The sequence below is a fragment of the Tachyglossus aculeatus genome, chromosome 21 (assembly GCF_015852505.1).
Source record: "Tachyglossus aculeatus isolate mTacAcu1 chromosome 21, mTacAcu1.pri, whole genome shotgun sequence".
NCBI lineage: Eukaryota > Metazoa > Chordata > Mammalia > Monotremata > Tachyglossidae > Tachyglossus > Tachyglossus aculeatus.
Genome location: NC_052086.1, coordinates 56,598,992 through 56,720,887, shown reverse-complemented (window position 1 = coordinate 56,720,887; position 121,896 = coordinate 56,598,992). Strand labels below are relative to the sequence as shown.

At 47.4% G+C, this 121,896-nt stretch overlaps 1 protein-coding gene across 2 annotated transcripts; it reads right to left on the bottom strand.

Moving 5' to 3' along the window:
* Positions 1 to 367: 367 nt before the first annotated feature.
* On the bottom strand, positions 368 to 104,789 carry LOC119942191 (ATP-sensitive inward rectifier potassium channel 12). 2 transcript variants are annotated; one of them, XM_038762838.1, is made up of 3 exons: positions 104,716 to 104,789; positions 61,841 to 61,995; positions 368 to 2,404 (listed from the first exon to the last, which is right to left on the bottom strand). In XM_038762838.1, exon 3 carries the CDS (start codon positions 2,247 to 2,249, stop codon positions 945 to 947), a length of 1,305 nt encoding a protein of 434 aa, XP_038618766.1. In that variant the 5' UTR covers positions 2,250 to 2,404; positions 61,841 to 61,995; positions 104,716 to 104,789; the 3' UTR covers positions 368 to 944. The 2 variants fall into 2 exon arrangements, with proteins under 2 accessions (XP_038618766.1, XP_038618767.1); XM_038762839.1 differs by lacking the exon at positions 104,716 to 104,789 and adding an exon at positions 69,459 to 69,509.
* Between the last annotated feature and the right edge of the window lie 17,107 nt (positions 104,790 to 121,896).

Here is a 121,896-nt window from a genome sequence, read left to right as displayed (position 1 = left end):
CTTGAAGGTGCAAAATGAAAAAGTCAGTGCTTAAGCGGTAAAACCAGTTTACATTCTTTCCCCATCTCACCCCAAAATATATGTTAAAACTTTTAATTATTATTATTAATAATTATTATATTATTCGTTTTTCTATCACAAACAGTCTAGTGTTTCTTGTGGATAACATGAGCTATGTTGCCAGGATTGTGCTTGCTTGCTGTCGCTGACTCCGGTTACAGAAACCGGAGTCCCCTTCCCCATGACAAAGCCTAACCGGGACAAAGAGAGCAGTTCTGGCTACTGTGGACTTCCCATTCTCTTGGGGCCTCTTTTCTGGCTGCTTCATTCCCTCTGGGCTTGTTGTTAACTTTTTTCTTTTTTCCCCCCCCCCCCAAAAAAAAAGTCGAATCACATTAAAAAATTTCTTTTGTAAACAGTCTCAACAGCACTAAGTTGAAAAATTAAAAACCCGGTACCTCCCCTACGTTAAAAACCAGTGCGTGGCTGAGCGTCTCCTCTGTTGCTGGCTGTGGGCAACAGCCCTTCATCTCCTGGCTAGGGTCAAGTTGGTTTGAAGTCCGTTCTCACCTGGTCCGTTTCCACCGTTTTGGGGCCCTTCTGGAGCCCGTGACTTTCAGCCTGCCTCACTTCACGGGGCCGGGAGGGTAAGCCCCGGGCGCAAAACCAGCTCTCTGTGCCCCCCGCCCAGGCGCGCTGCCCTTCGGACTCCACCCGTGCTTTGTTGGGGAAGAACCTCCCGTCGCCTCTGCCGCCCGGCTGCTTGCCCCCCAGCCCGACGGACCCGTCCCCGGTTATTGCGATGAAACGTAAAACGACTAAACGCTACTAGATTTTCCACCGTTCCTATGGCACTTGCATCGTTCTGCATAAACCTGGGCGGACTGTAGGAGAAAAGATAACACGGGTCCCTATCCCACCCCTGAAGGTCAGGCAATCGGAGGTCAGATTTCCGACTCCCTTCTGTACGACCTCTGGTCCAGAGCTATCGTGGCCTGAAGTCTATCAAAGTCATGTCTATTGTCGGGGCTCAGGCCATCCAGGCCCCGGCTATCGTCCTCCTCTTCCTCCTCCTCCTCCTCCTCCTCTTCGTCGCGGCTCATGAAGGCCAGCTCATTCTCGTAGCAGAAGGAATTGGTGCTCGGAAGCAAGAATTTGTTCTCCACCAGGTCCTTGGCGCTGCAGCGGGGAGTGGAAGGGACCTCGTAGGTTTTGTGGAAGTGAGAGTAGTCCACCTTGTATTGGTTCTTCTCCTCGAACAAGACCGGCTCAAAGCGGTGGCCCCACAGGATCTCGTTAGCCAGGTAGGAGCTCCTGGCCTGCGTGGTCATGGCGGTCGCTTCCACCATCCCTTCCAAGATCACCACAATCTCAAAGTCATCTGTCTCCAGGTCCTGCCGGCTAATCCCGAAAAGCGGGCTCTCCTCGTCGATCTCGTGGAGGATCGTGATGGGGGACACCAAGAAGATGCGGTCCAAGCCTTTGTCAAACCCCACGTCGATGTCGATTTGGTCGAGGGGGATGTACTCCCCTTCCTCTGTGATCCTTGGCTTGATTAACTGGGCTCTCACGTGAGCCTCCACTATATGACTTTTCCTCAGGTTCCCCACCCTCCACATCAGGCAGAGTTTCCCGTCCCTCATGGCCACCACCGCGTTGTGGCTGAAGAGCAAGGTCTGGGCTCGTTTCTTGGGTCTGGCCATCTTTGCCATGATGGCGCCGATCATGAAAGAGTCTATGATGCAGCCCACGATGGACTGAACCACCACCATGAACACAGCGACGGGACACTCCTCCGTCACGCAGCGCAGGCCATAGCCGATGGTGGTCTGCGTCTCGATGGAGAACAGGAACGCCGCCATGAAGCCGGTCACGTTGAGGACGCAGGGCTGGGTGCCGTCCCCCGTGGACCTCTCCATATCTCCGTGCATGATGGCGATGACCCAGAAAATCAGCCCAAAGAGCAACCAGGACACCAGGAAGGCAAGAGAGAAAATCAACAACATGTACCTCCAACGGATGTCGACGCAGGTCGTGAACATGTCCGCGATGTATCTCTGGGGCTTGTCGTCCATGTTGGCAAACTCAACGTTGCACTGGCCATTCTTCTTGACGAAGCGGTTGCGGCACTTTCGCCTGGTGTGGATCTTGCCGTTGCCAAAGCCATTGGCTCCTGGCATGGTGGTCAACCTCAACCCGTCTTCCTCTGAGGACACGATGCTATAATGGTTGACCCTACCCGTACTCATCCCTGGGGGAAGCTTGCTGAGAACCTGGGGGGTCTCTTGGCTCCTCGGCCTTCTCTCCCACCCCCCAGCCTCCCCAAAGTCTGCTTCTCCTGGGGAGGAAGCCCAAGCTTCGCTGTCTCGGCTGCTACGTGGCTGAACCGATTCAGGGGGAAATTCTGAAAGAAAAGACAGAGACATCGGTTAATCTTTCCAGTTCGAGAGTTGAAGTCTACCATGAGACTGGCTTTAACCATGACTCTGTTTCCCCCGAGGAGCTGTCATTTGGAGACTTTACATTACCTCAGGACCCATCTCTAAAAAGCACCTCCAAGGTGTTATTTACCTCATCAGTTAATCAGAGATATTTCTTGAGTGCCTGCAACGTGAACAGCATTGTACTAAACCCTGAAGAGATTATTATTATTTTATGATTATTATGGTATTTGTTAAGCACTTACTGAGTGCACTTACTAAGTGCTTATTTGTAGGCACCGTACTAAGCGCTGGGGTGGATACAAGCAACTCAGGTTGGACAGTCTCGGTCCCACGTGGAGCTCACAAGACAATATCTGAGGAAGACACGATTCCTGCAGGCAGGAGCTTAAAAATCTGACAGACACAGCCTCCCTCTCCCCACTCTCCTTCCGCCCCCTCATACATGCACTAATTGTCCACAGTTAGGAGGAAGGTGTGCTTAAATAGTAGCTTAAATAGTAAAACCATAAGCAAAACCATAAGTACCAAAGTGGAACTCTGGAGATCATCAAGGAGACTAGTGTTACATGTGGTTCTCCTAAAATGTGGGGATTATGTTCTTGAAAAACTAGCATAAGGAAAAACCTGCACAATAGTACCTGGGTTTACTGCATCGTGTCTTATCCAGACGTGCTTGGCAAGTCACTTTCATTCATTCATTCATTCAGTCGTATTTATTGAGCGCTTACTGTGTGCAGAGCACTGGACTAAGCGCTTGGGAAGTCCAAGTTGGCAACATCTAGAGACGGTCCCTACCCAACAGTGGGCTCACAGTCTAGAAGGGGGAGACAGACAACAAAACAAAACATATTAACAAAATAAATAAAAATAAATATGTACAAATAAAATAGAGTAATAAATACGTACAAACATATATACATATATACAGGTGCTGTGGGGAGGGGAAGGAGGTAAGGCGGGGGGATGGGGAGGGGGAGGAGGGGGAGAGGAAGGAAGGGGCTACTTTATTTCTCTGTGCCTCAGTTACCTCATCTGTAAAATGGGGATTAAAACTCTGAGCCCCACGAGGGACAACCTGCTTACCTTGTATCTACCCCAGCGCTTAGAACAGTGCTTGGCACATAGTAAGTGCTTAACAAATACCATTATTATAAGCACTTAGTACAGTGCTCTGCTCCCAGTAAGCGCTCAATAAACATGATTGACTGAATGATTATGATTATCATTATTACTATTATCATTATTGACAATAATAATAATTATAACTGTGGTACTGGTTAAGTGCTTACTATGTGCCAAGTACTACTAAGCATTGTGGTATGTTACAGTTCCTGTCCTTCATTGGGCTCCCATTCTTAAATAGGAGGGATAACAGTAGTAGTAGTAATAGCAGTAGTAATATTTATTAAGCATTTACTCTGTGCAGAGGCACTGAACTAAGTGCCCACCTGAGAGAATATTCAGATGGGAATTAGACACGGATCTTCTTCCTTGACGGGGGCTCACAGTCTCAGAAAAGATTTTGAATCCCCATTTTACATCTGAGGAACAGGCTGAGAAAAGCTAAGTGACTTGCCCAAGCTCACCCAGCGGGCAAGGGACAAGTCTGGGATTAGAATCCAGGGTTTCCGATTCCCAGATCCGTGCTCTTTCTGTAAAGCAATGCTGCTTCTCTAATTCTCTAATGAAGTTGGGACCAAAATGTGGATGGGAAAATACGTGTGGAGGGTATTTTCCAGTTTCACAGATAAAATAATAATAATAATAAGAATAATAATAATAAGAATAATGATGATGGTATTTATTAAGCACTTATGATGTGCAAAGCACTGTTCTAAGCACTGGGGAGGTTACAAGGTGATCAGGTTGTCCCATGGGGGGGCTCACAGTTTCAATCCCCATTTTACAGATGAGGTAACTGAGGCCCAGAGAAGTTAAATTCTTCTGTTCTCGATCTACACGCACTCCCTTGGTGACCTCATTCGCTCCCACGGCTTCAACTATCATCTCTACGCTGATGACACCCAGATCTACATCTCTGCCCCTGCTCTCTCCCCCTCTCTCCAGGCTCGCATCTCCTCCTGCCTTCAGGACATCTCCATCTGGATGTCTGCCCGCCACCTAAAACTCAACATGTCCAAGACGGAACTCCTTGTCTTCCCTCCCAAATCCTGCCCTCTCCCTGACTTTCCCATCTCTGTTGACGGCACTACCATCCTTCCCGTCTCACAAGCCCGCAACCTTGGTGTCATCCTCGACTCCGCTCTCTCATTCACCCCTCACATCCAAGCCGTCACCAAAACCTGCCAGTCTCAGCTCCGCAACGTTGCCAAGATCCGCCCTTTCCTCTCCATCGAAACCGCTACCCTGCTCATTCAAGCTCTCATCCTATCCTGTCTGGACTACTGCATCAGCCTTCTCTCTGATCTCCCATCCTCGTGTCTCTCCCCACTTCAGTCTATACTTCACTCTGCTGCCCGGATCATCTTTGTGCAGAAACGCTCTGGGTATGTCACTCCCCTCCTCAAAAATCTCCAGTGGCTGCCTGTCAACCTACGAATCAAGCAAAAACTCCTCACCCTGGGCTTCAAGGCTGTCCATCCCCTCGCCCCCTCCTACCTCACCTCCCTTCTGTCCTTCTCCAGCCCAGCCCGCACCCTCCGCTCCTCTGCCGCTAATCTCCTCACCGTGCCTTGTTCTCGCCCGTCCCATCATCGACCCCCGGCCCACATCATCCCCAGGGCCTGGAATGCCCTCCCTCTGCCCATCCGCCAAGCTAGCTCTCTTCCTCCCTTCAAGGCCCTACTGAGAGCTCACCTCCTCCAGGAGGCCTTCCCAGACTGAGCCCCTTCCTTCCTCTCCCCCTTATCGCCCTCTCCTTCCCCCCATCTTACCTCCTTCCCTTCCCCACAGCATCTGAATATATGTATATATGTTTGTACATATTTATTACTCTATTTTACTTGTACATATCTATTCTATTTATTTTATTTTGTTAGTATGTTTGGTTTTGTTCTCTGTCTCCCCCTTCTAGACTGTGAGCCCACTGTTGGGTAGGGACTGTCTCTATATGTTGCCAACTTGTACTTCCCAAGCACTTAGTACAGTGCTCTGCACACAGTAAGTGCTCAGTCAATACAATTGATTGATTGATTGATTGTGACTTGCCCAAAGTCACACAGCTGACAGCTGGTGGAGCCAAGATTTGAACCCATGACGTGTGACTCCGAAGCCCGTGCTCTTTCCACTGAGCCACACTGCTTCTCAAATATGAAACCTGAAGGTCAGGAAGGGAAAGAAGTTTCCTTGAGGTTATTCAGCAGTTTTGGGGCCCATCCAATACCGGGACCCAGGCTACCTCATACCTAGCACAGGCTGTTCAATTACATTTGTTCCAATTCATTCAATCGCATTTATTGAGCGCTTACTGTGTGCAGAGCACTGTACTAAGCACTTGGGAAGTACAAGTTGGCAACATATAGAGACGGTCCCTACCCAACAGCAGGCTCACAGGCTACTAGTCCAATCACACACATGCTATCCTGTATACACAGCGTGACTCAGTGGAAAGAGCCCGGGCTTTGGAGTCAGAGGTCATGGGTTCGAATCCCGACTCCACCACATGTCTGCTGTGTGACCTTGGGCAAGTCGCTTCACTTCTCTGAGCCTCCGTTCCCTCATCTCTAAAATGGGGATTAAGACTGTGAGCCCCCCGTGGGGCAACCTGATCACCTTGTATCCCCCTCAGCGCTTAGAAGAGTGCTTTGCACATAGTAAGCGCTTAACAAATGCCATCATTATTAGTATTATTATTACACACACAGAGATACACACAATCAGGGAGGCCAGAGGCCCAGAGTCTTTATTCCGCGATCGAAACCCAGGGCGGGCCATGCTGACTGCCCTGTCCTATGGGCGAGCTGTCCTTTGGAGAGGAGGGAGATCATTAAGGAGGTCCTGTCAGGAAGCACTTACAGCGCTGAGCATTGGGTATTTGTTGTTTCCGTCCTTTCAAATTCTAATGTTGTTTTCCCCCAGCGAGCATCTGCCGTGCAACAGCCGAAGAGGAAGGTAGGAAGGTCGAGAAAGAGAGCTGAATGCGTGCTGCCCCAGCAGTCAAGGCTGGCATTGATCAGTTCAATCCCGCCACACCGGCCCACCTAAGCTCCAGTAGCCCCTATATTAATGAGACAGTCCCGCAACCCCAACCTAATAGAAAAGCAGCGTGGCCTAATGGTTAGAGCCAGGCTTTGGAAATCAGAAGGCCTGGGTTCTCATCTCAGCCCCGCCACTTGTCTGCTTGTCACTTCCCTTCTCTGTGCCTCGGTTCCCCCATCTGCCAAATGGGGATTCAATACCTGCGCTCTCTCCTACTGTGAGCCCCACGTGGGACCGGGATGGTGTCTAACCCGATCCTCTTATATCTACCCCACTGCTTAGTGCGGGGCTTGGCACGAAGTATGTGCTTAAGAAAAAATATTGTTATTATTGATAATAATAATAATAGTTGCAGCGTGGCTTAGTGGAAAGAGCCCGGGCTTGGGAGGCAGAGGTCATGGGTTCTAATCCTTGTCAGCTGCGTGACTTTGGGCAAGTCACTTCACTTCTCTGGGCCTCAGTTACCTCACTTGTAAAATGGGGATTAAGACCGTGAGGCCCATGTGGGACAACCTGATTAGCTTTTATCTACCCCAGCACCCAGCCATCGGGATGCCCAGCCCAGCTAGTGATTTGGCAGCACGGTATCATGGATAGAGCATGGGTTTGGGAGTCAGAGGTCATGGGTTCTAATCCTGACTCCACCGCTTGTCAGCTGTGTGACTTTGGGCAAGTCACTTAACTTCTCTGGGCCTCAGTTACCTCATTTGTAAAATGGGGATTAAGACTGTGAGGCCCGTGTGGGACAACCTGATTAACTTTTATCTACCCCAGTGTTTAGAACATTGCTTGCCACATAGTAAGCGCTTAACAAATACCATTCTTCTTCTTCTTCTTCTTCTTCTTATTATTATTATTGAGTTCTCTTGCTCTCCAGAGAATGAGGCTGGAAGTCACCTCTGGAACAGTTTGCCCCTGAGATGGGAACAGTAGTGGAACGAGACTGTGAGCCCACTGTTGGGTAGGGACTGTCTCTATATGTTGCCAATTTGTACTTCCCAAGCGCTTAGTACAGTGCTCTGCACATAGTAAGCGCTCAATAGATACGATTGATGATGATGAGGGAATTGGGGCGGGAGTGCTGCATAGGGGTACAGAGATGCAGATCCTGCCAGTACTCTCCCAGCACCCAGCCATCAGGATGCCCAGCCCAGCTAGTGATTTGGCAGCATGGTATCGTGGATAGAGGAAGGGCTTGGGAGTCGGAAGGTCACGGGTTCTAATCCGTGACTTTCATTCATTCATTCATTCAATTGTATTTATTGAGCGCTTACTGTGTGCAGAGCACTGTACTAAGCGCTTGGTAAGTACAAGTTGGCAACATATAGAAACAGTCCCTAACCAACGGTGGGCTCACAGTCTAGAAGACTTGTCTGCTGTGTGACCTTGGGAAAGTCACTTCACTTCTCTCTGACGCAGTTACCTCATCTGTGAAATGGGGATCGAGACTATAACCCCCACATGGGACAGGGACTGTGTCCAACCCGATTAGCCTGTATCCAGCTCAGATCTTAGTACAGTGCCTAGCACAAAGTAAGAGCTTAACAAATACCATAATTATTATTATTATTGGGCAGCCGAATGTGAGGAATAAATCTGGGATACTCTCTCCTCTCCCGCTCCTCAGCTAATTAGGGCTCACGAGGCTGAATCCGACCGTCTGATGGAGCGGGTCCAGCATCCTGCCTTTGGCAATCATTATCACAGAGTAAAGCAAACCTTCCTCATCCGCCTCCCCACACACCTAGTTCACCTTGTATCTTCATCATCATCATCAATTGTATTTATTGAGCGCTTACTGTGTGCAGAGCACTGTACTAAGTGCTTGGTAAGTACAAGTTGGCAACATATAGAGACAGTCCCTACCCAACAGTGGGTTCACAGTCTGAAAGGGGGAGACAGAGAACAAAACCAAACATACTAACAAAATAAATAGAATAGATATGTACAAGTAAAATAAATAGAGTAACAAATATGTACAAACATATATACATATATACAGGTATATATATCACTTGTATATCACTTGTAGTGATATGTCTGGTTGTCTGGGGACAGGGGCACCCCTCTTGGACTACCTGATGGGTTCAGATTAAGCCTCCACTTGGCAATGCTTCCCCTTTGAGGCTCTCAGATCCCTGGCTCCATGTTTCTAAAAGGATGATCAGTCTGTCAGAATTATTACATTATTAGGAAGAATCTCCCGGGGCCCACTAAACCCATCAATTCTCCGATTCCCGTGATTAGCCTTGGAGCTGGAGGACATGGCGAGCTCATTCTTTCCACTGGAATGGGGCCCGGCTTCTGACCGTACATGGGAGAGGAGCAGTGGTCGCTGCCCAAGAATGGATCCAGTTCTTTCTACCCACTTGCTTGGGAGAGTACAATATAACAGAGTTAATAGGTATGTTTGCTGCCCACACGGAGCTTACAGTCTAGATGGGGAGATGGACATCAATATAAATACATTTTAGATATCAGTCAGTCAATTGCATTTATTGAGCATTTATTGTGTTCAGAGCACTGTACTAAATGTTTGAGAGTACAAAATATAACAATGTAACAGACACATTCCCTGCCCAGAGCGAGCTTGCAGTCTAGGGATAAGTGCATTAAGTGGAGGTGTGATGAGTAAAAATTCACGTAATAATAATGTTGGTATTTGTTAAGCGCTTACTATGTGCCAAGCACTGTTCTAAGCGCTGGGGGGATACAAGGTCATCAAGATTGTCCCACGTGGGGCTCACAGTCTTCATCCCCATTTTACAGATGAGGGGCACAGAGAAGTGAAGTGATTTGCCCAAAGTCACACAGCTGACAAGTGACGGAGTCGGGATTAGAACCCACGACCTCTGACCCCCAAGCCCGGGCTCTTTCCACCGAGATGGGAAAGGAAGTAGGGGAATGGGGGCTTAGACGGGGAAAGCTTCTTGGAGAAGATGTGATGCTCTGCACACAGTAAGTGCTCAATAAATACGATTGAATGAATGCATCTTACTAAGATGTAATTTAATAAGACATCTTCTCTGGGCCTCAGTTTCCTCATCTGTAAAACGGGGATTCAATATCTGTTCTCTCTCTCTGTTGGACTGGGAGCCCAATGTGAGACAGAAATCGTGCCTGATGTATTATCATGCATCTGATCCAGCACTTAGTACAGTTGCTGGCACATAAACAGTGCTTAACCAATACCACAATGATTATTTTTTAATTGTAATTATCAAGAGTTGTGAGGGCCTGGGATGGGCTTTGGGGGGAGGCTGAAGGATTTCCCACACCTCCCCACCAGGAAATCTTTAAGAAAAGGATAGGGCTGCATCAGTTTGGTATTAAGGTGCAGTCGCCAATCAGGGGCAAAGGAAGACACTAAATTCATTCAATCGTATTTATTGAGCACTTACTGTGTGCAGAGCACTGTACTAAGCACTTATGTCCCGTTAAGATCTTCAACGGGCTTACCATGCTCTGATTCATTGCTCTGATTCTTTGCTCTTTTTTCCCCATAGAGGACAAAACACCCATCCCCAACCACAGCACGTAGAACAGTGCTTGGCACATAGTAAGCGCTTAACAAGTACCATCATCATCATCTCAGAGTCTATCACTGCCCACCGCCCCCCGACCCATATGCACTTATGTATATATCAATAATTCTATTTATTTATATTGCTATCTATTTACTCATTTTGATGTCTGTCTCCCGCCCCGCCCCCGACTGTAAGCCCGTTGTGGGCAAGGATTGTCTCTCTTTATTGCTATATTGTACTTCCCAAGCACTTAGTACAGTGCTCTGCACACAATAAGTGCTCATTTCGTGGCTCAGTGGAAAGAGCCCCGGCTCTGGAGTCAGACGTCATGGGTTCAAATCCCGGCTCCTCCAACTGTCAGCTGGGTGACTTTGGGCAAGTCACTTCACTTCTCTGTGCCTCAGTTCCCTCATCTGTAAAATGGGGATGAAGACCGTGAGCCCCCCGTGGGACAACCTGATCACCTTGTAACCTCCCCAGAGCTTAGAACAGTGCTTTGCACATAGTAAGTACTTAATAAATACCATTATTGTTATTATTATTATTGTGTCCCCCCAGAGCTTAGAACAGTGCTTTGCACATAGTAAGTGCTTAACAAATACCATTATTATTATTATTATTTAATACGATTGAATGAATGAATGGTCCAAATACTGAAACCAACAGATTACCTGGTCCTGCTCTCTAGATGGTTATGCCCGCAGACACTGTGGCTTTAAACATCCCTGAAAGAAACCAGGCCTCGGGACGGAGAGAGTCAGGGAGGTTACACTGGGAGTCAGAAAGACCTGGGTTCTAATCCTGCCTCCACCACTTGTTTGCTGCGTGACTTTAGGCACATCCCTCCACTTCTCTGAGCCTCAGTTATCTCATCTGCAAAACGGGCATTAAGACTGTGAAACCCCTGTGGGACAGGGACTGTGTTCAACCTGCTAAGTTTGTTTCTACCCCAGGGCTTGGCACAGTGCCTAGTATATAGTAAGTGATGATGATGATGATGATGATGATAATGACATTTATTAAGCGCTTACTATATGCAAAGCACTGTTCTAAGCGCTGGGGAGGTTACAAGGTGATCAGGTTGTCCCACAGGGGGCTCACAGTCTTCATCCCCATTTTACAGATGAGGGAACTGAGGCCCAGAGAAGTGAAGTGACTTGCCCAAAGTCACACAGCTGACAATTGGCGGAGCCGGGATTTGAACCCACGACCTCTGACTCCAAAGCCCGTGCTCTTTCCACTGAGCCACGCTGCTTCTCGTGCTTAACGAGTGCTTAACATATAACATGAAGAGGTCAAATCTGCCACCTGCCATGAATGCCATACATGCCATGAGTATGTATTTATTACTCTATTTATTTATTTTATTTGTACATATTTATTCTATTTATTTTATTTTGTTAATATGTTTAGTTTTGTTCTCTGTCTCCCCCTTCTAGACTGTGAGCCTACTGTTGGGTAGGGACCGTCTCTATATGTGGCCAACTTGTACTTCCCAAGTGCTTAGTACAGTGCTCTGCACACAGTAAGCGCTCAATAAATATGATTGAATGAATGAATGAACATAGCAATGGCATAGCAAAGGGAAGCAGCGTGGCTCAGTGGAAAGAGCCCGGGCTTGGGAGCCAGAGGTCATGGGTTTGAATCCCATCTCTGCCACTTCTCAGCTGTGTGACTTTGGGCAAGTCACTTCACTTCTCTGTGCCTCAGTTCCCTCATCTGTAAAACGGGGATTAAGATTGTGAGCCCCACGTGGGACAACCTTGATTACCTTTTATTCCCCCAGTGCTTAGAACAGTGCTTGGCACATAGTAAGCGCTTAACAAATACCAACATTATTATTATTATTCCCTGAATGGATGGCTCTCCCTGCTGAAACCATCCTTGGGCCGTGCTGGTCTCAGGAGTCCAGGGTTCTTGCAGGGTTGCCCCCGTGCCACTGTGAGAAACCGTGCAGGGTAATAATAATAATAATAATGGCAGTTATTAAGCGCTTACTATGTGCAAAGCACTGTTCTAAGCGCTGGAGAGGTTACAAGGTGATCAGGTTGTCCCACAGGGGGCTCACAGTCTTAATCCCCATTTTACAGTTGAGGTAACTGAGGCCCAGAGAAGTGAAGCGACTTGCTCAAAGTCACACAGCTGACAATTGGCGGAGCCGGGATTTGAACCCATGACCTCTGACTCCAAAGCCCGGGCTCTTCCCACTGAGCCACGCTGCTTCTCAAAAAAAAATAAATCTGTACAAACAGATACAAGTGCTGTGGGGTCTTGTCTCATGTGACACACATTCTCACCCGTGTGGTCCCACGTGACCACATGATCACCATTTTACAGGTGAGGTCGCTGAGGCCCAGAGAAGTTAAGTGACTTGCCCAAAGTCACACAGCTGACAAGTGGCGGAGATGGGATTCGAACCCATGACCTTCTGCCTCCTAGGCCTGTGGTCTATCTACTAGTCCATGCTGCTCCTCCAATAGTAATAATAATGGCATTTATTAAGCACTTGCTATGTGCAAAGCACTGTTCTAAGCACTGGGGAGGTTACAAGGTGATCAGGTTGTCCCACAGGAGGCTCACAGTTGACACAACAGCAGGTTTGACCCCAACGGGGAGTCTAATTGTCCCTTCAACCGCCAGCCAGCCTAATCGTCAACCATGGGGGTGAAAGATGGGGGGTGGGAAGGGCCCACGAGTTCCACCAGCATATATGGAATTACAAAGAATAAAACACTGACTACAAAGCCGCCCCAATATGGGGCCATGCTCCCCGCAAAACCCGGGGGCCCAGAAACTTTTCAACTGAACTGAGAAGCAACCGACAACACAGCACCAAAACGTGCTCCTCAGTACACTCTGCGCCACAGCCAAATATAACCAGAGAAGACACAGCAAATAAAACATGAGTAGAAGCTCCAGAGTCGTAAATCATAAAAATGCATTAATTCTAAAAATAAATTGTAGAAGCATTACATGCAAAATGACCTTTTAGCATTAGTATACATCTATACTTGTGTAGCAGTCCTTCATTTCCAAAGATACCATGTTAATAGCAATCATATCAGAACTATTATTTGTTAGTTGATAAATTGTGATGAGGAGACTAACACACGGCATTATTCTTATCATGAGTACTTATTTTCAATATAAGTAATGTAAATAAGAACAAGGCAACTCACTACATAGTTCTGTCATACATAGAAGTTAAAAGATCACCACAGCAATAAAATAATAGTGACAAGAAGACCCTTCAGAAAGGTCTACAGCCTTGCCTGTACTTAACTGTCAAATCTCAGTTCCACCAGATGAGTGATTAGCACTTGGTTTCTGATCTGGGCTCAGCCATTCATTCATTCACTCGTATTTATTGAGCGCTTACTGTGTACAGAGCACTGTACTAAGCGCTTGGGAAGTACAAGTTGGCAACATCTAGAGATGGTCCCTACCCAACAGTGGGCTCACAGTCTAGAAGCCACCCAAGTGCTGGGCTCTTTAGCAGTTTTGCAGGGTGAGGGCAGAGAAGAGAGAGGGATTCTACTCGCCTTTTGCCGGTGGACACACGCTGCTGTCCTTGGAGAGCCTCTGATTTCCTCTGGTGATCTCTCTGAGCGTGGGGTGCCATTTTGGTTTTGACACAGAACAAGCTGGTTGGGCTCTTAAATGCTCTCAGTGGTTCTGAAAGAGGCAGCCTTCCTCCCCCCACAGGTGGCTACAGAAGCGGGGTGCCAAAGAATAATAATAATTAATAATTATGGTATTTGTTAGGTGTTCTAAGCACTGGGGTGTGCTAGCTGGGGTGTGTTCTAGACTGTGAGCCCACTGTTGGGTAGGGACCGTCTCTATATGTTGCCAACTTGTACTTCCCAAGAGCTTAGTACAGTGCTCTGCACACAGTAAGCGCTCAATAAATACGATTGATTGATTGATTGGGGTAGATACGAGGTAATCAGGTTGAACTCAGTCCCTGTCCCACATGGAGCTCACGGTCTTCATCCTCATTTTACAGATGAGGTAACTGAGTCAGAGAGAAGTTAAGTGATTGGCCCAAGGTCACACAGCAGACAAGAGGCGGAGTGAGGATTAGAACCCACATCCCCTGGCTCCTTAGCCCATGTTCTTGCCACTGGGCTATGCTGCTTCTACAAAGCCGGATGATTCACAGGGTGGAGAGATTGTTGTCGCTCCAGGAGGGAAAAAGGAACTGGAAAGAGCCTCTCAAGCTGGAAAGTCAGTCACTACAATACTGACCACTAGCTTGATTATTAATTTATTATTATTATTATTATGGTATTTATAAAGCGTTTACTATAATAATAATAATAATGATGGTATTTGTTAAGTGCTTACTATGTGCAAAGCACTGTTCTAAGCACTGGGGAGATACAAGGTGATCAGGTTGTCCCACGTGGGGCTCACATTCTTAATCCCCATTTTACAGATGAGGGAACTGAGGCCCAGAGATGTTAAGTAACTTGCCCAAAGTGACAATTGGTGGAGCCGGGATTTGAACCCATGACCTCTGACTCCAAAGCCCGGGTTCTTTTCACTGAGCCACATTGCTTCTTCACTGAGCCACGCTGCTTGATGACCTTCAAGGCTGGAGCCACTTTGCTGGGGCACATCTGGGCAGGGTTGAGCCCCGCTTTCTAAAGCAATGGGACTCCATGGATTCAGAGAGCTCAAGAGGCTTCCTCTTCCATTCCTCCTGCCTCCCGAACAAGAAGGCTGCCCTTCCATGCTTAAGGATTCCTGGAAAGGAGATTCCTCCGCCTTCTCCAGACATCTGCTCTTCTAACAAGCCTTCTTGGTCACAGTTTTCTAGACTGTGAGCCCGTTGTTGGGTAGGGACCGTCTCTATATGTTGCTGATTTGTACTTCCCAAGTGCTTAGTACAGTGGCACACAGTAAGTGCTCAATAAATGCGATTGAATGAATGAATGACCAGTTCTTGAGTTAGCGAGACTGATTCCTTTCCATCCTGTTGCAAATCTAGTCCATTTCCCCTAGATGGAGAATGGTAGCCTGGCATTCTCCGAGCCACCATCCTTTGTAAAGCTGAAGGTTATTACAAGTGTCACTACTTTAACCCCTCATTAAATTCCAATTTCCTTAACCATTCGTAGATTCTCTATTTCCCAACCCTTTCGGGAATCCCAGTTCCTTGCCCCTCACCTACTACACGTTAATGAGAAAGGAGAAGTAACCGGAAGCAGAATCAACAGGAAAACACAGATCTTTAAACAAACCTGTCAACACAAAATAACCAGTATAAGTTCACCAAGCTCCCCCAGGAGGTACAGAATATCAGCAGCCCAACTCTTCCCTGCAGGAGAGGGCGGGGAGATGAGAGATCAGAAGGGCATCAATGTGTAATGGCACAGTCGACCTAGGCTTACACAGTGGAGTATGTGTGTAAAGTGTTCAACTCCCTCTTCCCACCTCCCACACACTTCACGAGTGTGGCTTTATGTAGGATTTGCTCCGCCTGGGCCAAGCCTTGGTGCGAAATACCCAGAAAGGTTTCTACTACAATTCAGCCCGCATGCTTCGCTCCTCTAATTCCAACCTACTCACTCGATCTCATCTTTCTCGCCGCCGACCTCTCTCCCACGTCTTCCCTCTGGCAAGAAACTCCCTCCCTTTTCGTGTGTCAGACCTTCAAACCCCACCTTCAAAGCCATATTAACATCACATCTTCTCCAAGAGGCCTTCTTCCCTGACTAGGCCCTCATTTCCTCATCTCTTACTCCCTTCGGTGTCACCTTTACACTTGGATTTGCAGCCTTTATTCACCCCTCCCTCAGCCCCACAGCACATATGTACACATCCACAATTTATTTATTTATATTCATGTCTGTCTCCCCATCTAAACTGTACGCTCGTTGTGAGCAGGGAATGTGTCTACCAGTTGTTATACTGAACTCTCCCAAGCACTGACTACAGTGTACCGCACACAGTAAGCACTCAATAAGTTTGATTGATTAATTGATTGATTGATTAAAAGGAGTGTGTGCAGGACTTTCTGGGGACATACTCCTATCCTCCCTATCCTGCTTTTGACTGCTCTGATGATAATAACCATTATAATAGTAATTATTATTATTTTTATCGTGGCATTTGTTCACCGCTTACTAAGTACTATACTAAGCACTGCCTGGCACATAGTAAGCACTTAAGAAATACCACAATGATGATGATTATTATTGATCCCCATTTTACAGAGGAGGTAACGGAGGCACAGAGAAGTGAAGCGACTTGCCTGAGGACACACAGAAGACAAGTGGCGGAGGCAGGATCAGAGCCCACATCCTCGGATTCCCAACACCGTGCTCTTGTCACTAGGCTATGCTGCTTCTCAAGGGAGGCGTTGCTTTTCTGACAAGAATCATAACTTCTGAATCACTGAGGGATCCTAGACTAGGCTAGAAGGGATCCTTCTAGACTGTGAGCCCACTGTTGGGTAGGGACCATCTCTATATGTTGCCAACTTGTACTTCCCAAGCGCTTAGTACAGTGCTCTGCACACAGTAAGCGCTCAATAAATATGATTGATTGATTGATTGATAGGCAACCCAGGAGGAGCTCCACAATGGCATTCCATTTGACCTGGATGGTGCGTCTCTTCCCTTCTTCCACCTGAATGGAGTCTCATCCTTTCCTCATGCTTGCTTTGTGTCTGGCTCTCCGAGACCAAAACTCACAGGGCCGGAACGATGCCAAATTCTCTCTTCTGTCCAGCTCTTGGCATAGAATCAGTGAAGGACAAATGGTACAGAACGATAATCTCTGAGATGGAGATGCCGCTCTTGAACTTCTTCCGGCTCCCTTGTGGGTGGCATTGCAATCTCCTGCAGCCTCTGGCCCTCCCCCAACTGCCTAGATACATTTGTATTCTTCTGTCATCTGGGCTTTAGGTTTTTATTTGAACGCCTGCGGTTGCATTGGTTGCATCTCTCCTCATCAGATGGCAAGGTCCAGCAAGGAAGAGGCCGGAACGGGCCAGGAATCTGGCTCCAGCTGACCCTGGTCTGCACGGTTCCCAGGCTGAGTTCTAGACCGCAGCACTTGAACGCCAAGTTGAACCGGAAAGGAACCTGGATCCAATTGGACTTAGGCCTGACGTCATTTCCAGGAGGTCCAGCCGGGTACATTTGGCTACCCTGAGGTGTGTCGGGAGTTGTAGTCCCACCGGCCAAGGGACTGAGGCCTAGACCTTTTCTGGATTGGCGCTGCCTCCTTTCCGCTGCAGAGATGCACCAAGCTCTAAGTTGTGGCCCTCTCACATTCAAAATAGGAGGTGGCCAGAAGTTCTGAACTTGGTCTGTGCTTGCTGTTTTCCACTGTGTGTCTGCCCCATTCAACACAACGGTTTCAGGATCCATGGAGAGCTCTACTTCCAGAGCGCGGACTTCATTTTGGTCCTCCTCTGTCAACTCCCATGATGTCAAATGCAGTGCGGGACACGCATCGCGTCCTCAATCGATACCGTGAACTGAATTCCATTTCCAGAAGAGACTGAGTCAAAGGCCCAGGGAGCAGGAGAAGGCCATGGAGAGGGGGAAGGAGACCACCTAGATTCAGGAAATTCTCCTTGGTCACCCCCCAACCTCAGATGGTTTATTCTCAGCCGCTTCTAATTTTCCCTGCCCCCAGAGAAAGGATACAACAACCCAACAGCAAATTCCAAGTACCAGAGTTTCAGCTTGTTTCTGCCTTTCCTCACCCTGCCCTGCAAGGCTGAGGTCATAGCAAGAGAAGTTTGGCTTTCACCCACCTAATCTGGCAGGTGAACTTAATCAACCTCTTCACCCGCCCCCAGTTTGCCACCTCAACTAGGAACCTGATGGTGATGTCTTCCTACCCAATTAAGAGGTTGGTTCTTCCCCGTCCCTCCCCTTCGCCTGTGGAGAGGTGTTTTGCAGTAGGTCTCTGCCCTGAGCTAATTAAGTCTAATTTGACACCCACCTAATTTTCAGCAGCTGGCACACAGACAATTTGTTGAGATGATATCTTGGGGCCCCGAACTAACAAACTGCTTCTTTCCTCCCAGGTTTCTACGCAGTTCACCGCACGCAAAGATATCTGTCGAGGGAACCCATCCTCAATAGTGAGGCAAGAAGGGGCATTCAGCCATCTCGGAGAATTCTGCTTCCTCACTGCCCCATGAAAAATGAGGGATTTTCAGACAATTAATGGATCTACGTTAAAATGTACAATCGGTTCACCTCTCCTACCAGGAGTCAGTGTTTGACAATTTAATTGGCTAATAATTGTTTTGCTATGGTATTTATAAAGTACTTACTATGCACTAAGTGCTTGAGTAGATACAAGACAGTCAGTAAATCACTTCATGGTATTTATTGAGTCTTTACTGTGTGCAGAGCACTCTACGAAGTGCTTCATTTATTCATTCAATCATATTTACTGAGCACTGATACGTTCTCCGCCCACAACGAGTTTACATATCGGACACAATTCCTGTCCCACAGTCTAAGAGGGAGGGAGCATAAGGATGTTATCCCTGTTTTACAGATGAGGAAACCAAGGAACAGATAGTTTAAGTGATTTATCCAAGGTCACACAACAATCCAAAGATAAGCTTAGAACCCAGCCCTCCTGACTGTCAGTTCCATGCTCCCTGCACCAGACTTCCATGCTCCCTGCGCTAGACCAGGATTGCTCCAGTTTCTATACCTCCTTCCTGACTCATAGCAGTGAAATCACAATGCCATTCCCTGTAAAGATCTGAGAAGCGGTGTGGCTCAGTGGAAAGAGCACGGGTTTGGGAGCCAGAGGTCATGGGTTCGAATCCCAGCTCCGCCACTTGTCAGCTGTGTGACTTTGGGCAAGTTGCTTAACTTCTCTGTGCCTCAGTTACCTCATCTGTATAATGGGGATTAAGACTGTGAGCCCCACATGGGACAACCTGATCACCTTGTATCCCCCCAGTACTTAGAACAGTGCTTCACACATAGTAAGTGCTTGACAAATGCCATCATTACTATTATCATTATTAACAAGACAGAATTATAGTAGAATCTCCCAGTTCTGACCTGCCTTGTGGGTCTCAATAACACAAACACCTCCAAACTTCTAGGAGACCACCTAATTTCTTCTTCCTTCCCTAAACCACGCAAAACTCAAGGGTTTTTTTTTTTTTAAATGGTATTTGTTAAGCACTTACCAGGTACTGGACACGGTACTAAGTGCTGGGATAGATACAAGCTTATCAGGTTGGACACAGTCCCTGTCCCACATGGGGCTCACAGGCTTTGCACATAGTAAGCACTTAATAAATGCCATCGTTATTATTATTATTTGTGGTGGAGCTGGAATTAGAACCCATGAACTTCTGACTCCCAAGCCCCAACTCTATTCACTACACAAGGTAAATCTTAACTCCCAGGGTAGTTTACTCATAAGACACGGCCTCTGAAAAAGTTCACACGGTAGAACATGTGATTTTCCTTTCTATTTTTCTGATGAGTAGCTACTCCCCAGCCTTCACATTTCAGGAGGGAACTGATGAACAGAATGACCTGTGGGAATATTATGTGTTTCAGCTTGCTCATCACCATTGTCGTCACTTCGACATTTGTCATATACCCACCTGAGGATGCCTGGGAATAGAAATAGCAAGTTGGGCAGATGCAGCCCCTGACACATCCTCTGGAGTCAAATGGGAAAGCCAGTAGAACGGCACCAATAATAATAATTATAATAATACTGATGTTTCTTAAGCAGTTACTGTGTGCCGGGCAATGTACTAAGTGCTGGGATCAATCCAAGCAAATCAGGTTGGACACAGTGCCTGGTACTCACAGTCTTAATCCCCATTTGACAGACGAGGTAGCAGGAATAGAGAAGTGAAATTACTTGCCCAAGGTCACACAGCATTTCATTCATTCATTCATTCAATTGTATTTATTGAGCGCTTACTGTGTGCAGAGCACTGTACTAAGCACTTGGGAAGTACAGGTTGGCAACATATAGAGACGGTCCCTACCCAACAGTGGGCTCACAGTCTAGAAGAGGGAGACAGAGAACAAAACAAAACATATTAATAAAATAAAATAAGTAGAATAAATACGTACAAGTAAAATAAATAAATAAATAAATTGAGTAATATCTATTCAGCAGACAAGTAGCAGAGCTGGCCCATGCTCACGCTGCTTTTCTCTCCCATTTCCCTGCGGGCTGAGGTCTGACAGATGGAGATTGTTTCTCGATTTCCGAGAGAGAAGGAAAAATCTTCAAAAATGGGTCTAAATCAACATAGGAAGGGTTTAGCTGTTAGGAAGAACTTTCTGCTGGAAAGGGCCACAAGATCGTTGCCTATCCTTCCTGGGAGATACTAAGAAGAAATGGATAGGCCAAAATCTGTCTAGCTTTGGGGCAGGGGAATTAGACGAGTTGATCTCGCAGATGGATTGGCCGTTGGGTCTCTCAGAGACTCAGGATTCTCTCCGCTGACTGGGAATCGGCTAAAACGTGTCTCCCTTCCAAGGTGATTCTAATTCTGAATAGCAACGAAACAGCTACTCGGGTGATACGTTCAGCGAGATCGAAAGACTCCTTCCGCTCTCATCGCTCCTTCCAATCCCGGCTCCGCCAATTGCCAGCTGTGTGACTTTGGGCAAGTCACTTAACTTCTCTATGCCTCAGTTCCCTCATCTGTAAAATGGGGATTAAGACCGTGAGCCCCCCGTGGGACAACCTGATCACCTTGTAACCTCCCCAGTGCTTAGAACAGTGCTTGGCACATAGTAAGCGCTTAATAAATGCCATTATTATTATTATTATTATTCTGTTTGAACAAGGGGTCGTAGCGGGGGCCAAGGAATTTTGAAAATGTATTTTTATCTCGAGACCGTCCCTCGCATCGAGGAAGCGTCAGGAAGGTTGTCCTTGGCCGTGCTCCACAGGGAGAAGACAGGCTTTCCGGCAGGAATCGGCAGTGAGTGACACGTGCTTCAGGCCCACGGCACAGGGCCCCAGATTAGTACCGCTCATTAACCACCCACCCACCTCCCCATCAGGGCTGTTTCAGAGCCAGGATCCCAGAACCAACACGACCCAAGTCGACTCCTCCCTCCTTGCCAGGTTTGTGAAAGAGGCGAGAAGTTCACAGACAGCTGTAGGATGACCCACTTAAAAAGGCAGCAGGCCCCTGCTTTTGGGGTATCTGTTAAGCGCTTACTATGTTCCAGCCACTGTACTAAGTGCTGGGGTACATACGAGCTAATCAGGTGGTGCAGAGTCCACGTCGCACATGGGGCTCACGGTCTTACTTCCCACTTCACAGGTGCTATCACTGAGGCGCTGGGAAGTTAAGTGACTTGTCTAAGGTAAGTCAGTCAAATTGTTACTTATTGAGCACTTTCTGGGTGGAGAGCACTTTACTAAGTGCTTGGGAGAATCCACTGTAACAGTTTAACAGAGCTGGCAGACACATTCTCTGCCCACAGTGAACTTACGGTCTAGAAGGAGTCATTAAGGGTGAAGAAATAATAATGCCGGGCAGAGGAGAGGGCAGTGTTAAAGTTGTGATGGACAAGGTCGGCCTGATGTCTGGATTTCCACCAGATGCTAATAATAATGGCATTTATTAAGCACTTACTATGTGCAAAGCAATGTTCTAAGCGCTGGGGAGGTTGCAGGTTAATCAGGTTGTCCCACGGGGGGCTCACAGTCTTACTCCCCATTTTACAGATGAGGGAACTGAGGCCCAGAGAAGTGAAGTGACTTGCCCAAAGTCACACAGCTGACAATTAGTGGAGCCGGGATTTGAACCCACGACCTCCGACTCCAAAGCCCGTGCTCTTTCCACTGAGCCAGGCTGCTTCTCTATTACTCCCGCCTCTGCTAATGCCCATCTAGAGGCTTAGATCAGTGCCAGGAGCCCTTATGAGCGAGTACATTTTGGATTGTCAGGCCTAGCCCTGGGAGTGAGGCAAATTTTCTTCTTCTCCCTCTCCCCTCTGCCTCACTCTGATTTATTCCCTTCCTTCAACCCCTACCTCCCAGCCCCACAGCACTTTATGTACATATCTGTAATTTATTTATTTCTATTAATGTCTGTCTCCCCCCTCTAGACTGCAAGCGCATTATGGGCAGGGGATGTGTCTATTCACTGTTGGCTTGTACTCTAAGTGGTTAGTACAGTGCTCTGCACACAGGAAGCTCTCGATAGATACGACTGATTGAATGAACGAATGGATGAATGCTTCTCAGGCCTCACGGCGCACACACACTTCATTCATTCATTCGTCTTTATTGAGTGCTCACTGTGTGCAGAGCACTGTACTAAGCACTTACACTTCCACATCATTTGCTTCCTTGCCCTTCTTGACTCTCATCCAGTCAGAATCAACTCGGGTAACGCCACTTTATTTAGCAGCCAGATGATGCCTATATTAGGATTAGTGATGCTCTCTGGCTATTCCTGGATAGGGACCTGTTACATATCCCAGGTGGAGGAACATAGGCCAGAGTATGCTTCGGGATGGTGTTTCCTTGAAAATCTTTGAGCGTTCATCTTGAGAGTTGGGTTTGGTGCTATCTGAGATACTCCCTTGGTGACCTCATTCGCTCCCACGGCTTCAACTATCATCTCTACGCTGATGACACCCAGATCTACATCTCTGCCCCTGCTCTCTCCCCCTCTCTCCAGGCTCACATCTCCTCCTGCCTTCAGGACATCTCCATCTGGATGTCTGCCTGCCACCTAAAGCTCAACATGTCGAAGACTGAACTCCTTGTCTTCCCTCCAAAACCTTGCCCTTTCCCTGACTTTCCCATCTCTGTTGACGGCACTACCATCCTTCCCATCTCACAAGCCTGCAACCTTGGTGTCATCCTCGACTCCGCTCTCTCATTCACCCCTCACATCCAAGCCATCACCAAAACCTGCTGGTTTCAGCTCCACAACATAGCCAAGCTCCGCCCTTTCCTCTCCATCCATACCACTACCCTGCTCGTTCAAGCTCTCATCCTATCCCGTCTGGACTACTGCATCAGCCTTCTCTCTGATCTCCCATCCTCGTGTCTCTCCCCACTTCAATCCATACTTCATGCTGCTGCCCGGATTGTCTTTGTCCAGAAACGCTCTGGGCGTGTTACTCCCCTCCTCAAGAATCTCCAGTGGCTACCAATCAATCTGCACATCAGGCAGAAACTCCTCACCCTGGGCTTCAAGGCTGTCCATCACCTCGCCCCCTCCTACCTCACCTCCCTTCTCTCCTTCTCCAGCCCAGCCCGCACCCTCCGCTCCTCCGCCGCTAATCTCCTCACCGTACCTCGTTCTCGCCTGTCCCGCCATCGACCCCCGGCCCACGTCATCCCCAGGGCCTGGAATGCCCTCCCTCTGCCCATCCACCAAGCTAGCTCTCTTCCTCCCTTCAAGGCCCTACTGAGAGCTCACCTCCTCCAGGAGGCCTTCCCAAACTGAGCCCCTTCCTTCCTCTCCCCCTCGTCCCCCTCTCCATCCCCCCCATCTTACCTCCTTCCCTTCCCCACTGCACCTGTATATATGTATATATGTTTGTACATATTTGTTACTCTATTTATTTATTTATTTATTTTACTTGTACATATCTATTCTATTTATTTTATTTTGTTAGTATGTTTGGTTTTGTTGTCTGTCTCCCCCTTTTAGACTGTGAGCCCACTGTTGGGTAGGGACTGTCTCTATATGTTGCCAACTTGTACTTCCCAAGCACTTAGTACGGTGCTCTGCACACAGTAAGCACTCAATAAATACGATTGATGATGATGATGATCTGAGAAGTAGGTTCCCGACATGAAGTCTGACATGAGGCCAGTCTGGGCCTGACCCGTCTTGGGTTGGCAGCTAGAGAAGCAGCGTGGCTCAGTGGAAAGAGCCCGGGCTTTGGAGTCAGAAGTCATGGATTCAAATCCCGGCTCTGCCAGTTGTTGGCTGTGTGACTTTGGGCAAGTCACTTTACTTCTCTGTGCCTCAGTGACCTCATCTATAAAATGGGGATGAAGACTGTGAGCCCCCCGTGGGACAACCTCATCACCTTGTAACCTCCACAACGCTTAGAACAGTGCTTTGCACATTAGTAAGTGCTTAATAAATGCCATCATTATTATTACTATTATCAACCAATCAGTGACACTGATTGAACATCTATTGAATATAAATCATTTTACTGAAAAGCAGCATAGCCTAGTAGAAAGAGCATGGGCCCGGGAGCCATAGAACCTGGGTTCTAATCCCAGATCCACCACGTACCTGATATGTGACCTTGGGCAAATCATTTAATTTCTCTGTGCTTCAGTGACCTCATCTGTATAATGGGGATTAGGACCGTGAGCCCCATGTGGGACAGGGACTGTGTCCATCCTAATTAACTTGCATTTACTCCAGAGTTTAGTACGGAGCCTGGCACATAGAAAGAGCTTAACAAATACCATTCAAAAATAAAGAGGAAAGTCAGAGGACCTGAGTACTATTCTGGATTCCACCAAATGCCTGCTGCATGATCTTGAACAAGTCACTTCACTTTTAGACTGTGAGCCCACTCTTTTAGACTGTGAGCCCACTCTTTTAGACTGTGAGCCCACTGTTGGGTAAGGACTGTCTCTATACGTTGCCAATTTGTACTTCCCAAGCGCTTAGTACAGTGCTCTGCACACAGTAAGCGCTCAATAAATACGATTGATGATGATGATGATGATAGGTCTCGGTTTCCTCTTCTGTAAAATGGGGATTTAATACCTACTCTACTTCCTCACAGACTCAGACCCATGTGGGATGAAAATTGTGTCCAATCTGCTTATATTGTATCTACCTTAGTACTTAATAATAATGATGGCATTTATTAAGCGCTTGCTATGTTCAAAGCACTGTTCTAAGCGCTGGGGAGGTTACAAGGTGATCAGGTTGTCCCACGGGGGGCTCACAGTCTTAATCCCCATTTTCCAGATGAGGTAACTGAGGCACAGAGAAGTCAAGTGACTTGCCCAAAGTCACACAGCTGACAAGTGGCAGCGCTGGGATTTGAACCCATGACCTCTGACTTCAAAGCCCGGGCTCTTTCCACTGAGCCACGCTGCTTCTGCTATGTACTTGGTACAAAGTAATACTTAACAAACACCACAATTTAATGTCTTTCTCCCCCGCTAGATTGAAAGTTCACTGAGGGCAGGGATAAGGTTTACCAATTCTCCACTACTCTCCCAAGTGACTAATAGAGACTCTGCATACAAGTGCTCAGTAAATATCACTGAATATTATGCATTGGCCTCATTAAGACAACGCCAAAGAACTCAGCATGGCGTAGTGGATAGAACTTGGGTTTGGGAGTCACGAGGTCATAAGTTCTAATCTCGGCTCTGCCACTTGTCTGCTGTGTGACCTTAGGCAAGTCACTTCACTTCTCTGGGCCTCAGCTCCCTCCTCTCTAAAATGAGAATTAAGACTGTGAGCCCCAAGTGAGACACGGACGGTGTCCAAATTGATTAACTTGTAACTATCCGAGCACTTAGAACAGTGCTTGACACATAGTAAATGCTTGATAAGTACCATAATAATAATTATTATTATTGTTAACTCAAGTCCCCACTCTGGCTTGTATAGATCCCCTTTTTTGTGGTGGTTATTCTGGACAAAAAAAGTCTTTACATCAGTGAAAGAAAACAATTTTCCTTCTTCCCTCTCATCAAGACCTTTTGAATCAATTATGGATCTTAATCATTGCTTTCACTGTAAAACAAAATATAAAAAAGCTCCCCCTTTACCTTGGGGACATTGGGTAACCACTGGCCACCAAAGAGGGCAACTGAAGACTGAAGCCCCTTTAATTATAGCTCTCTCTTCTAAGCACAAAGTCAGGGTCCAGGACAACATTAAAGGCTAATGACCTCCTCTGTCATCCTTTGTCTATGGCAATACTCCCTTTTTTTTCTGTATTTCTCCAGCATCTAAGTAAAAGAGCAAGTATACAGAGAATGCTAACTACAAGAATAAAAACCAAGCAACCCAGAAAAAAAATCCCAATGGTCCTTCCTTTAGATGTCAACAGAATTGTCCTTCACAAAATAGTAACCCTTCAAACCAAGCACAAGGAACACAGAGAGGCTGCTGGGCCGAGTTGGGCAACTTAACCGGCTAATGAGAAGGTGCTCAGTCCTTCCATTTGGACAGGTTTGAGTGACACAAGTTGCCAACTTGTACTTCCCAAGCGCTTAGTACAGTGCTCTGCACACAGTAAGCGCTCAATAAATACGATTGATTGATTGGTAGGGTCAGAGTCATGTTGACTTTTTAGTTGGTCAGTTCAGCTTGAAAACCAAGAGATCCAAACTTGTGTCAATCAAACTGGCGACATTGGCCACTTGGGTCATAAAGTCCAGACACAACCTATCACATTTTACAGCCGCGAATGCTAAAAAAAAAAAAAAGCCACACTTACACTACAACGTAACGGAAGGGCAAGACTTTTATGAAGCAAAGGAAGTTATACACAGTAGCACGCTAGAAGCCCCATCCATAGAATATCATCTTAATGCTATACTCCTTTTTTTTTCACTTTTCTTCACCACATTTTCCACCATCTTGCAGCAACAGGACATCACCACAGAGATGGACCCTAAGATTCTGTAAATTCTATTTCTTTTGGTCAGAAAAATCAGATTTAGGCCTTTCCGTTTTGTACTGAAAAATTAATAATGACTGCCAGATTACCCTCCAGTTTTTTTTCCCCTACAGGCTATTTATTACTTAAATATAAGACATTTTCTATAATATTGGGCTGGAACCAGGAAGTAGCTGAGGCACAAATATTTATGGACCAAGAGCCTTCTAGGGCCAATGCCAAACCAGCATCTTCCCTGATGACTTCATTCAAAATCTCCTGATTCTCCTCCATGCAAATTAACCCTTGCCTGCATGGCCATGAATTCAAAGGAGTCAAGCAAAGGTAAACAGCATAAGTTTAAAATGACCTAAATAAATTCTCCAGTCTCTTATCTTTTTGGGATCTGTGGGGAATTTGCATTTAAGAAATGAAGTACTTACATATACACATACATCTCTCTCTCTCTCTCTCTCTCTCTCTATATATATATATACATAAATATGATTGATAATAGATGCAAGTGTGTATATATGTGTGTATGTATATATATATATACATATATATATATGCTCAGTCATTTATTTTTGATCACTCCAGCTGTAAATGCTTTAATGCTTGTCTTCCCACAATAAAGCACAAGCTATGGGAAGGAACTCTGTCATTTCTTTATTTTATATTTCTCAAGCACGTGCTGAGGGGCGCCACTTCAAATGGTTGCTTAATAAATGCAACCATTACTACTACTACTATTACTACTAATACTACTACTGCTACTTCTACTGAGTGCTCTGCACACAGTAAGTTTTCAGTAAATAACATGGATTGATTGGTTGAGTTCTGTGCATGGAATGGGGCTTTGGAAAGTGGGAAAGATTTGGGGAGCTGGAAAGCATTTTGGCAGGCTCACAGATTTTCATTTCCCAGTCAGGACCCATAAAGCTGGGTGACACAACCGGGCTCATCAGCCTTTGAAGAAAACCCAAGAACTCCAATTTTAACAGCAACCTCATCTGGGGATAGTTTTTCAAATGAGCTACATACAGCCTGAGTGTGTTTGTGTGCTTGTTGGGGAAGGAGGAAAGTGGGGTAGTGAGAGAGGGAAAAGGGCTTCCAGTCCCCCTCAGTTGAAAAAGGGCAGGTGGAATAATAAATATTTCACCATTTTGAACTGTTTTCCCATGCTTATTTATTATTATTTGATGTTATGGGCTTTTTTAGCGCTTACTAAGAGTCACACACTGTCCCGAGTGTTGGGGTCAGTGCGAGTTAAGTAGGTCAAAAACAGTCCCCGTCCCAGGTGGGGCTTACAGTCTGAGTAGGGGATCCCCATTTTACAGTTGAGGAAACTGAGGTACAGAGAGGTTGAGTGATTTGCCCAAGGTCATACAGCGAACTGATGACAGAGGTAGGATTACAATCCAGGTCTTTCTGATTTGCAGGCTCATGCCATCTCCACTAGGTTATGCTGCTTTTATATGCTTAGATCAACTTGTACTTCCCAAGCGCTTAGTACAGTGCTCTGCACACAGTAAGCACTCAATAAATACGATTGAATGAATTAGCTTTTTGCCTCTCCACCCCACTTCCAGATGTCAGCAGTTGTCTTCACAACCCTGTTCCATTTGACCCGTTGTGAGCTATTTAGAACAACCGCATGGTAGGATCTGGTCCCATTGAGCTCAGCAAGATGAACGATTGTCCCGGAGGCCAAAGATGCCGGAAAGCTCCTCTCTTTGGGAACCCCACGATCAATCCATCGGTGGTATTTATTGAGTGATTACGGGGTGCAGAGCAGTGAATAATGAGAAAACTCTTCAATTAGAAGCATTCTAACAAATGCAACAATCCTTTCCCGCAACAGCAACCCCTGAGATTCTGCTAGGCCTTTAATTTATTTCCATCGATCTACCCTCCCTCCTGGCTGCTGCGAAGATCCAGACATTGAAATCGACTCCCCGGGTCCCGGAAGAGACTGGGGCGAATGAGCTGAATTACTGTTTAGCAATTCCACTTTGGCTCCATCTGTCTGCTTCCTCTTTAAAGGGCGATAGTGTTTTCCAGCTTTAAGAATCCTTCTCACCCTACCTCAGCAGCTAATACCACAGGCAATCCTATTCAGCGGCTTGCCTGTCAATCAATTCCCTGGAGTCTAACAGATCACTCAGTGGGAATACCCATGTCTCCTTTTCCTCAGTGCTAAACCCAAGAGAGGAAATGGAATTACCTTCACCGGTTTCACTCTGACCAAGCCGGCATAAACATGCTCAACTCACTCCTTTCATTAGACAAAGAAAGAAACCGAGGTAGTGACGGTCAAAGAAGATACCCCAGATGCCACCCCATTAAGCTGGACAGAGGGCTAGATGATCACTAGCTTTACCCTTACCTAATAATAATAACTGTGGGTATCTATTAAGTGCTTAATATGTACTAAGCGCTGGGGTGGATACAAGTATATCAGATTGGACACCGTCCCTGTCCCATGTGGGGCTCACGGCCTCAATCCTCATTTTACAGATGAAGATGATGATAATGATGATGGTATTTGTTAAGTGCTTACTATGTGCAAAGCACTGTTCTAAGCGCTGGGGGGTTACAAGGTGATCAGGTTGTCCCACGTGGGGCTCACAGTCTTAATCCCCATTTTACAGATGAGGGAACTGAGGCACAGAGAAGTGAAGTGACTTGCCCAAAGTCACACAGCCGACAAGTGGTGGAGCTGAGATTTGAACCCATGACCTCTGACTCCAAAGCCCGGGCTCTTTCCACTGAGCCACGCTGCTGAGGTAACTGAGGCACAGAGTGGTGAAGTGACTTTCCCAAGGTCACACAGCAGGCATGTGGCAGAGCTGGGATTAGAACCCATGATCTTCTGACTCCCAGGGCCATGATCTAAGTGACTTTGGGCAAGTCACTTAACTTCTCTGTGCCTCAGTTACCTCTTCTGTAAAATGGGGATTAAGACTGTGAGCCCCACGTGGGACAACCTGATCACCTTGTAACCTCCCCAGCGCTTAGAATAGCGCTTTACACATAGTAAGCGCTTTATAAATGCCATCATTATGATTATCATCTAGCCACTACACCATGCTGCCTGACTTCGGGGGTGAGATGGTTTTAGTCCAACCTGCTACGCTGCTCAGGAATAACAATGAAGATATTTCTGAAGTGTGTCAAGCTCTGTGGCAGATACAAGATAGATTGGATCCAGTCCCTGTCCCATATGGGGCTCACAGTCTAAGAGGGAGGGAGAACATGTGCTTTGCACATAGCAAGCGCTTAATAAATGCCATCATTGTTATTATTATGTATTTGAACTCCATTTTACAGATGAGGGAACTGAGGCCCGGAGAGGCCCAGGCCAGAGAGTAGGCAACTGGTGGACTAATACCCAGGCCTCTTGATTCTCAGCCTTAAAGCTCTTTCCACCAGGCCGTACTACCTCCCGTCAATCCTGGTCTTTATGTTCCCAACTTGGACTTTCCAAGCGCTTAGTACAGTGCTCTGCACACAGTAAGTGCTCAATAAATATGAGTGAATGAATGAATGAATGGTCTGGCAAACCCCAGAAACTGGGTCACTGTTGCCTGATGATTCAGAACTGTTCCAGGGCAATCTCTGAATGGCCCCAGGCTGACCCTGTCCTGAACCCCCTTTTCCTTCCCTCCCCACCCTTTTTAAATGGTACTTGTTGAATGGTTACTATGTAACAGAAGAACCATTAGAAAGGTTGCGGATTATGCCAGAGGACAGGACGTTCCGGAAAAAGTATATTCATAGAGTCGCTATGAATCGGAAATGACTCGACGGCACTTAACAGTAATAATAATAGTAATAATGGAACAGGCAGTGTACTAAGCCCCGCAGTAGATACGAGCCAATCAGTTTCGATACAGTCCTTGGAAAGCATCCCTAAAGGAAGAGCACTGGTGTGGAAGACAGAAGATCCAGATTGAAGTCCACATTCTGCCACTGTGTGATCATGGGCAAGTCACTCCCATCTGGGACAACCTAATTACCTTGTATCCCCCCCAGCGCTTAGAACAGTGCTTGGCACATAGTAAGCGCTTAACAAATGTCATCATCATTATTATTAGGTTATTAAACTCTCTGTATATCAGTTGCCTCATCTACAAAATGGGGGGTAATAATGCCTACCTTTCTAATTATCCCTCAGGGTTGTTGTGATTGTAAAAAAAAAATGAGAATGCTTTGGGAATAAAAGTGCTAAATAAAAACCAATGTAGTCCTCTAGACTGTAAACTCCTGTGGGCAGGGAATGTGTCTACTAACTCTGTTATATTGTACTCTCCCGAGTTCTTCATACACTGCTCTGCACATAGTAAGCACTCAATAAATATGATTTATTGGATAGGCCCCAAATCAGTACACCCCCAGGCTGACTCTCAGTTTATGCTAATCTGGGTCAATCCAGACTGTAAAAACCCTGAAGGAGGAAATCATGGCTTTCACTTCTATTGTACTCCCCCAGTATTAAAGTACTGAATGCAGTATGTGCCCAATAAAATGCTGATGATTGACCGGTTGGTTGATATCAAACATGCAGTCTCCTGTTAGGTCCAATGCAGCCAGTCCAAAACAAATCCAGCCCAAGTCTGGCTCCAGAGGAATGGGAAGAGAGATCAGGGGAGACCAACCCTCGCCAGCCCGGCTCCTGGCAGCAGTATGAATGGGTTCATGACAATGTGGTCACTGTGTTCTGTGGTCCTGTCTCTCCCCACTCCAATCCACACTTCACCCCGCTGCCCGGATCATCTTTCTACAAAAACGTTCATGACATAGCCCCTTCTCAAAAAACTCCAGATGTTGCCTATCCACCTCAATATCCAACAAAAACTCTTCACCATTGCCTTTAAAGCAGTCCATCACTTTGCCCCCTCCTATAATAATAATAATAATAATGACATTTATTAAGCACTTACTATGTGCAAAGCACTGTTCTAAGCGCTGGAGAGGTTACGAGGCGATCAGATTGTCCCACAGGGGGCTCACAGTCTTAATCCCTATTTTACAGATGAGGTAACTGAGGCCCAGAGAAGTGAAGTGACTTTCCCAAAGTCACACAGCTGTCAATTGGTGGAGCTGGGATTTGAACCCTTGACCTCTGACTCCAAAGCTTGGGCTCTTTCCACTGAGCCACACTGCTTCTCCACACTCTTCTGTGGTCCTTGTGGTCCTGTCTCTCCCCACTTCAATCCACACTTCACGTCGCTGCCCGGATCATCTTTCTACAAAAACGTTCACGACATAGATAGGCCCTCCTCAAAAAACTCCAGGGGTTGCCTATCCACCTCTATACCCAACAAAAACTCCTCACCATTGCCTTTAAAGGAGCCCATCACTTTGGACCCTCCTATGTCACTTCACTTCTCTCCTTCTACAACCCAGCCAGCACACTGCCCTTCTCTGGTGCTAACCTTCTCCCTGTGCCTCATCTCACCTATCACACCACAGACTCTGGCCCATGTCCTGCCTCTGGTCAGGAACCCCCTCCCTCCTCAAATCTGACAGACAATGACTCTCCCTCCCTTCAAAACCCTATTGAAGGCCCCTCTCCTCCAAGAGACCTTCCCAGACTAAGCCTCACTTTTCCTTATCTCCCACTCCCTTCCATGTCCCCCTGACTTCATTCATTCATTCAATTGTATTTATTGAGCACTTACTGTGGGCAGAGCACTGTACTAAGCGGTTGGGAAGTACAAGTCGGCAACATGTAGAGATGGTCGCTACCCAACAGCAGGATACAAGATAACTGGGTTGGACACAGTTCCTGTCCCACATACGGCTCATAGTCTTAATACCCATTTTACAGATGAGGTAACTGAGGCAAAGAGAAGCGACTTGCCCCAGGTCACATCGCAGACACATGACAAAGCCGGGATTAGAATCCATGTCCTTCTGACTCACAGGCCCATTCTCTATCCACTAGGCCTCTCTGCACACTTACTATGTGCCAAGCATGTGCTGAATACAAGATAATCAGTTTAGACACTATGAGGATTTTCACGTGGTGTCACATGATTAACACTGATTCCAAAACTGAAGCAAAAGAAACGTAACTACCTCTACCATTAAACCCGCTAGAATGACTTTTCCACAAAAGTACTCCCTTTTCTCTCCCCCCGCACTTCCAGCCCCAAAGCACTTACATATATATCTGCAATTTTATTATTTGTATTGATGTCTCCCTCCTTCTAGACTCTGAGTTTGTTAATAATAATAAAGGTATTTGTTAAGGGCTTACTATGCGCCAAGCACTGTTCTCAGCACTGGGGGAGATACAAGGTTATCAGGTTGCTCCATGTGGGGCTCACAGGCTTCATCCCCATTTTACAGATGAGGTAACTGAGGCACAGAGAAGTTAAGTGACTTGCCCACAGTCACCCAGCTGACAAGAGGTGGAGCTGGGATTAGAACCCACGACCTCTGACTCCCAAGTCCATGCTCAATTCCACTAAGCCACGCTGCTTGTTGTGGGCAGGGATTGTCACTTTTTATTGTTGCATTGTCCTTTCCCAAGTGCTGAGTATAGTACTCTGCACACCGTAAGCGCTTCATAAATATGATTGAATTCATTCATTCATTCTTTCAGTCGTATTTATTGAGTGCTTACTGTGTACAGAGCACTGTACTAAGTGCTTGGGAAGTACAAGTTGGCAACACATAGAGACGGTCCCTACCTAACAATGGGCTCACGGTCTAGAAGGGGGAGACAGACAACAAAACAAAACAAGTAGACAGTTGTCGATACCATCAGAATAAATAGAGTTATAGCTATATACACATCATTAGTAAAATATAGTAAAGATGTAGAGACAAAATAGAGTAATAAATATGTACAAATATATACAAGTGCTGTTGGGAGGGAAGGAGGGTAGGGAAGAGGGAAGGAGGGAGGGCGTTGGGGAGGGGAGGAGGAGGAGGAGGAGGAGGAGGAGGAGAGGAAAAAAGTGGGGGTTCAGTGTGGGAAGGCCTCCTGGAGGAGGTGAGCTCTCAGTAGGGCTTTGAAGGGAGAAAGAGAACTAGTTTGGCAGATGTGTGGAGGGAGGGCATTCCAGATCAGAGGAAGGACGTGGGCCGGGGGTCGATGGCAGGACAGGTGAGAACGAGGCACAGTGAGGAGATTAGCGGCAGAGGAGCGGAGGGTGCGGGCTGGGCTGGAGAAGGAGAGAAGGGAGGTGAGGTAGGAGGGGGCGAGGTGATGGACAGCCTTGAAGCTGAGAGTGAGGAGTTTTTGCTTGATTAGAAGGTTGACTGGCAACCACTGGAGATTTTTGAGGAGGGGAGTGACATGCCCAGAGCATTTCTGTACAAAGATAATCCAGGCAGCAGAGTGAAGTATATACTGAAGCGGGGAGAGACAGGAGGGTGGGAGGTCAGAAAGGAGGCTGATGCAGTAATACAGTCGGGATAGGATGAGAGATTGAAGCAGCAAGGTAGCAGTTTGGATGGAGAGGAGAGGGTGGATCTTGGCGATGTTGCGGAGGTGAGACCGGCAGGTTTTGGTGACAGATTGGATGTGAGGGGTGTACGAGAGAGCAGAGTTGAGGATGACACCAAGTTTGCGGCCTTGTGAGACGGGAAGGATGGTAGTGGCGTTTACAGTGATGGGACATCTACAGTGAATGCGCGTGATCACTGGGGCTCCTGGTGGGGGTCACTCTCAGGACGTCAGACAGGGAGCAGCACCCAGTTCTGGAAGTAGTGATACCTCTGCACCAGAACAATGAGCTGGACTGCTGGCAGAGGTTGGGGTAGACTGGGGAGGGGACGATGGTGGATTGTGAGGGGGCAGGTGGTGGTCTCTGCTGGGTCTCACTCCTGCTGCTGCGACTGATGGATGGGAAGATCAACTGTGTGTTTATGTGTTTATGTGTGAGTGTCGGAGTGATTGTGGGGGAGGGTGTTCCTGTGAAAGTGTGCCTAGTATGTGAGAGTGTGGGAATGTGTCAGGCAGAGTGGGAATGTGTGTGTTTGAGTATTCATTCATTCATTCAATCAATCGTATTTATTGAGTGCTTACTGTGTGCAGAGCACTGGACTAAGCGCTTGGGAAGTACAAGTTGGCAACATCTAGAGACGGTCCCTACCCAACAACGGGCTCACAGTCTAGAAGGGGGAGACAGACAACAAAACCAAACACGTGGACAGGTGTCAAGTCGTCAGAACAAATAGAAATAAAGCTAGGTGCACATCATTAACAAAATAAATAGAATAGTAAATATGTACGATATATGATCCGCAAGTGAATGTGTAACTGCAAAATAAGTTCCTCCACAAGGACAGAGTTGGACACGCCCATCATCCATCAATCAATCAGTGATATTTACTGAGCGCTTACTATGTTCAGAGCACTGTACTAAACACTTGGGAGAGTACAATATAACAGAGTTGGTAGACATGTTCCCTACTAGTAACGAAAACTTTCTCAGCCTCTCCTCTCAAGGGCAACGATTGGAAATGAAACAAAATCACCACACCTGACAGCCCAGGATTGCGTATTTGACACAAAGCCTGGTGACAGATAAGAGCTAGAAGGGATGTTGCCATTCAAACCTTAGCTAGAATCATTCCCTTGTTTTGGCAAATACTGTCACCAGAGAGGAAGATGGGCAAAGTCAGAATAAGATAGATACTCTTCAGGGGTTGATTATCCTTCTCATCACTCTGCCCCTGGAAGGTAGAAAAGGATGGAAATTCACCAAACACTAGCTACACCTCCGTCTTCAGGCTGATTTACCCTTCTTGCTCAAATAGCCTTACATGTGAGCCCGTTGTTGGGTAGGGACCGTCTCTATATGTTGCCAACTTGTACTTCCCAAGCGCTTAATACAGTGGTCTGCACACAGTAAGTGCTCAATAAATACGATTGAACGAATGAATGAATATCCGGCAGGACAACCGTATTGACCACCCCCATTATAACCAGAGTAGGTTAGCTCCTCTGATGCCAACCTACTCACAATATCTTGATCTCTTCTATTCGTTCATTCAATTGAATTTATTGAGAGCTTACTGTGTGCAGAGCACTGTACTAAGTGCTTGGAAAGTACAATTCGGCAACAGATACAGACAATCCCTACCCAACAACGGGCTCACAGTCTAGAAGGAGGAGACAGACAACAAAACAAAACAGTAACATCGAAATAGATAAATAGAATAATAGATATATTCATTCAATCGTATTTATTGAGCGCTTACTGTGTTCAGAGCACTGTACTAAGCGCTTGGGAAGTACAAGTTGACAACATATAGTGACAGTCCCTACCCAACAGCGGGCTCACAGTCTAGAAATATACACATTATCAATAACATAGAATAATAAATATGTACAAATATTCCAGGCCAGAGGTAGGGCTTGGCCTAAGGGTCGACGGCGGGACAGGAGAGAATAAGGCCCAGTGAGGAGGTTAGCGGCAGCAGTGGAGCTGAGTGTGCAGGCTGGGCTGGGCTCCCACCCCCAGACTGACCTTGTGGGGGTCCGCGTCCTCCCGGAAATCGGCACTGAGTTTAAAGAGCATTCATTCATTCATTCAATCGTATTTATTGAGCGCTTACTGTGTGCAGAGCACTGGACTAAGCACTTGGGAAGTACAAGTTGGCAACATCTAGAGACGGTCCTTACCCAACAACGGGCTCACAGTCTAGAAGGGGGAGACAGACAACAAAACAAAACATGTGGACAGGTGTCAAGTCGTTAGAACAAATAGAATTAAAGCTAGATGCACATCATTAACAAAATAAATAGAATAGTAAATATGTACAAGTAAAATACATAGAGTAATAAATCTGTACAAACATATATACAGGTGCTGTGGGGAGGGGAAGGAGGTAGGGCGGGGGGGAGAGGAAGGAGGGGGCTCAGTCTGGGAAGGCCTCCTGGAGGAGGTGAGCTCTCAGTAGGGCTTTGAATGGGAATAAGAATAAGAATGGGAACGGGAATAAGAGCAGAACGGGCTGAGCTTGCGGGACATCGCGGACATCTATGTTACCGCTGATCCCATACCCGCATCCTCCTGTGGGAATGGAACGCCCTCCACTCTTATCTGACAGTCCGCCACTCTCTCCACCTTTAAAACCCTCCTAAAATCCCATCTCAATAGGCCTTCCCTAAGTCCTCATTTCCCTTCTCTGCCTTTCCCTATGTCTCAACTGTGCAGTGTGGCCTAATGGTTAGAGCACAGGAGTCAGGTTCTTGTCCCGGCTCTGCCACTTGTCTGCTGCGTGACCTTGGCCAGGTCCCTTAATTTCTCTGTGCCTCAGTTACCCCATCTGTAAACTGGGGATTAAGACGGTGAGTCCCGTGTGGGACACTGACTTTGCCCAACTTGATTAGCTTGTGTCTACCCCAGCGCTTAATAAAATGGCTGGCACAGAGTGGCAAAAACACCATAAAAAATGCATTTGGCTGTGTATTCCTTGAGCACTTGGGTATTCGCCCCAGCCCCACAGCATTTAAATACATACATACTCTAGTATTTCCCCATCTGTAATTTATTTTAATAGTCTCCAGAAGACTGAAAATTTTCGAGGGGCAGGGATCATGTCTACCAACTCTGTTATATCTTACTCTCCCTAGTACTTGGTACGGAGCTCTGCACTCAGTAAGCGCTCCCCCCTAGACTGTAAGCTCGTTGTGGGTAGGGCACGTATCTGCTTATTGTTATAATGTACTTTCCCAAGCACTCAGTACACTGCTCTGCACACGGAAGCACTCGATAAACACTGCTGAATGAAGAAATACCACTGACAGACTGATTGATAGCTCCCTTTGGGGGCCCCTGGTTCAAAGGTGTCTGGGCTCATTATGAAGCAGTCACCATGAGCTAATGGCCCGAATCTCCCAAAGAGCAGGCGGCAGCAGGAAAATAAGAGAGGCGGAAGGTCGAGTGTAGCCACAATCAATCAATCGTATTTATTGAGCGCTTGGGAAGTACAAATTGGCAACATATAGAGACAGTCCCTAACCAACAGTGGGCTCATAGTCTAAAAAGTAAGGAGGACCCCGGCAGCCTGGCCCTGGTGAGGAAAGAAAGGCCACAGCATTCACGTGAACAAATAGGGCGATAGGACCAGCTCATTTCATTTCTGACATGAAGTCTGAGAGGAGCAGAGGACTCTGTGTGTGTGTGCACGTGTTCCTCTGAGACTCTGCAAAACTATCTCCCTGCCTGGGAAGAAAAACCAAAACGTTTTTCCCTCATTCCTTGCATTGCGAAGAACTCTCCTTGGGGGTTGGATTTTTCCATGATGGGTCTCAGCCCAAAGGTGAGCTCTGGAAGGAGGAGGTCTTGGGAGGCATTTGAAGCGAACCAGTCCAGATGTCCTTGAGTCTCCCGGTCAGGGAAAATAGGCATACCATAATTTTTTTTTCCACTCACAAATAAGACTTTATATGGCTACAAAGAATTTCCAGAGCACCTGAACTCTCAACCTTGCGGATGGCCCTGGTGGGATGTGCTGAAGGAGAAACTGGACACGGATGGGGATACTGGGAAACATGGAATAGAGTCGAGGTCTCCTGGGCCATGGCTGGAAATTTGGGTGGGTGCGTGCGACTATGAATTTATTCGGTGGGAAGCGTACCATTCTCAGGGGGAGAGTAGGGCCTTCTTCCCCATAGCATTTGCAATTATTTAGTAGAGTTTGGCTTCAGAGATCTTGGTGTACACAAGCTGTAGATGTGTAGCAGCATGGCCTAGTGGCAAGAACATGGGCTTGGGAATCAGAGGACATGGGTTCTAATCCCGGCTCCACCACCTGTCTGCTGTGTGACCTCGGACAAGTCACTTCATTTCTCTTTGTCTCACTTAACTCGTCTGTAAAATAGGAATTAAGACTGGGAGCCCCATGTGGAACAGGGACTGTGTCCAACCTGATTACCTTGTATCTACCCCAGTGCTTAGAACAATGCTTGGCCTTTAATAAGTGCTTAACAAATACCATTATTATTATTATTGCCATGCTAGCTGAAGCTGTGACCAATTACAAGGGAGTAAGGGCAGTGAGACATGGCCACAGAAATGTATGCTGATGAGACCACTTCAGTTAAATGGAACTGGATCAAAGACTGAAAAGGAGAAGAAAAAGCGACAAGAATGTGAAAATTCTGCCGAGTAAGAGGCAGGCAGGGGAAAAAGCAAAAATGGTTTATAAACACAGGGACCTGACCCTCCTGGAGTCTTGAAAATAATGTTAAGTCCTAGTCAAGAACTGGCTAGCCGGTTTAAGATTGATTCAGAGTCTTATCCTCTCTTCCTCTTGTAATTTATTTATTTATTTATATCAATGTCCGTTTGTGTCCAGCCTGCCTATATTGTATCTACCCCAGTGTTTAGTACAGTGCTTGGCACATAGTAAGCACTTATGGAACATTATTATTATACTTTTATAATCATAGTATACCATTATTATAGTATACCTCCCCAGCACTTAGAACAGTGTTTTGCACATAGTAAGTGCTTAATAAATGCCATTATTATTATTATTATTATTATTATTTGCACCCAGTAAGTGCTCAATAAATACGACTGAATGAATTGAATAGAAACTCCTCTATGACTGGATGCCATTTTCCCAGAACTCTGGACAGGCCCCAGAGCTCTCCAGAGGCAAATTGATCAGTCCCCTGACTTTTATAATCATAGTATACTATTATTATACTATTATACTTCAGTATACTTCATGGTACATGTTAAATGCTTACTATGCGTCAGGCACTGTACTAAATGAGCTGCTTTTCTAACAGCTAACATCTTAACATCATCTCATCATCTAACAAAGCTTCCCAGAATTCATCCTGTCAGGGTCATTAGGTAGAAGCTTTCCTAAAATTGAGTTATAGAAGCCACAGAGTCAGTGGGAATTTGGAACACAGTCCATTAGATTATGAAGTCCTTGAAAGCAGAAATTATATCCTCTATTATATGTCCCCAAATGCCCAGGACAGTCCTTAGAACCCAGAAGAAATTAAATGAATTCTACTGAAAATCATCATCGGTGGTAGTTACTGAGCATTTACTGTGTGCAGAACCCTGCACAAAGCACTTGGGAGAGTACAATACAACAGAGCTGATAGCCGTGTTCCCTGCCCAAAAAAAGCATACAGCCTAGAGATGATATGGGTTTAAGTTTTGTAGCTCTCAAATTTGTCATAATTAAAAAAAATTCACAAATATTTAGAACAGTATCAGAAATGGAGATTATTTACATTATTCTATTCAATTCTTAGTCTCTCATTAGTTTCATAACAATAAGCATGTAGTTCAATCTATAATAAGAAACAATTGTGAACCAAATATGAGCTTTCTTAAGGAGATTGCTGTTGAAAAACCGCTTGGGAAAAGGAAAAAGTGCTATTCGTTCATTCAATCGTATTTATTGAGCGCTTACTGTGTGCAGAGCACTGTACTAAGTGCTTGCGAATCAATCAATTGTATTTATTGAGCGCTTACTGTGTGCAGAGCACTGTATTAAGCGCTTGGGAAGTACAAGTTGGCAACATATAGAGACGACCCCTACCCAACAATGGGTTCACAGTCTGGAAGGGGGAGACAGACAACAGAACAAAACATGTGGACAGGTGTCAAGTCAAAACTAAAGGGGGTATAAAAATTAAAGGGGATAATAATACATAAGCATTATTAATTTATATGAATGTCTGTCTCTCCCACAAGACTGTAAGCAGGGAATCTAGGCTGGGAATGTGTCTGCTTATTGTTGTACTGTACTCTCCCAAGCACTTAGTATAGTGCTCTGCACACAGTAAGCTCTCTAACACTACAATTGACTGACTGACTGAAATTATCTGGGGATTTCTGAAGAGCATCAGATTACAATACTGGAAATGGGGTGGCTTTTCTGCCCTTCCGTACTAAACGGGATGTCTTTGTTTGGTTCATTTAATAGCATGGTTCAATGGAAAGAGCCTGGGCTTTGAAGTCAGAACTCATGGGTTCAAATCCCTGCTCTGCCAATTGTCAGCTGCGTGACCTTGGGCAAGTCACTTAACTTCTCTGTGCCTTAGTTACCTCATCTGTAAAATGGGAATAAAGACTGGGAGCTCCAGGTGGGACAACCTGATCACCTTGTATCCTCCCCAGTGCTTAGAACATGCTTTGCACATAGTAAGCGCTTAACAAATGACATCATCATCATCATTATTATTATTATTATTACCGTATACTACTATCCCACTGTAAAGGTCCTGGCAGTGGAGTATTCTGCACAATATTCTGCGCTTAAGGGCAGCAGTTTAGCCCATCCTCCCACACCCCTTCTAAGTTGCTGCTTCCAGCCCGGTATTAATTCTGTACCATTCAGGGCGACCTACCCATCATCAAAACACATCGGGGAGCGATGGCCTAGATCTGCACAATACTGATGGAGGAAAACTGCATTTACTGAAAGCTGCTCCTTCTTCTGGATTTCCAATATTATGTTTACACATCAGAGACTCTATTGGGTATGAAGTTGTGAGCGGGAGCTGCTCGAAATTCAGAAACCGGTTGCTAGGTGTTACCGCTCAGGAACAGATGCCAAATGGCTGGTGGCTTGAAAGAGTTTGTGCGTCATTAATAGGGACTCAAACTTAAAACCTGGATGTAGCTTGGATCTTAGAAACTTTGTGGGCTGGGAAAATAGCTACCAACTCGCTTATATTATTCTCTCCCAACTGCTTAGTAGAGTGCTCTGCAATTATAATGGTAATACTAATAATAATGACATTTGTTAAGCCCTTACTTTGCGTCAGGCCCTGTACTAAGTGCTGGGGAAGATACAAGGTGATCAGGTTGCCCCACGTGGGGCTCACAGTCTCAATCCCCATTTTGCAGATGAGGGAACGGAGGGCCGGAGAAGTGAAGTGACTTGACCAAGGTTACACAGCAGATGAGCGGTGGAGACGGGATTAGAAACCACGACCTTCTGACTCCCAGGTTCTATATACTTGGCCGTGCTGCTTCTCACACAGTAAACGCTCGTCAGATATGATTGATTGAGTGGTCTGACCCAGTAAGGAGCCACTGGTGATTTTGATGGCTTGAGTTCCTCTCCAGAAGAGCCAGGTTGGCCCCACCTGGAGCCCACACTGAAGCCAGCTGCTAGACTTTCAGTGGCTGGAGAGGTAAAGATGGACCAGGCCGAGCCAACTGTCCGTGCTTTTTTCATCTCCCCCTTTTAGACTGTGAGCCCGCTGTTGGGTAGGGACTGTCTCTATATGTTGCCAACTTGTACTTCCCAAGCGCTTAGTACAGTGCTCTGCACACAGTAAGCGCTCAATAAATACAATTGATGATGATGATGTTGATCTTCCCCGGTGGCTGCACTCAGGAGCTTCCCTTAGCCTCTCCTTCCCCATTCCCGGGTTCGAAATAGTTCAGCTTGAATTCCCTCTGTGCTCTTTACGCCAGGTCACTGGAGACCTGGAGACCAGTTTGGAATTAATACTGGTCCTAGGCAGGGGACGGTCTGTTCGGAGGCAGCACGTACCACAGCACATTCTGCGGGTATCCGGCCCGGCCCTCCCCTGCTCCGTGGAGAAGCAGTAGCCATCTCCGTGCCGCCCCCCAATCCCCACCCAGCTCTGACGGACCGGCCCCGCAGACATCTGCTGCCAGCCAAAGTCAATGTCGTGGGAAGAAATCAAAAAGACGGGCCCTGGGGCTGCTCGGGACAACTGTCCAGAGGCAGAGACCGGAAGGTCTGGGGCAGGCTGATCTGACTGTGAGTAGGTTGCAAAGAAGCCAGGCAAGCCTTTCTGGGTAGAAGGGCGGTCCCTCTTGTTTGGGGGTGGGGAGGGGGTGAAGGGAAGGGGACCACCTCTTCTTTGGGCAGCGGGGTATCCAGCTCAAATTGGATTGCACTAAAAGAGTTCATATTCCCACCCTGCAGATCGGAGGAGGCTGGGCTCTGGAAAACATAGGGGAAATACTGGTTTGAAAGCTTAAGAGTAGCCTGGGGGTGGGGGTGGGTGGCTTGAACACTTAGAACAGTGCTTGGCACCCAGTAAGCACTCAATAAATACGACTGAATGAATCGAATAGAAACTCCTCTAAGACTGGATGCTGTTTTCCCAAAACTCCGGACAGGCCCCAGAGCTCTCCAGAGACAAATTGATCAGTCCCCTGACTTCTCCCTCTCGGCGGCCAGTGGCCCCCAGATTACTGGCCCACATGGGCCCTGGCCCGGTGGGCTTGTCCTATGTCCCTTTGGGCCAGTTGGACTACGGAAGGGGGTGTTCTCATTCCACCTGGCTCCTAATCCCTGTTCTACCCCCCACTCCCATGCCCAAACCGTTCCATTTTTGCCCCCATGCCCTTCAGTTCTGGAATTAGAACAGTTATTTCCACACTCTGAAAAGTGAGATGGGCAGTCATTGGGAGAACTAGTAAACAAAAAGGATGTGACATTTCCCTCTGCTCGGGGTCACCCAAGGGCACAGATATTAGCCCCTTGACAGCTTCCCCACTTTAGAACTGACCTCCCAACTACAGGTTCTAGCCTTTGTATCCAAAAGTATTCTGTTACACCAACGCCAGCCCCCCAGTGCACGCGTGTGTGTGCGTACACAACACACACACACACACAGACACACACCCTCCTCCTCCTCCCCCTTGTCCAGCAATTTAAGGATGAGATTCTGGCCAGGCCGCAGAGCAATCTACGAAAGGCCACATCCCAGGAATCGCACATCACCCATATTTAAATCACTGGACTGATCTGAAAGAGTCTGTTCCCATAATACATTCTTGGGGTCCACCGGGGGAAAAAAAAAGTAAAGTGGGTCTCTGTGCCCGATCTGGCAATCATTTTAGAAACCGTGTTCTTGTCCTTCTCCCCTCTTATTCCTCTCTCAAAAGAAAACCTCAGTGGCATCCTTGCTACTTCTGTCTGGATTTGGAGTTTCAACCTTCATTTTCCCCAGGCTGTTGACAAGGAAAGGGAGCTCCTGTCCCCCTCCGCCCGTCTCCAGAGGCCAGAGGTGCAGCACGGTGACTTAGTCCGGGCTTGGTGGAGAAGAAGGATGATGGTCAGCCTGGCTATGACCTCTGCTCCAGGGTCCCAGAGAGACATCGGCAGCACTTACTCTTCAATGAAGCTGACTGGGGAGTGGGCAGATTGGAAAAGAGCCACAAAGAAGCGGCTTGACTTAGTAGCAACAGTACAGGCCTTGGTGTCAGGAGACCCAGGTTCTAATCTCGCCTCCACCATTTGACTGCTGTGTGACCTTAGGTGTGTTACATAACTTCTCTGTCCCTCTGATTCCTCATCAGTAAAATGGGGACACATTTTATGGTATTTTTTAAGCACTTACTATGTGCCACGCACTATACAAAGCGCTGAGGTGGATACCGGACAATTGGGTCGCCCTGTCCTACGTGGGGCTCACAGTCTCAAAACCCATTTTACAGATGAGGTAACTGTGGCACGGAGAAGCGAATTGACCTACTCAAGGCCACACAACGGACAAGTGGCAGAGCCAGGATTAGAACCCATGACCTTCTGATTCCCAAGCCTGTGCTCAATCCACTACCCCAAGCTGCTTCCTCAGGTTGGACACAGCCCAGTCCCACATGGGGCTCACAGTCTTAATCCCACTTTACAGATGAGGTAACTGAGGCACAGAAGTTAAGTGACTTGCCCAAGATCACACAGCAAACAAGTGGCAGATTCAGGATTAGAACCCAAATCCTTCTGACTTCTGGGCTGTGCTGTAATGATCGACAACATTGCTTCTATACTTCCCTCTTACCCTGAGAGCCTCATCTCAGACAGGCATTGTGTTTAATCTGCTTGTATCCAGCACTGGGAACCCAGTAAACACTAAACAAAGACCACAGTTATTATTAGAGGGGAGAAAAGCAGAGAACAGAAATGGGAAGGGGAGAGAGAGAGAGGGTTCTGTCACTTCTCTGACATGTAGATTTTTCTCTTGCAATTGGTGATGATGGTATCTCCCATCAGGAAGAACGGACTTTGGGACAAAAATCCCGCTCAGAGGAATTGACTCTAGTGCCAGTGGTTTGTACAGTGCCACCTTCACTCTCCCAACCCTGCCAGACACATTCCTGGTGAGATACGGGGTAAACCCCGCCTCCCCTTCCCCCAAACCTCAAGTCTCTTGATACATTTTAAACTGCTTTCACAGCAACTGCAGCTGCTCCCTGCTTTCCCCTCTCAGCTCTCCACTCTGGCTCTTGGTCTGTGGCCACATTTATCTAACTGTTAGAAGGGCATCCAATTAGGCTTTCCCCAGAGCAGGGGGATAGGGGAGGGCTGAACCTGCCACGTTTATACCCAAGGCCCAGTAACCCCACCCGCAGTGTTGACTGAGGCAACAATAGGCACCCCAAATATCCCCTCAAATTCATTCATTTAATCGTCATCATCATCATCAATCGTATTTATTGAGCGCTTACTGTGTGCAGAGCACTGTACTAAGGGCTTGGGAAGTACAAGTTGGCAACACATAGAGACAGTCCCTACCCAACAGTGGGCTCTCAGTCTAAAAGGGGGAGCCAGAGAACAAAACCAAACATACTAACAAAATAAAATAAATAGAATAGATATGTACAAGAAAGATAAATAAATAAATTTATTTATTAAGGGGATGTAACCCCAAGCACTGTGCTGCTTCTTTTCATTCATTCATTCATTCATTCAATCGTGTTTATTGAGTGCGTACCATGTGCAGAGCACTGTACTAAGCGCTTGGGAAATACAAGTTGGCAACATATGGAGGCGGTTCCTACCCAACAACGGGCTCACATTCTAGAAGGGGGAGACAGACGACAAAACAAAACATGTGGACAGGTTGTCAAGTCATCACAATAAATAGAAATAAAGCTAGATGCACATCATCAACAAAATAAATAGAATAGTAAATATGTACAAGGGCAGCGCTCCTGGACTCCCTGACGCTCTAGCTTACTTGACCGGCCAGTGGCTAGGCAGGTAGGTCCAACTGATAGCTGGAGTTTATTGGGGTGGGGAGGACTTGGGGGAATCTTAGAATGTGTCATACCCATTTGTTTCAATTTCCCCAAGTAAAGGAAGCCCCATCTCTTAGGAGAGTCAATGCAACAGTGGGTTATCATCATCATCATCATCAATCGTATTTATTGAGCTCTTACTATGTGCAGAGCACTGTACTAAGCGCTTGGGAAGTACAAATTGGCAACATATAGAGACAGTCCCTACCCAACAGTGGGCTCACAGTCTAAAAGGGAGAGACAGAGAACAAAACCAAACATACTAACAAAATAAAATAAATAGAATAGCTATGTACAAGTAAAATAAATAAATGAATGAAATGAATAAATGAAACGAGACGGGGGAAGTGGTGTTCCCTGCTATTGGCGGTCACCGAGATTTTCTCTTCAGCAATTAGAAATGACATCTTTAACCCCCTCCGGCCGAATGACCCCACACGCCGTTGGCCACAGGGGCACCGGATGAGAGCACGAGGGGGGGAGATGGGCATGACTCAGTGCCAACCGTCATGTCCTGCTGAGGAGAGGATCCTCCTCCTCTCCCTCCTCCTCCAGCTAATCTAAAGACCTGCACGAATGAGCTGCTCAAATTTCGTCGGTCGTGGTTCAGGGATTAGTGGCCTCTTTTGGAAACTGTGCAGGCCTATTTATGAACGTTTTGTTCATTCCCTTGGGCAGGAGGCTAGAAATTCTTCCCTACTCTCTTATAGCCTGTATTTCATTCATTCATTCATTCATTCACATTTATTAAGTGCTTACTGTGTGCTGAGCACTGGACTAAGTGCTTGGGAAAGTACAGTATAACAAACAGTGTCATTCCCTGCCCACAGCGAGCTCACAATCAATCAATTAATCAATCAGTCGTATTTATTGAGCGCTTACTGTGTGCAGAGCACTGTACTAAGCGCTTGGGAAGTACGAGTTTGCAACATATAGAGACAGTCCCTACCCAACAGTGGGCTCACAGTCTAAAAGGGGGAGACAGAGAACAAAACCAAACATACTAACAAAATAAAATAAATAGAATAGATATAAATAGAATAGAATAGAATAGAATAGAATAAATAGAATAGATATGTAGACTCACAGTCTAGAGTCGGTGAGACAGACGTCAATAGTGTAAAAATGACGGTATTTGTTGAGCGCTTACTAAGTGCCAAACTCTGTTCTAAGTGCTGGGGCAGTTACAAGTTAATCAGGTTGGACACGGTCCCCGTCCCACACGGGTCTCACACTCTTAATCCCCATTTTACAGACGAGGTATCTGAGGCCCAGAGAAGTGAAGTGACTAGCCCAAGGTCACCCAGCAGATAAGTAGTGGAGCTGAGATTAGAATCCAAGTCCTTGTAACTCCAGGCCTGTGCTCTACCCACTAGCGTATAGATCTTTTTTGGCCACAGCCCACACAGGCGTGGAATCTCACTGTCAGCACTGTCCTCTCTGAACATGCAGGGCAGCTATATATACCTAGCAGGCTACAGTTCTGGGCAGGTTCAAAGGTTTTCCAGGCCAATCCAGGTAGAGAACTCCTTCCTCACTCCCTTCCCAATCCTCCCCCGGGCCTCCTCTCTGAGATCCTCTGCTCCTGATGTGCCCGGTTGGATCCTTCGATTTTTCTGAATTGCTTTCCCTATCTACCCCTGACTTGCTGATAACAAGAGAGCATCCCTGGAGACGGACTGAGTTATAATCCTCCCGAATAGCCAACAGGAGGGAAGAGCAAGCAGTTTTCCGACCATCCCACTGCCTGAGGGAAAGGATGGGAAGAAGTCCTCCCTCCTGGACTTCTCTCATCATCAATCGTATTTATTGAGCACTTACTGTGTGCAGAGCACTGTACTAAGCGCTTGGGAAGTACAAGTTGGCAACACATAGAGACAGTCCCTACCCAACAGTGGGCTCACAGTCTAAAAGTGGGCAGCTCCTGGTGTCTTCAGGAGGAGCAGAGACAACAGAATATATGTGTTTGTACGTATTTATTACTCTATTTTATTTGTACATATTTATTCTATTTGGGTTTTTTTTGTTAATTTGTTTTGTTCTCTGTCTCCTCCTTCTAGACTGCGAGCCCGCTGTTGGGTAGGGACCATCTCTAGGTGTTGCTAACTGGGACTTCCCAAGCGGTTAGTACAGTGCTCTGCACACAGTAAGCGCTCAATAAATACGATTGAATGAACGAATGAATGAATGAAGGTTGGGAGCAGGGCTATTTCCAGGGATTCCCAGTAATGGGGCTGGAGGAAAGGAAGGGAAAGTGGGACAACTGTGCTCCCATCACACATACAACTTCCCCACCCCCGGCCCCCAGACCACCCTAGTCAGGGAATCAATCAATTTATCATATTTATTGAGCGCTTACTGTGTGCAGAGCACTGAACTAAGCGCTTGGGAAGTACAAGTTGGCCACATATAGAGACGGTCCCTACCCAACAGTGGGCTCACAGTCCAGAAGAATGCTCAGAATGCACAGTCTAGGGAATGCTCACTTTGGGCAGGGAATGTGTCTGCTTATTGCTACAGTGTACTCTCCCAAGCACTTAGTACAGTGCTCTGCACACAGTAAGCGCTCAATAAATATGATTGAATAAATGAATGAAGGTCTCCCAACTAGATCTAGAGTTAGCCCAGGCCAACTCTCGCCAGCGGAGATGAGTGGATGAAGTGGAAACCTTGGCCTCAGACGTCCAGCCATTCCACAGACTGCTCCGGCCTCTCCCCAGGGCAGCAGGGACAGCGGGGATCTAGGAACCAAGCCCATCCCACTCTGGGGGCACGGATTAGATTGAATTTAATTTAATTATGGTACTCGTCAAGTGCTTACTATGTGCCAAGCACCGTTCCAAGCGCTGATTAGCAGGCATTCTGGGCCCACACCGTGATCCAGCGTGATCACGGTAAGCCACGAGAAGCAGTGTGGATGAGTGGAAAGAGCGTGGGCTTGGGAGTCGGAGGTTGTGGGTTCTAATCCCGGCTCAGCCACTTGTCAGCTATGTGACTTTAGGCGAGTCACTTAACTTCTCTGTGCTTCAGTTACCTTATCTGTAAATCGGGGATTAAGACTGTGAGCTCCACGTGGGACAACCTGATGACTTTGTATCTAGAACAGAGCTTGGTGCATAGTAAGCACTTAACAGTGCTATGCACATACTAAGCGCTTAACAAATGCCATTATTATTATTATTATTATTATTATTACCCAGGGCCTCAGATTGTGCTATATCCCTGAGGCCCCACCCCCGGGTTGGTCACTCTGATGGCCCCGTGATCTTCCATCCCTTCTGGGAAGCAGGTGCCAATTCCGAAAATTTCTACTAGCAGAAGCATCATGGTAAAATGGTAGAGAATGGGCCTGGGAATCAGAAGGTCATGGGTTCTAATCTCTGCTCCCCGACTTGTCTGTTGTGTGACCTTGGGCTTATATCTACACCAGCACTTAGAACACATAGTAGGCGCTTAACAAATACCTGGGCCTCAGTTACCTCATCTGTAAAATGGGGATTGAGATCATAAGCTCCATGTGGGACAGGGACTGTGTCCATCCCCCAAAGCTTAGTACAGTGACTAGCACATACTAAGCCATTGACAAATACCACAGTTATTATTATTATTAACAACTCTGTTGTACTCTCCCAAATGCTTAGTACTGTGTTCGGGGCACAGGAAGTGCTCAGTAATGCCACTGATGAGACTGCCACTGATGCCACTGATAAGCGCTGATGATCAGCGCTTAGAACAGTGCTTTGCACACAGTAAGTGCTTAATAAATGCCATCATTATTGTTAATGAGGATAATTCCTTCCCTTCCCCACAGTGCCTGTATATATGTATATACGTTTGTACATATTTATTACTCTATTTATTTTACTTGTACATATCTATTCTATTTCATTTTGTTAATATGTTTGGTTTTGTTCTCTGTCTCCCCCTTCTAGACTGTGAGCCCACTGTTGGGTAGGGACTGTCTCTATATGTTGCCAACTTGTACTTCCCAAGTGCTTAATACAGTGCTTACTGCACACAGTAAGCGCTCAATAAATATGATTGATGATTGATTGATTGACTGATGGCATTTGTTAAGCACTTACTATGTGCAGAGCACTGTTCTAAGTGCTGGGGAGGTTACAAGGTGATCAGGTTGTCCCACAGAGGGCTTACAGTCTTTATCCCCATTTTACAGATGAGGTAACTGAGGCACAGAGAAGTTGAAAGATGCCCAAAGTCACACAGCTGACAGTTGGCAGAGCCGGGATTTGAACCCACGCCCTCTGACTCCAAAGCCCGGGCTCTTTCCACTGCGCCACGCTGCTTCTCAAGCACTGGGATAAGCACTGGGAAGGGGATCAGGGAAGGATGAGTGAGGCAGAGAGCTAAGAGCTTCTCTCCGCATCTTGGTTTAATTTTCTCACGCATCAAGCACTGGAAAGTAAAGGTACTAAAACATTCAGGCAGAACAGTAGAGCTCTGAGCGGATTGTTGAGGGCTTAGAAGGTTATATAAAGCAAGTAGGTTTTTTTTTTCCCCATTATCCTTCAAAAGATTCAGCTAAGAGAACCCTGAATCCTTCCTAATTCATTGCCCTCAGGAGCCTGTAAGACCTATAGCTCGGCCCTGAAGCTGGCAGATGTCTGATGGAGACGTCAGATGAGCCTCAATCCTGAGATTTCAGACCCGAGAGCCTGTGTGAGGGCGTTAATTATAGAGATGATGGTTTACACGGGGCCACTTGCCTGTCGTCATCCATGCCAGACACGTTCCCACTGGGCCAGATGTTTGCAAGGGGTTGCTATGACGCAAAAGCAGAGAAAGTGAAGAAGAGGATTGCCCAGGCAGATAAAACTGTCCCAAATCCATCTCACCCCTTTTTGGCTAGTCCAAGCCTGACACGGTGGCTAGGTTGGGCTGCGGCCTCTGGGGAAGAAAAGTAGTGTGGAAAGAGCATGGAACCAGGAGTCAGAGGACCTGGGTTCTAAATCGGCTCTGTCACTTAAATGCTGGGTGATTTAGGCAAGTCACTTAACTTCTCTGTGCCTCAGTTCCCTCATCTGCAAAATGGAGACTCAATCCCTCTTCTCCTTCTGTGAGCCCCATGTGGGACCTGATTATCTTGTGTCGATCCCAGCGCTTTTGAGCCATGAGCGTTTGGCACCTAGTAAGCGGTTAACAAATGCCACGGTTATTATTGATAAGCAGTGTGGTCTAGTGGTTAGAACACAGGCCTATGAGTCACAAGGGCCTGGATTTAATCATCATCAATCGTATTTATTGAGCGCTTACTATGTGCAGAGCACTGTACAAAGAAAATTAAACCAAGATGTGGAGAGAAGCTCTTAGCTCTCTGCCTCACTCATCCTTCCCTGATCCCCTTCCCAGTGCTTATCCCAGTGCTTGAGAAGCAGCGTGGCGCAGTGGAAAGAGCCCGGGCTTTGGAGTCAGAGGTTGTGGGTTCAAATCCCGGCTCTTGCCTGCTGGGTGACCTTAGGTAAATCACTTCACTTCTCTGTGCCACAGTGTCTGTAAAGTGGGGCTTAAGACTGTGAGCCCCATGTGGGTCCTGATCAGCTTGGAACAGTAATCCAGCGCTTAGAACAGTGCCTGGCACATAGTAAGTGCTCAACAAATACCAGTAGAAAAGAGAGGCCATGAGGGGACAAGGGATTTCAGAGCCTGAAATCCAAAAGGGGAGCACACCTCTTGGGAACCGTCAGCTGTCAGCGTGGCATCAGACGTCAGACCAGAACAGAGTTTTACAGAGCTGTGGGGTTGGGAAATCCAGCCTCACCACAAACGCCACAGACAACTCCTCGAGCAGTTCTAGCGGACTCACCTCCGCGCCAGACTCAACGGCAAGTGGCAAGACAGGATCACAAACAACAAAATCCTGCCGCAAAGTCTGTCTCCTCGCACAGAAACTATGTTCCCCTCTGCCTGGCTTCACTGAATAGCGGTCACAGGGGAGTCAGACAGTCAGTCGTATTTATTGAGCACGTACTGTGGGCAGAGCACTGTTCTAAGTACTTGGGAGGGTACAATATAGCAATAAACAGGCACATTCCCTGCCCACAGTAAGCTTATAGTCTAGAGGGGAGAATGATTGACAGGAAGCGACTGGAACAGCTACTGCATGATAAGCTGAAATGGAGCAACAGAACGATAGCAAGGACAATAGAGGAATCCCTTTAACAATGCAGTAGAGCTGGCTTGGTAATAATAATAATGGCATTTATGAAGCACTTGCTATGTGCCAAGCACTGTTCCAAGTGCTGGGGAGGTTACGAGGTGAGCAGGTTGTCCCAAGGGGGGCTCACAGTCTTTTTTTTTTTTAAATGGCATTTATTAAGTGCTTACTATGTGCAAAGCACTGTTCTAAGCGCTGGGGAGGTCACGAGGTGAGCAGGTTGTCCCAAGGGGGGCTCACAGTCTTCATCCCCAGTTTACAGATGAGGTAACTGAGGCCCAGAGAAGTGAAGTGACTCGCCCAAAGTCACACAGCTGGCAATGGGTGGAGCCGGGATTTGAACCCATGACCTCTGACTCCAAAGCCCGGGCTCTTTCCACCAAGCCATGCTGCTTGGTCTCGGGGGTGTGGCAACAGAGATGGAAGCTGAGGCTTAACTGGGGGAGGTGGAGCAACTGGAAACACTGCTATCCAGAACGGACCAACTGAGGCCCAGAAAGGTGGTGAGAGGCAAACATAAATCAATCGCATTTAGTGAGCGCTTACTGTGTGCAGAGCACTGTACTAAGCGCTTGGGAAGTACAAGTTGGCAACATATAGAGACAGTCCCTACCCAACAGTGGGCTCACAGTCTAAAAACAGTCACATAAAAGCAGTAGCAGGCACTGCAAACACCAAACAAACCAACACGAGGGCCGTTCTCCGTGTTTTTGTGGGGCGAATGGAACCATCACTCCTCCATCAATTTCCTTGGCCCCCACTTCACTCAAGAGGTAAAATCAGTGGGAAGTGGGGTTACTTTGAATTTGAGGGACAATTTTTATAGCTACTATGCTCCCTTTTCTCTTAGGAATCTCCTAGTCTTTCTGGGATGATTCAGAGGAGAACTGCAGGATCCGGGGGACGTTTCAACATTAATCATCATTATCATCATAATTATCATCTATTATTTCCTCTGGGTCAACTCTGTGCAGGGCTCTGTCTTAGGCATTATCTCTGCCCTCAAGGAGCTTACAATCTTAACTTTCTCCTCTTTCATGGGGGAGTGGGGAAAGGGAGGGAGGGAGAGAATGGGGTTGCTGCTTGGGAAACAGCTCAATTGACCACAGGAAAGGCATAAGACGAATCTAACTTACCTACAGGGATCGAACATAATAACAACTGTAATTACTGTTTTTCAAGAAATTAAGGCTCTATGCAACTCCTTTCCCCCGTGAAAATAGATAATTGATTCTCCTCTATTTCTAGAAAGGCTGCATCTCCTGGTCCAAAGAGGAATGGGGGATTTGGATTGACCCAGAGATGTTGTTAATGGGTTTGTCTTGGTTTCAGGATACTTCATAAGGATCTCCGGGCCGCCAGGCCGGGAAATGCCTCCACTCTAGTTCCGACCGTGGACACGATCGGGTTCCTAAGTGAGAAGGGGGTGTCCTTGTACCCAGCTGCCCGGATAGGTTGGTATCTTTGTAGCTCTATGTAGCTCCTGCTCCATATTTTAATCCTAACCCAACTGGATGGAGGTGTTTTCTCAGCCTCTTTCCCTTGGCCTAACTTAGAAAACATCCTAAATCTAAGGTCTTGGTTGACAGCTTGTTTAACAGCGCTTTAGCTGTAAATCTTAGGCATGTTTATAAACTGCAGTCACCACTGCAGTCACCCAGTTTGATATGTACCAAATGGTCTCTTGTTGCGTGCACACACAAACCCCCCCACCCCCACACAAACACACCCCTCCTCCCCAAACATCCAGTGGGAAGTGGCCAAATACAACATTGATTTCCTCTGTTCCTCCTGGAGTGATAATTTCCACTGATTCTCTGATCTCAGCATATCAATCACCCAGCCATTGCACTGACTCCACCTCTCATTCAGCCAGTGTTAATAATAATAATAATAATAATAATAATAATAATAATAATAATAATGGCATTTATTAAGTGCTTACTATGTGCAAAGCACTGTTCTAAGCCCTGGGGAGGTTACAAGGTGATCAGGTTGTCCCACGGCGGGCTCACAGTCTTAATCCCCATTTTACAGATGAGGGAACTGAGGCCCAGAGAAGTTAAGTGACTTGCCCAAAGTCACACAGCTGACAATGGGCAGAGCTGGGATTCGAACCCATGACCTCTGGCTCCAAAGCCCGGGCTCTTTCCACTGAACCACACTGCTTCTCTATAGCAGTGCACCGAGGCGATGCTGGGGAGCAATCTTTTAAAAGCTAACCATTTTAGTCCTGAGCTACTGTACTAAGGAAGGCATCACCTTGCTTGATCATTATCAGAGTCCTTAAGCACTAAATAAATCCTTAAATTAGATATTAGAAATTGTCAATTCATTCATTCATTCATTCAATCGTATTTATTGAGCGCTTACTGTGTGCAGAGCAATGTACTAAGCGCTTGGGAAGTCCAAGTTGGCAACATATAAAGACGGTCCCTACCCAACAGCGGGTTCACAGTCTAGAAGGGGGAGACAGACAACAAAACAAAACATATTAACAAAATAAAATAAAAAAAAATAAAATCAATCAATAGATAAAATCAATCATTCTCAGACTCCTTAGGCAGTGTCCAAATCTTTAAATTATATATTATAAATTATTTATTTATGTTAATGTCTATCTCCCCCGCTAGACTGTTAGCTCATTAAGGGCAGGGAGCGTGACTCTTGTATTGTAATAATAATAATGATAATTATGATATTTGTTAAGCGCTTACTATGTGCTGGGCAATGTACTAAGCGCTGGGGTGGATACAAGCAAATCGGGTTGGACACAGTCCCTGTCCCCTGTGGGGCTCACAGTCTCAATTCCCATTTTACAGATGAGGGAACGGAGGTCCAGAGAAGTGAAGTGACTTGTCCAAGGTCACACAGCAGACAAGTGGCGGGGCCTGCATTAGAACTCATGACCTTCTGAGTTTTTATCCACTAGGCCATCCTGCTTTCCACTCATCCTAGTGCTTAGTGCAGTCCTCTGCACATAGTAAGCAATCGAAAAATACTAACGATTGATTCATTCAGTCATGACCAGACTACCTCCACCTAGAAAGCCGGGTTAATTTCCCCAATGCTTCAAATGACTATATTTTCTGGAGTTTGGAGTGGGATGGAGACAGTCTTTCAGGGGCACACCAATGGCTTAAGCATATAGGATTAGAGTGAAAGATGGAATAGGGGAGAAAAGGAAAAATGAGAAAAGGAAAAAATGGAGAGATAAAGACAGTAACAGTAGATTTGTCCTTTGGTTTGAGGATAATAATAATGATGATGATATCTGCTTAAGTGCTTACTATGTGCCAAGCACTGAAAGAAGCACTGTGGTAGAATAAAATAATCAGATTGGACACTGTGTCTGTCTCTAGACTGTTGTGGGCAGGGGATGTGTCCGTTTATTGTTGCATTGTACTCTCCCAATCGCTTAATACAGTGCTCTGCACACAGTAAGTGTTCGATAGATGCAGCTGAATGAATGAACATTCTCTAAGTAGCGGGGAGAACAGGTAGAACAGAAGCAGTATGGCCTAGTGGGTAGAGCAGCCTGGACGTCAGAGGATCTGGGTTCTAATTCTGGCTCCGCCACGTCGGCGTCACTTAACTTCTCTGTGCCTCAGTTCCCTCATCTGTAAAATGGGGATTAAGACTGTGAGCCCCATGTGGGACAGGGACTGTGTCCCAACCGATTTGCTTGTATCCACCCAGCGCTTCGTACAGTTCCTGAAACATAGTAAGTGCTTAACAACTACTATAATTATTATTATTAACAGGTATTGAATCTCCATTGTGCAGATGTAGAAACTGAGGGTGATGGGGGTTAGGTGACTTGCCCAAGGTCACCTAGCAGCCAAGTAGCAGAGCCAGGATTAGAACCAGCTCCTCTAACTCCCAAGCCCACGGTTTTTCCACTAGATGCTACGGAGAGCGAATTTGCATTGGCGAGCGCGTTGAGAGAAAATCGCTCGCACATCTGCAGGAAAATACAGCAGGCCAGCTTTTCTGGCTCCTTGCCATTTGAGTGAACGTTGTTGAGACACCGGTGGTTGAGGGGAAAAGGATGTTCCACCACCGGCAGGACAGATACTGGAGTTGTTTCTAAAGGAGGATGATGGTTTGCACAAAGCCAGCCGCACTTTCTGGCTGCGTGCCCCTCTGCCCACTGGCAATTCACTGCACTGAAACAGAGACAGAGCAATTCACCAGAGACGGAGGCGGGCAACAGGAAAGAGACAAGACACATGGACAGGAGTAAAGGTCCCATCCACACTCAACCAGTCCCACAAAGGTTCAACGCCCCCTCAAATACCCATCTGCCCTTCCTGGATCCACACCGACATGCTTGTTCTCAGGAACACACGCCTACCCATTCATTCATTCATTCTTTCAATTATATTTAATAAAAATTAATAATAATAATTTTAGTATTTGTTAAGCGCTTACTAGGTGAAAAGCACTACTCGAAGTGCGGGGAGGTTACAAGGTGATCAGGTTGTCCCACATGGGGCTCACAGTCTTCATCCCCATTTGACAGATGAGGGAACTGAGGCCCAGAGAAGTGAAGTGACTTGCCCAAAGTCACACAGCTGACAGGTGGTGGAGCCAGGATTTGAACCCATGACCTCTGACTCCCAAGGCCGGGCTCTTTCCACTGAGCCACGCTGCTTCTCATTTTTAGTATTAGTAGTAATAATGATTATTATTAATTAATTAATAATAATTAATAACAAATAGTATTAGTAATAATAACGATGATGATGATGGTCATAACAATATTTGTTAAGCCCTTACTATATGTCAAGTACTGTACTTAGCACTGGGGTAGATATATGATCATTAGGTCCCACATGGGGCTCGCATTATAAGTAGGAGGAAGAACAAGTATTTCACCCCCATTTTACAGATGAGGGAACTGAGGTACAGAAAAGTTAAGTAACTTGTCCAAGGTCACACAGCAGGCAAGTAGCATGTGAGGAATCGGAACCCAGATCCTCTGACTAGCCGGGCCTGTGAGCCCACTGTTGGGTAGGGACTGTCTCTATATGTTGCCAACTTGTACTTCCCAAGCACTTAGTACAGTGCTCTGCACACAGTAAGCGCTCAATAAATATGATTGATTGATTGATTGATTGGGATCTTTCCACTAGGCCAGGTTGCTTCTGTTGGGTAGGGACCATCTCTATATGTTGCCAACTTGTACTTCCTAAGCGCTTAGTACAGGGCTCTGCACACAGTAAGCGCTCAATAAATACAACTGAATGAATTAATTAAAGCTTTAAATAAAAGCTTTAAAGCAGCATGGCTCAGTGGAAAGAGCCCGGGCTTTGGAGTCAGAAGTCATGGGTTCAAACCCCAGCTCCGTCAGTTGTCAGCTGTGTGACTTTGGGCAAGTCACTTCACTTCTCTGGGCCTCAGTTTTATCTGTAAAATGAGGATGAAGACTGTAAGCCCCCCGTGGGACAACCTGATCACCTTGTAACCTCCCCAGCGCTTAGAACAGTGCTTTGCACACAGTAAGCACTTAGTAAATGCTGTTATTATTATTATCATTATTAATAATCAGCTCACCTCCTCCCAATCCTCCTCCTCCAATTACCCCATCAATCTCTTACTACAACCCAGGCTGTACACTTCACTTCCCTAATGCCAATCTACTCAGAGTAACTTGAAATCGTCTACTTTGCCACCAAGCCCTTGCCCATCTCGTCCTTCTGGCCTGGAAATCCCTCCCATTTCACATCCAACAGACCAGCGCTCTCCCCACCTTCAAAGCCTTATTAAAACCACATCTCCTCCAAGGGGGCTTCCCTGAATAATCCCTCATTTTCCCACTCTATTCACCCTCCCCTCTGCGTCGCCTCCGAATTTGGACGTACCCCTTTAGCATTCTGATATTCACCCTGGCCCCCACTAGCACTAAGTTCACGTCCTTACACTCGGCCACTTCCCTTATCTGTAATTCATTTTAATGTCATCATCATCATCATCAATCGTATTTATTGAGCGCTTACTGTGTGCAGAGCACTGTACTAAGCGCTTGGGAAGTACAAATTGGCAACATATAGAGACAGTCCCTAACCAACAGTGGGCTCACAGTCTAAAAGGGGGAGACAGAGAACAAAACCAAACATACTAACAAAATAAAATAAATAGAATAGATATGTACAAGTAAAATAAATAAATAAATAGAGTAATAAATATGTACAAACATATATACATATGTACAGGTGCTGTGAGGAAGGGAAGGAGGTAAGATGGGGGGATGGAGAGGGGGACGAGGGGGAGAGGAAGGAAGGGGCTCAGTCTGGGAAGGCCTCCTGGAGGAGGTGAGCTCTCAGTAGGGCCTTGAAGGGAGGAAGAGAGCTAGCTTGGTGGATGGGCAGAGGGAGGGCATTCCAGGCCCGGGGGATGACGTGGGCCGGGGGTCGATGGCGGGACAGGCGAGAACTAGAATGAAAGCTCCTTGAGGGCAGGAATCATGTCTACCCACTGTATTGCATTATACTCTCCCAAATGCTTCCTTCATACAGTCCTCTGCACAGGGTAAGCACCCAATAAATATCAGTGATTGATTAATTGATTGATTGACTGGGGTAGAAGGGGTGGGAGACGGATAATGCAAGCGGACTGGCTCTTTCTGCTCCCAACCACCTTGGCCCAATTCAATCGTATTTATTGAGCACTTTCTGTGTGCAGAGCACTGTACTAAGCGCTTGGGAAGTACAAAGTGATTTGATACTCCGCTCCCCTAAGGTGCCATCCCCTCACAAAAAAAATCGTGGACGTATGAAGAGCAGGGGTGTCTCCCAGCCAGTGTTTGTCCTCTATGTGGTTTCATGGCATAGTGGATTGAGTATGTGCCTGGGAGTATGTGCCTGACTCTGCCACTTGTCTGCTGTATGACCTTGGACAAGTCATTTCTAGGGGCCTCCGTTACCTCACCTGTAAAATGGGGTTTGAGTCTGTGAGCCCAACATGGGTCAGGGACTGTGTCCAAGCCAATTTGATTGTATCCACCCCAGCGCTTAGCACAGTGCCTGGCACATAGTAAGCGCTTAACAAATGTGATTGTTATCATTATTGTTACTATGATCTGGCCCATAAGGCATATTCAGCTTGACTAGGAGGGAGCTAGTGTCACTGGGTGTCCTGCCCAATACCTCCAGCACTCTCTGGCAGGACGAGACAGGTAATAATAATAATAATGGAATTTATTAAGCGCTTACTATGTGCAAAGCACTGTTCTAGACTGTGAGACCACTTCTAGACTGTGAGCCCACTGTTGGGTAGGGAATGTCTCTATATGTTGCCAACTTGTACTTCCCAAGAGCTTAGTACGGTGCTCTGCACACAGTAAGTGCTCAATAAATATGATTGATTGATTGATTGATTGTTCTAAGCGCTGGGGAGGTTACAAAGAGTTCAGGTTGTCCCACGGGGGGCTCACAGTCTTAATCCCCATTTTCCAGATGAGGTAACTGAGGCCCAGAGAAGTGAAGTGACTTGCCCAAAGTCACACAGCTCACAAATGGTGGAGCTAGGATTCGAACCCATGACCTCTGACTCCAAAGCCTGTGCTCTTTCCAGTGAACCGCGCTAAGCCCCCTTGGATGGAAGTGGAGACCCTTCCTAAGTCTGCCCACTGCCTCACCCCCTGCTCTTCACTGTCGTCTCGAAGGTACTATCAAAGCGGAGTAGGTGGCCCTCGCGTGGAAGTAATAGCCCGCCCCTCAGAGAGCCCTCTTAAATTATCCTGGAGATCATCATATAATAATAACAATGATTGTGGTATTCGTTAAGTACTGATTACGGCTCAGTGGAGAGAGCCCGGGCTTTGGAGTCAGAGGTCATGGGTTCAAATCCCGGCTCTGCCAATTGTCAGCTGTGTGACTTTGGGCAAGTCACTTCACTTCTCTGGGCCTCAGTGACCTCATCTGTAAAATGGGGATTAAGACTGTGAGCCCCCCATGGGGCAACCCGATCACCATGTAACCTCCCCAGTGCTTAGAACAGTGCTTTGCACATAGTAAGTGCTTAATAAATGCCATTATTATTATTATTATCAGGGACCGTCTCTATATGTTGCCAACTGGTACTTCCCAAGCGCTTAGTACAGTGCTCTGCACACAGTAAGCGCTCAATAAATACGATTGAATGAATGAATGAATTTGAGGGGATATTTGGGGTGCCTATTGTCGCCTCAGTCAACACCTTGTAACCTCCCCAGTGCTTAGAATAGCAGTTTGCATGTAATAAGCACTTAATACATGCTATTATTATTATTATTATTATTATTATTATTATTATTACTATTATTATTTGCCAAGCACTGTTTTAAACAGTGGGGTAGATGAAAGATAGTCAGGTCCCATATGGGACTCACAGTCTAAGTAGGAGGGAGAACAAGGATTGAATCCCCATTTTGCAGATGAGGGAACTGAGGCACAAAGAAGTAAAGTGACTTGCCCAAAGTCTTCCAGCAGACAAGTGGCAGGGGTGGGATTAGAATCCAGATCCTCCAACTCCAGGGCCTGTGCTCTTTCCACAGATGCTAGTGCTTTGAGCTCATGGGACTGAGACTCCCAGACTGAGCCCCTTCCTTCCTCTCCCCCTCATCCCCCTCTCCATCCCCCCATCTTACCTCCTTCCCTTCCCCACAGCACCTGTATATATGTATATATGGTTGTACATATTTTTTTTACTCTATTTATTTATTTATTTATTTTATTTGTACATATCTATTCTATTTATTTTATTTTGTTAGTATGTTTGGTTTTGTTCTGTCTCCCCCTTTTAGACTGTGAGCCCACTGTTGGGTAGGGGCTGTCTCTATATGTTGCCAATTTGTACTTCCCAAGCGCTTAGTACAGTGCTCTGCACATAGTAAGTGCTCAATAAATACGATTGATGATGCTGATGATGATGATGGGAGAAACATTCCGTCCACTGTAGCTCTGTGGCCCAGTCAGAGTGAGGGTCTTCCTGTCAGTGGACAGTAAGATGAGCCCCTGTAGCCATTTCTGCTGGGCATCATCCCTCCTGTCACAACTGGACAGAACTCAGCGCTCGGGCCTGGGGGGCAGGAGGTCATTTATTCATTCAATTGTATTTATTGAGCGCTTACTGTGGGCAGAGCACTGTACTAAAGTTATGGGTTCTAATCCCAGCTCCGCCACTCGTCTGCCGTGCGACCTCGGGCAAGTTACTTCACTTCACTGTGCCTCAGTTCCCTCATCTGTAAAATGGGGATTAAGACTGGGAGCCCTAGATGGGACAGCGACTGTGTCCAACCCGATTGCCTCGTATCTGCCCCAGCACTTAGAACAGTGCCTGGCACATAGGAAGCACCTAACAAATACCATAACTATTATTATTATTATTAACTCATCCATTAACTCCATTGGGATGTGTGTCACCCAGGAACACCCACCCGGGGGCCTCCACCCTGATCCTTGAGAGACTAAGATCAGCCTCAACCCTAAGAGAAGCAGCGTGGCTCAGTGGAAAGAGCCCGGGCTTTGGAGTCAGAGGTCACGGGTTCAAATCCTGACTCCGCCAATTGCCAGCTGTGTGGCTTTGGGCGAGTCACTTCACTTCTCTGTGGCTCAGGTCCCTCATCTGTAAAATGGGGATGAAGACTGGGAGCCCCCCCGTGGGACAACCTGATGACCTTGTAACCTTCCCAGTGCTTAGAACAGTGCTTTGCACATAGTAAGTGCTTAATAAATGCTATTATTATTATTATTATCCTTGGGGAGCTCTGCCTCCTCCTCTTCCTCCTCCTGATCTCTCCAGAGATCTTCCCCCCAGCCCAGAAAAACCTGGTAGAAGCTTTGACAACCGACACCTCCACCTCAGCAGGGTGCGTGTGTGCGTGCATGTGTTGTGTTTTTGTGCGCGCGCGTTCGCGTGTGCACGCATTACTCACATGCCCAACTTTAGTAACAGTGTCAGGGTTATTGCAGAGTCGGGGAGAGAAGATTCAATCGCCATGACAACCCCAACGCAGCTGTCTCTAGAAGATCATATTTTTTTCTCTTTGTTAAGTGATGTGGGGTGAGTGGAACACTCGTTCGAAGGATTCTAAGGACAAAAATAACAAAACAAAAACCAAATTTCAAAAAAAAAGCCATTGAGGATAGGAGATGTGCTTTTTTGGGATCAGAGGCACTGCTCTAAGCTGGTCTAGTCTAACCAGTATAGAGATGGCCCTGGACTCTCTACACCTAGACCTTCCCAACCTTAGGCAAGATTTCATCTCCATCTGGCATGCCAGTCATCTAATTAGAAGAAGTATTTATTGCTAGTCTGAGCAGTATAGTTGGTAGGGCAAGCAATCTCAGAGGACGAATGAGATATCACCCCTACCCTCAAGGAGCTTTAGGTCTAATGGGGTTAGAGAAGAATGTTCATATCCTTATATTCTGCTGCCTCCCTTCTCTGTAAAGTCTTTTCATGTCTATCTTCTCAACTAGATTGTAAGCTCCTTGAGGGCAGGGATTGTGTCCACCAACTCTATTGTATTGTACTCCCCCGGCGCTTAGTTCAGTGCTCTACACACGATGAGTGCTCAATAAATACCATTAATTGATGGATGCACCTTCAGAACCATCACAAGTGCAAAACAAAAAAAAAAAGCATAATACAAAGGAACGCAATTGATGGTAACGTGGAAACACAGCATTTTGAGAGATATCCAGCCGTCTAAGGGGATACTGGAATGACAGGAGCCAGGTGGGGTAAATCTGAGTTGCCTGCACAAAAAAGTGCAATTTTAAAGAGGATTTTGAAGTCAGGGAGGGATGTGATTAGGCCAGAGTCTGACTGAGAGATAATGGGCTCTGGTAGAAATCTGTCCAGAGGGGTCCCATTTCCTGAAAAGAGGAAGCCTGGGACCACAGAGAGGAACCTCCAAACAGCAGATAGGCCCCATCCTTTGGGGGTTTTCTGGGTTCATGCCTCCCCACTCACTCTCTATATGTTGCCAACTTGTACTTCCCAAGTGCTTAGTACAGTGCCCTGCACACAGTAAGCGCTCAGTAAATATGATTGAATGAATGAATGAATGAATCTACACTAAGGCTGGACTTGGGACTCCCAATCCATCCCCAGATCATAACCTGAGACACCCAATCCTCTAATGATCCGAAAGTTTAAGCCAGATTTCAAGATGGCTCTAACGCCTTCAACCCCCGGCTACCAATTAGTTACTTGGGGATCTATGGGCAGAGAGTAGTGGGAGGTGTTGGGAAATAGGTTTTGAAACTGAATGAGTTTCTCCTGGAGACTTCCCCTAGTGCCCCAATCCCTGCCATTGACTGAGAGTTATGTGGGGCAAGTCTTCTTTCCCTTCTTCCTCTTCTGAGACACCCCTCCCTGCCCACTTTCCATCCATGTTCCCATCCCTGTCTCCTGTAGATATTTCTTCACCCCTGGTTTCCGTGAAGTCCTTGGCTCCTCCTTCCCAAAGGATGAGCCATTACGTGAGTCCTTCTCTCCCCTCCAGAGGCCAGGAGGAGGTGGAAGGATGCTAGGCAGAGCTTGGGTGAGAGACCCCCAGGTCCAAGTTCTGTTGAATGCGGGACCCTCATTCAATAGCTCATAATGGAGCTTGCTCAGCCCAGGTGGTTCGGTGCTGGAAAGACCAGTTTACAGACCGTAACACGAGGCTCCCGCTGGCATCTAAGGACTTTGTTTTTCAGCAAGTCATTCACTGCCAGCAGGAGGGTGAACACTGCCAGTTTTAATTACCAAGACATTATTTACAAATCTGTTTCAGAGTTCATCCCCAGAAGAAAGATGCAGCACCTTCCACCTCCCTCCCCCAAGACCTTCCTGTGTTGAGGAGCAAATGAGACGGAACTTCTCCAGGGGGAGAAATCTCCTCCGGGGGCGAATCCACAGAAGGCCTGGGCCGGAGCTCTGGAAAAGAAACCTTTCAGGGAGGCAGATACCCGGGAAAGAGAGAGAGAGATCTTCTGGGTAACGAGTGCCTCCCTGAAAGAGAGGGAAATTGCCCTGGAAACTATACTGGGGGGAGCAGTTTAGTGGGGGATGTACAATAGAAAAGCTTGGAAAAATAGCAAACTGGGTAGTACATTTTAAAAGTCAATAGCATTTGGCAAACTGAAAAAAAGCAAGGCACGTGCCAGCTATTGTTCTGATGAGTTCTTTACTCTTAGCCCTTGTAGCTGTGGGGGTCCATATAATGTGTCTGTGTCTAAATGGCCCGCTCTCGGAGGCGGGGTATAGATCCATCCTTTGCTTCAAGAGATGTATCTGAGCAGCCAGTTCAGTACCATGCCCGCAATGGGTTCTGAGCAATTGTTACTTTGAGAGCAAAGAGAGGAGGAAAAAAGTGAAATCCTTCAGGGGAATGATGAGCCTTAGCAAGGCTGGAGGCCTGGGAATTCTCCCATGTCAGAATTAGGGTCACCAGAGCTTCCCACGTAGATGGGGAATCATCCGCTAGCATCCTGCTTTGTCCCCAGTTTTCCCTGGAAGGAGGGAATGTGGCACTCTGCCCTTTACGGGAATAACATAAAGACCTTCCTGGCAGGTAAAGGCTAACCGCAGTCAGTTTACTGAATTCACGAGGTAAGATCTGGTAATTCTCAGAGCACAGTTCCTCCACTGTCAACTGCTGCTAATTCTCCAACATCTGCCGTCAAGCAGCCAACGGGAGCCTGGATAATGGAAGGAAATCCACAGACAACCCACATACCTTAACGTCAGCAATGATGACATTCTCCTCCCTGTCTAAACTTTTCCCATAGCTGCAAGATGCAAGGGAACTTCACCTCTCTCTTCCTTTGACAACTTCGGAGGAAGGCACAAATAAACCAGGAAATGGCCAAAGAGAGAAGGAGAGGGGCCAGAATCACGGAGGCCTGGGAAAACCTCAGATGGTGGATAATGAGCTGTTGGCGGTCATGCTTTATGAAACTCAGGGCAGGGCATCTAGTGGGAAAGGTGGTTAAGAGTCTCAGAGGTGCAAGGAGCCCTTTGGAGAGTCATGTCTCACCAGTTGAGGTGGGGGAGGAGCTGGATGTTACTCAGGGAAGGAAGTGTCTTCCCGGTGCCAAGAAGAGGAAGAACAAGTGTCTGTCTAACAGGGCAAGAGCTGGATAAGGGACCAAAATTCAAATCCTCTCTCTGCCCAGGTTCTAGAGAAAGCCTAATGTCAAAGAATTGGCTGAGGGCAAGTGGATGAACCTGTTTTGAAGTGATTGCGGGCCTTCTGTACCCAATAGTGGGCCAAAGGCAGAGCTCGGCAGAGGGAAGGCGAGAAGGATGACTTAGATGAGGAGAGCCCTGCAGATTAACTATTTGGGTGTCACAGCCCACCTCAGTCTGCCCCTCAGGTTTTGCCAAATGTCTTTGTCAGGGTACTGCCAGCAGGCTGGTGTATCTGGGGCTGCAACAAGAATTCTACTGGCTTCCATATGCACAGAGACCAAAAAAAGCAAGGGGAAAAAAAGCCAACACACTGATCCATGAGGAAGGATGGGCTGGAATGCTAATGTGCAGGAGAACTAGAGCTTCTTTGAACTGGGTTGATAAGCCCAGAGAAGAAAAGGCCGAAGGGGGGAAACGTACCTGTCTTCAGGCACAGTCTGTGATGGGAAAGTGATGGGGAAATGTCTGAGAGACGGTAAGCAGCTGTTCTCCAGGTCCCCTGAGAATAGGAGAAGAGTCACTGGGCTTTACTCAAAACAGGGGAAAGTTAGACACGAGGAATAACTTTCTGACTAGATTTAAGAGACATTGACCCCGATGATCGAGGGAGGACATGGAGGCTTTTTATTTGGGAGTTTTTAAGCTCTGGAGAAACTGCCATTTTTCTGGAATGGTCTGAATTAGCTCTTCCCCCAGAGGGAGGGGAGAGGATTAGATGGCCTTTTAAAATTACTTCCTGTGGCAAGCTTTACAATTTCCACAGTCCTGGCATTGGAGGGGCAAGGCCTCTCTCATCATCCATGCAGCCCGGAATGGATCCTGCAATGCTACCCTCATCTCTTCTGGCCATCTTGACTGAGCCCCAGACTGCCACAGAATTGAACAAAGCCCTTTACGGTCATCTATCCACCTAATTTTGTCTGCTAGTTTTCGGTGCCACCAACAGAGTAGTGTAACAAAAGCACCCTGAGGAAGTTTCATCATACTTCTCTGCTACATCTATTATTTGATTTGGCTTCACAATAGCCCTGTAAGGTAAGTAGGACAAGAGATTACTATTCTTGTTTCACCTATGAGAGAACTGAGGCCCAGAGACCTTCTGAACTTGTCAATCTTATTTGAGGCAACAGTAGGGCTGGGATTTGGTCCCAGGTCCCCTGATCTCCCTCCAGAAAGTCTAATCCCAAGAAGATGCTGCTTCAGAGGAGAAACCATCTTCCAGTTCTATTCTCTTGCTGTTAGTAGCTGAAGTTGTGTAAAGGATAATAACATCTACCTTCTGGTTCTTTAGGTGGGAACTGATCGGAACACCCATGGAGCCATTTTGGAAAAGCATGTTGGCAGTGTGTGGGAGGAGACACTGGCACATGAATATCTAATCAGGAAACGGGTGGGAAATTTTAAAAAAAGCAGCAACAGTTGGCTCTTGAAAACCAAGAAATGATGGAAGAGAGCCAAGAAACCCAAGGCCGGGGCAGTCTCTCGTCGACTTCCCACATAATTAACCAACCAATTGCCCATCTAACACTTAGTTGATGCACTAGTCCCATGAAACTAATTATGATTTATATGAAAGCTCTCTCAGGGTAATGTTTTCTCTTCTATTCCCCTCTGAATATCTAATCACCTTAGGCTAGGTTTGTCGAAGGAAAAAATCACTTTGACGGTGCCTCCTTCGTCTTCCCAAAACACTCCATTTACATTTGATAGGAAAGTATTTATTCTATAAGCTGCTCTTAGGCAGCAGAGAGAATCTGAAACAAACAAACAAGCATCAAGCTTAAAAATACGAGTTTTCATTTTGAAGACTAGAAGATGGGACATTTTAGGCTTAATTCATGTGATTTGTAATCCTCAAATAAAAGCTGGCCAAGAGGTGGGAACATTCTTAATTGTTTCCCCATCTTTGGCATTTAGTTGGAAGGCATACAGTTAGTTGGCATACAGTTAGAAGGTGGGCTTGAGAGGAGTGAACAATGGGAACTAGAAAGTAGCAGGTGAAGAGAGCAGATGTGTCAGATGGAGAAACATAGTGGAAGGCCTTGAAGCCAAGGGGAAGGGGTTTCTGCTTAGTGTACAGAGAAATGGGCAGCTGCTGGAAGTTTTGGAGGAGTGGAAAGAAAGAAGCCAAGCAACATGTTGGGAAGACAATCCCAGCAACAGCGGATAGGATAGATTGAACTGGGGAGGGATTGGGAGACCTGTGATGAGGCCGATCTGGAAGTTGAATCAGGATATGATGAGAGCATGAATCAGAGCGGTAGCTGCCTGAGTGGAGAGGAAGGGGTGGATTTAGGAAATGATGTGAGGAAAGAACCAGCAGGATTTAGCCACTGATTGAGTGTGAGAACTCAAAGAGACTGAGGAAACGTGGATGACAACAAAGTTGTGGGTTTTGGGGAAAGATGGCCAGGTGGTCAACAGAGATGGGAAAGTCAAAAAGAGAAGTGAGTTTAAAAAGGAAGATGAGGATTTTGGTTTTAGATACGGTTGAGTTTAACAGGCCAGCAGGAGGAGATTAACCGCAAACAAAGGGATCAGAGGATCTTTACAACCTAGTGAGAAGTGTGAGGGGGAGGAGGAGCCCTAACCTCTCCCTTCCCCTGGTGGAGAAAATACGGGTCTTAGAGTTAGAGCCATGAGAAGCACTGGTGTGCGGGCCAGGGAAGTAGAAGAAAACAAGGTAGACCTAATGTAAACTAAGCAGTGGGATTAAAGCAGTGAATATCTACAGACTCTCCCCCAAATAATAATACTTATTAAACATTTACTATGTGCCAAGCACTGGGGCAGATAACAAGATAATCGGACTGGAGGCGGTCTCTGTCCCACCCAAGGCTCACTGTCTAAGAGGGAGGGAGTGCAGAGATCTTATCCTCATTTTACTTTCAGTCAATTGTACTTAACAAGCACCTATTCTCTTCAAACCACTGTACTAAGCGCTTGAGAAAGTACAGTTCAACAGAGTTGGTAGACATAATCCCGGCCCACAGAGGGAGCTTACAGTCTATGGGGGAAGACAGTTGAGGAAACCGAGTTCCACAGCAGAAAATGACTGGTCCAAGGTCACTCAGTAGGCAAGTGGCAGACCTGGAGCTAGTAACCAGATCTTCTGACTCCCAGTCCCGTGCTCTGACAGATAGGCCTTACGGTCTCTCTGCCCTCCCTATGACCTTTTTGGCCATCCGGATGGGTGCGGAGACGGGGGAATAGTTAGGAAGAGAGGGAAGAAGCATTGAGAACTGGGTAGGTCCAGGGCAGAGTATCCAAAGGAGATAGAATGTGTGCGGACTGATGAGTTCTGAAAACTATTTGCAAGGTTGTGCTGCCGTGGTTGGCGTTTTGTGTTTGGCAATTTGTAGGTGAAAATTGCGGCCACCTCGGGAGAGATTGGTTTTCACACAGATGCATCTCGTGGCAGGTTTGTTTGCTGGCCAAGTCCCTTTTGAGGGGAGCCCTTTCTCCTGCTCCTCCCACCTCAGGGACAGATGGTTAGATGCTGCCCAGGTCACACAAGTCTAGCTAGGGCTTTTCAGCCACCTGGGAGTCTTTTTATTGGGGGCGGGGGGGTCTCAGTCTTTCTCTTTCACACACACTGAAGGGGGAGGCCTCTGTGATGTCCTTTTTCATGGTCCTTTATTTCCCTTTCATCTCAACCTGACTGCGGGAGAAAGTTCCAAATACCCTTGGAGACAGCTCTGCCTCTGAAAGGGAGTCAAGGGAATTAAAATTCACATTAAAGAGCTAATCTGACCTCCCCACCATCAGCATTCTCTGTGATGGGGAATTTAGGCCTGACACTCCTGAGTCCTGTATTCTCCATCTGGGGACAACAGCACCAGCTTGGCAGGTGTTCAGAGGGCCTTCAGAAGCTGCATCTGATTTGTCCCACGTCCCTTTGATGGATGAAAGTCTCTACAGAAATGCTAACGGTATCACTCTCTTCTCATCCCATCTTCTTTCATAAAAAACCCTCTCTTATAAACGCACATTCCTGTGCTCCGCATCTTGAACCAAGCTCCCTGATCAGGGCTAGAGATAATTCTTTCAGTACACATAATCAACCAATTGCTGGCATTTATTAAGCACTTACGGTGTACAGAGCACTGTACTAAGTGCTTACCGCTCTCAGGAGCCTGCAGACAGAATGGACTGGAAAAGAAATCAGTCTTTTGAATCCCAAAGAGAGGTGGCACAAGGTATTTTCCTCTCTTAGCCTCATCACCGTTCCCTCACGCCCCCAAACTCCTGTATGATGGCGATGATGCTGAAATTGCTTTTAAGCAGAAATTCACTTTCAGTCACGGTGCCCCCAAATGTCAGAGAATGTGGTGGAAATGAAATCCACCCTCCAGAACGTGACTTACAGAGGTCAGGGAGCTGGATTTTCAGGCAAAGACCTTGGAGAAAGTGGGGAAGGTGACTTCTCTCCTCTTTGAGTGAGTTTCCCAGTTGAGCAGGAGGGCAGGGACTGTGAGGTGATCCTCTTTGATCTCCAAACATGGAATGATAATGACATAGGCCTCCTCAAATTGGACATTGGCAAGTTAAAACTGAGTCCCCTTTCAAGACCCCTCACCCCCCTACCACCTGCAGGCTGTGGAAATTCTAATTGTCAGAACTTGTCACCAAACCATTCATTTATTCAATTGTATTTATTGAGCGATTACTGTGTGCAGAGCACTGTACTAAGCGCTTGGGAAGTACAAGTCGGCAACATATAGAGACGGTCCCTACCCAACTACGGGCTCAAACCAACAAGATGCGCAGTGCAAAGGCAGAGAATTTGCATTACTGAGCTCACATGACTAAATCCTGACCATAAAGGGAAAAGGCTGATTACTCACGTGTGGACTAGGGAATCTCAAATGGAAATCCAAAATAACTGAGATTTGATTTTTTTGCTCCCCCTATGAATAGAAGACTGAGACATGGAAACAATTGGGTTCCCCCTTGTCCCAAGAAAACCCTCCTCACCCAGAAGAAAATGTGATTGTCTTCATAACAGGGGAGTCCCAGTTTCAGATGGCAGAGCGAAATGTGGATGGAGCAGGTAAAGAGTCCTGAGGAACAGCTCAGGGATTGGCAATTCCCTCTTCTAGACTGTGAGCCCGTTGTTGGGTAGGCACCGTCTCTATATATTGCCAACTTGTACTTCCCAAGCACTTAGTACAGTGTTCTGCACACAGTAAGCGCTCAATAAATATGATTGAGTGAAATGACAAGAATCTTTGGCTGTCAAATCCTACTGAGTTAGGCTGTGGGAACTCTCTGCCAAGCCACTGGTTGTTTTGACTCGTCCCATTCTTTGAATAACATGTGAGGTGCAAGTCTCTGCACCCGTGAAGGTGCAGTAAATAATTACTGGCCCATTTTCTGGTGGGTCAGCCACGCTTTCCATTTCCACGTGGGCACCGTTCACCCTCCCTGCCACCCTGCTTCTGTAAAGAAACAGCATGGCTCAGAGGGGCAGAAGGAACTGGGCTCTAATCCTGGCTCCACCACATGTCTGCTGTGTGATTTTGGGCAAGTCACTTAACTTCTCTGTGCCTCAGTTACCTCATCTGTAAAATGGGGATTAAGACTGTGATCCCCTTGTGGGACAGGGATTGCATCCAACCTGATTAGACTGTATCTACCCCAGCGCTTAGAACAGTGCTTGACACATAGTAAGTGCTTAACAAATACCATCATCACCCCTCTAGAAGCCCAAGAAGAACAGTACTGCCTGCCAGAGCTGAGGTCCCGCCACTTCCCTTATACCTTATCTACCCCAGACCAAAGACACCAAGTCTTAGAACAGTGCTTTGTACATAGTAAGCTCTTAATAAATGCCATTATTATTATTAAGTCATTAGCAAACATTTGCCAGACACCTCCCTGTCTTTATCTTCACCAACTCCTGAGCTTCAAGTCCCCCACTCCTGCGTCTCACTTTCTTCCTGTCCATGGCTTAATAATAGTGGTATTTGTTGAGGGCTTACTATGTGCTGCCCTAAGCACCTGGGTAGAGAGAAGGTAATCAGGTTGGACGCAGTCCCCGTCCCACATAGGGCTGTCTTATTCTCCATTTTACAGATGAGATGACTGAGGCCCAGAGAAGTGAAGTGGCTCGTCCAAGTTCACACAGCAGACATGTGGCAAAGCCAGGATTAGAACAAATAATCAATCAACCAGTCATATTTATCGAGCACTTATTGTATGCAGGACACTGTACAACATATACAACACAACAATATACCAGTCGTAGTCAATCATTTATAAGATATAATTTATAGATATGTACGTAAGTGCTATGGAGCTGAGGGTGGGCTATCAAATGCCCAAAGGTCATAAATACAAATGCACAGATGACACAGAAGGGAGAGGGCATGGGGAAAAGACTCCAGGGCCCCAGGCTCTACTAGACCATGCTGTTCCCACTGTTCTCTCCCAAGTGCTTAGTGAAGTACTTGAAGGGCTGGGAAATTGAAGTCCACGCTCAGCTTCCCTCTTGATAATTCAGCTCTCTGGCCCCATGGAATGGCAGTTCACTTAACTGTCCTCTTTCTTAAGTGTCCCCTTTTGAAATGACCTCTTCTTCAGGACGCTTGCCCTGATTAACCTCTCATTTCCCCATCCTCTATTTCCCCAATTACCGCTTCAGCATTTCTGCATTTCCTAAGAATTCAAACTCCTTGACCCCAGCAGCACTTATGTGCATATCTTTATACTCCTCTGCTTCCTCTTAATGTAATTTATTTTCATGTCAGTCTCCCCTGCTAGACTCCAAGCTCCTCGAGGGTCGCCTACTGACGCTATTATTGCACTCTTCCGAAACATTAGCACAGTGTTCTGTTCACAGTTAAGTTCTCAATCAATCCCTCTGAATGACGATTCCCTGAAAGGGCTCTCTCCCCCAAAAGATGCTGGCTTAGTTTAGCTGCTGAGAAGTCCTCCGTAGGCTGGGAGCTTCTGTTGATTTCTCAGAGTAGGAACTATGAAGGACTTTGCTCTTTGCCCCAGATATTCCTTCCCCTCTCATGGCTTCCTCAGTGTTGCCCTTCTTCTCTCTCTCAGATCTAATCCTCCGTGTGGGTCCTAGTCCTTCCTTGGGCACAAGAAGAAGCATTTCACCTCTTCCTGCCCCATTCCCTCACCTTTCTCCCGGGGCTGGCCAGTCTCTCTGCCTATGGGACTGTGTTGACCTTTCAACTCCACTTTGCCGTCCTTCTGCAGCCTCCACAGGCATCTGTCACCTCATTACCCGAAAGGTTAAAAAGATGGGCAGGGCTCCATATGAGCTCATCCCGGGCTCTGGTGACAAAGCCCAGAATTATTCCTGGTGGGGAAGCCTGCTGCTCTGCAGGGAGACCCTGCTGGCTCCCCCCACCCCCCAACCCCTATCCTTCCCAACAGCACTGAAAAGAGCCTGCTGTCCCTGGCTTCTGAAAGGAGAGAACCAGAAATTTCACTTCCCCCTTCCCAGCCTCCACACTGGCACCCTCAAACCCAAGGAATCAGCTGTGCTCTTCTCTAAAGGGTTTAAGTTTCCTTTCATTCCCTCCTTTGTAGCTTGTCCTCGAGCGGAGATGAACTTTAAATGGCCATTCGGGGTCAGCGCAAATGATGCCACCCGAAGCCTCCACGGAAGGGTGATGGAAAGGGAGGGAGGGGTGAGCCTCCTGAGAGGAAAAGTGGAAAGGGAGGATGAAAGGGTGATGGAGCAGGGTTCTGTGGGGAAATCCCCACCCAGACCTAGAAACAATCCCTGGGGAGATCACAGGAAAGGGTTAGGATCATTAATAGGGCATCCAGACACTTAGGGGTTTGGGTCAGACCCGCCAAGGATTTCGGAAACCATGCATCCCCTCAGAGAAAAGTGAGTGAGATCGAGGTAGCCAAAATTAGGCCCCGTCCAGAGTACCCACCTCTGCCCTTCTTCTCCATTCCCCATTCCCGTTAACTCCTTGAGGGCAGGGATCATAGTCTTCTACTATAGTCTTCTAACAACTGTATTGTCCCAAGCACTTTAATGCAGTGCAGTACGGTACCATCAACTGATTATTGATTGATCTTCAATTGCCCTCCACCCCTTTTCCCACGGTACGGTACCATCAACTGATTATTGATTGATCTTCAATTGCCCTCCACCCCTTTTCCCACGCCGTCTACTTCTGAGAGTAGTACTTCTACTATTTCTGGGAGTCCTTCCTGAGGTGTAATGGCCCCACCCAATTTCCGCTCTTGGGGAGTGAGAAGGAAGCTGTCACGAAGCACATTGAGCACTCTCCCTCCCACCACGGTTTCGATTGTCCGAGGGGCCAATTCCGAGGCTCCCTTGGGCCCAGGGCCTTGCTGGAACTCGCTCTTCTTGGCAGGTTTCCAGCGCTCTGCTTGGGAGCTCCCAGCTCAGTTTTATTTGGTTTAATGTTGAACTGTTTTCTTTGGCGGGTTCTCTTTCCCGGCACTGTGGGCCGGCGTATAATTCCGCGGTCATGGTGCCAGCCCCGGACCTGACCATGAGGAAAGGTTCTGCCTCTATTTCAAATGTCTTGTTTCGAAGGATGAAATACCTGGAGGGGCAGTTAGGGAAAAAACTCTGCCAAGTTGAAACAAGAACGTGACTGCCAACCGCTGAACTTTGAGGGGCTCAAAAAGAGGACTGACAGGGAGGAGATGGAAGCACCAGTAAACTAGAGTGGTTTTTTTCTGGGTTTTATTTTTGCTTTTGTTTTTAAGAGCAAAAAGTAGGGAACACTCAGCTGGCTCCCCTCTATGGGGAGAAGTTCAGCCGAACCCTTGTCGGAATCGCAGGGAGCTGATTTGTTCTGCCATGTTCCTTCATAATCTGCATGTTTTGAACATCTGTCACTACCCAGAGAGGCCAAGGCAGGGGAAGTGGAGCTCCGGACCTAAAGCCACGGTTGGAATCAGGAGACAAAGGATAGAAAGTGCAGCAGAATGTGCCACGAAAAGCAGAGCGGCCTAGTGGAGAGAGCACGGGCCTGAAGGCAGAAGGTTCGGAGTAAGAAAGAATGGCTGGGTAAGAAGCATCCACTGCAAATCCTCACTGCCTCTAAATGAGAGTGTCAATAATTATGATTAATTATAATGAGCATATCTGTTTATTAAAGAACTGTTCGATCCACATCCGCCCGTTCCTCAGAAATCTCCAGTGGCTGCTCATCTACCTCCACATCAAACAGAAACTCCTCATGATTGGCATTCAAGCCATCAATCAGCTCGCCCCCTCCTACCTTACCTCTCTGAATGAATTCAGCCTGCTCACTTGGCTCCTGTAGAGCCAGCTTGCCCACTATGCCTCCATCTCATCTTTCTCGCCACCAAAACCTTTCTCACCTCCTTCCCCTAGCCTGGAACTCACTCCCTCTCCATAAACAGCAGACCACTACTCTCCCCGTACATCAGATCACCACTCTCCCACCTTCAAAGCCTTATTAAAAGTCCCGCAAGAGGTCTTCGCCACTTTATCTCTCTTTCCCCCACATCCTCTCCCTTCTGTGTCATTCATTCATTCATTCAATCGTATTTATTGAGCGCTTACTGTGTGCAGAGCACTGGACTAAGCGCTTGGGAAGTACAAGTTGGCAACATCTAGAGACGGTCCCTGCCCAACAGTGGGCTCACAGTCTAGAAGGGGGAGACAGAGAACAAAACAAAACATATTAACAAAATAAAATAATTAGAATAAATATGTACATCATCTATGCATTTGTATTTATGACCTTTGGGCATTTGAAACACAGCCCACCTTCAGCCCCACAGCACTTATGTACATATCTATAAATTATAGCTTATAAATGATTGAATGTGACTGGTATATTGTTATGTTGCATGTAAGTACTTAGTACAGTGTCCTGCATACAGTAAATGCTCGATAAATATGACTGATTATTTGTATTAATAATAATAATAATTTTGGTATTTGTTAAGTGCTTACTATGTGCCAAGCACTGTTCTAAGCGCTGAGGGAGATACAAAGTAGTCAGGTTGTCCCAAGTGGGGCTCACAATCTTAATCCCCATTTTACAGTTGAGGTAACTGAGGCACAGAGAAGTTAAGCGACTTGCCCAAGGTCACACAGCTGGTAAGTGGAGGAGCCGGGATTAGAACCCATGACCTCTGACTCCCAAACCCGGGCTCTTTCCACTGAGCCACGCCGTCTGTCTTACAGCCTCTGGACTGTAAGCTCACTGTGGTCAGGAAACGTGTCAACCAACTCAGTTGTATTGTACTCTCCCAAGTGCTGCGCACACAGTAAGCACTCAATAAATATCATTGATGATGCTATTTATTAAGGGCTTAGTATGTGTCAAGCACTGTTCAAAGTACCTGGGTAGATTTATGTTAATCAGATCATTCACAGTCCCTGTCCACGGGGGACTTATAGTCTAAGTAGAATGGAGAACAAGTATTAAATCCCTATTTTACAGTTGAGGAAACTGAGACGCAGAGAAATTAAGTGACTCGGGCAAGTGACAGAGGTAGTATTAGTACCCGGGTCTTCTTATTCATTCAATCATATTTATTGAGCACTTACTGTATGCAGAGCACTGTACTAAGCGCTTGGGAAGTACAAGTCGGCAACATATAGAGACGGTCCCTACCCAACAACAGGCTCACAGTCTAGAAGGGGGAGACAGACAACAAAACAAAACAAATTTCCTCAAGTACTGCATAATGGAGCCACAAATGAAGTTTTTCCTATTCCCAGACGGGTGCTCTTTCCAAAGGCCACGCTGCTTCCCTCCCCAGCTGTGGGCTTCCATGAATTATCAGTGGGCCACCACAAGGCTCTCAGAAGAAACGAGCTCACCTATGTACGCATAACCCCCTCCGAAAGGAAAAAAAAAATCACAGACTGACTCTAGGTTCTTCTCCTAAATTCATTAAGTCTCCCAGTGTGTTTGTGGGGGTTTGATGAAGGGCTTTTTGGCTGACAGAATGATTATAGGGCTCCAAGGGAACGAGCCGCGTGTGTGTGGCTTCCCGGGATTTCAAACCGAAGGATGGCACCTCAGCTACAACCAGCTGCAGCAGTTGGGGGGCTGCAATGGGGCCCAAGAGAGGAGGCAGGAAGACCGAGGTGTTGAGTGGTGGTTGTGGGTTGACGGGGGAGCGGGAGATGAAGAGGAGTGTGTTGAGCTCTTTCGTTGTCAGAGCTGTTTTAATAATAATAATAATAATGGTATTTGTTAAGCACTTTTCATTCATTCATTCATTCACTGCAATGGGGCCCAAGAGAGGAGGCAGGAAGACCGAGGTGTTGAATGGCGGTTGTGGGTTGACAGGGGAGCGGGAGGTGAAGAGGAGTGCGTCGAGCTCTTTCATTGTCAGAGCCGTTTTAATAATAATAATAATAATAATAATGGTATTTGTTAAGCACTTTTCATTCATTCATTCATTCGCTGCAATGGGGCCCAAGAGAGGAGGCAGGAAGACCGAGGTGTTGAGTGGTGGTTGTGGGTTAACGGGGGAGCGGGAGATGAAGAGGAGTGTGTCGAGCTCTTTCGTTGTCAGAGCCGTTTTAATAATAATAATAATAATGGTATTTGTTAAGCACTTTTCATTCATTCATTCATTGCAATGGGGCCCAAGAGAGGAGGCAGGAAGACCGAGGTGTTGAATGGCGATTGTGGGTTGACGGGGGAGCGGGAGGTGAAGAGGAGTGCGTCGAGCTCTTTCATTGTCAGAGCCGTTTTAATAATAATAATAATAATAATAATAATAGTATTTGTTAAGCACTTTTCATTCATTCATTCATTCGCTGCAATGGGGCCCAAGAGAGGAGGCAGGAAGACCGAGGTGTTGAGTGGTGGTTGTGGGTTAACGGGGGAGCGGGAGATGAAGAGGAGTGTGTCGAGCTCTTTCGTTATCAGAGCCGTTTTAATAGTAATAATAATGATATTTGTTAAGCGCTTTTCATTCATTCAATCGTATTTATTGAGCGCTCACTGTGTGCAGAGCACTGTGCTAAGCGCTTGGGAAGTACAAGTTGGCAACATATAGAGACGGTCCCTACCCAACAGCGGGCTCACAGTCATGCCAGGCACCGTACCAAGCTCTGGGGCGGATACAAGCAAATCAGGTTGGACACAGTCCCTGTCCCTCGTGGTGTTCACAGTTTGAATCCCCATCTTACAGATGAGGTGACTGAGGCCCAGAGAAGTGAAGCGACTCGCCCAAGGTCACGCAGTAGACGAGGGCAGAGCCAAGATTGGAATCCGTGACCTTCTGACTCTCAAGCCCGTGCTCTACCACTACGCCCTGCTGCTTCTCAAGCAGCGTGGCTCAGTGGAAAGAGCTCCTAGACTGTGAGCCCGCTGTTGGGTAGGGACCGTCTCTATATGTTGCCAACTTGTACTTCCCAAGCGCTTAGTACAGTGCTCTGCACACAGTAAGCGCTCAATAAATACGATTGAATGAATGAAATCCCGGCTCCGCCACTTGTCAGCTGTGTGATTTGGGGCAAGTCACTTCACTTCTCTGGGCCTCAGTTACCTCATTTGTAAAATGGGAATGAAGACGGTGAGCCCCCCATGGGACAACCTGATCATCTTGTATCCTCCCCAGCGCTTAGAACAGTGCATTGCACATAGTAAGCACCTAATAAATGCCATCATTTATTATTATTCTCTGCTTTTACCCTCAGCAGGTCTCCCTGGCAGCTGAGGGCACAGCTTTTCCCCTGGTGGCACCAGCTCTGAGCACCCATCTCCACCCTTCTTCCAGGCTGGCAAAGCAAAGATGTGGATGGGAACCATTGTGCACGTGGCTCTGTGTATGTGTGAGTGTTGTGTGTGTGTGTGTGCATACTCTTTTCTGTTGGGCTTTAAAGCGCTAAGGCTGCAATGCTGAAGGTGCAATTGATCATGCCTGGGTTGATGATAATATTAATGATAATAATAATTGTGGTGTGGGTGTGTGTGTATGTTGTGTGTGTGTGTGCATACTCTTTTCTGTTGGGCTTTAAAGCGCTAAGGCTGCAATGCTGAAGGTGCAATGGATCATGCCTGGGTTGATGATAATATTAATAATAATAATAATAATTGTGGTGTGTGTGTGTGGTGTGTGTGTATGCATACGCTTTTCTGTTGGGCTTTAAAGCGCTAAGGCTGCAATGCTGAAGGTGCAATTGATCACGCCTGGGTTGATGATAATATTGATAATAATAATAATAATAATTGTGGTGTGTGTGTGTGTGTGGTGTGTGTGTGTGTGTGTGCACATACTCTTTTCTGTTGGGCTTTAATGCGCTAAGGCTGCAATGCTGAAGGTGCAATTGATCATGCCTGGGTTGATGATAATATTAATAATAATAATAATGATAATTGTGGTGTGTGTGTACGCATACTCTTTTCTGTTGGGCTTTAAAGCACTAAGGCTGCAATGCTGAAGGTGCAATTGATCATGCCTGGGTTGATGATAATATTAATAATAATAATAATTGTGGTGTGTGTGTGTGGTGTGTGTGTGTGCATACTCTTTTCTGTTGGGCTTTAAAGCACTAAGGCTGCAATGGTGAAAGTGCAATTGATCATGCCTGGGTTGATGATAATATTAATAACAATAATAATAACAATTGTGGTGTGTGTGTGTGCATACTCTTTTCTGCAGCACTTAGAACAGCGCTCAGTGCTTAGAACAGTGCTCAGCGCTTAGAACAGTGCTTTGCACATAGTAAGTGCTTAACAAATGCCAACATTATTATTATTGTTATTTAAAACGCTAAGACTGCAGTGCTGGAGGTGCAATTGATCATGCCTGGGTTGATGATAATATTAATAATATTGGTAATAATAATAATTGTGGTATCTGTTAAGCATTTACCTCTGTACCAGGCACTGTACTAAACGCCGGGGTGGATAGCAGCAAATGGGGCCGGACACCGTCCCTGTCCCATGTGGGGCTCACAATCTCAATCCCTGAGATTGAGATGAGGTAACTGAGGCCCCAGAAGCGAAGTGACTTGCCCAAGGTCACACAGCAGAGACGTGGTGGAGCTGGGATTAGAACCCATGACCGTCTGACCCCCAGGCCCTTGTTCTGTCTACTACATGAGAAGCAGCGTGGCTCAGTGGAAAGAGCCCGGGCTTTGGAGTCAGAGGTCAGGGGTTCAAATCCCGGCTCCGCCACTCGTCAGCTGTGTGACTTTGGGCAAGTCATGTCACTTCTCTAGGCCTCAGTTACCTCGTCTGTAAAATGAGGATTAAGACTGTGAGCCCCCCGGGGGACAACCTGATCACCTTGTATCCTCCCCAGCGCTTAGAACAGTGCTTTGCTCATAGTAAGCGCTTAATAAATGCCATCATTATTATTATTACTACACACTGCCGTTTCTACTATGATGATTTCTGATGATGACTTCAGAGAAGCAGTGTGGCTCAGTGGAAAGAGCCCAGGCTTTGGAGTCAGAGGTCAGGGGTTCAAATCCCGGCTCCGCCACTTGTCAGCTGTGTGACTTTGAGCAAGTCACGTCACTTCTCTGGGCCTCAGTTCCCTCATCTGTAAAACGGGGATTAAGACTGTGAGCCCCATGAGGGACAACCTGATCACCTTGCATCCTCCCCAGCGCTTAGAACCGTGCTTTGCACATAGTAAGCGCTTAACAAATGCCATTATTATTATTATTATTTCTGTAGGCTCCCTCTGTGCCTCTCTTTCAAGGCGCTCCACAGCTGCTTGCCCTCCCCTTAGCCTCCAGAGAAAAGGGCCCCAGAGGGGGAGTGCACTTCGAGTCCTAATTCAATGGGTTGTCAAAGACTCCACCCACCATTGATGGAGCCGGAAAAAGCGCACGGAGGAGAGAGTGCAGCACAGTGCTAACCAAGTGCCCTTCCTTCCCTTCCCATTTACGCGGACCAGGGTTTCTGCATTGTTTGACTTGGCTGCCCTGCTCGGGAAACCTCGGGCTCCCTGGCTCTGAGCGAGCGTCTAATTCCTTCAATTCCTTTTCCTTTTTTTTTCCCCCTTAAGAGGGGGGTCCTCTGGGGTTCACTTCCTTTCTTGCACACCAGCTTGCCCGAGCCAACCGGGAGAAAAAGCCAGAACGGGATTAACCAAATCCTCTGCCGTTGGTTCTAGGGTAGGCTCTGCACAAACAGCGGTGTCTGAACCCTGGATTTCTCTTTGATCAGACTGATTGTTCTTGGGACTCTGGAGAGAGGCGTCCAGGCTAGGAAACAATTTTTAAAGTAGGTCAGATGTGAGCCCTGGGTTTTACGATCATTTTCACAGGCCTGCAGGGCCTGACAAGTACCAAGGACCAAGGGAAAAATGGAATCAGCCAGGAAAGGGAAATCAGGGAAGATCTAGACTGTGAGCCCACTGTTGGGTAGGGACCGTCTCTATATGTTGCCAACTTGTACTTTCCAAGCGCTTAGTACAGTGCTCTGCACACAGTAAGCGCTCAATAAATATGATTAAATGAATGAATGAATCAGGGTCCTGAGGGGGCAACCATTAGGGTGAGAGTCAGGAGAGGGTGGAGGTTACGGTGTCAGGACTAGGAATTGGAAGAGATGATGTGATGGGAGTGTGTGATTTAAGCATCAAGGGTAAGTGGAGACTTGAAGAGAAGGTAGCTATAAGGCAGCCAGGGAGGGACAACATCTAATAATAATAATTACGGTATTTGCTAAGTGCTTACCATGTGGCAAGCACTGTTCTAAGCACTGGGGTAGATACAAGCTAATCAGACTGAACAGAGTCCCCGACCCACATGAGGCTCAAGGCCTTAATCCCCATTTTACAGAGGAGGTAACTGAGGAGAAGCTAAGTCAACCAACAGACAGTGGCGGAGCTGGGATTAGAACCCAGGTCCAATCAATCAATCGTATTTATTGAGCGCTTACTGTTCACAGAACGCTGTGCCAACCGCTTGGGAGAGTACAATATTACAGAGTTGAGAGACACGGCAACTGCCCACAAGGAGCTTACAGCCTAGAGGGCCCCCTAAATTTAGTGTGATGCCATGATGACCTCTGGCTATTAGTAGTAATATTACTTGTTGTGTTTTCATCTATCCTATCATTCATTTTCCAAACATCCCCTTAGGAGCACATCAGGTATTATCAACCCCATTTATACATGGGGAAACTGAGGTTCAGTGAGGTTGACCAACCTCCTCAAGGGCACACAGGCAGGGGACTCCTTATTAATTTATCCACTAAACTTCTATCTCTTAGAGGAGATGGGGAGGGGAGGAGGGAAAAAGTAAAGAGGGCTGTGAGCAAAATAGGATGCTTAATTGGATCCAGTTAATGGCTCCTCAGGAAGCACCATTCATTCGTTCATTCAATCGTATTTATTGAGCGCTTACTGTGTGCAGAGCACTGTACTAAGCACTTGGAAAGTACAATTTGGCAACAGAGAAAGACAATCCCTACCCAACAATGGGCTCTCAGTCTAGAAGCAGGGAGACAGACAACAAAAGGGACTATATTTTAAATGATTTACTAGGTCGATTGTGAACTCTTCGAAGGCCGGGAATATGTGTCTTGCTTCTGTTGTCCTCTCCCCAGTGTTTAGTACAGGACTTTGCACTTCATAGGTGCTCAATCAATACTTCTAGACTGTGAGCCCACTGTTGGGTAGGGACCGTCTCGTTATGTTGCCAACTTGTACTTCCCAAGCGCTTAGTACAGTGCTCTGCACACAGTAAGCGCTCAATAAATATGATTGAATGAATAGGTGCTCAATCAATACTTCTAGACTGTGAGCCCACTGTTGGGTAGGGACCGTCTCTATATGTTGCCAACTTGTACTTCCCAAGCGCTTAGTACAGTGCTCTGCACACAGTAAGCCCTCAATAAATACGATTAAATGAATGAATACCATCGATTGATTGATTGGAAAGGATGGGGAGCAAAGTATTATATCCATTTCATAGTGCCGAGGGACATCCTCCCCAAGTCGAGAAGGAGTCTGTCACTGTGAGTGGCCTCAGCGGGCTTAGGGACAGCTTCCCCCAGCCTAAGGGGAGTCTGACACTGTGTGCAGCCTCAGTGGGCCCCTTCTCCTCAACTCTGGGCATCTTGTGCCCAGATTTCCCAAAAGACACTGAGGGCCGCTCACATACAGCGGTACTTGCCAACGTCAGGCCTGGTCTCAGTGATTTACCAACCAGATTCCCCCAGCCTGGGTTAATGTCTCTTCATAGACCCTCTAGACTGTACGCTCACTGTGGGCAAGAAACTAACTCTTTTGTACTGCATTCTTCCAAGCGCACAGTCCTCAGCCCTCAGTAAGCACTCAATAAGCACCACCGATTGATCTTCACTTTGGCATCGGCATCAGGGGATGTGCTGGAGATCTGAAGGGGAAATTACCAGGGCCCCTGACCTGACAGACTGCCGGTGACATCCAGGCCCTCCGGGCCCCTGAGTCCGAATCAGGTCTCTCGGTTTCGCATTCTGCCTTCTGATCTTGGTGGGTCTGATGGCTCTTTGCCGGCAGCTCTTCTGTGTTCAAACTCCCGAGGGGAGCCAGGCATGAGGAAGGACTGCGGAATCAGCCCCATGTAGTGTAATTACCAAGCCACCTGCAGGAGCCGGCAACCAGGGTATAATTACAGTCTGCAGGATTTTCCAAGTCACACCGAAAGAAGCTCAAGCTTCCCCCCACGGAGAGTGTCTGGGACTTTTCTGGCAAAGGCCCAGTGATGGGGGCTAGGAAGACCCTAGTTTCCTTAGGAGATGGCCAGAGCCTGAAGTCTACACAGGGTCAAAAGTGTCTTAAGCCCAAATTTCTTTGGTCTGTTTGTTCCCCGCCTGGCAGTCCAGGGTTCTCTAGGTCCTGGACCTTTTTGGGGCGGTTTGAGATCGTGGGCTGAGGAATCTCCTGCCTTCCTGTGGCCTTGGGGGCTGGGGAAAGGCCTCCATCCTGCCAGAGGCATCAGCAAAGTTTAGCGGGTGAGACGCTTTTCCAAGGTGGAACAGCTGAGGGGAAGGGAAGGGCAGCTTCGGTCTGGTGGTTCACTAGCACGTTTGTTCCCTCTCCCCCTTGAGTGTTCTGAAGAGCACCAAAGTGCTGCTTGGTGCTCCACAACTCCAGGATCCTCCATCCCCAGGGGTCTGCCTCTGTTTCTCCCTCAGGGGTCCTGACCCCCAGTCTGAGAATCGCTGCCCCCTCAACCAGGCTCGCGAGTCCAGAAGACCCCCCATGGCTGGAGTGTCTTGCCACCAGCACTCTGCCAACACAGTGCCCGTGGGGGCTGAATTTCCTCCCCAAAACTGTATTATCCCTCCAAGGCAGGGCAGAGCAGGCTGGTTCTTCACACCCCAAAGACCCAATTTTAGACTTGTTATTCGGTTTCCAAGCTCCCAGGACAGACCTTTTCAGAACCCTCTGAGGATGGAGCCTCCCGTCAGGAATTATTAAGTCCTGAGAAATAATATTAATAATATTTGTCAGGTGCTTATTTTGTGCCAAGCACTGAACAGAGCAGTGGGGTAGATTCAAGCTAATCAGGTCCCATATGGGCCTCAAAGTCTATAAGTAGGAGCGAGGCCCAGTAGATCTGAGGGACCAGGATGGGGAGTGTGGGTCTGAGCCATCGGCAGCAGCTGTGCATGTCCTTCTAAGATGGAGTTTCTGCAGGGGAACCTGTTCGCCAACCCAGTGAGACAGCACTTGGGTAAGGCCCTCGACAGGTCAGCCCCAGTCAGTCTGTAGGATGGGCAGGCTCTAATAATAATAATAATAACAATAATTATGGTATTTGTTAAGTGCTTACTTTGGGCAGGACACTGTACTAAGCGCTGAGGGAGATGCAAGTTAATTACGTCAGACATGGTCCCCGTCCCATGTGGGGCTCACATTCTCCTTCCCCATTTTACAGCTGAGGTAATCGAGGCCCAGAGAAGTGAAGCGACTTGCCCAGGTCACACAGCAGACAAGTGGCAGAGTCGGGATTAGAACCCATGACCTTCTGACTTCTAGGCCCGGGCTCTATCCACTAAGCCACACAGCTCCGGGGCTCAGTGGTGCGTGGCCATCGCAGGAACGTCTGCTGGATCGTCCCCTCCCAAGTGCTTAGTACAGTGCTCTGCATACAATAAGTGCTTGATAAATACTTTTGGTGCCTCAATTTCCCCGTTCCCCCCCCGGTGCCCTGTCTGCATCGCCAGCCCTCTAGACTGTAAACTCATGGTGGGCAGGGAATGTGTCTGTCTGCTGTTAAAGTGTACTCTCCCAAGTCCTTAGTACAGTGCTCTGTACACAGTAAGCTCAATAAATACCCTTGATGGAAGGACGGCTATTGAGTCCCCATTTTTCAGGTGAGGGAACTGAGGCACAGAGATGTTAAGCGACTTGGGCAAGGTCACGCAGCAGTACTAGGATTAAAACCCAGGTCCTCTAACTCCCAAGTGCATGCTCTTTCCACTAGGCCATGCTGCTTCTCAGCCAGAGAGCCTGCGGCAAGCGTAAACAGAGAATCCTGGCTGGGCTCAGAAAGAGGGCCCTTGAGGCAATGAAGAGGAAGTCAGATAGAGACCCCAGAAGAACAGATCTCCCCCACCTCTCCCACCCGAGACCCAGAGCATTTCCACTTTCATGAGGCACCCTCTCTCTTCTTTAGAGCTGGCCCCATTTAAAGTCACCTTGCTTCAGTAATATCTAACACACATCTGCTCAGGCTAGACAGCAGCTGACAGCATAAATGAGTTGCCTTGCTCTCCCTCATCGAATCAAACATGACTTTTTGATCTAACGAGACATAAACAAAAGATGTTGCATAGCGAAAACAGTCTCACCATACACTACATTATCAAGAAAACACCCACACTCAAGAAATCTGGGAAATTCATTTTCCTGTGCCTGGGAGACCTGGCATTAGCTCTGTCAGGTCATTGAGAGAATCACCACAATTCATGTCTTCAGACAACCCCCACCTCACCTTTTTTGTTCCACCATTGGGCCAGCAGCAGCTCAATAATAGCTGAATTTCACTGCACCCATGTAATTAATAGGCTGCATTTCACAGCGGCAAAGGATACCACGCTGAAAAAGAACCAACTTCCCTTTGAAGTTCTAGAAAAATGCCAGAGAGCATCAAAAGCATCGTAACCAATAGGCTCAGGATCCACAAATAAACACCAGGAAGAATGGCTGAATGACAGGTGGGCTTCTAATTACAGCCAACCTCTGAAATACCTCTCACCCTCTCGGGAGAACAGGATTTATGCTTTCTGAGAAAGAGAGCCGGTAGTCTTACAAGCGCCTGTCCAATGCAGAGAGCTCATTTTTCTGGAGGATATGAATGTAGATGTCTCATATAAGTGGATATTGTAGAGAAGGACCCTGTCGGATGTGGGCAGACTGAGATTCTAGTTATTCCATTTTTCTATATCCTGACACCCTGTCCCTCCTTACCTATCCAGTTATCCAAAATAGCACAGAGACTCCTCCCTCCTTCTTCCCTTCCCTCCCTCACCCTTCCCTGGGCTCCATATAGCTAGTGTGGTGGTTAGGTTGGAATAATAAATGACCATTTCCTTGATTCTCGGTTTCCTTATCTGTAAAATGGGGTGAATCCTGCCTTCCCTCAGTGATTTAACGGACAATATAGGAAACGTTAGTTGAGATGTATCAGCAGTCAGAGAAAAGATGTTAAAGAAACATTTGATGATGCTGGTTTTGGTATTGTGGTAATTTATTATCCAAGCATAACATCACAATCCCTAAATAGAGTGTGGGTGTGTTGGCGGCGGGGTGGGGGTGGGGAGTCTCTGCCTATTAGAGGCAGGCAATATTAGCCTCATTTTACAGGTAAGGAAACTGAGGCCCAGTCAAATCTACCCTAGTAAATCCTGTCAACATGTCGATGTTAATCTAGCCCCATCCAGCCATAAACTTCCCGAGACTGCAAATTGTATCCTTCCTGGCCCAGGATATTCACCCCAAGACATTCAAACAGTGTACATATGAGATCATGACAACAGTGAAGGTGACGTGATAATATTGACACCGACGATGACAGTGATTAGGCTACTGCCCTCCCTTATTGCCTGCCACAGTAGCACTTGGCCACTGAGGCCGCATGGAAGGAAAATAAGAATCTCTCTCCCCACAGTGATATTGTTTCTCCTTCAGACGCAAACACCACCACCCAGTTCACACTCAATATTTAGTAGCAATCTTTACAATGATGGACGATGGCAGAAAGCGCCAAACTCCACTTTCTCCCTCTGCCCTTATTAGTATTTGCCATCTGGGACAACACTACTTATTTGTCTGATTATGGCACCAATCCATATAATTAGCTACAAAAAAGACAACCGCTCATTACACAACAGCCTTTACTCTGACTTCTCTGCCCGGTGAGGCGGGAGGCAAAATATCCCAAGCCTTATGGCAGGAAAGGGAGAAACTGCCAGATTCCGATCACAGGGAGACTCACCTAACCGGGATCCAGGACCCGAGGTCTCCCACAGGTCTCTCGCTCCCGCCAAGCCAAGGGGCCCTCTGATCCCCACAACACCCCACCCCAGTAGCGCCTAGATGGACCGAGGCGGGAGAAAGCATGTGTACAACAAAAAGCTTGTGCGGCCCTCGTTGCCTAGTGGGTAGAACACAGGCCTGGGGGGTAGAAGGATCTGGATTACCCTGCTCTGCCACTTGTGTGCCATACGACCTTGGGTGAGTCACTTCTCTGTGCCTCAGTTACCTCATCTGTAAAATGGGGATTAAGACGGTGAGCCCCATGTGGGACAGGGGCTGTGTCCAACCTGATTTGCCTGTATCCACCCCAGTGCTTAGAACGGTGCCTGGCACATAGTAAGTGTTTAACAAATGCCGTTATTACTATAATTATTATTCTAAATTATTATTATTATCCTCGGCATCCCGAAAGGAGCAGAGAGCCCCCAGGTTAAGGACACCTCACCGGGGACCCCTCCACCTCGCTGCAACGTCAGGGTTGGGTTGGAGCCCCAACGTCCCCGAATGACCCGGCCATCTGGCCCCAAAGCTGGGCTTCCCGTTGAGAGGGGCTTTGTGTCAGCTGCCTTAAGGAACTAACTGCCCCGAGTCCCGGCGTTCCCCGCACAGGATCCTTTTAACTTCATCCAGGGAGGGTCCGGGAACCCCACCGACTAACTCAGCAACCGATGACAGCGACGACAAATCAATCGGCTATCTAAGCCGCATGACCGGCCGACTCGGTTAAAATGCGGAGGGAGAGAGGAGTGCAAAAGTGAATCGATCTGCGTTTTCTTAAATCGAACCAAAAGGATGAAATACGGAGGAGCTAGTTGGACCACCGGATGCTGGGTCCTAGGATGAGGATGAGTGTCTGTGTCTGAATGTGTATGTGTGTGTTTGTGTATGGGTGAGAGAGAGAGAGGAATCCATTTCCATACTATTCACCAGATGGATCGTGCTTCAATCGGCAACACTCCCTTAATTCAGATAAAAGGAGGCTGCAGACCTTTCCCCCTGAATTAGCCCCCAAAAAGGAGCATGAGGCATCTCAGGGGTCATCAGCAGCTTGGGTCCCAGCAGGGGCCAAGGATTACAGTGACCCAGGCCTCCTGCTCCACAAGAGGCAATGGAAACAGTGCTTCAGTGGGCACCAAGGGTTGCCAACGAGCTAATGGACTTGTGATTTTTACTTTGGCTCCTGGTGGCTCTAGACAGAAGATTCCCTCCCTCCTCCCCATTCTGCCTCTTCCGTTTTAAAATTCTTTAAAGCCCCAAAGAAGTTCCCATGGGGAAGGATGGATGGATGGATGGATGGATGGGTGGATGGAGCATGTCTTAGTGTATAGAGCACGGACCTTAGGAGTCAAAAGGTCCTAATTCCGGCTCCACCACTTGTCCACAGTGTGACCTTGGGCAAGTCACTTCACTGCTCTGTGCCTCAGTTTCCTCATCGGTAAAATGGGGATTAAGGCTGCAAACCCCACGTGGGACATGGACTGTATCCAACCTGATTAGTTTGCATCTAGCCCAGTAGAGTGCCTGGTACATAGTAAGCGCTTAACAAGTACCACTAAAAAACAAAAAAAGAGGGTGGATGGATAGCTTGACTATCCCAATTCCCTAATCCCTTCAGCACCTGGTTGGATTGGGAGCCACCTTAGCCCAGCCTGAGGATATGAGGACTGCACAGTCCCCTCAAGTGGCCTTGCTGCAGGTGTGGATGGGAGGGAAGAGGGGGCCCAAGGGGACCGAGACCCAAACACCTCCGCCTACTGCTGGGTAGTTTGGGGCCAAACTCTCAGCCTAGCCAGCCTCGCCCAGAAAGCAAATCAGGACTCTTAAGTGACTTGTCAAAGAACTTATGAATCAGAAACCGGTGGATACCAAGAATAAAGATGGATAAGTCAAACCAACGCAATAGTGAGTCGAACGCCAACTACATGTAGTCATAGCCGGTGGTCTTCAGAGTCTGGGCAGGGACCAGCAGCTGGGCCATTCTGACCCTCACCATCTAGCTCCCTCCCCAATTTCCGAGTTCCTGTGGGCTCAACTGAACACCAACGCCTCTCCAAACAAGAAGGGCGGGGAGTTGAAACAGCTGCCAGAAAGCCTGATTTCCTTCCCTGATAGATTAAGCAGTGAGAAATTGGTCTTATAATAACAATAAGAACCTCAATTTCCTCAGCACCTTTCTTCTGAAAAGCCCTAAGCACGTTCGTGGATGTTGAGCTGGGTTGTCGGAAAGGCGCTAGACTCACCGGTCAAATCCTTCTTCCTTCTTGCCTTTCGCATTCTGCCGGGTGAATTCCGGTTTATCTGCCCATCACCTCCTCCAGCCCCGCTCCCTACAGTGCACAGTGGGTGAGACTGGAACCCAGCAGTGCCCATCGAATCTATGGGTAACCGACTTCTGAGAGAGCCAGCAGGCAGTCCCAGACAATGGGCATAGGAGCCTACTTGCTAGCCTTGCCCAGCTTGCCACATGCCTTAAGCCATGCCCCGTTGCAGTCTACACAAGGATGACGTGGTAGCTTGCAGAACCTCGGTGCCCAAGCAAATTGGGGTTCTTGGAAAATACATTCATGAACTTTGCCAACCTTTTCCTCGGGAGAACAGGGGAGGGAGGGGAGGGAGAGAGTAATGCTCATTAACTTTTTTCTCCCCTCTATATTCCTAGGAAGGAGGGAATGATGGAGGGAGGAAGGGAAGAAAAGAAGGAGAGAGGGAGGAAAGGGAGAAGGAAAGGAAAGCTACTTTACTCTCCATTTGAGAAATAAGGAATTTAGGGCCCAGTGAGTTTATATGACTTACCCAAGGTTACAGGGCGAGTCAGGAGCAGGACTGGGCATAGAACTAAGCAATTCTTTCTCTTAGAGTCTTGGGTTCTACTCTGAAACTCTCTTCTGAGTGCACTAAAACATCAGCCCCTCTACTTCTCAATCTCCACTCCTGTTTCTGCTCTATCTGAAACTCCCCTCACCCGCAAAGCAAGTCTGCAGATTGATTTTCATTCATTCTTTCAGTCATATTTATTGAGCACTTACCGTGTGCAAAGCACTCTACTAAGCACTTGGGAGGGTACAATATAACAATAAAAAGACACATTCCCTCCCCATAAGGAGCTCACAGTCCAGATTTAGACTGTCAACCAGGTGGAGAAGAGTCTGGGGAAGCAGGGTGTGCCATAGATGTCCTGCTGTCCAACCCCACCGTGGAAGCCAGCGGTTCGCTTCGTATTTTTTCTGTTTTTGGAGGATGTGTAGAGCTTGTAAAAATGAAAGACTGGAAACCCTGGCTGTTGCCAAGAATGCTGGAGGTGGCAGTTCTACCAACATATCTTCAGGCTCACTCACCTCACCCTCTGGCATTTTCCCATAGTCCTCCACCCCCATACACACACTCCCTCTCTCCTTCTCTCTCTCTCTCCTACCACTGTCTTCTCAGAGCCTTCAGGCCCTCCTTCCTACCCCCAACACCTTCACCCAAGAGCTCTAAGTAACCTCCACACAGGCACAATTAGAAATGCTGAACAGCAACAAGAATATCCACTCGCTTGAAGCCAGGAAAGCTAGGTTGGAGCCCAGAGTTCATTCGTTCAGTTGTATTTAGTGAGAGCTTACTGTGTGCAGAGCTCTGTACTAAGGCTTTGAGGGAGTACAATACAATAGTAAACAGACACATTCCCTGCCCACAACAAGCTTAGAGTCAGAATTTCAGAGCAGAGAGGCTGAGACCCAGGTCTCTGGGTGGGGCGTCCCAACACACTATGCCAATGCCGCTAGTTTAGGAGAGTCTCTGGGGCTAGGCCCAGGGGCTTCCTTAGAGTGGGTATCTTTAGTCTGTGAGCCCACCGTTGGGTAGGGACTGTCTCTATATGTTGCCAACTTGTACTTCCCAAGCGCTTAGTACAGTGCTCTGCACACAGTAAGCCCTCAATAAATACAATTGATTGATTGATTTAGTCTGACAGTCCCATCTGACAGACGGGAGAGGCTGCCAATCTTTGCAGTTCCCTTGTTTTTTCAAAGAGATGGGATGGGAGGCCAGGAGCAGAGGAACGCTATTCGCACTCTGCCTAGGGGCAACCGTGTAGCTTTCCTGGGCACATTGGCCAGTTCTCTGGCTTTCCTGAACTTGCCCCGGGTCACACAGAAGACGAGTGGTGGAGCTGGGATTAGAACTCATGACCTTCTGACCGCCAGGCCCGCGTTCTATCCACTGGGCCACATTGCTTCCCACATCTTCTAGACTGTGAGCCCGCTGTTGGGTAGGGACCGTCTCTATATATTGCCAACTTGTACTTCCCAAGTGCTCAGTACAGTGCTCTGCACACAGTAAGCGCTCAATAAATACGATTGAATGAATGAATGGTCACTTAATAATAACTGTGGTATTTGTTAAGCACTTACTGTGCGCAGGCCACTGTACTAAGAGCTGGGATAGATACAAGCTAATCAAGTTGGACAAAGTCCCTGTCCCAGACGGGGCTCACAGTCCTAATCCCCATTTGACAGATGAGGCCCAGAGAAGTGAAGTGACTTGCCCAAAGTCACACAGCAGACAAGTGGCAGAGCTGGGATTAGAACCCGGGTCCTTCTGACTCCAAAGCCCAGGCTCTATCCACTAGGCCACTCTGCTTCTGCACACTTCTTAGGAAAGGGTTTATCAGGGCTTGATGTCCTAACACAGACAGCTCCTAGCACATACAACTTTAACTTGTATATCTGTCTTTCAAAAAAGTAATAATAATAATAATAGCAATAATAATAACTGCAAATAACATTTTTTAAGGCCTACTATTTTCTACAAAATGATCAGATTAGACACTGTGCCTGGCCCACAAGGGGCTCACAATATAAGAAGTAGGGTGCTCTGTACAGTGCTCTGTACTGTGCGCTTAGTACAGTGCTCTGCACACAGTAAGCGCTCAATAAATATGATTGATGATGATAAAGTAGGGAGAGTGGGTATCTTCTCTCCAGTTTGCAAGAGAGATAATTGAGGCCCAGGGAGGTTGTGACTTGCCCAAAGTCACAGCAGGCCAGCTTCCCCAGATCCCTGATCTTCCCACCAGGATCTTCCCACCAGTCAGTGCTGTCCATCATTGTATTGGACTTAGGCCTAACTTGCCATTTTATTAAGTCAGAGGCACCAGTTACATAACAGAGCAATCATTTTGAATCTGCAGGTGATTCCCAGGAGAGGTGTTTGTACATGCAACTACTTTCCAAGAGCTTAGTACAGTGCTCTGCACACAGTAAGCGCTCAATAAATACAATTGAATGAATGAATAAACCAGGGTCAAAGGGTAGAAAGGCCCTGGAAGCTACATGTGGGGGCTCTGAACGCTCCAGAACTCAACAACCATGAAATCTTTGCGTTGGAAGGAATGTAATGAAGTCATCTGGTCATCCCCTGTCTCTGAGCAGGGCTGCCTGTAAATCATCCCAGTATTACCCTCCAGTTCTTTTTCGAAAAAAAGTCCCCAGCAAAAATGTCTGTGACTTCCCTCAGTCACCTGTTCCAGTTTCAATTTTTGCAGGTGGGAAGTACCAAATTCCTAACACAAATCCCATAGTCCTTCAGCTATTTAGTCCCATTCCCTCTGGAAAACCCAGCAATCACAAACCAACAACTCCTTACAATTGGTTTAAATCCAAAGTTTGCAGCCTTAGATAGTAGGGACCCCAGAATGTCTTATTTCACTCCTGCTAGGCCTCTAGCGAGGAGTTACACAAAAAAATTGTGTGTGTGTGAGCATGCCCTGCTCCCTTGTGACATGGAAACATGTTCTACATTTCCTCTGATGGGATCGCCCACCTCTCCTTCACCTAGTCAATCTGTCAATCAATCAATAGTTGAGTACTTACTATGGGCAGAGCACTGTTCTAAGGATTTGGAAGAGTACAGTAGAATTAGAAAATATGATCCCTGCCTTCGAAGAGCTTACAGTCTAGCAGGGGGAGACTGACCCTAAAATAAATTACAGGTAGAAGGAAGGAACAGAGAAAGGTGGGAGGGGGAGAAGTGCTTAGGTGACACGGGAGAGCTGAAGAGGCAGTTGGGTTAGAAATAGGGAAAGAGGGATTAGTCAGTTGAAGGATTCCTGGAGGGGGTATGATTTCAGGAGGGCTATGAAGATGGAGAGCGGTGGACTGTCAGATATGAAGGGGGTGGAAGTTCCAGGAGGGAGAGAGGATGAGAGAGACAAGAATGAGAGACAGTGAGTAGGTTGACTTGAGAGGAGTGGAGTGGGCGAGCTGGATGCACTGGGAGCGGGGTAAGGATGAGCAGCGGGCAGAGCGCTGATTGAGTGCCTCAAAGCCAATAGTCAGGAGGAGGAGATTTTTGAGGAGTGAGGAGACGAGTATAAAGCCATGTTCTAGAATGATGGTCATGGCAGCAGAGTGAAGTAGAGAAGCAGCGTGGCTCAGTGGAAAAGAGCCCGGGCTTTGGAGTCAGAGGTCATGGGTTCATATCCCGGCTCCGCCAATTGTCAGCTGTGTGATTTTGGGCAAGTCACTTAACTTCTCTGGGCCTCAGTTACCTCATCTGTAAAATGGGGATTAAGACTGTGAGCCCCCCATGGGACAACCTGATCACCTTGTAACCTCCCCAGCGCTTAGAACAGTGCTTTGCACATAGTAAGCACTTAATAAATTCCATTATTATTATTATTATTATTAAGTAGGATGCCTCGATGTAGAGAAGTCCTTTTCCCCCAACCAGTTTACGAAACCACACAATGCCCACTCAGCCTGGCTCTTCCGGTCGTGCCTCAGCACCCGCAAGGATACTAGTGCGAGTGGGATGGGCAGCCATTTCATTCAGATTGCTCGAAATGATTGCTCGAAATGATCGAAATCCTTCTAGACTGTGAGCCCGCTGTTGGGTGGGGACCATCTCTATATGTTGCCAACTTGTACTTCCCAAGTGCTTAGTACAGTGCTCTGCACACAGTAAGTGCTCAATAAATATGATTGAATGAATTCCCTTCCTCACCACCCTCAGGGCCTCTGAGGCTTCAGGCAAACCACCGCTGCCCCCACCTACAGGAGGAAGACCCAGTAAACTGGGGTGCGGCAATGGAAGCAGAGTTGGGGGGCCGCATTTGGTCCTCCAATCCCTGATACCACAGTTTAGTGATGGGTCCCTTCAAGCCTATAATCTTGGGGCGCCGCAGGCAGGCAAGAATAGGAGGGTCTGGACTCCGGAGGGCCTTTCCCCTCCGGTGCCTCAGTCTTTCTTGTTTAATGGTATTTGTTAAGTACTTACTATGTGCCAAGCATTGTACTAAGTGTTGGAGTAAATACAAGTTAATGAGGTTGCACGCAGCCCCTGTCCCACTTGGGGTTCACAGTCTTCATCCCCTTTTTACAGATGAGGTAACTGAGGCACAGAGATGTGAAGCGCCTTGCCCAGTGTTACACAGCAGGTGAATGATGGAGCCAGGATTTAGAACCCAGGTCCTTTGGACTCCAGGGCCCATGCTCTATCCACTAGCCCCGAGTTTGCTCGTCCAGCCCTCTGACTGCTAGAGAACTAAGCTGGACTTGTGGCTTCTGGATTGCTATTAGACCTCTGTCTTTTCTCTTCACAGACATCATTCCCAGTGCTCACTGTGTGCTAAGCACTGGAGTACAAGATAGTCAGGTGGTACATAGACTTTACCCTCTCAGAACTCACATGGAAAGCCTCTTCACATCGCTCATTTCGGTGGGCGGGGGAGAGATAGTAGAGGAGGGAAAAGAGAAAATAGGCCCTAGGTTCGGTGACTTGCCCAAGACTGGAAGACAGCCCAGTTCTCTGCCCCAGCTCGAATCCAACCAACCAATCAATCAATGGTGTTTATGGAGTACTTACTGTGTGCTGAGCACTGTATTAAGCATGTAATCCCTGAATCCCATCCCCCCGGGATGTGGGGTTTGTTGCTGGGAAACCAGTAAGTGGGACAGAGTTGAAGCTGGGACTGGCCTGTAGAGATATTGAATTCAGCCAAGTCACACAGGACCTTTCCTAGTCGAAAATCAGGACTGTCCCTATTCCTGGCCAGACCAGGACTATCCCTCTCCCCGGCCAAAGTCTTGGTGAGCCTTGCTTTTCAAACCTCTCGACAGGGGCTTGCGAGAGAATCACGCACCTCTGCCCAAGATCAGTCGGTGGGAACGAGGGGGAGGGCAACCATTTCACAGTCTCAGAGCAGAGTAGCATCACCTTAATGAGATGGCAGCCTGCAGTGAGATTTGAGGATGTTCACACACATACATACACACAAACACACACAAATCCCGTCATCGTCATCATCATCAAAAAGGTGATGGGCTCGCCAGGGTTCTCTGGTCCATCCCAACTCTCACTCATAGCCTGATAGCTGGTTGCTTGCCACTGAGTTAGCCCCTTAGCTAGTACAGTGGGTGCTCAATAAATATTTTAAAAGAACAACTATAAATGGCTGAATAAACAACCTCAGGGCAAAATCCATCCTCGTGACCTGGAACATCCCAGTGAGACTGAGATTCCAGGGCTAGACTCCGGGGTGGTCCATGAAGGGGGATAGGATTCCTCCCAAAATCCGGGAGAGAGGGTATGGGCACTCAGCCTCCAGCTCCAGAGACTGCGGGTTTGTGCAGGCGGAGGAGAATCACGCTCTTGGAGAACGGCAGAGTGAGATGGCCAGCACATCCATCTGTGGGGAAGGCGTTAAATGGGCCTGAGGCTGGAGAGAATAATAATAAGTAATAAGTGTGGTATTTGACAAGGGCTTACTATATGCTAAACCCTGTTCTAAATGCTAGGGAAGATACAGGATGGTCAGATCAGACACAGTCCCTCTCCCACCTTTTGGCTACCTAAGTAGAAGGGAGAACGGGTATTGAATCCCCATTTTACAGATAACTGAGGCACAGAGGAGTTCAATGACTTGCCCAAGGTCACAGAGCAGCCCCAAGGAGGATCTGGGATTAAGCCCATGCTCTTTCTATTAGGCCACACTACTTCTTGACAGAGAAGTCAGCAAGGACGAATGAGTGGTTGTCCCATCCCCAGGCCTGCAGAGACCCTGTGTCTGGTCATTCTCCTTTATCCCCCATGAGATGGGCAGCGATCCTGTCTTTCAGTTCTACCGTACATTTCCCAGAGGCCAGAACAGTGTTTTGCAAGCAGCAGGGGCTCGATAAAGTCGATGATGATGGTGATAATGATGGTTCCCCTTTCTCCTTCCCAAGCCCCAGTGTTCTGAGAACCTCATGGCTTCTGACATGATTCAGGCAGAGCTAGGGGTTGGGGGCAAGGAGATCTTCTCCCCATGAGCTGACACCAATCCTCTCCCCTGCCCCCTCTCAGGGTGACTGGACGGGATGGATCGGCCTGACCCTCCTTCCATTGGGGCAGGCAGGGAAAATGAAGAGGGAGGGGCCCCAGAGGGGTGAGGCTGAGGCCAGGCTGATGGGGCTGGGAAAGAGACTCCAAAGCACCAAATTCAGGAGCTGCTAGGGGCTCCGCATGGTCAGTTGGTCAAAAGCGGAACCCCTGGGCTCCTTTTCTGGGTTGCAGAGGGAAAGGGCAAGGAGGTCATCATCATCATCATCATCAATCGTATTTATTGAGCGCTTACTATGTGCAGAGCACTGTACTAAGCGCTTGGGAGGTACAAATTGGCAACATATAGAGACAGTCCCTACCCAACAGTGGGCTCACAGTCTAAAAGGGGGAGACAGAGAACAAAACCAAACATACTAACAAAATAAAATAAATAGAATAGATATGTACAAATAAAATAAATAAATAGAGTAAAAAATATGTACAAACATATATACATATATAAAGGTGCTGTGGGGAAGGGAAGGAGGTAAGATGGGGAGGATGGAGAGGGGGGCGAGGGGGAGAGGAAGGAAGAGGCTCAGTCTGGGAAGGCCTCCTGGAGGAGGTGAGCTCTCAGCAGGGCCTTGAAGGGAGGAAGAGAGCTAGCTTGGCGGATGGGCAGAGAGAGGGCATTCCAGGCCCGGGGGATGACGTGGGCCGGGGGTCGATGGCAGGACAGGCGAGCAGGGTGGAGTATGGATCAGGGGTTGGGCAGACACATGTAGTGCTATGCTGCTGGGACATTTGGGTAGGTTTCTAGCCCTGGGATGGGGAAGGGGGAGTTTCCAGGGCAGAGTGGGACGTGCCTTATTTCTGCGGGGCATCTCAAGTACCCAGGATAGTGCTCTGCCTCCATGGGCACCAATGAAGAGGGTGAGGCAGCATTCCCCTGCTGCTCCCCGAGCTGCCCTCGTGGCCGGGGGCTGGCCCTAGAGGCCCTACTGAAGGTGCACCTCCTCCAGGGGATCTTCCCAGACTAAGCCCCACTTTTCCTCAACTCCCACTCCCTTCCACGTCACCCTGATTCTCTCCCTTTCCTCTTCCCCTCCTCCCTATCCCGCAGCACTTGTTATGTGCATATATCTATAATTCTGTTTATTTATATTGATGCCTGTTTACTCGTATTGATGTCTGTCTCCCCCATCTAGACTGTGAGCCCGTTGTGGGCAGATTCTCTCTCTTTATTGGCTGCATTGTACTTTCCAAGAGCTTAGTACAGTGCTCTGCACAGAGTAAGTGCTCAATAAATATGATTGAATGAATGAATTTTTTATTAATGATGTGCATATAGCTATAATTCTGTTTCTTCTGACGGATTTAACACCTGTCTACATGTTTTGTTCTGGTGTATGTCTCCCCCTTCTAGACCATGAGCCCGTTGTTCGGTAGGGACCATCTCTATATGTTGCCGACTTGTACTTCCCAAGCACTTAGTGCAGTGCTCTGCACACAGTAAACACTCAATAAATTCGACTGAGTGAATGAATGGAGCATTTAATGAACGAATGAATAGAGTAGACAGCTGCTGTGTGACCTTGGGCAAGTCACTTAACTCCTCTGTGTTTCAGTTCCCTCATCTGGAAAATGGGGATTAAGACTGTGAGCCCCACATGGGACAACCTGATGACCTTGTATATACCCTAGTGCTTAGAACAGTGCTGAGCACATAGTAAGCACTTAACAAATACCATTATTATTATTATCATTATCTCTCCCATCAGCATGCCCCCCGCCCCCGCCGACCCCTTCTCCGGGATTCCCAGCAACTTTCTCCGTGTCTGGTTGTGGGATGCGGGTAGGGCAGAGGGGAGAGGATGGTGATGGAGCTGGGGGACAGAGAGGCAGAACTCCAGAGACATAGAACTGGGGAATGAAAAAAAGAGGGGAGGGGGCCAGTCTGGAGGGGGTCCCCTTATACGGGTGTCTGGGATGACCTGTCCTGGGGGATGAGAGAGTCGTTAGGCCCCTGCAACTCCAATTGGGTGTTTGGTCCCCTAAACACCCCCATACACACACCTTCTTCCCCCCGAAAAAGCCTCTCTTCTGGAGGGGTCAGGTTTCAGTGGGCCTAGGTGGAGGGCAGCGCGGTTTATCGGGGTGGACACATCTGTATATATGTATATATGTTTGTACATATTTATTACTCTATTTATTTATTTATTTATTTTACTTGTACATATCTATTCTATTTATTTTATTTTGTTAGTATGTTTGGTTTTGTTCTCTATCTTCCCCTTTTAGACTGTGAGCCCACTGTTGGGTAGGGACTGTCTCTATATGTTGCCAATTTGTACTTCCTAAGTGCTTAGTACAGTGCTCTGCACATAGTAAGCGCTCAATAAATACGATTGATGATGATGATGATGATGTTGGAGAGCAAGTGCCTACCTGACCAAAGGCCCACAGGGTTAGCATGGGAAAATCAGAAATGGGCAATTCCCGCCAGGGGGGCCCGCTCGACAACCCTCAGGATGGGCAAGGGGAGGGGATGGGAGAGGAAAGGGAGGATGGAGCAAGGACAGGGAAAAGGGCCTGGCTTTGGGCCTCCTGGCTTAGTGGAAAGAGCCGGGGCTTGGGAGTCAGAGATCATGGGTTTGAATCCCTGTGCTGCCACTTGCCAGCTGTGTGACCTTGGGCAAATCACTTAATTTTTCTGTGCCTCAGTGACCTCATCTATAAAATGGGGATGAAGACTGGGACAACCGGATTCCCGTGTATCTACCCCAGCGCTTAGAACAGTGCCTGGCACATAGTAAGCTCTGAACAAATACCAACATTACTATTATTAGTATTATTACTATTATTATTATTGTCCCTTTCCCAGGAACATGTCCCATCTCGTCTTCGTGCCAGAGAAGTGGCCCTGCGGAACTTTCTGGGGAGCCCCGACAGTCCCCCCCCAGACCCTAACAGTGCCAGGGAGACCCCCCAGGACCGGTCATTGATCATTTGGGGGTGACTTTGAACATTGAAAAGGAAAAAAAAACCCAAACCACCTACGATATTTGCACTGATCCGGAGAAACCTAAAATAGCCTTGGAGCAAAGACATGGTCCGATGCGAATTTTCACACCATGGTCAATACCTCGGAATCCTTCCACCCTTGAAAAGGCGTGGGATTTGGCTTTTAACTGCCATATTCTGGGGGAAGGCAGCGATTTAAACCCCCGAGCCCCAAGAAGTAACATATGTGTTGTTAAAAGAATCAGACCCCAGGGAGGTAAACCCACGGAAAGAGTTCTCGGCGCTAAAGGACTAGAAATAAAAATGAAAAAGGCTCCCTTGTGGATCTATCCTAGAAATAGGTGGCAGAGAATGACTCGTTCTTGCCGCCCCTCCCCGGGTCTCTCCAAAACATTCCCAATCCCTCCCTTTTAAGTTCTCGCAATTTAAACCGGCTGGAATTATCAATAATAATAATAATAATAATAATAATAATGGTATTTGTTAAGCACTTCACTATGTGACCAGCCCTGTTCTAAACGCTGGGGCAGATACAAGGTAATAATAATAATAATAATAATGGTATTTGTTAAGCGCTTACTATGTGCAAAGCACTGTTCTAAGCACAGGGGAGGTTACAAGGTGATCAGGTTGTCCCACGGGGGGGCTCACAGTTTTTTAATCCCCATTTTACAGCTGAGGCAACTGAGGCCCAGAGAAGTGAAGTGCCTTGCCCAAAGTCACACAGCTGACAACTGGCGGTGTCGGGATTTGAACCCATGACCTCTGACTCCAAAGCCCGGGCTCTTTCCACTAGGCCAAGCTGCTTCTCTTAAGGTAATCAGACAAGGTAATCAGGTAATCAGATTGCCCCACGTGGGGCTCGCAGTCTTAATCCCCATTTTCCAGATGAGGTATCTGAGGACCAGAGAAGTGAAGTGACTTGCCCAAAGTCACACAGCTGATAAACGGCGGTGGCGGGATTGGAACCCACGACCTCTGACTCCCAAGCCGGCGCTCTCTCCACAAAGCCACGCTGCTTCTCTAAAGCTGATCATTTACACACACACACATTCTCTTTCTAACGTTGTTGGCTCTATAATTAAGAATGACTTCAAGCCGGTCCGCCGATTGAGTTGTCAGGATGCTAATTGGAGACATTTTAAGAATATTTGTAGTACATCGGATCACATTATGAGAGATGAGACTAGTCGAGCGATAGTCAAATCGTCGCGCGGGCCTGTTTTGATTTTTCTGTGGATTTCATTCATTCAATCGTATTTATTGAGCGCTTACCGTGTGCAGAGCACTGTACTAAACGCTTGGAAAGAACATTTTGGCAACAAATAGAGACAAGCCCTGCCCAACAACAGGGAATCCTGCTAGTTCTCCAAATAATAACGGGGGTCTTTGTCCGGCGCTTACTATGTGCCACACACTGTTCTAAACGCTGGCAACAGATGGAGACAAGCCCTCCCCAACAACAGGGAATCCTGCTCGTTCTCCAAATTCATTCATTCATTCAATCGTATTTATTGAGCGCTTACTGTGTGCAGAGCACTGTACTAAGCGCTTGATAGTAACGGTGGGGTTTGTCCAGCGCTTACTCTGTGCCACACACTGTTCTAAGCGCTGGGAGGCATTCACGTTGGCATGAATTAATCAGCAGCCCGTCGCTCTAGCCAGGGCCTCAGAAGGTTAGCGCTTAGTACAGTGCTCCGCACACAGTAAGCGCTCAATAAATAAGATTGAATGAACGAATGAATGAATGAATAAATGAATGAATGAACGAATGAGAGGTCATTTGGGGGAAAATTAGAACCAGGGTTGGCCACACACCGAAAAAAAACCCCAAACCCACACACTCTCTCACAATTATCCTGCTTCTGACTTTATGCGGGGGCGTTTTGCGGGTTAGAGGGAGGCCTAGTAGTAGGAAGGGAGGTGATCAAAGTATAAAAGAGGAAAGAAAAAAAGAAACAACCTTGGCCCACAAAGTTTCTTGCCCCGGGCGAGGGACGCGGGTTACCACCGCAAATTGAAGAGGAAAAGAGGTTTGCGGGTGAGAGGCGCGGTGACAAACCTATTTTGACGATCACGGTGTCGGTTAAGCTCTGACTCTGTGCCAAGCACTGGTCTCAGCTCTGGGGTAGAAACATGGAAACATCAAAGGGAAATAGAAGCTCCCTGTCAGCGTTTCTCCGGTTCAGTCAGAAGAGACAGAAGAAGGAGCCATCGCCGCACAATCTCGTCCCTAATTATAGGCCCCGGGCCGGATTATTTTTAGGATCCTCAAGGAATCCAAGCCCTCCAGGGAAAAGGGACCGGGGTCCGGCTGGATGGGAAGGAGGGAGGGGGCACCTTTTCTGGGGATTAGAGACGCTCCTTCTTTGCTTTGCACCTAATAATAATGATGATGGCATTTATTAAGCGCTTACTATGTGCAAAGCACTGTTCTAAGCATATAGTAAGCGCTTAATAAATGCCATCATTATTATTATTATTATTATTATTATTATTTGAGGTTGGGTGGGGGGAGAAGGGGGTGAAAAGAGGGGGTGCCAAGGGGGCTTCTGCCCCCAGACAGATGCCCAGGCTGCGGCTTCAAGGCTAGTCTGGGAGAGGGGGCCGTCTCTCTGCCCCATCCTTGGGTCCTGCCATTCGGCCAACCCTCGGTGCCCCCCGCCCCTCAATCCTCCAGCCCTCAGTTTCCCCCCTCAGGATGCTAACTGGAGACATTTTAAGCATATCTGTAGTACATCGGATCTCATTATAGTAAGCGCTTAATAAATGCCATCATTATTATTATTTTTTTTTGAGGTTGGGTGGTGGGAGAAGGGGGTGAAAAGAGGGGGTGCCAAGGGGGCTTCTGCCCCCAGACAGATGCCCAGGCTGCGGCTCCAAGGCTAGTCTGGGAGAGGGGGCCGTCTCTCTGCCCCATCCTTGGGTCCTGCCATTCGGCCAACCCTCGGTGCCCCCCGCCCCTCAATCCTCCAGCCCTCAGTTTCCCCCCTCAGGATGCTAACTGGAGACATTTTAAGCATATCTGTCGTACACCGGATCTCATTATAAGAGATGAGGCTAGTCGAGCGAGAGGCAAATCGTCGCGCACGCCTGTTTGTTTTGATTTTTCTGTGGATTTCATATTCATTCAGTCGTATTTATTGAGCATTTACCGTGTGCAGAGCACTGTACTAAACGCTTGGAAAGAACATTTCGGCAACAAATAGATGATGCTCCCCTCCCCCATCATCTTAATCCCCATCATTGGGGATTAAAACCGTGGGACAACCTGATCACCTTGTATTCATTCATTCAATCGTATTTATTGAGCGCTTACTGTGTGCAGAGCACTGGACTAAACGCTTGGAAAGAACATTTTGGCAACAAATAGATGATCCCCCGCCTCCCATCATCTTAATCCTCATCATTGGGGATTAAAACCGTGGGACAACCTGATCACCTTGTACTCATTCAATCGTATTAATTGAGCGCTTACTATGTGCAGAGCATTGTACTAAACGCTTGGAAAGAACATTTCGGCAACAAATAGATGATTGCCTCCCTCCCCCCCCCCCCATCATCTTAATCCCCATCACTTGGGATTAAGACCGTGGGACAACCTGATCACCTTGTATTCATTCAATCGTATTTATTGAGCGCTTACTGTGTGCAGAGCACTGGACTAAGCGCTTGGAAAGTCCAAGTTGGGAACATAAAGAGACGGTCCCTACCCAACAGCGAGCTCACAGTCTAGAAGGGGGAGGCAGACAACAAAACAAAACATGTTAACAGAATAAAATAAATAGAATAAATGCGTCCAAATAAAATAGAGTAACAAATTCATTCATTCATTCAATCGCATTTATTGAGCGCTTACTGAGCACTGTACTAAGCGCTTGGGAAGTCCAAGTTGGCAATATATAGAGACGGTCCCTACCCAACAGGGGGCTCCCAGTCTAGAAGGGGGAGGCAGAGAACAAAACCGAACATACTAACTGGATAAAATCAACAGAATAGTAAATATGTACAAGTAAATCTGTACAAAGATATATACAGGTGCTGCGGGGAGGGGAAATCAATCAATCAATCAATCGTATTTATTGAGCGCTTACTGTGTGCAGGGCACTGTACTAAGCGCTTGGGAAGTCTAAGTCGGCAACATCTAGAGACGGTCCCTACCCAACAGCGGGCTCACAGTCTAGAAGGGGGAGACAAGACAACAAAACCAAACATATTAACAAAATAAAATAAATAGGCTATGTACAAGTAAAATAAATAGAGTATTAAATACGTACAAACATATGCATACATACAGGGGAAGGGGTAAGATGGGGAGGAGGGGGAGTATACATACATACAGGGGAAGGGGGAAAGATGGGGAGGAGGGGGAGAAGAACCTCCCCAGCGCTTAGAACAGTGCTTGGCACATAGTAAGCGCTTAATCAAATCAATCAATCGGGTTTATTGAGCGCTTACTGTGTGCAGAGCACTGTGCTAAGCGCTTGGGAAGTACAAGTCGGCAACATCTAGAGACGGTCCCTACCCAACAGCGGGCTCACAGGCTAGAAGGGGGAGACAAGACAACAAAACCAAACATATTAACAAAATAAAATAAATAGGCTATGTACAGGTAAAATAAATAGAGTATTAAATACGTACAAATATATGCATACATAGAGGGGAAGAGGGGAAGATGGGGAGGAGGGGGAGTACACCTACATACAGGGGAAGGGGGTAAGATGGGGAGGAGGGGGAGGAGGGGGAGAGTGACCTCCCCAGCGCTTAAAATAGTGCTTGGCACATAGTAAGCGCTTAATCAAATCAATCAATCGTGTTTATTGAGCGCTTACTGTGTGCAGAGCACTGTGCTAAGCGCTTGGGAAGTCCAAGTTGGCAACATCTAGAGCCAGTCCCTACCCAACCGGGGGCTCACAGGCTAGAAAGGGAGGAGGGGGGGGAGACAGACAACAAAACCAAACACATTAACAAAATAAAATAAATAGGCTATGCACAAGTAAAATAAATAGAATATTAAATACGTACAAGTATATGCATACAGACAGGGGAAGGGGGTAAGATGGGGAGGAGGGGGAGTATACCTACATACAGGGGAAGGGGGTAAGATGGGGAGGAGGGGGAGAGTAACCTCCCCAGCGCTTAGAACAGTGCTTGGCACATAGTAAGCGCTTAACCAATCAATCAATCGTGTTTATTGAGCGCTTACTGTGTGCAGAGCACTGTGCTAAGCGCTGGGGAAGTCCAAGTTGGCAACATCTAGAGACGGTCCCTACCCAACAGCGGGCTCACAGGCTAGAAGGGGGTGGGGGTGGGGGGGACAGACAACAAAACCAAACATATTAACAAAATAAAATAAATAGGCTATGCACAGGTAAAATAAATAGAGTGTTAAATACGTACAAATATATGCATAGATAGAGGGGAAGGGGTAAGATGGGGAGGAGGGGGAGTATACCTACATACATACAGGGGAAGGGGGTAAGATGGGGAGGAGGGGGAGAGTAACGTCCCCAGCGCTTAGAACAGAGCTTGGCACATAGTAAGCGCTTAATCAATCAATCAATCGTGTTTATTGAGCGCTTACTGTGTGCAGAGCACTGTGCTAAGCGCTTGGGAATCAATCAATCAATCAATCGTATTTATTGAGCGCTACTGTGTGCAGAGCACTGCGCTAAGCGCTTGGGAAGTCCAAGTTGGCAGCATCTAGAGCCGGTCCCTACCCAACAGTGGGCTTATCATCTCTGGGGGGTGGTGCCCCCTCCCCCGCCCCCGCCAATCGGTGCGTCTGCCCCCGGTGCCCGCTGCCCCTGTCCCCAGGCGGGGTGGGGGGGCTGGGCGCAGTAAGGCTGTGCGGTGCGCTCCGCTCCTTACCTGCCGGGCAGAGTCAGCGGGCGGCGGAGAAGGGCCCGGGCCCCCCGGGCTGGTGGCTGCCGCCGCCCCTGCCCCTGATGCCCCCCCTGAGGAGGATGCCCCCGTTCAGGTGCAGCCCCGATCTCTCCATGGTGGGCGGCGGGGGCAGCGGGTGCCCCGCGGCCCCCCGTCCCGTCCGAGGGCCCGGCCGGCCGGCTCCCCCGCTCCCCGAGCCCCGGCCCAGGCGGCGGCCGCGCCGACACTGTGCTGCTCGCCCTCCCTCCTCTGCCGCCGCTCCCACCTGTTCCAGCCGTTTCCCCGCCCCCTTTGCTCCAGCCACTTTCCTCCTCTCCCCTGGGGTTCAAGGCAGGATTGGCCTCTGTTAATCAATCGATCAATCAGTCGTACTTATTGAGCGCTTCCTGTGTGCGGAGCGCTGGGCTAAGCGCTTGGGAAGTCCAAGTTGGCAACATAGAGAGACAGTCCCTGCCCAACAGTGGGCTCACAGTCTGTTAAGCGCTTACGATCAATCAATCAATCATATTTATTGAGCACTTCCTGTGTGCAGAGCACTGGGCTAAGCGCTTGGGAAGTGCAAGTTGGCAACATAGAGAGACAGTCCCTGCCCAACAGTGGGCTCACAGTCTGTTAAGCGCTTCCTATCAATCAATCAATCAATCGTATTTATTGAGCACTTCCTGTGTGCAGAGCGCTGGGCTAAGCACTTGGGAAGCACAAGTTGGCAACATAGAGAGACAGTCCCTGCCCAACAGTGGGCTCACAGTCTGTTAAGCGCTTCCTATCAATCAATCAATCAATCGTATTTATTGAGCGCTTCCTGTGTGCAGAGCACTGGGCTAAGCGCTTGGGAAGTCCAAGTTGGCAACATAGAGAGACGGTCCCTGCCCAACAGTGGGCTCACAGTCTGCTAAGCGCTTCCTATCAATCAATCAATCAATCGTATTTATTGAGCGCTTCCTGTGTGCAGAGCACTGGGCTAAGCGCTTGGGAAGTCCAAGTTGGCAACATAGAGAGACAGTCCCTGCCCAACAGTGGGCTCACAGTCTGTTAAGCACTTACTATCAATCAATCAATCATATTTATTGAGCGCTTCCTGTGTGCAGAGCACTGGGCTAAGCGCTTGGGAAGTACAAGTTGGCAACATAGAGAGACAGTCCCAGCCCAACAGTGGGCTCACAGTCTAAGTGCTTACTATCAATCAATCAATCAATCGTATTTATTGAGCACTTCCTGTGTGCAGAGCACTGGACTAAGCGCTTGGGAAGTCCAAGTTGGCAACATAGAGAGATGGTCCCTGCCCAACAGTGGGCTCACAGTCTAAGCGCTTACTGTCAATCAATCAATCAATCAATCAATCGTATTTACTGAGTGCTTACTGTGTGCAGAACACTGGACTAAGCGCTTGGGAAGTACAAGTTGGCAACATAGAGAGACAGTCCCTACCCAACAGTGGGCTCACAGCCTGTTAAGCGCTTACTATCAATCAATCAATCGTATTTACTGAGCGCTTCCTGTGTGCAGAGCACTGGACTAAGCGCTTGGGAAGTCCAAGTTGGCAACATAGAGAGAAAGTCCTTGCCCAACAGTGGGCTCACAGTCTAAGTGCTTACTATCAATCAATCAATCAATCGTATTGAGCGCTTCCTGTGTGCAGAGCACTGGGCTAAGCGCTTGGGAAGTCCAGGTTGGCAACATATAGAGACGGTCCCTACCCAACAGTGTGCTCACAGTCTGTTAAGCGCTTACTATCAATCAATCAATCAATCGTATTTATTGAGCGCTTCCTGTGTGCAGAGCACTGGACTAAGAGCTTGGGAAGTACAAGTTGGCAACATAGAGAGACAGTCCCTACCCAACAGTGGGCTCACAGTCTGTTAAGTGCTTACTATCAACCAATCAATCAATCAATCGTATTTATTGAGCGCTTCCTGTGTGCAGACTACTGGACTAAGCACTTGGGAAGTACAAGTTGGCAACACAGAGAGACAGTCCCTACCCAACAGTGGGCTCACAGTCTAAGAGGGGGAGACAGAGAACAAAACCAAACATACTAACAAAAGAAAATAAATAAAATAGATATATACAAGTAAAATAAATAAATAGAGTAATAAATATGTACAAACATATATACATATATACAGGTAATCAGTCAATTGTATTTATTGAGCGCTTCCTGTGTGCAGAGCACTGGACTAAGAGCTTGGGAAGTCCAAGTTGGCAACATACAGAGACAGTTCCTACCCAACAGTGGGCTTACAGTCTGTTAAGCACTTACTATCAATCAATCAATCAATCATATTTATTGAGCTCTTACTGTGTGCAGAGCACTGGGCTAAGCGCTTGGGAAGTGCAAGTTGGCAACATATAGAGACAGTCCCTACCCAACGGTGGGCTCACAGTCTGAAAGGGGGAGACAGAGAACAAAACCAAACATACTAACAAAATAAAATAAATAGAATAGATATGAACAAGTAAAATAAATAAATAAATAGAGTAATAAATATGTACAAACATATATACATATATACCGGTAATCAGTCAATCATATTTATTGAGCGCTTACTGTGTGCAGAGCACTGGACTAAGCGCTTGGGAAGTACAAGTTGGCAACATAGAGAGACAGTCCCTACCCAAAAGTGGGCTCACAGTCTGTTAAGTGCTTCCTATGTGCAGAGCACTGTTCTAAGCGTTGGGGGGGGGGGGATACAAGGTGATCAAGTTGTCCCATGTGGGGCTCACAGCCTTCATCCCCATTTTACAGAGGAGGTAACTGAGGCTCAGAGAAGTGAAGTGACTGGCCCAAGGTCACACAGCGGACTTGTGGCAGAGTCGGGATTCGAACCCATGACCTCTGATTCCAAAGCCCGGGCTCTTTCCACTGAGCCACGCTGTTTCTCTTCCAATAATAATAATAATAATAATGGCATTTATTAAGCGCTTACTATGTGCAAAGCACTGTTACACCCATCCCCACTGACCCGGTCCTATCGACACCCCCTCCTCCCCCTCTCCACCCCCCCCCACCTTACCTCCTTCCCTTCCCCACAGCACCTGTATATATGTATATATGTTTGTACATATTTATTACTCTATTTAGTTTACTTGTACATATTTATTCTACTTATTTTATTCTGTTAATAGGTTTTGTTTTGTTCTCAGTCTCCCCCTTCTAGACTGTGAGCCCGCTGTTGGGTAGGGACCTTCTCTAGATGTTGCCAACTTGGACTTCCCAAGCGCTTAGTCCAGTGCTCTGCACACAGTAAGCTCTCAATAAATACGATTGAATGAACGCCAACTTGTCAATCAATCAATCAATCAATCGTATTTATTGAGCGCTTACTATGTGCAGAGCACTGTACTAAGCGCTTGGGAAGTACAAATTGGCATCACATAGAGACAGTCCCTACCCAACAGTGGGCTCACAGTCTAAAAGGGGGAGACAGAGAACAGAACCAAACATACCAACAAAATAAAATAAGTAGGATAGAAATGTACAAGTAAAATAAATAAATAAATAAATAAATAGAGTAATAAATATGTACAACCATATCTACATATATACAGGTGCTGTGGGGAAGGGAAGGAGGTAAGACGGGGGGATGGAGAGGGGGACGAGGGGGAGAGGAAAGAAGGGGCTCAGTCTGGGAAGGCCTCCTGGAGGAGGTGAGCTCTCAGCAGGGCCTTGAAGGGAGGAAGAGAGCTAGCTTGGCGGATGGGCACAGGGAGGGCATTCCAGGCCCGGGGGATGACGTGGGCCGGGGGTCGATGGCGGGACAGGCGAGAGCGAGGTACAGTGAGGAGATTAGTGGTGGAGGAGCGGAGGGGGCGGGCTGGGCAGTAGAAGGAGAGAAGGGAGGTGAGGTAGGAGGGGGCGAGGTGACGGACAGCCTTGAAGCCCAGGGTGAGGAGTTTCTGCCTGATGCGCAGATTGATCGGTAGCCATTGGAGGTTTTTGAGGAGGGGAGTAATATGTCCAGAGCGTTTCTGGACAAAGATAATCCGGGCAGCAGCATGAAGTATGGATTGAAGTGGAGAGAGACACGAGGATGGGAGATCAGAGAGAAGGCTAGTGCAGTAGTCCCAAGCGCTTAGTACAGTGCTCTGCACACAGTAAGCGCTCAATAAATGTGATTGAATGAATGAATGAACTCTTTCCCCTAAGCCCCCCCAGCCCCCGGCTCCATCCCACACTGCCCTCCCACCCTATCCTTACCCCTTCTCCGCGATTTTGTCCTCCGCTCACTTTCCCTCTTGCCAATAGTCTCCCCCTTCTAGACGGTGAGCCCGCTGTTGGTCTCTATATATTGCCAACTTGTACTTCCCAAGCGCTTAGTACAGTGCTCTGCATACAGTAAGCACTCAATAAATACGATTGAATGAATGAATTAATAGCCTCCCCACCCCCAACCCACCCCCTCTTCCCCTCACCCTTTCCCTGAATTGGGTTTACTTCATGGGGACTGAGATGCTGAGCCCCACATGGGACAACCTGATCACCTTGTATTTACCCCAGTGCTTAGAACGGTGCTTGGCACATAGTAAGCGTTTAACGAATACCATAATTATTCATTATTATTATTATTATTATTATTCATTATTATTAGAGAAACAGCGTGGCTCAGTGGAAAAGGCACGGGCTTTGGAGTCAGAGGTCATGGGTTCAAATCCCAGCTCCCCCAACTGTCGGCTGTGTGACTGCGGGCAAGTCATTTCACTTCTCTGGGCCTCAGTTCCCTCATCTGGAAAATGGGAATTAAGACTGGGAGCCCCCCGTGGGACAGTCTGATCACCTTGTAACCTCCCCAGCACTTAGAACAGTGCTTTGCACATAGTAAGTGCTTAATAAATGCCATTCTTATTATCCTCACCCTTTCCCTGAATTGGGTTTGCTTCATTTTCCCCACGCCCCTGTCCGCTTTCTTCAGCCTCTCCAGGTTCTCTCCCTTTAAGACCCCTTTCACCTTGTAACCTCCCCAGTGCTTAGAACAGTGCTTTGCACATAGTAAGCGCTTAATAAATGCCATTATTATTATTTTTTTTTTAACTGTTCTGCTTCTCCCTTTCATGTTTCCCCTCCTCCATTCCCCAACCCTGCCATTGGGTTTTCCTCGTTGCCCATCCTTCTTTCTTTTCCCTGTCCTCCCCTCACTTGTGTCCCATTTCTTCCTTCCCTCCCCACCAAACCTTCCCACAGTGTCTCCAGCCTCACATCCCACTCGCCTTTGTCTGGGGTCTTCCCAAGAGGACTGCACACAGGGACTGCACACTCTGGATGGGCCCCTGGACCCTTATTTTTCCACCAACTCTGGGAATCTGCTTATTCCTCTGATCTTCCCTCTTCCCCCTCAGCCCCGCACTCTCTGATCAAATAGCCCGTTCCTTTTCATCAGCTTTCAGAGCTCGGTCAGGGCCGCTTAGCTCCTCCACAGCCTCCTGGGCTTGCTGTCCTGCCGCCACCTCTCTCTCCCCAACTAAGAGAGTCATGTTTCATTCTTGGGCTGTTTTCATTCCTTTCATTCATACACAGAAATATGAATATCTACATATTAGAACCTTTCCAGAGACATGATTCAAAAAGATTTCCCCTTCAATCGTCGGTTTCGCTCTCTCACTTTAATGCGAAATAGAATTATGTGGCTGAGGAGCATGGAAATTGGCTACAGGACTCCAAACGATGAGGATGGAGACCTGGCTGCCGCCCAAGGCCTGTCAGAGAGAGATCTCCGGACAGGATGGAAGAGACGCGGGGGGAGGTGGAACCCCCGAAGAAACTGCAGCGGCTTCACTGGAAATCTGGGCATTTTTCATCTTAACACGCGTCCCTCCTCTCCACCCCTCCCGACTTACTCCCGGGAACCTTTGCTGTGGCTTCTAGTGGCTCTAAAGTGCTCTTAACCCAGGATGCCGTCCGGAGGAGCCAGGATCGATGAGGCCCACAAGACTTCTCCCTCGGGGCCCAGGAGTGGACGCGGTTCCCACCGCGCATGGGCAAGGCCCGGGAGAGTGGCGTGGTCAGGCCGAGGCCCAGGCGCTTACAATAATCCATGCCTGCTCTCCCCACACCCTCCCAAGTGGGGCCAAGGCTGCCCGGATTTAGAACAACTCTCCAGGGGGATGCTCTCTGGGGATGGGGGGGAGGCAGGGCCTCAATGGGTCTTTTCCGTCTTTTCCCTCCCGTGATCAAGGAGGGAAACTGTTCCAAGGGAAATGACTCACCCTAAGGACCCGATGTGTGGCCGTGAAGCACGGCCAGGGGAGGGAGGGGGACGACTCAGACCTCACAGGCTGGAGGGAGGGGATGGCTCCTCCCTTCTCCCCCTCCCACAATCTCTGCACCCCCATGGATCAGGCTCTCAGAGGTCCAGGGGCCTGGCTTGGTATAGAGCTGCTGCTGCTGCTCGATTCCGACACAGAACAGGAGGCTGACTGGCAGAGGCTTCTCCCGTAGCTCCTGCAAAACATTGTCAGCCAGTTCCCCTGAGCATCATAGGCAGAATCGGATGAAATGGGCTTCAGATGCAGCATGATAGCTTTGGGTCAGACAGCAAGAAGGCTTTGGGAAGCAGTGTGGCACACTGCGAATGCACAGGCCTCAGTGTCAGAGGATCTGGGTTCTAATCCCAATTTCGCCACTTGCCTGCTGTGTGACCTCGGGCAAGTCACTTACCTGGGCCTCAGTGTCTTCATTGGTAAAATACTTCTTCTCTCTCCTAGACTGAGAGCCCCATCTGGGATGGGACTGTGTCCAACCTGATTATCTTTTATCTATTCCAGTGCTTAGTAAGTACAGTGCATGGCACAGAGGAAGCATCTAACAAATAACGACTATTATTATTATTTCTGAAAGAGCCGAGGATTGGAACAGCATGCCAAGGGAGACTACGGAATCACTTTCTCCGGAGGGCCTTTGGAAAAAGAGAGATTTTCCTCTGCCTGGCCCGGGTTAGATGAGGTCCTACTACCTCTTCCAGGAGGCCTTCCCAGACTGAGCCCCCTCCTTTCATTCAATCGTATTTATTGAGCGCTGTGTGCAGAGCACTGTATTAAGCGCTTCCTCTCCCCATCCCCCCCACCCTACCTCCTTCCCCTCCCCACAGCACCTGTATATATGTTTGTACAGGTTTATTACTCTATTTATTTTACTTGTACATGTTTTCTATTCTATTTATTTTATTTTGTTAACATATTTTGTTTTGTTGTCTGTCTCCCCCTTCTAGACTGTGAGCCCGTTGTTGGATAGGGACCGTCTCTATATGTTGCCAACTTGTACTTCCCAAGCGCTTAGTCCAGTGCTCTGCACACAGTAAGCGCTCAATAAATACGATTGAATGAATGAATGAATACCTGGAGGCAGGGGGATGGACAAAAATGACTTCTCAAGGTCCCTTCTATCCCTGAATTCTCCTGGAGATGCTTTCAGCCTTTAGGAACGACACTCGTTCGCCTTCTTTTCCACCAGGAGAGGATCTGGTTTCTCTCCCCAGAGGGGGCCAGTGGTGAGGAGATCTTTTTTATCCCATTTCTCATCAGGTTTCCCTTAAAGCTCCACACCTAGTGGGGTCGGAATGACCCTCTCCCCCGCCCCCACCAACATACACACACACAGAAGTACCTGGGTTCTAATCCAGGCCCTATCGCTTGTCTGCTGTGTGAATTTGGGCAAGTCACTTCACTTCTCTGTGCCTCGGTTACCTCATCTGAAAATTAAGACTGTGAGTCCCATGTGGGACAGGGACCGTGTACAAACCAATCGCCTTGTATCTATCCCAGTGCCTGGCACAGAGTAAGTGCTTAACAAATACCATTATTATTATAATTACTGTTATTATTATTATTTCTCTCTTTTTCTCTCTCTCCTCTTCAGGCTGTGCCTAGTCAAACCTAACAGAACAGGCGTCCTTGGCCCAGTTCATGTTCACATGGCTCCTCTGTTGATCTGAGATGTTTTTCTGACTCTCTTCCACTGCCCCCCACCCCAATGCACACCACAAACACACACCCACATACATACACATACACACGGCAGGGATTTGTAGGGGGAAAGATGGAGGAGATGAGGAGAGAGCAAGGAAAAGCCACTTGGCTTGCCAGTTGGTCAGCTGGACACCCACTCCCCTCAGGCTGCCCGACTCACTCCTTCTCAGGCCCCCATGGCTCCAGGCCAGGTGTGCCCACGCATCCGACCTGGTACCTGGAGGACCTCCGTCACCCCAGGCTGGACTGAAAATGCTCACACCACCTGTCAGGCTGGCAGGGATTCCTCAACAGAGCAAAAGCCAGACATAGTAGAAAATCAGTGCAGCCAAGGCTTAGGCCAAAGCTCATCCTGGAGGAGACGTGGGGTAAGAGGTGAGCTGGGAGTGGGAGGGGAGAGGGGAAGGTGTTTTGATGGCTCCTCTTCATTTCTAGAAATTGAGGTTTGCATTTGGCCCAGGTTGTCTGGGAGCCAAGTTTGAAAGCCTGGGGAGAGGTCTACGAACAAACAAGTACATATGTGAAGTGCCTGGGAGACCTGGTCATGCTGTGGGATGGCGACGGGAATGGCGAGCATCACTGCTAATAAAGTATGGAGCTGAACTCCTAAAGTATTTCAGACCAGTTTAGTGCCTCATCATGAATTGATAGGTACAATGAATGGGTTGGCGAGCCCACCGAAAGACCAAACAAAGACTTCCAATGCCTCAGTGGATTAAATTCTCCCAGAATCATGTGCCCATTTCTCAGGGCCACTGTAGCCTAAGACAGCATAAGCCGCTGGCTGATGCGAACTATCTCTCTCTCTCTCTCTTTCTATCTCTCCCTCTCTTTGTCTCTCAGAATTTCCTCCCAGAGTCTTACTAAAAAAGCAAAGGGGAATAGGTGAAAGAAGAGGCAGGGTGGATTGAATTTCTCATTAGACCCTCTGCCAGATTTTCATCTGATGGTCAGCCTGATTTCTTTTTAAATGCTGGGTCATGGTAGCCAATGCCTCTGCTCAAGGCTGCATTTGAGCAGCTCCTTTCCTTTCTGCTCCTTTCAGGAGAGCCCAGGGAAGATGGATGAAGAAATGCCCAGGTCCTGGGTAGACCTGTCCCCTCCTTACTGGCCACAGCAGCCCCTCTGTGGGCAGTTAGCTGAGCGGCGAGCCCCCTGCCCCAACCTGGGAGGGGTGAGTGGGTGACCTCTGCCCCTTCACCCCAACTCACAACACAGTCACCACTCACTGGGGGACAAGCCATTCCCAGTGATTCTGTTCCAAAGAAGGGGTGGGATTTGACTCTTAAGAGGGATGGGACAAATGGAAACCATGAGACTCCTTTTGTCACTCTAAGAGCTTGTGATGGGAGTGATTTACATTAATCCTAGAGGACTAGGACACACTCATACACACACATACACACACACACACACACACACACGCAGACACTCACCACTCTCTGTTCAGAGCTGGCTGTTTCCCTTTTAATTGATTTGAGGGGAAAAAAGAGAATTTTAGAAAGTCTCCCACAGTACTTGACACATGGTTAGCACTTAATGAATAAATGCTGTTATTGTTATTAATAATCCCAGCTCCGCCACATCGGCTGTGTGACTTTGGGCAAGTCACAATTTCTCTGTGCCTCAGTTCCCTCATCTTTAAAATGGGGATTAAGATTGTGAGCCCCATGTGGGACAGCCTGATCACCTTGTATCCCTGCAGTGCTTAGAACAGTGCTTGGCACATAGTAAGCGCTTAACAAAAAAAAGAAGAAAAAGAAGAAGAAGAAGAAACAGGGAAAATCTAGTTCAGCAAGGATACTGCGCTCAGCGCTTAGAACAGTGCTTTGCACATAGTAAGCGCTTGCACATAGTAAGCGCTTAATAAATGCCATTATTGTTATTATTATTATCAAATACCATCATCATTATTATTATTATTACTGGGGCATGAGAAGAAAGGTGACAGACACAGCCTCCTTTAGGATACGGTCCTCCTTCCCAGACTGCCCAGAAGATTTCACTCCCAGAACCCAGAGACATTGCTCTGATATTCTCCCCAGAGCTTTCTCTTCTCCTTCTGCCACTCTGCAATGAATCAGTAGTACTTATTGAGCTCTTACTATGTGAAAAGCACTGTATTAAATGCTTGGGAGATTGCAACAGTTCTCCGGGGGAACTACCTTGGCTTCCCTCTTAAAGGGCCATTGTCAAGGTTGTGTTGCCACCTTGTACTTCCCAAGTGCTTAGTACAGTGCTCTGCACACAGTAAGTGCTCATTAAATACGATTGAATGAATGAATGAATGAATGAATGAATGAAAGGCAGGCAGGACCTGGGGAGGTGGAGGAAGGCACAAAGCAAAGCAACATTCCAAACAATGCTCATGAAAGGAAGGAAAAAAAAAACACTTTTTTTTGCCTGTTCAGAGATCCATGTTGCTGTCCCAGCTAAGAGTGGCTGCGTCCATGACAAAAATTATGTACCAGCCAATATAAAACCGGCTTTCTCCAAGCTCACCCCTCCCCCAGCACACCCGGGGGCAGAATGGGGGTGCCAGCTTTACAGGGCAACGATCTCTTCTGCCTCCTGACCTCGGTCCAAAGGCCAGGCCTGTGGCCCTGACAATCCTCCTTGCCATCTGCCGCTCCTGACTCTTCCTCCTCCCTGCAGAGGCCTCCTGCGCCGTCTTCAACCAGAAACAGCTGTCCCGGAGGGCCCCATGCTAGCCACGGGGTGGCACCCGGCCGTGGTCTGGCTCTGAATCCTCCCAAGGATCCTGGCAGCAAGAAGAAGCCGCCGCTCAGAAGAGCAACGTAGGTTGACGGCAACAAAGACAGAAGGGCTGGGCACTGCTCTCGCTCAGATCATTCCAGGCTCTCAAACACACTTATGTAGGAGACTCCAAGACCAGGAGAGTGGAGGCGGGAGATGGTCCGTGGCGATCCACTGGATTTTTTTTTACCGGTATTTGTCAGGTATGCCTCTCAGGGTCGCACCTGGAGAGTTTCCAGTACTCAGCCGGTCTCGACTACGGGAGGGAGGGTCAAGCAGAGACATACCCATTCCACTCCCAGCTCAGGTGGTGGCTAGCCAGTGGAAGGCAACCTGCTTTGTCTGTCTCCCCCTTGTAGACTGTGAGCCCACTGTTGGGTAGGGACTGTCTCTGTATGTTGCCAACTTGGACTTCCCAAGCACTTAGTACAGTGCTCTGCACACAGTAAGCGCTCAATAAATACGATTGAATGAATGAATGAATGCTACAACTCAAAACTCACCTGTGCCGGGTAGCCATAGCATGGGAGAGAGACAAGGGTGCAGAGTCAAATTTACTGCATGAAAGGAGACAGTGGTAAACCACTTCCATATTTTTAACAAAAAGCTCTATGGATCTAGACTGTGAGCCCGTCTTCTAGGCTGTGAGCCCATTGTTGGGTAGGGACCGTCTCTATATGTTGCCGATTTGTACTTCCCAAGCGCTTAGTACAGTGCTCTGCACTCAGTAAGCGCTCAATAAATATGACTGAGTGAATGGATCCACCACCAGAACGATTGCAGGTGGAGGTGGGGCGTTCTGGGAAAGATGTATCCGTGGCGTCGCTATGGGGCATTCATTCATTCATTCAATCATATTTATTGAGCATTTACTATGTGCAGAGCACCGTACTAAGCGCCGGGGAAGTACAAGTTGGCAACAGATAGAGACGGTCCCTACCCAACAACGGGCTCACAGTCTAGAAGGGGGAGACAGACAACAAGACGAAACATGTAGACAGGTGTCAAAACCATCAGAATAAATAGAATTATGACTCTACGGCAAAACACAAGGCAAATTACGTGCTTACTATGTGGCGGGGACTGTTTTAAGCACCGGCTAATCAGGTCCCACATGGGGCTCACAATCAATCCCCATTTTAAGATGAGGTAACTGAGGCACAGAAAGATGAAGTGACTTCATCAAGGTTACCCAGCAGGCAGGTAGAGGAGCTGGGATTAGAACCCAGGTCCTTCTTGACTCCCAAGCCCAGGGTCTAACCACTAGGCCACGCTGCTTCTGTAACTTAGTCCTTCTTCCTCAGGATGTTCAGTACAGCGTTTGACATACGGTAAATGTTTATTATTATTACTATTATCAGTATTGCTACTACTGACTTTGGGATTCCTTTTTCCAGGTACAGATTTAGCTTTAAATATAAACCTGGAACTTTTTTTTTTAAAAGCTCTATGTGCCAAACCCTGGGGCAAGAAGGCAGAGTCAGGATTAGAATCCGGGTCTCCGGACTTCGGGTCCTGTGCTCTTTCCACTAGCCTTCAGAAACTGGCTAACATCTGGCTAACACCTGCTAATATAGGCAGCATCAGAAACTGAATAACTATAGTTCCCTTCCAGTGCAGAAAATGAATAACTACGGTTCCCCTCCGGGGCAGGAAAAACATTCGTCGAACAAGAATCAAGCTACGCCTCCCTGACTTCTTTTCTGGCCATCTTCACCACTGCAGCAGCTGCAGGGGAATGGGGGCTAATGGTGAGTGTGGCCATGGTCTCCTCAGTCAGGAAAATGGGGATCCTACTCTGTGGATTTTGAGAGAAGGTAGGAGATTTTGAGATACTGTTGGGAAAGACAGGAGAGTTGAAGAAGGGGCAGGAGAAGAGAGGGACTGGAGAGGAGCAGGGGAGATTTTAGGGAGATCATGCCTGATGGTTTCAGTTTTCTCAATAAAGTAGGTGGCCAGGTCATTAGGGGCTAAAGATGGAGGAAGAGAGGACAGGGAGTTTGAGGAGGGAGTTAAATGTCTGGAGCAACTGCCAAGGGAAGTGGGCATGGATGTCGATAAGGATGGAGGAATACTTTGCCTGGGCCGAGGAGAGGCCAGAGTTAAGGCACGCAAGGATGAACTTGAGGTGGATGAGATCGCCCTGATACCTAGATTTCCTCCAGCAGTGCTCTGCGGCTCGTGCACAGGAGCGAAGGAAGCAAACTGTGAGGGTGATCCTCAGCGGAGGTTCAGTGGGAGAGGAGGATGAAACTGTGTTCTGGAGGATCAGGGTGTGTCTCCCATCCTCCTTTTTGCCCATTTTCTTGGCTAACGGAGGCCAATCGGTAGCAGTGGGGACTGGTGAACCCCCATTCTCAGGAGGGTCAGTCCCTCAGTCCCCGCTGCCTCTATCAGACGGTTCATGCCGTGGAACAGATGCCGGTTTCCTGGGATGGAAACTTTTGGGACAGGAATGGAAATGGAAATCAAATCAATTCCTAACTAAGATCTCTTGGGAGAAGTAATCTCTCTTACTGCCCATGGCTAGAAGTAATCACAGAATCATAAAACCACAGATGGAAGAAACCCACTGGTTCATCCAGGTCTTTTTCCCAGGGCCTTGGGCTCAAGGTTGCCTCTCTGTAGCGATAACCCTATCCTAGCCCCGAACCTCTTCCAGAGGTCCTGTGAAGGCGGGAAGCCCAGATTCCAGCAGATTAGAAATACTCAACCACTTTAGCCCTTCAACAGGAGCTCCTTCAGGCAGGGGCTAGGGCTCCAATCAATTCAGGTCAGGGGTGACGTGGCTCGGAGCTCACGTTGGCTAGCAGGGGAGAAGAGGAGGATACAACCATATGGATGGAAGGACCTTGGGGAAATCATCCAGTCCAATTCCCTGCTTCCTGGAAATAATACGCCTAAATCACTCCAGAGACAGCAGATTTCAAACTGCCATTATCCATACTGGGGAAGCATTTTGGCCTAGTGGAAAGAATACAGACCTGGGGGTCAGACAACCTGGGCTCTAATCCTGGTTCTGCCACTTGTCTGTTGGGTGACCTTGAGCAAGTTGCTTAACTTTTCTGTGCCTCGGTTACCTCAGCTGTAAAATGGGGATTAAGACTGTGAGCCCTATGTGGGACAGGGACTGTGTCCAACTCCGATTACCTTGTATCTACCCCAGTGCTTAGAACAGTGCCTGGTGCATAGTAAGCACTTAACAAATACAACACATTATTATTATCTAGTGGATCTCTTAACCCCTATAATAATCAAGTTTCTTTTCTTACTCACAGTTCTCTTTCTGCTTTTTAAGAAAGTTTGGAAGCACTGCAAAGGTCAATTTTTGTAAGGTGGTGCACAGCCTTGGGAGTCAGAGGACCTGGGTTCTAATCCCACCTCTGCCACTTCATTCAATCGTATTTATTGAGCGCTTACTGTGTGCAGAGCACTGGACTAAGCACTTGCCTGCTGTGTGACCTTGGGCAAGTAACTTCTCTGTGCCTCAGTTTCCTCATCTGTGAAATGGGGATTCAACACCCGTTCTCCCACCTCATACTGTGAGCCCCCATGTGGGACAGGGACACTGTCCAACCTGATTATTTTATATGGACCCCAGTGCATAGTACACTGCTTGGCATGTAGTAAGCACTCTATAAAATCCATTGAAAAGTAATGGGGCAATGAGCAATCATTTTCAAACACAGAAAACAAGTAATAAATATCAAACTAAGTTCAAAACAATAAGAAAAAAATTAAATTGGAATAGAAAACAGATATAAGTAAAGGAATCACATTATGAACCTCAAGTATTATGTGAAATACTGCTCCAAGCTTTTTCTTCCAGCACAATCTATTCCTTAAAGACCTGATTTCTGAACAGACAGCACAGCAGTTCCTCTGGAACAATGCCCCAGTCACTGAATAAAGGGAGCCTACATACAAAGCGATTCCTCTGTGTACACAGCATTCCTTTCTGGACATCAAGCGCCCAGGGACAAGACTGAACCCTGAACATTTTAGAAGCCAGCCGGAGTGTCACTTAAGGGTTCTGAATTAGCTAGAAGGGCTGATGTCACGTAATCTGATTGGCCTCCTATTACGTACCACGATACAAGGAGCTTTCACATCTCAGATTATGTGGCTTTCAGCAGCTGCCGACTGAGTGGTTTCATCAGATTATCAAATCTATGACCATGCAGAATTGCTGACAGCAACCCCTGTTTGGGGAATGTTTAGTTCCAATATCTATCGACTGTAATAATAAAAATGCTTTCTTGGATTTCTATTGCACCTTTCTTCCAAAGAGATGTTACATCCATTATTTCATTGATCATCATTGACTTTTTTATTAAAAAAAAATTTCAGAGACAACAGACAAATTCTTGTTTCTCTGGTTGTAACCCATTTTTCAAAATGAATGGATCACTTAGGGATCCTTCTTTTAATCATCAAATTTCACAACTGCACAGTGAAAGAATAGCTGCCGGAGTCCCCACCTAGTCCACGCCTGTTCCAATTTTTTACCTCCACCTTTCTTTCCACATCCTCTAGCTAAGGGTTATCGTCCCTATTTCATTTAGAGTTCCATTTCTATCATTTGTCCTTTCTGCCAGTCCTCTATCAGATCAATCTTGTTTATCAACCATTAGCATTTATTGAGTGCTTACTCTCTGCAGAGTACTGTACTGAGTATTTGGGAGAGTTCAATTCAACAATATCACAGTCTTGTTTCTAAAATATTCTTCGAAGTGGCTGTTCCACAAAATCCTCATCCCCAGCCCCAAATCAAATATAAATCTTCTTTTCCTAATTTTACATTGTCCTGCAGTCCACACCCCTTTTCTTTGCTCCCCCAAACCAGACCACAGATAGATAGCCAGGGACTATCCAGGTGATATTTTCCTCAAGAAGAAGAAGAAGGGGGCAGAAGGAAAGTCCAGTTTGCCTCAAATTCTCAGATCTGGGCAAGAACCGGTGATTGGATCCCGCCTCTCTTCCGTCAAAGCTCATGGCTACATCCCAGGCCTCCTGGGTATTAATACTGCTTCGGTGACTGTTTCTTCTCTTCAGTGTGCCATTGTCATTGGTGGTTTTTCTCCTTCTCAATCTGCAACCAACTTCAGTACTTATTTCCAACAATTTCTCTCCCTGTTCCTCTTAATATTTATATACTGTGCAAAATACACAGAAAGAACCTTTGATGAAATGCTAAAGAAATAGAAAACCTCTGGTCACTTCTCCTAATTAATGAGGAGCGAGCTTCCCCGGGTTGTCTGACATTTGCACAGCTCTCTGAATGTGTGCTCAGTCTAACCTTACAGCTGTAAATTAGGTTCCTGTTATATGCAAAGTAGAGGAATGTTTTCTTGCAACATTGGATTACTCTGGGCAGCTCAACTTTTAACTCCAAGCTACTCCTATCCCAACAAGTTGCCTCAGTCTTCTAGGACTCAATTTCCCCACTGAAGTTTGGCACAAATATAAAACCCTTCGCAACTTCCCTGTGTGTTTAAAAGTGCTCTGAGCACATTATTTAAATGGTATTTGTTAAGCACTTACTATGTGTCGGGCACTGTGCTAACTTTTGGGGAAGGTACAAGGTCATGAGGATGGACACAGACCCTGTCCCATATGGGGTTTACAGTCTTAATCCCTATTTTAGAGGTGAGGTAACTAAGTACAGAGAAGCTCATTCATTTAATTGTATTTATTGAGTGCTTACTGTGTGCAGAGCACTGTAATAAGCGTTTGGGAAAGTACAATACAACAATAAACGGTGACAGTCCTTGCCCACAACGAGTTTACAGTCTAGAGCAGCAGCTTGGCTCAATGGAAAGAGCCCGGGCTTTGGAGTCAGAAGTCATGGGTTCAAATCCCGGCTCCACCAATTGTCAGCTGTGTGACTTTGGGCAAGTCACTTAACTTCTCTGTGCCTCTGTGCCCCCTGTGGAACAATTTGATTGCCTTGTAACCTCCCCAGCGCTTAGAACAGTGCTTTGCACATAGTAAGCGCTTAATCAATGCCATCATTATTATTATTATAGAGCAGGGGAAGACAGACATCAATACAAATGACTTGACCAAGGTCACCCAGCAGTGTCAGAGGCAGGATTAGAACTCAGGCCCTTTGACTCTCAGGCCTGTACTCTTTCCACTAGGCCACACTGGTTCTCATATGAGAAAAGGAAAGTAAGTGGCATTGCTGTCACTGGATTTGGAGATTCGGGGGCTGCCATCATTTGCCCCAAGCCAAACCAATCGCCAAGAATGTATAAAACAGAGTACCACATACCTTCACCGTACCTGCTGATGTCTGACCAGAAGCTGCTGTGAAATTCAATCACTAGCTGGGTAAATAGCCATAGCAAATTGCTATTAGCAATTAGCTAGTAAATAGCAAAGATTAAGGTCAGTCCTTGATCCCAGAGATCTAGCAATTTAATATATAATTACATATAGGTAATA

Excerpts from the sequence above, each read along its gene's own strand:
- LOC119942191 (XM_038762838.1), bottom strand. The coding sequence starts at position 2,249 with ATGAGTACGGGTAGGGTCAACCATTATAGCATCGTGTCCTCAGAGGAA.